Below are 144,179 nucleotides of genomic sequence, written 5' to 3'. Positions count from 1 at the left end.
CAGGAGTAGATTCCTTAATGCCTTTTACCCATTTAGCCCCCTCCAGTAACCCTCTATTTGTTCTCGATATTTAAGAGTCTCTTATGTTTTGTCCCCCTCCCTGTTTTTTATATTATTTTTGCTTCCCTTCCCTTGTGTTCATCTGCTTTGTGTATTAAAGTCCTCATATGAGTGAAGTCATATGATTTTTGTCTTTCTCTGACTGACTAATTTCACTAAGCATGATACCTTCTAGTTCTATCCACATAGTTGCAAATGGCAAGATTTCATTCTTTTTGATTGCCGAGTAATACTCCATTGTATATATATATATATATATATATATATATATATATATATATATATACCACATCTTCTTTATCCATTCATCCATCCATGGACATTTGGGCTCTTTCCATACTTTGGCTATTGTTGATGGTGCTGTTATAAACATTGGGGTGCATGTGCCCCTTCGAAACAGCACACCTGTATCCCTTCGATGAATACCTAGTAGTGTCATTGCTGGGTCATAGGGTAGCTCTCTTTTTAATTTTTTGCAGAACCTCCATACTGTTTTCCAGAGTGGCTGCACCAGTTTGCATTCCTACCAGCAGTGCAAAAGAGATCCTCTTTCTCTGCATCCTCACCAACATCTGTTTTTGCCTGAGTTGTTAATAGCCATTCTGACGGGTGTGAGACAGTATCTCATGTATTTCCCTGATGATGAGTGATGTTGAGCATTTTTTCATGTGTCAGTTGGCCATCTGGATGTCTTCCTTGGAGAAGTATCTATTCATGTCTTTCACCCATTTCTTCACTGGATTATTTGGTTTTTGGGTGTTGAGTTTGATAAGTTCTTTATAGATTTTGGATACTAACCCTTTATCTGATATGTCATTTGCAAATATTTTCTCCCATACTCTCAGTTGCCTTTTAGTTTTACTGATTGTTTCCTTCACTGTGCAAAAGCTTTTTATGTTGATGAGGTCCCAAGAGTTCATTTTTGCTTTTGTTTCCCTTGCCTCTGGAGACATGTTGAGTAAGAAGTTGCTGTAAGCTACGTTATTTAAAGAAATCTCAGAATGCCAGGATCTTACAGGCTTTTGACCCAGACAGTTGCCTGCAGAGATACCTGGTGCCAATATTACTCACAATGCAGCTCCTAGAACACCTTAATCAGAAATTAGCCAGAGTGCCTGTTATAAAACTCAGATGTCTGCCACCTGTTACATGAGACATGCTAGCTGGGATCTAGAAGTCTATATTTTAACAAGCTCTGCAAGGCATTCTTATGAACAGCAGCATGTAAGAACCACTGACAGATACACTCTGACCACCACCACATCATCTCTACCTAAAAACTCTACTACAGGTTGAGACTTGGACGGCCATAGAGAACCTTCTTTAAATCCTCACACTGAAACCATGGTCTAGGCACCAGCAGCATGGCAGCACGTGGGAGCTTGTTAGACCTGCAGAATCCCAGGCCCCAGCCAGTCCTATTGCCTCTGCATTTTTTTATTAGAGCTTAAAAACGGTACTGTGCTCCAGGAAACCCAGGCTGACCCTAAGACCTAGTAAATGCCTTCAGGATTTGCCTTTTAAGTTCCTGCTGTCAAGATTTCAAAATCAAATTCAGCTACTCAGAAAAACCCAGAGAAGAATGAAGGGGAGTGTTGAGGGATTCCCATTTGAGAGTAGCCTACCATTGGTGGGAATCTAAGTGTGGACAATTAGAGGAAAAGATAATGTTTTGATGGCTGAGGTGACAAGCTTTGCATTAAACGTCCCTGATGCCCATTTTACCCCTATAGCAGAGACTACAAGTTGTCCCCTATTAACCATTCTCCTCTGGTTTCATTGAATAGAACCCCAGATATTTAGTTGGTATTTTAATGCCCAAGAACGAAACCACACTGGGGCGCCTGGGTGGCTCAGTGGGTTAAGCAATGGACTTCGGTTCTGGTCATGATCTCACAGTTCATAGGTTTGAGCCTCGCGTTGGGCTCTGTGCTGACAGCTCAGAGCCTGGAGCCTGCTCAGTTTCTGTGTCTCTCTATCTACCACCCCCCCCCCACTTGCAGCCTGCCTCTCTCTCTCTCTCTCAAAAATAAATAAACATTAAAAATTTAAAAAAAAAAAGAAAGAAAGAAAGAAACCACATTACTCAGCCATTCTAAAGTTAGGGTATGTGCATGAAAGTTCCGACCAGTGAGATGTAAGCAAAAGTGTCTTTTGCAACTTCTGGGAAGTGTCCTTGTAGGAAAGGATCATGCCCTTATTCATCCTTCCTTTCCTCCTGGGTAGAATGTAGACATGATGGCAGAATAGTGGTTCCTGATGATGTCATGAACTGAAATTCTTAAATGTCTATTCTGTTTCTGCCATTTTATTCAGAGTTCTCTTTTACTCTCAGATGAACCAATTCTTAAGTGATATGAACCCCTTTGATACTATAACATGGTTCCAGCAATATGAGCTGAGTCACTCTTGTGTCCTCAAAAAGACAGAGTATCTTGACTATAAGAAAAAAAATCCCATCACTCAGGGGGATTTAGTACTTTTCTGGGCATGGCTGGGTCTCCTAGCAGAGAATAAATTGAGGGAGGAAGGGAAGTAAGGAACAGAGCATCAAGGTCCTACCCTTTCTTCTGTAGGGGACTATGCTTGGCCTTTATGTTGCCATAAATACTTCCAGAAAGAACTTCATTAACCCCGCTAAGCTCTTACCAGTACTCTTTCTGCTTGCAGCTGGGAATTCTAAACTGTATTTCTCTTACTGCAATTCAGACAAGTCTCTCCTCTTCATTTGTAGTGAAAAAATACATACAGATACCGCCTGCTACAAACAACCCTTCAGTATAAAATCTTATATGCATCCATTAGACAAAAATCTTATTTGAGGGCATACTATGTGCAAGTAGCTGTGGTAGGCTTGGGACACAATAAAATCTTCCTGAAAGCTGTTTTTAATTTGTGTACTTGTCTTCAAAAGCCAAACCACTGACTCCAGGCAAAAGGCCAATTATTTCAAAGAACAGCTTGGGCCTTGACCTTGAAAACATTATTCAAGGAATTCACCCTACCGAAAATCAGAAACATGGTTTGGTTTGGTTACTACATGATTACCTCCCTTATGCTTCCCCTAAGACTCTTTTTTTCTTTTTAATTTTTTTTAATGTTTATTCATTTTGGAGAGACAGAGAGAGGGAGAGCAAGAGCATGTGAGCATGAGTGGGGGAAGGCCAGAAAGAGGGAGACAGAATCTGAAGGAGGCTCCAGGCTCTGAGCTGTCAGCACAGAGCCTGACGCGGGGCTCAAACTCACAGACCTCGAGATCATGACTTAAACCTAAGTCAGACACTTAATGGACTGAGCCACTCAGGCACCCCTCCCCTCAGACTCTTAAATGACTTTTCATGACACTCATATAAATAACCCTTTCGATGATATGGGAGAAGTTCTCTAACTGCACCTAAGTTTTCTTTCTCCTTGCCTCTCTCTCTTTCCCTCCCTTCCTGCACCTCAGTCTGTTTTCTCTGTAAGGAGACGTGATAAAGAACCACATGCATTTCCTAGCACAAACAAGTCTTCCCTAAATCTGACTTCTTCAGTTTTATGCTTTATATTCATTCTATAGTCTACCTCTCACACCATACCATTTAGCAAATATTTGTATGAGCAGAAATCATGACTATTTTGTTACTTCTACATTTCTAATATTACTACCAATTACCAATTATACACATTGGTCTTCAGGAGGTTTGTCTAGAAGGCACCATAGTCAAAATACGAAGCAATCAGATAATGTATATTTATCATTACAATGTGTTCCTGTGGCTACATTTGAATGTGGAAGTGCCTCTTCTGAAACTGTTGTAAGAAACCGCTTGACTAAGTTGGGCCAAGAAGCCATGAGGATCTGCACCAGAAGCTACTGGAAGGCTGGCTGGCTTTCCCAAGGCTGTGGTTTGGGTTGAAAGGAAGAAATCAGACTGACACCCTGTTAATGGGGTGTGAAAATGGGATGCTTGGACTAACCAGAAGGCAACCTCCTTCCCAGACACAAGCAAATGCAACTGCCTTTTTCACACCTCGCCTCCCTACTTCCCTGGCAGCTAATGAAATCGTGTAATTTAAAAGGGCTTTTCCAGAACCACTAGGTAAAGCTGCTATGGAGCATTCACATGATGATAAGAAATAACACTCACTAAGTGGGGCATCATGCATTCAGGGAACAAGGAGTCCAAATCGTCCCAGGGCCAAGCCTTTTTTGGAGTGCCAGGGCTGGAGCAGAGCAACTTCTGTACCTTAAACTTGACCCACTCACCATACTATACAACCTGGGGCAGACACAAGCCAGTAGTATAAGAAGTCTCTGTGTGAAGCCCTGAAGGGCTGAACTTGAGGACACATCCCAGTATCTAAAAGGAAACAACCGGGGTTAATTTCTAAAGGCTGGCCTTTGTATAAATGCTTTAGACACACTTAATGGCATGTTCACTGAGAACAAATTTTCTTACTCGTTTTTCACAATTCTGCAGTTACAGGCATAGAAAGAAACAGGGCTTTTTCCATTCATCTGGTTTGATGTACTATTTTTTCTTATCCATTTCTCTCAACATCCTGCTGGGCCTACGCTGCTAAGAAAGCCTCTTACATACTTGGGGTTTGTGGGGAAAGCAGGACACCGGGAAAGGAGGATGTAGGGAAGCTCTTGATGAATTTGAACAGGAAATGTCTTTAACAAATGAAGCCTCTCTTCCCTTGCCTAATTCTGAAATGCCTCTGGCTTGAAAGCTCCCCATATGCTCGTTATTTATGTATACCACGCAAATTCTAAACAAAGAGCTCCATTCTTGGTCCCCCCCCTACACCCTCAAGCAGCAAGGAAATTTTCCACCAGAGAGATATAGGGGTATCCGGAACATAACGAAACCAAGAGTCACTGCACAAAATGTTATTGGCAAAAGCCACATCTAGGGTTGTGTGGACAATGCGGAGTCAATTATCCCTGCAGTGATGAATTTGTGTGTTTGCTTCTGGGAAGTCCAAACCTTCAGGTGGTCCCTGTATTAATTTTCCAGAGCTGCTGCGACAAAGTATCACAGACTGGGTGGCTTTAACAACCGGAATGTACTGTATTACGGTTGTGGAGGCTGGAAATCTGAGATCAAGGTGCCAGCAGGTCTGGTTCCTTCTAAGGACCATGAGGGATTTCTATGGCCCTCATCTAGTTCCTGGTGATTTGCTGGCAAACTTCTGTACTTCCTGCTTATAGAAACATCACACTGATCTCTGCCTTCTTTGTTCACAAAGCATTCTCCCTGTTGTCTTTGTTTGTCTCCAAATATCCCCTTTTTATAAGGACATGAGTCATACTGATGGGGCACCTGGGTGGCTCCGTCATTTAAGCTCAGGTCATCATCTCACAGTTCATGAGTTCGAACCCCACATCGGGCTTTGTGCTGACAGCTCAGAGCCTGGAGCCTGCTTTGGATTCTGTGTCTTCCTCTCTCTCTGTCCCTCCCCCTGCTTGCACTCTCTCTCTCTCTCTCTCTCTCTTTCTCAAAAATAAATAAATATTTTTAAAACATTTTTTTAAATAATAAATAAGGACATGAGTCATACTGAATTAGGACTCACCCTAATGACCTTCTCCTAACTAATTATATTTACAAAGACCATTGTCCAAATAGGGTCATAGTCACAGGTACTGGGGACTTCAACACACAAATTTGGGGGGACACAATTCAATCCATAACAAGGCCCGATATGAAGCATGCTGACAACGAAGGTGAAAAATCAGCCCTGGGAACAGTTAGTGGGATGATTATGTTGTTAGCCTTTCGGAAAAACCATGGCCTTCCTGGGGCTTGGAGAGCACATTTATGGGCTCTAAAAGTCCTTCAGGGAGAGCTAACCTCTGAAAGGTTCTCTTTAAGAATAATGAAGTGGACAATTCAAGAGGAGCAGTTAGGTCTGAGCCCTCTGCTCTCAGAGGGCCGGTCCTTTCTCTCCTCAAGGAGATGGATAAAAATCAAGCTAAATCTGAGGGAGCAGTGGGTGTGCCAGGCACTAGGCTTCCCCTACTCAAAACCAGCCTTTCTTCCCCCAAATTCAAGGCAGATGGGGAATAGTCACCCTTTGGTTACCAGTCTTAATTCCATTCTGCTCTCCTCTAAATAATTAATTCCTTCCTGCCTCCTTCCCTACTCTCTTCAACCTCAAATACCAAGAATATTGTCCATAGGAAATTCAAAGGAAAAACATAAAGTGGGAAGTAACAATTTTACAGGCAGCAACGTGTATGATATTTACCAATCTCTCTCTATAGAGCCGTGTCCATGCTAGCCTGCACACAGGCACTTGAGACTTGCAAATTTTTTCATGCTGTTTTGGCTGAACTTTCTCAGGATTCAAGAGAGTAGGCAAGCTATTTGTATACAATTGTTCTCCAAGTCATTTTGTTTGTTTGTTTCCTTCAAAGCCATCTGTGCCCTCCCTGTTACACAGGGGAATAAGAGGGCTCTAGAGAAAGAAGGTGTCAGAGAACCAGGCTGGGATGGAAGTGCCAGCCTGCTCCTTGCTATGCTCAGCTGGCCTTGGTTCAAGCACTCCCTGACCCGCCTTCACATCTAATGAGAGAGGGCTCTAAAACAGAAGCTCCAGTGCACCCGCACAGCTTACAGTTGATGGGCTTCACTGTAGGGTAATCAAGCAGAACTTTACTGTTTCATTGAGAGACCCCCAAATGTCCATAATTGTAGACCACTGGTCTTCACCCCTCCTCCTAGGGGAAGTGAGCCTGAGATGAAGAACTCCAGGGGCCCAGAGGAGGAAGAAGCTAAAGCCCTCACTGTTTAGCAGGTTGTGATAGGAGAAGTGGGCTTTAACATTCTTCCATGGGGGTGCCTGAGTGGCTCAGTTGGTTAAGCGTCTGACTCTTGACTTCGCCTCAGGTCATGATCTTGCTGTTCTTGGAGTTTGAGCCCCACACCAGTGCGGACCCTGCTTGGGATTCTCTCTCTCTCCCTCTCTTTTTGCCCCTCCTCCACTCGCTCATATGCTTGCTCACTCTCTTCTCTCAAAGTAAATAAAGAAACTTTGGGGGGGGGGAACTCTTCCATACAGGCTGCAAATACCCCTTCCCAATTCCCTTTTCTCCGCTGAATAATTCGCCTGTTGTAGTCTCTCTCATCACAGTTGACTGTGAGGACAGCCACATCCCACAGCTGGTGTGAGTTGCTAGTTCTGCCCCCTTGACCCAGGTCTTGTCACCTCCTGCCTGAATTGCCAGAAACAGCTCCATGCCAGAGGTCCTACAGAGTTTGTCCTCTGATATTCAGCTCCCAGCTTCACCCAATTTGCAGGTAGTTCAACATCACACCTACCCAGTAGATGGAAAGGCAGATAACTGTCCCTTGCTGGTCTGATAAAAACCACCTCACACTTTTTCCAGGATATCTGGCACCCTTAGCAGGGCAGGCCTAAGAGGGTGGAGACTTCTACAATCAGTTAAAATCAGACCTGCAGAAGTGGGCTATTTGGTAAATTCAGGTTAACTTTTAGGATACCTGCACCCCATAACGATTTATCTCCAGACTCCAAGTCTGCTTACAGTCTAATGCCTGAATTTAGAGCTTCCAGTTTAAGATGTCAAAAGTCATTTTATTTACTTAGTAAGTACAGTATTCACCATTCGTCTGGAGCTGTTCTGGGTGCTTTACAAATACTGTCATTTAAACCAGCATAACCACATGAAGTAGGTACAGGTATTTTCATCCTTATTTTGCAAGGGAGGAAAATGATATGCAAAAGCACACTCAGCTAGTAGTAGCAGAGCCAAGATTCAAACCTGCAGATTCTAATCTACAGCCTGGACTCCTAACCACTGCACTGAGGACCAACTATAACTCTAATATGTCAAATGGAGCAAAAGACAGGAGGAAATAATAGAAAAGGCGTAAGTAAAATGAGCCCCCGGAAGTGAACTCACTTGTGTTTCCCTGTGAGGCATTTACCTACCACACTTGAACTTGAGCTTTCTCTAGCTCAATCAGATTGGCCAGATTTAGACCAAAGCCTGTCCATTTTGGCATGGAAATATACTTACAACAAAAAGGGATGCCTCTGCTCTTAAGTAGGGTGGCACTGGACCTCTAAGGGATGCTGAGCTACATGCCGTTTTTCAGTATTGAGAGTTTTTTCCGTGCTCTCCTCTAGGTGGGAATTCTAATGTGGCAAACATGAAAAAGTCTTGTACGATTTTTATTACATGGTATTTTCTCCACCTATGGGGAGAAAAATAATATACAAAACTTTCCTATTTCATTTTCAACTCAATCACTGACTCACAGATTCCCAGCTGTAATGGGAAACACCAGGGGTCATTTCCATTCCCACCCCCCAATCAGAGCAAAGCCATGAGACTTGATTCTTCCACTTTTAAATTGGCTCTTTGCTGTCAGGGAAGGAGGCTATTATCGATAAGTTCATCATTTGCTTGGGAAAAAAGCCCTCCAAAGTGCTCCTCAGAATTTGGCAAATCCAGATTACAGCATCTGTCAGATGTGCCCACACATTTGTTGCTTCTCAACAAATGGAAGAACCCTGGTGTTTACTGCTGCTGACTAAATTAAACTTAACAACCTAGTTTATTCTAGCAGGTTCCTGGTAAACAGCACTGCAGCTGAAAAGACTTATCCTGTTTACGTTAGCATGAAATATTCTGGGTTGGGGCTCCCAGAGCAGGGCAGAGGCTGTGTTCCCTGAATGTCAGCTGTTTGAAGGGCTTTGTGTTTAGATAAATGGTGTTTAGGTAAGAAAGCCTCTGTTGATGTGATCTTTTGTATCAACTTTGAGCATTTGACGTAGATGGACGTTGTTCTATTTCAGTATATGCCAGATCTGAGAGAGGAGAATCATCAGTATGTGTAATGATTGGAAGTTCTCTGTTGACTAAACTTACATACACAGTGTGACCTTCTTGAATTTCTGCCTCTGTGGTAGGGTTTCTCAACCTCAGCCCTATTAACCTGTGGACTAGATATTCTTTTTGGGAGGCGGTGGGGGGCTGTCCCGTGAATTGTAGGATGTTTAACAGCATCCCTGGCCTCTACCCGCTCGATGCTAACAGCACACCACCACACCACAAGTTGTGACAATCAAAAATGCCTACAGGGGCACCTGGGTGGCTAAGTCACTTGAGCGTCCGACTTCGGCTCAGATCATGATCTTGCAGTCCGTGAGTTCGAGCCCCGGGTGGCACTCTGTGCTGGCAGCTCGGAGCCTGGAGCCTGCTTCACATGCTGTGTCTCCCTCTCTCTGCCCCTTCCCAGCTCATGCTCTGCCTCTCTCTCTCAAAAACAAACATTTTAAAAAGTTTTTTTAATAAAAAAAATTTTTAATTAAAAAAAAATGCCTACAGACGACGCCAAATATCCCATGGAGGAGGGCAGAATCATGACCCACCTAACTTGAGACCACCACTCAAAGTGAAAAAGGAAGGTCTTTTTTTTTTTTTGTTTTGGTTTTTTTTGTTTTTTGTTTTTTGTTTTTTTGTTTTTTTTTTTACAAAAGCCAGCAAGGGCAGAGACCATTTGTAGAACATTCAGCGACTCTCAGAGCATCCTCAGATAGGTCTCCTCCATCCATCATCCACACCCACAGGGCATTCTTACTGGTTCTGCTTATTGAAACTTGGAAACACAAATACTTAAATCACTTTAAGAAACATGACCTGAAAAATAAAAATTATCCTATGGCTATTAAGTGCTCTCTATGTGCCTGGCCAATGTGGTCAACTCTCTAGATTCTTTAAAATTGTCTCTCCATTCAGCCTGAAAAAGGAAGGACATTCTGACACCTATGATAACATGGATGACCCTTGAGGACATTATGCTAAATGAAATAAGCCAGAAACAAAAGGACAAACACTGTATGAGTCCACTCATATAAAATATCTAAAATAGTCAAATTCACAGAGACAGAAAATAGAATGGTGGCTGCCAGGGGCTGAGGGAAGGGAGATGTGGGAGATTGTTGTTTAATTGGTAGAGTGTTTCAATTTTGCAAGATGAACGTTTCTGGAGCTTGGCTGTATGACAGTGTGAATGTACTTAGTTCTACTAAAATATACATTTAGAAATGGTTAAGATGATAAATTTTGTATTATATGGATTTTACCACAATAAAAATTAAAATAATAATAATGAAAAGCAACAATAAACAAGGGGTGAAAAAATTTCTGTTGCTAACTATCAATTGTCTTCTAACAGGGCCAGAACAGCTGCACTAGAATTCTGTAGACACTCAGGCATGGCATCCTTCACAATCCTAAGTCTGAACCTGATAACTGGCTCAGGTCAGCCAACATCCTAACACAGGATCTGAAAACATCTCTTTATCAATTTTAACCTACTTCTCCATTGAATCTTTTTGGGATACTTTAAAATATGTACCTTTGAAACCATGTCCTTTCTGTATTTTGGCCAAATTCTGGAGGAAGTGCTAATGAACGGAACAACTAAAAGCCTGGAGGTTGAGGGAGCCGGAATTGATAGTTGCAAATTCCTAATCTGGCCCCAAAGAATCAGCAGTTGAAGAAACGTGAAGCTATATTGAAACACACACACACACACACACACACACACACACACACACACACCCTCCAGGCATATTCCATCCTGCACAGTAACAAGGCAGGATTGATACCTTGGGTTGGGAGGAATGGGGCCACAGAAAGAGAGAGAAAGGGCAATGACTGAATTCAAGGCCATGGGAGTCTGGCCCCTCCCAAAACTATCCTTAATGGCCAAGAAATCACTCTCATCCTCAAAATTCATGACTGATGGCCATCTGCAGCTTTCTGTTCTCAGCTAAGCAAGAACAAACGTGGAAAACAACACAACATTCAGATGCTCTTTTGTGGTTTGCAAAATAATTGCCCAAATTTTACACTAATTTCTTTTTGTGGGGACATTCCCTGGGAGCAGAGAGCAGCTTGCTGGCAATCTGCTTATGGGGTCCTGATTGCTGTCAGTGAATATTATTTATTTTATTGAGTCCTGAAATATTTCAGTGAATATCTGCTGCCTTTAGCTTGCCTTCCTTACCACTTCAGCTTCCTTTGGCTAGTACCACTTTTATGACAGTTTTTTTTTTCTGTTCAATGACATTCTGTATCCCCTCTCAATTTACAGTAATATTTCCAAACCATGCTCCAAATAAATTATATATATGATAGAGATATGTAGGAGGCAATATTTTTCTTATCAATATACAAAAATTAGAAAAATGCTAGGCACATGTGTATAGCTTTGTTATTTCTCTGATTCTAAAATGAAAATTTTTTTCACATTTTCAAGTTTCTAGAATCAACACAATCAGTAATTGATGTGGCACATTTTTTTCCTAAAAAGCAATTATTTTTATTTAATGTTTATTTATTTATTTTGAGAGAAACAGAATGCAAGCATGTAAGTGTGTGCAAGCGGGGAAGGGGCAGAGAGAGAGGGGGGAGGGAGAGAGAGAATCCCAAGAAGTCTATGTAAGCCTAGAGCCAGACTCGGGACTTGATGAGGGCTCTAACTCACCAACAGTGAGATCATGACCTGAGGCAAAATCAAGAGTCAGACACTAAACTGACTGAGCCACCCAGGTGCCCCCTAAAAAGCTATTATTAAACCAATGGTGCAACCACTGGTATCTCAAAGCAATGAAATACTATATGAGAGATCACCTCACCTAACCCACAGACAGCTGGGACACTAGGTACCAGGCATTTTTCTAAACGGTGAGCTCACAGAGCACTTCTTGGTGATGTGAGCAGGGCAAACCATATCTCCAAGGCAGGTTGTCTACCAACAGTCATCTCATAAATGATGGCTGGTCTAGGATATGGATTGATATTTTTTATTTTATTGGGTACTGAACATCTATACCTCACACACATTCTCCCTACAATGCTATTTCTAAAAGAAAGATACTTTGCATAAAAAGTAGACAGGTTTGTGGCTCTCAAAGTATGTCCAAATAAAACATGCAAAAGTTTGGAATTCTCCAAAGTAAAAATGAAATATTTCTGTCTTGAGTTTCTAAGAAACTGAGGAAGAGGTTGTCCAAGACAAAGCAATTAATGAATTTTAAAGCAATCTAATTCATATTGACTTGAATATTATAAAATGTATAGGTGATATTCATCTTCATTCTACTACAACATTCCTAATGCAAAATAAAATTTCCAAATTAGACTGTAATTTTAAAATGTATAAGAATGGCGGGGGGGGCGGTGCCTAGGTGGCTCAGTCAGTTGAATGTCCAACTCTTGGTTTCAGCACAGGTCATAATGGGATCGAGCCCTGCATCAGGCTCTGCACTCAATGCACAGCCTGCTTGGGATTCTCTCTCTCCCTCTCTCTCTGCCCCTCCCCTGCTCACACTGTCGCTCTCTGTCTCTCAAAACAAATAAATAAATACACATTACAAATATAAATATATATATACCGATATAAAATATATATCCATATATCATATATATAATATATACATAATATATATACATAATATATATGATATATATTATATTATATATATATGGATATATGGATATATATATGTATGTATATATATATATATATATATATATATATATATATATATGGATGGGTTCTAAACTGCTTTTGATGTGAGAGTCTGACTCAGAACAGAAATAGAAAAATTATTTAAAACACTGCTTTCAGAGCACCTGGGTAGCTCAGTCAGTTAGTCGTCCGACTTTGGCTCAGGTCACGATCTCACAGCTCGTGAGTTCAAGCCCCACATCAGGCTCTGAGCTGTCAGCCTGCTTTGGATTCTGTGTCTCCCTCTTTCTCTGCCTCTCCCCCACTTGCATTCTGTCTCACTCTATCTCTCTCTCTTTCTCAAATATAATTAAACATTTTGATAGTACCAGCAACCTCAAAATTTACATTTATTTCCTAATACCAAGCATAAGAAAGGGTCATCCTGGTAGCAAGATGTTGGGAGCACCCAAATATACTTGAGGACTTCACTGTTGTAAACAAGTAGAAGCTATATGATACCAGATACCAAAATCCTGAAAAGGTAAAGTAAGTTAAAACCTTAACAAGAACATTTTTTAATAGAAGAGGAATATCGTATTAATATGCTGCCTTTCAATCTCTCATGGCAGGTAAGTGGTTTATGATAGAACATGAGGTGTTCTGATGATGTTGAGTAGTAGATTGAGGAGCATAATTGGAAAGGGGTTTGAGAAAGGTGTTATAATTCAGAAAGTAGATTCTCCCACATAAATTATGGTCAAGCTTTAATCCTTTGGGCTGGTCCTATTACCAGAATGCCAATAGCCACTGTGAATTCCACAGATTATGAGACTTTGAGTTATGTACATCATCTTCTTCAATATTTTCACCAGGACCTGAGAGAGGGATGTGTATGTGTACCTGAGTGCATGCACATATATGAAGGAAGTATTTGTGGTATAATAGCATCACCTTATGACATGTCTAAATCTCTTTATAAGGAAAGGAAGCCAGATGGAGAAACCCAAGCTCAATGACTCTAAGAAAACATGTTTAAGCACCTGACTCTTGATCTTGGATCAGGTCATGATCTCATCATTTGTGAGTTTGATCCCTGGGCCAAGCTCTACACTGACAGCTTGGAGTTTGGAGCCTGCTTCAGATTCTGTGTCTCTCTGTGCCCCTCCCCTGCTTGTGCTCTGTCTCTCCCTCTCTCAAAAATAAAAATTAAAATAAACATTAAAAAAAAAAAGAAAGAAAACATGGTTACCAAACAGTGATCCACAAAACCCTAAAAGTTCCACAGAGGTCACCTTGTGGGGCAGGAGGGTCAGAGAAAAGGATGGGCAGGCAGTATCCTGGGTGAACCACAGGATACTTTCAACCTAAGATTTCACTTGAAGAAAGGATTCAACTTCTAGAATTTGAAAACCATTACAGTAGGAAAAACTCTAGGTTCCTTTACTGTTTTAACATCTTGTGATCCCATTAGAGCTAGTTCATTACTCATTTGATCATGTAGCCAGTCAAGCTCCCTAAAAATTGGGGGGTCACAGATATAATCCAGGCACAGCACTAAGAAATAAAAATGAATAAGATGAAGCCTCTGTTCTCAAGAAACTCATGGTCTGTTGGGATCCAGCAACATACAAACCAAAAAAAAAAAAAATTATTGTCTGATACTCTAAGAGGATTTATAAAGTGCAATGGAAGTAAAAGAAAATAATTCTTTATGTGGAAAGAGGGAGAGGAAGAGGATTCAGGAAAGATTTGCAGGTGGGGCTGGATTGTTATAAATGACAAGAAGGAATTCTAACTAGTGCAAGTAGAAATGGAATGTGGTGAATCTTGTAATTAGGAAGAATCTGACAGTAGGTCACAAAATGGAGGTCAGAAAGGCAAGATTGGCAGCCTGGAGATGAGACCCGGGGACTCAAAAACTCAGGACTTCTCAGTGGTTCATTCACTGCAGACAGGCCTTCTCTACCTCAGGAAAAAAAAAATGCATATGGCTTCCTATAGTCCCAGTTAGCATTCCAATGGGAAGGAAGCACTTACTTTCAGTGCTTCTCTATCCACTACAGGGAAGGACATTATACCTTTTCTGGCTCTGAATTATGTGCCACTGTTGCCAAGGAAAACAGCATAATGACTGGTTTTTTCAGGACCATGAGCATCCTACCCATCATCCTACCCATTATCAAAGGGGCTGAAACCAAGAAGGAAGGAAATGGAAAAGCCACTGAGCAGAATAGGAGGCTTAAAACAATCCACACAAAGGAACCCCACAGTGTGAAGGATGGCTGTCCCACTTTCTGGACTTCAAGCCCCACGTCGGGCACTGCACTGACAGAGCAGAACCTGCTTGGGATTCTCTGTCTCCCTCTCTCTCTGCCCCACTCACATTCTCTCTTTCAAAAATAAATAAATAAACTTAAAAAATATTATGTGAATGTGGCCTCTGTCTCTCAAAATATCCTATTGTACTACATTCCCTTTCTTGCGATGATGTGAGATGATAAAAGACCTCTGTGATGAGAAGAAGCGAGATGAATGATGCAGGCATTGTGACAAAACGTTAGGCTACTAGCAACCTGACAATTTGTCAGAAGAATGACCACCTGCTTCCAACCACAGTTAGCCACAGGTAAATGAAACCTCGTAAAGCAAAACTGTAGATAAGGGGGTATTAACTACTTACCACAAACTGGGCAGCTTTAAACAATGGAAATGAGTTGTCTCTGCATTGGAGGCCAAAAGTCCAAGATCAAGGTGTCCACAGGGCCATTTTCTGTTTCAATGTGGCATTCTCCATGAATGTCTGTGTCTTCAAATAGCTATCTTCTTATAAGGACACTTGTCATTTTGGATGTGGAGCCCACCCTATTCTAGCATGACTTCATCTGAAGTAATTACATCTGTGATAACCCTATTTTCAAATAAGGTCACATTCTGGAGACTACAAGCCAAGACTTCAATGCATCTTTTTCAGGGAACACAATTCAACCCTTAACAACCATCTACCTAACCAGATGCTGGGCTCTTAGTTTTTTTCTGAAAGAAAAACCTTAAGCTTTTCATACTGTTAGCATACCCAGAAAAATCTCAAGGAAAGACAGTGGATTGAAGCATAATCCAACAAGGGAAACAAACAGAACTCAATCCTCATCGGAATAAAAAATGTTAAAAATACATAATGCAAAAAGCCTCTATAAACATGAAACTCCAAGTTAGAATTCATGGTCTATGCCTATGAAATGCACAGATTTGACTGCTCCATAAACATCAGCATTCTGCAATTTTCCTTGTTATATAAAACCATACAGTACTATATGCAAACATAAAATTGGTACTCAGTCCTTAAACCATATGTTTTAATAAGTAGGAGCTAATCAGGCAGAGCATTTGCAGGTCTGCCATTTTGGGACTTTTTCAACATCTCCCAGGGATTGTAAATGTCCTTACTTGCAGCAAACTGTACCCAAAGTAGTAGCAAAATATAAGCCACAGCTATGCAATTATACTACTGTGAGAATGTGCTCTCAGCAGGTGAGAAAGCAAGCCCAGTCCAGATGATTAGAAAAGAAACCTGGCAATGAAGGGAAGACATGGGGCAGAGGCCAGGTGAGGGAGTGACAAGCCCAGTAGATGCCATTTAGCTGTAATGCAAAGAACTTAGCTTTGTCTAAACGTTTAGAGCTATATGATGAGATATCTCCTAGCCTGGGACTGACCTTGTTACTTACCTTGGCTTACCTTGTTACTGACCTTGGCTTTACTTACTTTCTACTGAGTGGGAGAGAGACAGAGGTAAGTATGGGAAAGGTGGGGTAAGGGCTTCTCCCTGTTTTCAAGAGCTCTGAGTTAATCAGTTGGTCTCTTATTTTTCTGAAATGAGGAACAAGGAACTATCAAGTGACTTTTGCTGCCCCTACAAATGATAAATACTTGTTAAGTAAAGAAGGTCCTATCAGTGGTCACCTAGAGTAGTTTCATTTGAAAGCTTTCCTCCTGTGCACCCCCAGGGGCCAGGGCACCCTAAATTCCACCAGAAGAGTTATTTGAAGGAAAGAGCTGCTCCTCTTCCTCAGGGTCCTGCTTTAAAATGCAAAAGCTCAGATGCCTGGCGGGGGGCGGGGGCTCAGTCAGATAAGTGGGCAACTTCTGCTCAGGTCATGATCTCACTGTTCAGAGATTCTAACCCCACATCAGGCTCTGAGCTGACAGCTCAGAACCTGGAGCCTGCTTCAGATCCTGTGTCTCCCACTCTCTCTTCCCTTCCCCTGCTCGTGCTGTCTTCCTCTGTCTCTCGAAAATGAATAAATGTTTCAAAAACTTTTTTTTTTCAATTTAGTATCTCCTTTCAGTTTCTAAAGTGCTCCAGTCAACTGAGCCCATTCTTGCCTACTGCCCACCCCTGCCACAAGGCCTTGGGTCTCCCACTAGAATGAAAGAAGAGGCTGGGCAACATTTCCTTCTTTACTTCCAGTAGCTAGAGATACCTGACATCTGGAACGTTATCAATAATTTGTGGAACTTAACTAAACAACATGAAAATGCCCTTCAGTCGTTAATACTCTAATGTCTGGCCACCTACCAGTTCACCAGACAGGAGGGACCCCTAACATCAGGAAAACACTGGGCCACAGAGGGTAGAAAGAGCCCTCAGAGAAGACCAGCAAGTGCCTGAGAAAAGGTGAGCTTCTCTCACTACCTACCTACTGGGCTGGACTTCCCTACCCACCAGCTGGGGACAGTAAACACCAAGGCCAAACTGCCAAGGGCCAAACTGCCAGGATCCTTCTCCAGACACACTCAGTGGTCAAACGCTGTATGTGAGCCACCTGTTTCAGACTGAAGGTTCTTTCTTCCTCTCTTTCTTGACTGTTTATCTTCATATTTATTTTGCTTCTCTTTCTGGGTGCATGTTCTTTTGTCCTTGTGATTAGATTAAATTTAACCAGCCCTGATTTCTAGAAATTAGGGCCTGTCACTAGCAGCATTTGTTCATGAAAGATACTATGCTCATTTCTCAAAGCAACAAGTGAAGAAATGCCCTTAAGAGGGAAAGTGCTTTAACAGCAGTTATTGGCCCAGAACACTTTTGTCTCTACAACGCAAGCAGGGGAAACATATAGATCAAGTGTCCGAGTGACTGTTACCACAGACAGCAGAGCTACCATGAAACCCAACACACACAACAACCCTTGAAGGTATTTGGTCAGTGAGTATTACATAAGCAAGTTCTGTGTGGGTCCTACTACTGAGCTAGGTGGAGAGAGACCAAGGAGGAGTTAAAGTCCCCATCGTTAAGAGATGTATAATCTAGTTAAAGGATAGAGTAAACTGGGGATTCTCAAAATGGGGTGCCAAAACCAGCAGCACCAGATGGAAACTTGTGAGAAATGCAAATTCTCAGGCTCTAGCCCTACTGAACCAGAAACTCTAGGACGGCGGGTGATGGCAACAACTTGTGTGTTATAACAAGCTCTCCAATAATTCTCATGAATGCTGAAGTTCGAAAGCCAGTGAAGTAGACACATACAAGAAGTTACAGATGATCATATAAGCGCACTGTCCACGGTAGAAGGTGGTGTGGGAGTAGGTTCTTGCTTGGCCGCCCACTCCAGCTTGCGTCTGGAGACGCGGTTTTGTTGCCTTCTCTCAGACACCACGCCCTTTCCTCACATTTCACAGACTCAGGATTTTACCACTACACTGAGACCCTAAGAGTATACTCTGTACTACTACTTGTGTTCTGAATTTGCCACCTGCTACATCCTCAAGCCAGCCCTGGTTATATGATACAGAATGACAAGACCGGAGGTCCCCAGGTGAGGTGCTTCCTTTGTTGCTGTAGGGGGCGCTGGTGAGCATACACCTGACTTCTGATGGCATAGAACAGAGAACAAGCAGCTGGGAGTTTCTCTCCTTGAAGACACACACCAGCCAGCCTTTACAGAACTGTTCTCAAATTCTATTTCCATTAAAGACAAACCAGATCATTCAAATGAACTCTTCTGCTGAAGACAACTTTTAAAAGCTAGATGAATTATACAAAAATATTTTCATAAAGGCTAACAAGAGAGGGAAGAATTACATGGCCATAGTCTAGTTAAAAAATGGAAATTCAGAGAGATAGGCCCCACTTCTGGGGCTGCCTTTGCCCTAAAGAGGTAGTTAAAAAGCAAAGAAGTACTTTCAGTAGCTCATGAGAATAGAAGAGCAAAAAACAGAAACTGCCATAAAGGGGCTCCAGGGAGCTGCTCACTGGTTGGTACCCTGAGAGCAGTACTCTAGAAAAAAGTGCGAACCACAATTGAACCTGCTCTCAGTTGCAGCCAGATTGAAAGTTGTTTGAGTAGGGGTGCCTGGGTGGCTCAGTCAGTTGAGTGTCTGACTCTTGATTTCAGCTCAGGTTGTAATGTTGTGGTCATGAGATCGAGCCCTGCGACAGACTCCATGCTGAGTGTGGAACCTGCTTGAGATTCTCTCTCTGCCTCTCTCTCCCTCTCTCTCTCTCAAAATAAATTAATAAACATTTTTTAAAAAGTTTTTTGAGTGTCCCACAAAGTCTGAAACCCTGCAATTATATTACCTTAACCCTGGACTGCACCTCTAGTTACCTCCAGGCACCTAGCAGAAGCAAAAGAAAATTCTCTCCGGTGAGAGATACCATTGTAGGCCTCAAATTATTTCTACAAGTAATGTTTTCAAATGTGGAGCCCAACACACAATCAAACATAACCAGGCCTCAAGGGGAGGACAATATGAACAATAATAGCACAATAACAATAGGAATGAACACACAGGTAATCCAAATAATAAAATCCCAGATAAAGACAATAAAACTACTATAATCAATGTGATCAAAAAGAAAAAAAAGAAACCTGAGCAATTTTGGCATGAAATTGGAAAAGAGAGAAAGTAATGTTGTAGATTTGGAAAAGAAATCAGTTGAAATTCAAAACTTAAGAATAACCAAACTTTAAAATAATGTACCAATTTACCAGCAGGTTAGAGAATGCTGAATAAAAAATTAGTAAACTGGAAGTTATGTCACAAGAAACAATGAAACACAGAATAAAGGGAATGGAATATAGAAGGGAGTGGGGGAAAGGTATAAAGGCCACAGTGAGAAAATCAAATATGTTCAATTAGAGACACAGAGAAGAGGAGAGAGGATGGGCCAGAGCAGATAGGCTTCAGGTGACTATCCTATTCTATCAGGCAGAGAGGTCCCTCTCATGGGGCCCCTAGAAGTGATCTTACACTCTACCACTTAGTGACACTATGCCTTGGGGGTGGGGAGTGGGAATGGAGGGGCAGAGTGTTAACAGAGGGGCCATGATATTTATCCATTTCAAACAAATACTTTCTGTTTTTAATATTTGAGAGAGAGAGTACAAGCGTGAGTGTAAGCAGGGGAGGCCCACAAAGGCCGACAGAGAGAGAGAGAGAGAGAGAGAGAGAGAGAGAATCCCAAGAAGGCTCCACGCTGTCAGCACAGAGCCCGACGTAGGGCTCAGTCTCAGGAACCATGAGATCATGACCTAAGCTGAAATCAAGAGTCAGACGCTTAACCAACTGAGTCACCCAGGTGCCCCACAAATAAATACTTTTTCAATGAATACAGTGGAAACACCTCAAATATTTCTATCACTCCCTTGAGCAGGCTTACTTCAAAGAACAAATTCACCAGGGGACTGTTACATTCTCCAAAAAGAAATACTCTGATTTTAGAGAAAGGTTCTAAAGGTGTTGATGAAAATGGAGGGTGGCAGCTGAATAGGTACCGTCTAAGGCATTTAGGTAGTTGTGCCTCTACGGCAAGAGGCCAACAACGCAGTCTGTCTACCAGTCCTGGAGGGAGAGGCCCAGGACTCAGGGATAGACCCAGTCAGAGAGAGTCCTTCAGCAGGAGGTGCTCTGGTACACACAGGATGGCAGAGAGATCAGAACTCCCAGTGTGACAGTCTCGAGCTCATCAAGGAACATAACTTGGCATTTGCTCAGTCAGGACTGCAGGAAATAGAGCAGCCAGTAGCTCAGGAACAGCAAAGAGCCCTTCTAGCGGCAGCAGGGTGGTGGCCATTGTAAATCAGGTGTCCTCCTGCATCTGTCGCAACCCTGAGAACTGTGAATTGGTGCCATTTGCTTGGCTCCTTTATCACTTGTGAGCAGGTGAGGCTAGCAACACACAGGTGAAGTCCTCCAGAATCACCATCAAAAAAAAAAAAAAAAAAAAAAGGAGCACCCTGTCAATTATCTTGGTGTAGTTTATTCACTGTGGTTTATTCCTCTGTAGGTGTACAGAGAGCCACACATCGATTGCTCATCTGACCAATTCTCCCCCTCAGATTGAATGGGACCTTTCAACACAGAAATACCACACAGCCTTTATTTTGTGTGTTGCTCAAGTCACAAGACCTGCTGTTAAAAGGCAACTTTTAAACAAAACAGAAGCCAGTGGAGAAATAAGATTCACACTGTAAACAGAAATTTCTCACCCAGTTTTCTGTTGTATTTTAGGAAAACTACAGTGTAAACATGAGGTCAAGTTCTGATGGAATATAGTGAAATGGTCATTTTTAAAGTCGTTATGCTATAGGCATCAGCTTTAAGCTGATGACTTGGTAAGAATGATTCAGTTGGTTTAAAACATCTTACTGATATTTTCTGCTTTTAGAACATGTCAAAATGTAAAATGCCAACCAGAAATAAGATGATCTATACTAATTAAAAGGAATGGTGCTGTTCACCTAAGAGAAAAGTTGAAGATCTCTAAAGGAAAAGGTGAATGTATTAAATGAGTCCTTCCTCCTTGTTTCTTAGTCTTGACCAAAAAGTTTATTTTGGATCTAAACATCCCCCTGACGTACTGTGAGCTTAGAATTTTCTGTATATTTTAATTAGAAAGAGAAACTAACCAGAAATAAAGAAGATAAACACAATGACTCAATAGATTCTTATTTCCCAAGCAAAACTACAGACAAACTGTAAAAAAAAGCAGAAAAAGCAAAAGGCATGAAATGTTTGCAGTTCCACCTCACCTGAATGAGTATGGGTGAGAAAGGAGGTCTTGCCATCTACTGTGATGAGCAGGGGCGGCTGGCTCAAAGTTCTGCCCTTATTACCAGCTTGGCTACCATCCCAGGGACACAAACATCTTCAACATCAAGAGCTGATTGTCGATTGGGACTGACTGGCCTTTGGCTCACACTTTAATAATAGCAAAGGTGTGTTCAAAGAGGTCGGTGTGGATTAACGCACTTCATTTTCACAACAATTCCAGGAGGCAGGCCCTGTCATTGCCCTATTCTATCTGCAGGTGAAGGGCCTGAGGCACGGAAGTTGCACCCTGCCCAGTCCGGCAGTGGTGAGCCCTGGACTAGAGAGTGTGGGCTTTCACAGTCTTCCAGAGCAGTGCTTCCCAAAACACCGCCCATACAGCTGTCCCAGGACGAGAACTGTTACAGAATGGCTTCAGGTAGCAATTGAAAGCAAGTCTTCTGAAACATTTATAGAAATTTGACAGTTGTGTTATATCTGTCAAAATTGTGATGGACTAGGACCGTTTTTAAGCTGGTCCTCCCCTACAGAGGGTATGAGAAGCACTGATCTGAAACTCAGAAACCATCCCAAGTTCAGCGCTGATAAAAAGGACCCTGACTCCCCATCTGTCTTCATCTGGGGATCCCTGTTAAGTGGCAGAGCATGTGCCCTGGGAAGGAGCCAGCTGCCCACTGAGAGTGACTGAGAAGACATAGGGCCAGGGGAGTTGGGAGAGCAGAGGTACAGGGCTGGCCATCTCCTCAGTTCTCTTCGTGAGGCCAGAACTTTCCACCAGTGATTTGTAAAACTAGAAAGAAAGTGCACAGCTTCTGCGCCTTGCAGAGACTTCATTACAAATTTAGCATTGCGAGTGATCTTGAATCAGGTCATCCAATGCCTCCTTTCCCTTCCTTCCTTTAGGAAGAAACTGTAAGGGGCCAGGGTACCATGTTCCCTAGGAACAACAGCAGTTGCTATGGCATCTCCACACCTGTTTCTTTGGTCCATCTGATCCCAGAATGCCTCTCCTGCTAAACAATATGTTCCTTCCCTCTTGTAAAACAAATGCACCAACCCCTCTCCTCACTCTAGAAATGAAGAAGCATAAAAAAAGACCCTCAATATCTGAAGCAAGATAGGCTTACCTTGAAGCCCAAGACAAAGATATGAAAGTCCCCTGCCCCTCAAGGGAGTGATGAGGAGGACAATGCAGGACACATTGGTCAGCTTTTCTCAGGCTCACTCAGCTTTGTTTTCTCAGGAATCTTATCCCAAATAAACCAAAATGGAGCTATTGTAGCTCCAAGGCCCCAGTTCACCACAAGCCTAACATTTACAGGGAAACTAAACAATAAAATGGAAAAGGCTTCGGCTGAGGAACTTTGGACCACAGGGCACAATTTTTGGTGGAGGAGATGGATGCTGTATGAAGGGAACTTCAGAGAGGAGTTGGCTGAGGCCGAGCACATGAAAATGTGCACTGCTGTGGTTCATGGAAAGTAAAAGAGAGAAAACACAGAGTGGCCACTCACCGTGTGCAAACTAAAAACCCACTCAGGGTTGATGGGGGGGTGGGAGGGAGGGGAGGGTGGGTGATGGATATTGAAGAGGGCATCTTTTGGGATGAGCACTGGCTGTTGTATGGAAACCACTTTGACAAATAAATTTCATATATTTAAAAAAAAAAAAAAAACCACTCAGTCTACTGCTGTCTTTAAGAGATGCAGGAAGAGGGGAAAATTCTCACCACTCCTGCTTGATAGAAGACCAGATGGCAGGGAAGGCAATATTATTATTAAGGCCTGTGGCTTTTATAGTTTACAAAGTGTGTTTGCACACATGATCTCATTTAATCCTAGTCTTCATCCCAGGCAATAAACAGAAGTTTTTATAATCCCCATTGGAAAGGAATAATTAAGAAAGATGAAGAAATCCAAGACAATTTGCCTAGATCACACCATCGCTGTGCGGCATAGGGGTATCTGGCACAGAACTTCAGATTCTCTTTCCAGAACCTTCCATGCAGCGGCTACTTCATTCAGTGTCACTCACTTCTTGGTTCATATGTCCCAGGGGGTTTCATTTCATCAGCTACTATCAGGTCACTGAGACTTAAAAAATAAATAATGATATTAATGTTACCTGACCAAGTACCCATTACTATATTTATTGGAACAGTTCATGTGTGTATTTGGCATGCTCTGTATAATCTTTGTGGCAACTTTTTAGTGGATCTGAATTCCAAATGGAATTATAAATACCTTTACATCAGCATATTTTTGCTGAATTTTTGGTCAATTAATGAATGAGTGAATGAATGTCTGTTAGAAGGAATATTTGCAATATCCTAACCTGAGTGTTCATCCCCTGGGGAGCTAACCAGAATCACTTGGAGTAGGCTAAGTTCCCAGTCTCCCTGCCCCCACCAGCCACTTACACATGCCAGGGGCCCACCTGTGGACACTGTGACTTTGTGGGAGAGTATGTAGCTTGGGGACCTACATGCTTCGAACCAGACCCACTGGTCTTCACTTCTGATTAAGAGCCACTTTCTAGGCTAACTCCCTCCTTCTACAAATGAGGAAATAGAGGTTCTGTGACATGTTCAAGGTCACACAGCTCATGGAAGAGAATACCATAACCCAACAAACACCCCACACTCTGGTGGAGTCTCCACTAGGAGTACTTACCAGAAAACATCATATGGTACCAAGGCCCTATGAATACCAACTGAAAAACTCCTTCCTCTCAGCAAAAACAACCATATCAGGCCACTTCAACAGTAAAAATGCAGGACATCATTTTTGTTTTTGTTTTTGTTTTCCATGTTTGGATGGACTATGGAAAGTTCTAGTTAAGAAGATAACCTGGGTAATAACTTCCAGAGTTAGCAGAGGAAACAGACATAGGTGATGTAGAATAAAATACCTAGCCATACACCCCTTAGCCTTTGGCTATCCAGAATGTCCCTCAGTATATCGCAGGGCCTCGGGGTCATCCCTCAGCACACATACACACCTGATCGGGTCTGCCCGAGTGCTATCACCTATGTGAGGGCTTTGGTCAACTCCATACTCAAAGACCTCCACTTCCTCATCCCTCAAGATGCAGTCACTGAACTACCCAAGCTGCTTCTTTCCAGAAGAGATGGAGTGTCCTTGGAGGATCAGTGTGAGGAGTCTCTGGGAAAGGAACGAGGAGGGTTCCCTATGAGGGCCCCAGTGTGTGGAAACACTCAAGTGTCAAGTATCACATTCAAATGTTCTTCATGAGAAGATATGGGATATCAGGATAATGTGGAAGGGAACATTGAAAAGACTGAAACTATCATTCAGGGAAGAGTGGCTCTGATATCAGGGCCACCTTTTTTAGAAGATATTTAACAAACACATGAAATTTTTAAGAAAACAATCTTTGCCCTACTGAATTTTGGGCAGACCCTCCTCTGAGTAGTGGTTTGCTGCCCCCTCGTGTTCATTTTATTTTATCAAAAAACTTTAACAAATCCTTATAATAATCCTTATTAACTTTTCATTTTCTTTTCCCTCCCAGTCTTTCTAAGGATAACTATCCCTCGAGTGTCACTGAAATAGCCAAATTAAAAGATAACTCGGTTAAATTAAAGACAAGCGTCTTCTGGGGAGCCTGGGTGGTTCAGTCAGTTAAGCATCCGACTTTGGCTCAGGTCATGATCTTGTGATTCATGGCTTCAAGCCCCACATCGGGCTCTGTGCTGACAGCTCAAAGCCTGGAGCCTGCTTCAGATTCTGTTTCCCTCTCTCTCTGCCCCTCCCCTGCTCATTCTCTCTCTCTCTCTCTCTCTCAAAAATAAACATTAAAATTTTTTTTAAAAAAGACAAGGGTCTTTTTACCACATACATGACAGTTGCTTACAGTAGAAACACAATTTCTGCTTCTCCTCCTAGTTGTCAGTCACCAATCAGTGCCATCAACATGGGAGCAGGAAGGACTCCAAAGGACCACATGACAAAGCCATAACCACAAAAGTCACCATCATGTCACTTCAACATGGTCTCTTTAAGGAGAGGGTAATTGTCTACCTAAGAAAAGCCATAAGCTACTCCAGCACTTCCCTATCAGGCCAAGCATCTGTGGAGCAGTGTCTAGACTCCTGGGCCTCCCCGCCAGACCTTGTGAATAAGTAGAGATAGGACAGTTGTATTTTTTAAAACTCCCCAACTAATTCCACTAAACATTCAGATTTGAGAACCACTGAACTACTACATGAGCAAGGATTGATGTGTATACAACATCTAAAAGACAGAATTTTTAAAATATTTTTAATGTTTATTTATTTTTGAGTGACAGAGAGACAGAGCACAAGCAGGGGAGGGGCAGAGAGAGAGGGAGACACAGAATCCAAAGCAGGCTCCAGGCTCTGAGCTGTCAGCACAGAGCCCTACGCGGGGCTCAAACTCAAGGACCGCAAGATCATGACCTGAGCCGAAGTTGGACACTTAACCGACTGAGCCATCCAGGTACCCCAAGACATAATTTTAAAAAAAGAAATAAAAAGTCAATTTTTGATAGCAGAGAAGAGCAAGGAAGCACAATGGAGTCGAGGATTTTGTCTGGGGCCAAGAAGGGACCCACCAGGGTGATACAGGGATCTGGGATCTGGCACCCAAGGTGAAGAGCCCCATTATGGGAGGGCTGGAGGCAGTGGAGAAAGAAAGAAGCTTCTGTTGCTCATCTGCCCTAAGCAGGGCCAGGTGCAAAGCTCACACCATCACTGGTAGTCTCTTGGATCCTCTTCTGCGTAGCCAGGCAGCCACCACATCCTGTTTATGCTTCCCTGTCAATTTCTCTAAAATGCAGCCTTTCCATGTCTACAGTGCCCACTTTAATTCTGGCATTGAGGACGGGACAAGGTCAAAAGAGAAGGGGGCCTTTTCTATAACGTTCCCCTTACAAAATCATTTACTTAAAGATATTCTGCTGGTTCTGCATTTCGTGTTTTGAAGATGTTTTCCAAAGATTCCCAGGGGGCCCCTCTTTCAGGAATCCTCCAACAAGTAAAGGGACACAAACGCTTGGTTTGCTGTGGCCAACTGAGCACCCGTGTTATGTCCTCAATCTTTCCAGGACTTCACTAAAGTAATACGAAATGCATGGGAGACCTATAACCCACAGGGACAATTTTACAGGAAAGGATACAACAGCAGGTGACTTGCTGGATGGAAGAAAGTAAAGAAATATAGGGAAAGTTCCATGAACTGAAAAGATCTCCTCAATGCCTAGAAGAATAAATGAAGGAAGGCCTACACAAAGTAATATCTGCAAAAAATTCCATGAGCCTGGGAATAAAGAAAGAGAAAAAGCAGGTCACATACAAAGGATCAGGAATTGTCATGCCATCAAACTTCTCAACCAGAGACACTGAAAGGCAATGGAGAAATTTCACAGGGAAAAGATTACCAACCTAGACATATACACATCAGGCCAAAGTATGTATCAAGAAATAAGACATGTTCAGACTTGAAAGGAATTCAAAATATCAAATAGGCACTCTCTCTTAGGAAGGTCCTTGGGAAGTTCCCTCCAGCAAATAAGGGAATAAACGCAGAAAATGAAATGTGTAAAAGATAAACTGAACATTAAACATTAAAACTGTTAAGAGTTAAAGCCAAAATTGATTCAGGCAGTGTCAAACCAGAGGTGGGCAGGAGGGCTTCCCCAACAGGAGCAGGGGAAAAACTTATATAGAGAAGGTGTGGAGGCAAAGAAAGGAAATCATATAACTGGTTATAACTTAAAGGCGAGTTGGAGGTCTGTGACTGGTTGTCTTTAGCATTTCAATTTTGTAACTTTGAGGCATTTATGGGCTTAGATTTTGGTTTGTTTGCATAGGCCATAATGCATCAGAACCTCTTCAGTCTAGTGGCCTCCTTGTTTAATTAATTTAACACATGGGATCCAGGCAAAAGGAGCTCCAACAGGGTTAAGGGATGAAGGCATGTTGGAGGACAGGAGCTCTTTCCAGGCTCAGAGCACAAGCAGTTCAGCCTAAAGCAAGAAGACAGAGAAGGGGAAAAAATACGTTTGCTAATTTGGAAAATATCATTGGCATTTGACAAATCGGATGATATGCATGCAAAATCAAGGCCAAGTGCATAAAAAAGTGAAGCCAATGAAAAAGTGAAGCAATTAACACCGGGTTAACTAAATATTATATAAGAAAAGAAAAATTATGGGGGAGCCTGGGTGGTTCAGTTGGTTAAGCGTCCGACTTCAGCTCAAGTCATGATCTCACAGTTCATGGGTTCAAGCGCTGCGTCAGGCTCTGTGCTGACAGCTCAGAGCCTGGAGCCTGCTTTGGATTCTGTGTCTCCCTCTCTTTCTGCCCCTCCCTGGCTCGCACTCTGTCTCTCTTTCTCTCTCAAAAATAAATAAACATTAAAAAAATTTTTAAAAACGAAAGGAAAAATTACTCCCAATATTAAGCTCAGCAGTGAAAAAGTATGGTCTACAAAATGATGCCATTGTTATGTTTACATCAGGACATTGGAGAAGGGAATGAGGATGGGAACACCAGAGGCCAACCACCTACCCTAATATAAAGCCAGTAGCTAAAGTCTCAGATTGATAAATTAAGAAATATGAGTTAATATGTTACCTCTGAGAGGGAGAGGTGAGAGTGAGACTGTTCTCTGAATTCCTAATGGAAGCTTTTGAATTTTGAACCATATGCATGTATTGCATTTCTGCAATTATTTTGTCAAAGATGCATCAAATGGATTCCCTCTGGCAGGATAGTCAATGAACTGCTCACAATGGCTGCCATTAGCGAAGGGAAAAAGGAGGCTGGGGAAACAAGTGGGAGAGAAAAAATATTTTTCACCGAGCTTCCTTCTGCATTTTTTAAATCTGTGCTTTGATGTTGTATTATGAAAAAGATACATGATTTTTTTTTCCAAGGCTAAAGAAACAGGAGTTGAAAATGGTTGCCCCTGGACAGTAGAATTGAAGAGAATGAAGGAGTGGAGAGTGTAGGTATATCTTGTATCATTTTCTATTTTTATATACAAAAAGATTTTTTGCATTAGTTTTTTAGCATTATATTTTAGTATTATATTTTTAAAAATAAGCATATGTTATTCTATGTATAAATTTTTAATAATGTTAATGAAAGCTATGACATTGTTTCTTGGACACCAAAGTTTTAAACACTGTATAGGCTGCACCATTTGGCTGGCAAAGGTGATCCTGACCCGAATTCTGTAGTCAGGGATTTTCCCAAGCATGGAAAGCTCTTTGGCCCCCTCTGCTGGTAAGTGATGCACTTGTCAACAAGTATGAAAGTACTGCTTGGATGTCTTCCCTAAGAACATCCTGTAAGCTAACAAATTCATTAGCTGAGTAGTTTTATTTCTATTAAAACCGCCACTAAATTATCTGAGTATGTTCTACAACAACTGGTGGTGTCATAGAAGGAAACATTTCCATTTGCCACTTTTCTATGAATTCTAAAGAACTTTTTTCCCTCAGCCATTATTTTCACATACTCAAAATCTTGGGGCAGCTGGCTGGCTCAGTTGGCAGAGCATGTGACTCTTGATCACTCTTGATTGTGAGTTCCAGCCCCATGTTAGGGGTAGAATTAACTTTAAAAGAAAAATAAACAAAGTAAATAAATCAATAAAATCATCTGGTGCTCAAAGATGCTTTTCTCTCATGCCAAAACTGTGAGAGAATACCAAATGGTAAATTTAAAGATTTTTTTCATCCTTGCAGTTAAGTTCCAGATGCCATATGGTCAGAAATAAGTTCTCTGAAGATTCATTAGTCTTTGCTGTCTGACGGGACTTTCTCTACCTCCTGCCTCAGATGGGAAGAATCCCTAGAGAAAGCCTAGACAGGCAAAAATCCACCTAATCTCATTCACACGTCTAGAGAGAGTTAGCAAAGACTTTTATGGATTTTCTTTTTCTTTTTTTTTTTTTTTCATTACCTGGAAGACATGCTGGCTTTAAAACTTAGACTCATTTTTAAATTGTCATAGCATCCTTTCCACAAAATCCTTTTTGAAACTTTTTTTTTTTTAGTATATTTATTTCGAGAGAGAGAGAATGAGAGAGAGAACAAATGGGGTAGAGGCAGAGAGAGAGGGAGACAGAGAATCCCAAGCAGGCTCCACACTGCACTGTCCCTGTGGAGCCCAATTCAGGGCTCAAACCCACCAACAGTGAGATCATGACCTGAACCACAATCAAGAGTTGGGCATTCACCCGACTGAGCCACCCAGGTGCCCTAAAACTGTGTTGTTGTTTTTTTTAATTGCATACCCTATGACCCAGCAATTTCACCACTTAGTGACTCTCCCAGAAAAACAGGAACACGTATACAAGGCTACAAGGGTGGGGACTGCAACATTGTTTGTAATATCTAAAAAATGAGAACAATCTAACTACCCATCAGCGAGGGAAGAGCCAAATAGATGGTTGATTATCTATGCTATGATTGATTACTTAAGCTATTCAGCATTTCATAAGAATAAGGTAGTTTACATGTGCTAACATGGATATATATCCAAAAAACACAGTAAAGGGAAAAAAGTATATTGTAGAAAGATCCATATGGCATGGTGTCATGTACTTTTTTTAATACTACAAATTCTCTCCATGTGCATAAATAACCATGTAAATATGCAGAAAATATCAGGAAGGCCACATACTAAACAGATAACAAGGGAGAGAGAAGGGAAGAGGGCCAGGAGTGGTATGCAAAGGCTCCAGGTTACAAATATATGGATTCATTAATTACATCAGTAATTAAAAATTAATGTAAAGATAATCTTGTCTCCATCCCCATCCAATCCCTACTCCACAGAAGTAATCAACCTTAGGAATCCTTCCCTAACTTCTGCAACTGCAATGTCCATCTCTCGGTGCAGTAGGATAGGGGAAGTAGGACTGGAGTCAGCCAAAGAGTTCTGCCCTTCTAATCCCAAACTAGTTTAGGAAATGGTAGAGAATGGCCTCTGGTTAATATATATATATATATATATACATATATATATGTATGTGTATATATATATTATATGTATAATATATATATAATATATATGTATATATGTGTATATACTATATATAATGTATATATATGTGTGTTATATATAATACACACACATACAAAATGCATAGTTTTAAAAAAATTTTTTAAAGAATCCTTCCATAACCTTCTCTATGTTCAAAGATACACAAATATAGATGCACATAGACTTCTTTCTCCTCTTTATTTTTCTAAAATAGGATTAAACTACACATAATATTCTACAATTTTCTTTTTTCACTTAATAATATTTCAAAGATACTTCCTCTGGTAATATATAGATATACTTCATTCTTTCTAATAGGTTCACAATAATCCATAGAATGGATGTATCATAATTTATTCAAAATTCCCTTATTTATGAACATTTCGGTTGTTTCTACTGACTTTTTGCTACTATATTATATAGGTATATGATACATACACATATCATTTATATGTAATATGGTGGCAAAAATACAGGTATATGTGAGGAAATATGCACTCATATGAAATAGCAAAAAGAAAGAACCAGAACTTATCTTTACATCCTGCCATTTTTTTCTGAGGAGTGCTGGATCAAAGGGCATACAGATTTATGGTTTTGTTATATAATGAAGGCTATTTGTTTGTTTCACATGAGGGATGGAATATACCCAAATAATTTGTTTGAATTATGCAAGATAATTTGGGGTGGAAGAAAAGATTTATTAACACATAGAAGTAGCAACCTAAACTCAAACTGGGTTTAAGGATTAAAAAATAATACGTGCAGTATTTTTCTGAATTGCCTTGCAATATTATGCCACCTGAGGGCACCAAAGACTTAAAAATATTTTCACCACGTTTTCTGAAACAAAAAGTTCCTCAAATTTCTTCAATGAACATTTATTAAGCATTGTTCATTTTTTATGAACAAGGAGGTGTAACAAGGATATAAGTAAAAATAAAGTATGATCAGTGCCCTCAGTGAGTTCAAGGTCTGGTGGGAGTGGTCTTAGTGCTGCAGAGGAAAATGTCATGTTTTGAATTACTTACTGGCATTTGGTGTAAGTATATTCCATCTATCCTCAACACTGGTTCTCTAACTAGAGCCCAGGTTCCTGAGAATCTCTGAGACTCTTTGAGGGTTGGTCCAGTTCACACTATTTTTGTTATAATACCAACATGTTTTCACTTTTGTCACTTTCCTTTTCTCATGCATGTACAGTGTTTTCCAGAGACTTCAAGGCATACTAATGTTATTGCTCTGCTAATGAAATGCGTTTATATACTGTGTTTTTTAAGAAATTTATAAGGTACAAGGGAGCTTGGGTGGCTCAGTCAATTAAGCATCTGACTTCAGCTCAGGTCACGACCTTATGATTCATGGGTTTGAGCCCCACATCGAGCTCTGTGTTGACAGCTCAGAGCCTGGAGCCTGCTTCAGATTCTGTGTCTCCCTCTCTCTCTGCCCCTCCTCCGCCTCATGCTCTCTTTCTCTTTCAAAAATAAATAAACATTAAAACATTTAAAAAACAAGAAAAGAAATTTCTAAGGTAGCAAGGTGATTCAGTCCCTCCTTTGCCACAGGAGCCCCCTTTCTGGCCAGACAGCAAGCAAGATGACAGGGTGTGCAAGCATCTCTGACTACACAAGCAAGCAAGATCTGTGCCCCAAGGGACTCCGGCCCACCCTGTGCCAGATTCCAAGCCCCTGTCAGCCTCCAGCTGGTGGGCATCCTGTACCAACTTTTCATGAACGTGAAAGGGAATTCTCCTCTTTGCTGAGATTATATGGTACCTGGTGATTCTGATCTGCTTCAGTGCCTCCACACCAGGACACTCCTCCCTGGCAGTAGTGGAGATGATCCTTGCTGCTATCTTCTTTGTCATCTACATGTGTGACCTGCACACCAAGATACAAATCATCACTGGCCTAGAAGTGACTTCTTCTGAACCCTCATAGCAGCCATCCTCTACCTGATTACCTCTATTTTTGTCCTTGTTGAAGAACCACTCCAAAATCATTGCAGAGGTACGGGCCTAATCAGTACGTGCCTCTGTGGCTATCATGCCCTTACATCACCTTCCAGTTGACGTAGCACAAACATAGAGCAGCCCCTACTGAACCTGCAGATGTTGCCATGTAGGTGAACTCCCTTCATTTCTCTCTGCAACCTGCAAATAACACTTCTATTTAAATAACCCCTCCCGAGCCCCACAACACTCCCAGCCAACTCCCAGCCTTTTAATTGAAGTAAAAGTGCCATCCTGGGTATGGCCGTCGTTATGCATGTGCCTATGCCTCCCTTCCTTCTACAGTATCCAAAAGGAGGCCTTAACGTTCAGGTAAGGGTGCATAGTCCAGGCAGAAAATAAACGGGTAAACTGCTGGTACTTCACTATGAATCAAGGTGGTAACACCAAGCAGTATTAGTAATAATTCTATTTTTTAATTCTCAGACACTAATAGGAAGGTGAGGGGGGAAAATAGTCATTTAAGAATGTTCTGCTTGGGGCGCCTGGGTGGCTCAGTCAGTTAAGTGTCCAACTTTGGCTCAGGTCATGATCTCAAAGTTGATGAGTTGGAGCCCTGAGCCTGGAGCCTGATTTGGATTTTCTGTCTCCTCTCCCTCTCCCCCTTCCCTGCTCTCTCTCTCTCTCTCTCTCTCTCTCTCTCTCTCCCTTAAAAATAAACATTTAAAAATTTTTATTTTTAATTGTTTTTATGTTTTATTTATTTTTGAGAGCAAGAGAGACAGAGCACAAGCAGGGGAGGGGCAGAGAGAGAAGGAGACACAGAATCCAAAACAGGCTCCAGGCTCTGAGCTGTCAGCACAGAGCCTGACATGGGGCTCGAACTCACAGTCCTTGAGATCATGACCTGAGCCAAAGTCGGACGCTTAACCAATTGAGCCACCCAGGAGCCCCCAAAAATTTTTTTAAAGAATGTCTGCTAAAAGGGCACCTGGGTGGCTCAGTCGGTTAGGCGTCCAACTCTTGATTTTGTCTCAGGTCATGATCTCACAGTTTGTGGGTTTGAGCCCCACATTTGACTCCACGCTGGCAGCACAGAGCCTGCTTGGGATTCTCTGTCTCCCTCTCATCTCTCTTTCACAAAACAAATAAATAAAGATTTAAAAAAGAGGAATGTTCTGCTAAAACAGTAAAAGTTATTAATTTTGCTAGATTTCAACACTTGAGTGCATGCCTTTTTAATATTCTGTGTGATGCACTGGGACAGACACATAAGGCTAAATATTCCAGGTCATGTTACTCACATTTTGCTATCAGAAAACTTAAGGCAATAAATTACACGAAACATCTAAGTGAAAGCAGTTTACATTTCTTACAACTTTGAGATGAATCACAATGAAAAATAATGTAAACTTTAAAAGTATGAGCTAACACATTTAATTTCCTTAAGACCAAACAATCTAAGTCAAAAGGACCATGACAGTGATCAGCACCAAGATTTTCCCAAATGCAAGAGGTCCTTCACAGTATCTATGAAAACCAGTCACCAAATTCTTGCTTGAATACCGCCACTGCTCACTCTCTCCTCACAAGCAAACCATTTTGCAAGAACTCTAGTAAAAGATTTTTCATTCAGTGACAGAACTCTGCAGCTATCCAACATCTTTGAATTGGCCCTAACTGCTTCATTAAGGTTGCCTGATATAGTAAAAAGCACAATGATTTAGGAAATTAGAAGCCCTCATTCAAGTTCCAGTGCACTCATATACTAGCAGGAAGACTTTGGGCAGTTTGCTAACCTCCTTGAGTTTCAGATTGTATGAATGGGGAGTACTAAGGCTATTCACTACACTCCAGCAATTGGTCTAAGGTTCAAAGAAGAACATGTTTAAGATGGCGGAACAGCATCGAAGGGTTTTTTTTTTCGCGTCTTACATCCATGAAATACAGCCAGGTCAACACTAAACCATCCTGCGCATCCAGAAAACTCATTTGAGGATTAACACAACAATCTGCACAGCCTGAACCACAGAATTCAGCAGATATGTGGCACAGAGAGGTGAACTCGGGGAGAGAGAAGCCGTGGAGCGCAGGGAACTGCACTGTGCAGGGAACTGTTTTTACTTGTGGAGAGAGGACAAAGATGGGGGGAGAGTATGAGAAAAGCACCCCCCCCCAAAAGCAGCTGGAGAGAAAGTGGAAAAGTGGAAACTGCTGCTGAGACTGAACAAAAAAGGGAGAAAGGAGAAAGGAGAGGGTTTAAATTCCATTAAGAGTCTATAAACGGGGAGGGCAGAGTCTGAAACTCCACAGCTGGATACCTGGTGGTGCTGTGATGGGAAGGGCGAATCCCCAGGATCAGAGAGGGAGGTCCACTGGGTCCTTGGACCACATGAGGAGAGTTGGGTCCCCTCCTGGGAGGACATTTGGTAGAGGCTGTGCGGCCTCCCCACAGGCAAACGTCCCAGCGGACCCCAGAGAACAGCCACATTTGCTGGTGCCGGCACAAGGACGTTAAGGGTGAAGTCCAGTACCAATGTGTGTTGTGATTTTCCATAATCCCTTAAGTACTGCTGCTACACAATCGTGTTAACTTTTTCTGGGCCTGGCTGGCACCCAGCTGCAGTCTCTGGGAATCGGCAGCAGCACAGTCCCGCCTGGCCGGCACCTGGCCATTGCTCGGTGAGACCCTCACCCAGAAGGTCTGAGCAGGTGAAAGCCGCAGTCCCTCAGAAGTGAGGGATTGGGAAATACAGCCGTATCTGTGATAAAACTCAGAAGAAAGATGCCGCCTGGCAATCTGATGGCTTGGTCACAGTGTAAAAGTGGAGTGTAGATGGAAGCCAGAAACAGACGACGGGTGCCCGATTGCTGATCGAGAACAGACCTCTGCTACTAGAGACTGGTAGCTGGGGGACGCCATTTTCACCCCTCCAGCACATGCGCACACACACCTACAAGCGCCACAATCTACCCGAGTAAGCTAAGCAACGCCATCTAGTGGAGAATGGAGCCATTACACTAAGCCATGCCCAACCGGGCCAACCTCACTCTTGATGAACAGAAGTCTCTCTGCCTGCTTAGTTTACGGACTATATAAAGTCTTCATAGTTCGATTTCTAGGGGAAAACGATGTAATTTCAATCGTATTTCAATCTGTTTGCTGGTCCATCTATTCAATTTTTTTTCTTTTTCATTGCTTTTTCTTGAATAAAGAAAAAATTTTTTATTTTCAATTTTTATTAAAAATATTTTTTTCTACTATACTTCCATCATTTCATTTTATTATATTTCATTACATTTTTTTCAAATTTTCAAACGTTTTTTTTTTCTTCTCTTATCTTTCCCTTTTTTCTCTAATATATCAAGCATCTTTCAACAACCAGGCCAAATGCACCTAGGATCTAGCATCATTTAATTTTTGTGTGTGTTGTTTTTAATTTTTTACCTGTAATCTTTTTTTTCTTATTACTTTTCTTCCTTCAAAATGATGAAATGAATTCACCCCAAAACAAAGAGCAAGGAAGAAATGACAGCCAGGACTTAATCAACACAGATACAAGCAAGATGTCTGAAGCAGAATTTACAATCATGATAATATGAATACTAGCTGGGGTTGAAAATAGATTAGAATTCCTCTCAGCGGAGATAAAGAAGTAAAAACTAGTCAGGATGAAATTAAAAAATGCTGTAACTAAGCTGCAAATGTGCGAGCACCTCAGTATATAAATCAATCACAAACATAAAGAAACTCATTGATAATAATACCATAATAGTAGGGGACTTCAACACCCCATTTATAGCAATAGACAGATCATCTAATTTTTTTTTTAAACTTTTTTTTTAACGTTTTTATTTATTTTTGGGACAGAGAGAGAGCATGAACGGGGGAGGGGCAGAGAGAGAGGGAGACACAGAATCGGAAACAGGCTCCAGGCTCTAAGCCATCAGCCCAGGGCCTGACGCGGGGCTCGAACTCACGGACCGTGAGATCGTGACCTGGCTGAAGTCGGACGCTTAACCGACTGCGCCACCCAGGCGCCCCTAGACAGATCATCTAAACAGAAGATCAATAAGGAAACAATGGCTTTGAATGACACACTGGACCAGATGGGCTTAACAGATATATTCAGAACATTACATCCTAAAGCAGAATATACATTCTTCTTGAGTGCACATGGAACATTCTCCAGAAAAGATCGCATACTAGGACATAAATCAGCCCTCAACAAGCACAAAAAGATTGATATCATACCATGCATATTTTCAGAGCACAACACTATGAAACTCAAAATCAACCACAAGAAAAAATTTGGAAAGATAAATACTTGGGAGACCAAAGAACATCCTACTAAAGAATGAATGGGCTAACCAAGAAATTAAAGAGGAAATTAAAAAGTACATGGAAGCCAATGAAAATGAAAACACCACAGCCCAAAACCTCTGGGACACAGCAAAGGCAGTCATAAGAGGGAAGTATATAGCAATCCAGGCCTTCCTGAAGAAGAAAGAAAGGTCTCAGATACACAACCTAACTTTACACCTTAAAGAGCTGGAAAAAGAACAGCACATAAAACCCCAAACCAGCAGAAACAGGAAATAATAAAGATTAGAGCACAAATCAATGCTATCGAAACCAACCAACCAAACAGTAGAACAGATCAATGAAACCAGAAGCAACTTGTTCCCTATTCTATGGACCTAGTGCCCATGTGTGGTACCTCTGGTGTGGCTTAACCCCATCACTAGCTGAGGAAGGTGTTCCCGACGTCCAGTTCCTGGGCTCAGATTCAATACACTGATAATACTTTTTTTTTTTTTTTTTACCCTACTTTTCCCCTATCAGACACGAGATCTTTCCGTCACCTCCACTCCAGGAAGAATTTCAGTACTGCCCTCTTCTACATGCCCAGTTGTTAGCCTGAAGCATGCACCACTGAGACTTAACTTCATCACCTCAATTACCGGAGTTATTATCTGGGTCTTGTCTAACCAGCATCCACCAGACTTCAATGCAGGCACCAAAATTCTAAGGGGAACCTGAGGCCTTGGAATAGCAACTTCCGATACCAAACTTTGTACCCTCACTTGAGAGCCCTTGTCCCATTTTATGTCCTGTTACTGATAAAGAGATGCTTCTGTTTCTCAACTCATGTTCAGAACAGAGCTGACATTCTCCTTACCAAATACTTCCCTCACTTTAGAGAAAAGCTCTTATTTCTACCAAAGGAAGGAAGACAGTCTCTTTCTTTAAAATAAATGGTCTATATTATTAGTGGCACAATACCAATGACAAAAAGACAAAAATTTTTATCTTTATAAAATGCTAAGTAGAGAATACTGGCAGAGTAACAGAAGTCAGGAAATAAATCAGATTTTTCTCCTTTAAAACTGTCCCTGTGTTTTACTAAGGTTTTCCCACTTTCTCATTAAAACACTCGTTTGTATTGCACTGATAAACCTGCATTTCTTTCCATGTGATTCAGTATGCAATATATTTTATCCTGTGTGACCACAATACTACAACCATGTTTACTAAAAAGGACAAAATTAATTTCTTAAAAGTTAAGCAATTTCTAGGGCACCTGGGTTGCTCAGTCAGCTGAGCATCCAACTTCAGCTCAGGTCATGATCTTACAGTTCATGAGTTTGAGAACTACATCCGGCTCCCTGCTATCAGGGCAATGCCTACTTTAGATCCTCTGTCCCCATTTGCTCCTCTCCGCTCACACTCTCAAAAATGAACATTTGGGGGCGCCTGGGTGGCGCAGTCGGTTAAGCGTCCGACTTCAGCCAGGTCACGATCTCGCGGTCCGTGAGTTCGAGCCCCGCATCGGGCTCTGGGCTGATGGCTCAGAGCCTGGAGCCTGTTTCCGATTCTGTGTCTCCCTCTCTCTCTGCCCCTCCCCCGTTCATGCTCTGTCTCTCTCTGTCCCAAAAATAAATAAACGTTGAAAAAAAAAAATTAAAAAAAAAAAAAAAAAATGAACATTTGGGGGACCTGGGTGGCTCAGCTGGTTAAGCATCCCAGTCTTGATTTCAGCTCAGGTCATGATCTCATGGTTCATGGGTTCAAGCCCTGCCATCAGGCTCCGCACTGACCACATGGAGCCTACTTAGTATTCTCCCTCCCTCGTCGCCCCTCCCCCATTGGTTCTGTCGCTCTCTCAAAACAAACTTTAAAATAAATAAACACGTTTAAGTTAAGCAATTTCTAAGACTGAGAAATCACCCTGGTAATGGTATAATGATCCAATACCACATCTCCTTCACTTTAAAGTTTATAGATACTTGATCCTTAATATTTAGAAGAGGTACCACCAAACTACTGCCCCGAGCTGGCCATTTTCATTGCAAAAGACACATTCATTTAGGTATTATGCTTGTGCCAAGATGCAGAGCAGTTGCAAGACATTATATGGGCAGAAATATTTGTCTACCCTTTATAGACTTTACAGAAAGTTTGCCAACACCCAACTGAGAAACTATCTTTCAAAATTAAACTGCATACATCTTAACAGGTGGCATGAAACCTCTATGCCTCTTTTTAGGCACAAGAGATGGTCTCTATTCTTACTTTGCAACACATAGGTTTTATCTATTTTGCAATATGACTACAATTCATGCCAGTTTGCCCTTTTCTCGGTCATTAAACATTAAAACGTAATTAAGGCTTTGATGACAAAAGTATATTCCCTATTGAAAAAGCATGCTTACATCTAAATAAAAATGCCATTACAGAATCATAAACCTCTTATGCTAAGGCTGGCACCTATAATCTATTTTCAAATCAACAACGTCACCTAGTCTCACTGAGCTTGTTCTATTAATATAATGTCCATTTAAGAACGGTAAGCCAAGGGGCGTCTGGGGGCCTCAATCAGTGAAGCATCCAACTTTGGCTCAGGTCACAATCTCATGGTTCGTGAGTTTGAGCCCTGCATTGGGTGCTCTGCTCTCAGAGCCTTCTTCAGACCCTCTGTCCCCCTCTCTTTGCTCCTCCCCTACGCAAAAGCACACTCTTAAAAACAAAAGAAGGTAAGCCAAAAGAAAAGTTCTCTTTCATCCCAACTCACCAGCCCATTATCTGTTCATTTTAGCATCCCAGAAAAAGGAAAAAGAGAGAAATGTAGTGGAGGTAGCTGGTCAAACTCCAGCTTACAACTGTTATTTCCACAAAAAGCATGATGTGTAGAACGCAATTCTTAAAGATTTGAAAGCACTGAACTCCATCTTTGTAATTAGCTCACAAGGACATGATTTACCATTAAAAGTACAACGATTACATTTCAGCAAACTGGTGAACCTGACTTCAAATATTAAATCAGATCAAGCTTAATTTATAGCTGAAGATAATGCCAAAAAATGAAGCAAAGACTCAAATAGCTAAACTTTAGTTCACAGAGAACTCAACCAGATGTTTCTTGTCATATACAACCAATTAGAACAGGATCTGCCTGTGTAATCTAACATGTACTTTTAAAACGATACACTATATGTTCCTTGGACTTCATGTTGAATAACATGGTGTTAAGGAGTGAAGAAAATTAATTAAGCAGTGAAGCTAAAATTTACACAACAGCTAATGTGTGCCCAGGATTTACATCAGGTGGTCTACATGATTTTTGTCCTCATAGTAACTCTTCAGGATATTAACGTCTAAAAGCATTAGGTATCTGGATTAAAATCACAGATCCTAAGGTGCAAAGTCAGTTTTCAAACCTAAGTGTGACTATTTCCACCATACTACTACCTGTCAATATGTTAGATTCACCATTTTTTTAAAGCTTCCTAGTGACACCAATGTATAGACAAGTTTGGGAATCATGACTCCTTGGGCTCTTATGCATACCAATAGGATACTATTGCATTGAACATGCCAAAGAAGTGTCCTTCCAAAAGATCTTAGCATTCGACATGCTATAAACTTCAATCATTGTGCCAGATTCTTTCTACAAATACCAAGGGTAAGTGGAGCCAACGTACAGGCTAAATTAAACATCATCAAATGACTAACTGCACAATTTATGGCTCTTAACAAGGAAAACCCAATTACAAAACCTTTTAAAGTAGGTACTGACTTACACTTTTCCAAGCTCTTAACTAAAAACTTTTCAGGTCCACGTGTCCCAAAGTGCCATATTTTATAACAATCGTATGTCTTTTGGATCATTTTTTTAAGTTCTAGCATGCAGTCCTAAAGCAAGGAAGTATCATCAAATAGCAAAATAGAATAAAGATTTGTTTGATATGCTCCACCCACCCCCTATGGCTAGGTGGCCACTATAACCTCCAGAAACAGAACTATTAAAGAGCCGTGAGGCGCCTGGGTGACTCAGTAGGTTAAGCGTCTGCCTTCAGCTCAGGTCATGATCTCACAGTTCATGAGTTCCAGCCCCACATAGGGCTCTCTGCTGTGTACACACAGCCTGGTTCAGATCCTCTGTCCCCCTCTCTCAAAAATAAACCTCAAAAAAAAAAGGAAAAAAAAAAAAAAACCTTAAAAAAAAAAAGTAATATCCAGCTCTCAAATAGTGATATCCTATTATTTAAATAGCCCAAGCAATATAGCCTTAAGTTTATCATGTAATAAGCCAAAATAAAATTAAAATCTCATTAAAAAAAAACTTCTAAGGGTGTGTCTTTCCTAATCCAGGTACCTAGATTCTAATAAGAGTACTTCTTAATCAAACATCTTTTATAAAACTTGTGAGTAGATTACAGAGCAATGAGAATGTGGTATCAGGTTAATTATAGGTTTTGGGGGGGGGGGTCAAAAACAAGTCATTTCTGACATGTTACTAAGTTTAAAATATGTTCATATAACCATATTTTAACAACAGTATATAATAAACACTAGTAAAAGGAACTTAAAAATATTTGTATATAGGAATCAGGCCCTTCAAGACAGTGAATTTTAATAGTTAATACAAATCTGATGTTATCAAATCAATATTATTTTTAGGTTAACACTTCTACATTTATTTCAACTTCAATAGAAATATTTATGGAAATATAAATTATTCTAATCCTTATCTTAATATAAAGCAAATAAGATACAATTTTTGAAATGCTATTTTAAACCCATTACCATAAGATTTTTGTTCATTAATTACATTTCATACCAAAAAACAGGGGGCGCTGAGAGCAGGGAGGTAGTAGTAAGAGGGAAGGATTACAAAGGAGGGAACACCAAAAACCTTCTGGGGGTGACATATATTGTTCACTACCTTGATTGCAGTGATGGTTTCACAAGTCAAAGGTTATCCAATTATATGCTTTAAATGTGTAGTTTATGTCAAGTTATACTTTAATAAAGTGGTCTGTAAAAAAATAACCTGCTACAGAGAAACTGAGTATGAAGCGGCCCAAAGTACTTTTTTTTCATACCTCCCTGGTCGATTTCAGAGTTCAACAATTCCACATCAGATGTACAGTTGAACTAGTTTCTGTGCTGGTGAGCTCCATTTCAATTATGGTCCAAACTGTTTACTAGCTACCCATTATTCAGACAGCAAGTTAAAATTATGCTAAGCTTTAATGGTTCTATTGAAATACATGTGTATGGATCCACCAGCTCAGTAACCAAACTTGTTGCAGCTATCATTTAGTAAGTAGAATAACCACACGACCGTATCTTACCATGCTTATAAAAGGTAAACTACTAAACACATTCTTTATCAATGTGTGAACGCACGATGAACATTACTTAACTACTGATAAATGAGAATTAAGGCCAAAAAAAAATTTATCTGAATATAAAGCAGAAAATGCCAGAACATTTTTAAGAAATCTTTTCTGAAAGCTATTCCGTGGACACAGGTAGATTTTAATGTAAACCAAATTTCTCAGGTCCCTTCTAGCTTATGTTGTTACCAAATACATTTTCCATCTGATAGATTTCATTAATCTGTTAACCAAATGGTGCAATCTAAGAGTCCCAAACATTCAATATGTGATACTGACAGAGCTTTGTCAAAACATACTTCTAGTTCTTCTGTGGCCATAACACTACATTTAACTTTTGATAACTAGATTGCATTGTGGCATATTATATAGTAATTTAAAAGAGAACTTTAAGCTAGATCTAACACTTTGTTACCACTCTAACTCATCCTCTGGGTTTTGTGGGGTAAAACTGTGTTGTTGTTTTTTTTTTTAATTTCCCCATCACTACCAGTCTCAGTGTGAACAAAAAATCTGGCTTCTGTTGAAAGCTGGGGGGGGGGGGGGGGGGGGGGGGTCTGGGCAGGATCCTGAGGTAGAAACAGCAAAAAACACTGCAGCCTTCTGAGAAAATACAATTTAAAACATGAAAAAACTCTGAGAATTAGCTTAACCTGACCTAAAACCTACATTTTTGCTCTGAGATTACACTCTTTACAATCAACATATATTTAAACATGGATGGAAATGGGATGAGGGAAGCTAAAAGCAAATGTAGGTAAACAAAACCAGAAAAATCAAAATACAAATATACAGAGCCAAATTACTCTTCCAGTCAGCAATGAAACAAATGATTCTAAAATTAATATGCAAGTGAAAAATAAAGTGACTGTTTAACATTCATTCATTTAATAAACTTGTTAAGCATTTGATAATAAAAAGTTTTTCCATTAACTTTCTTTTTCTAAACTAAGAAAGTAATCACTATCTTTAATAAAGAAAGTATAACTTTGTTTTAATAAGTAAATAAAGCACATTGTGTTTAGACACCAATACCTTGAACACTACAGAGAACGACAATCTTCTGAAAATCCAGTTTATTTTCCATGTGTGGACAGATCCAGTCAGTGTGATCAGTTTTTCTGCATGTGTAATAATTTATCAAAATAAGTTTTCCCACAAGACTCTTCCATCAAGTCTGAAAGTCCTGGTCTGACAACATACCCAAATAAAATTCTTGAAAATCGTCTCTTAAAATTTGGAAGAAAGTGTGTCAAGTCTTTCCTGTAAAGTTTACTGAACTACAAATGGCTAAAGAGCAATTTATGTTTTAAAAGGTGACTAGTACAACACTTGAGTTCAGGAAATTAATGTTTTAGTGCACTTTGCTCCAGTTTTAGCCAACATGCTACATTGTCCTTTGGGGGTGGGGAGGGGGGGCACAAAGTGGACTTGAGGATTTCCATTGTACGAAAAGATATGACTCTGCAAGCAAACAGTGTAAGCTGCCTTTTTTCTTAAGACCTGGACATTTTAAGACAGAAGCTTTGCAAAACATTACACAATTTTTTATTATTAAATGAGAAAATCTCATTTGTTACATCGTCACATTGCTAGTCAGAGAAATGCTGCAGTGATGAAGATAGTCAATGTTGGATCAACCAAAGTCCTCATTTCTACAACATTCATTTACAAAGAAATAATGTTCAACACAGCCCAACACAACATTCTTGGTTTTCTTCATAGTGAAGTCCCTCAAAAAAATCATCTTCTAATGGGGTACTTTACTACATAAATTATAGTTCTTCATTTTTACAATTCACCCCAAACTGCATGAGAGATGTATCACACTAAAATTTCTAAAGCTGTTAGGAAATCCTTCACACATCGTCATCATCTGATGTGTCACTGCTACTTGTCTCTGTGTCATCATTCTCAATAGTGGGTTTGAAAGTGCTGTTTTTCCAGGGTCCAAACTTGAAGTCACAGATCAGGCCATTTTTCAAAATACCATTTTTCCTCAGACCATTCTTCTGTAACTAAAAGATCAAAAATAAGTAAATTAAATAAACAATCTATCCTCCAGGGGTAACTTCTAAATTAAAAATACTGTAATAATTCAAAGTAACCATGAATATATTAATAAAATTGTATTCTACCCTGAAAATCCCAGATGGTATCATTTCTGAAAAACTAGTTAAATATAGGTAATTGATCCAACTGTACTAAAAAATATTTCCCAGGAATAAACCTTTACCTTTGAGAGAACCACAATTAACATCTATCAAACCAAAAAATAAGTAAAATTATTGTGTATTAGCATAGTAGAAAGAACATGGACTGTAGATACAGACAGGGTGAGTGCCACTATCACTTGTTAAGGTACTAATAAGCATTCCCAAATTTTCATTTCCTTAAGTGAAAGCTGTAATAAATACCTTCAGATGTTAACCAGAAAATAATCAGCAGCCATTAAAGCTTTAGCTGTTTTTATTATTCTGACCAAACTAGGCTATTAACACACCCTATAAACCGCTTTATTCACACTTTGCAGAATTAGAAGAATACTAACTATTCCAGTACTAAGTATTCAAGTTAAGGTGCACAAAATAACAAAATCAAATAGAGCCCTTTGCTTAACCGAAGACATTCTGATACTGGGGGGAAAAAACTAGTCTTTTCTTTCTGAAAATGAGAAATTAGAAATAAAAGGGTTAGTATGGTAATAAATAAGAACAGGGTCCAAAGATCACATATCGGGGGGGGGGGGGGGGGGAGGGTCCAAATTGGAAGCAATTAAAAGACACAAAATTAATAGTGCTAACATATACTCTATTAACTCTGGTCTTTTGAATTTCTTTAATGGAAAAAGAGACTCTGGAAATTTACACCAAAATCCCTAAGTACAACCTTCTATAAGACCAAATCTAGCTACATAATATTATTGGAAACTGTCTTTAAGTTTGACACTCTAGAGGGGTTCTTTTTTTTAATTGTATTAGGTTAGGGTCCAAATGACAAGGGCTGCTTACATCATAGCTACTTTTGTTACAGACCCGACAAACAAGAGATAACAAGTCTAGAGTCTTAGCCCTCAATTTTCCTTTTACCCTATTTAATTCTCTATTTTCCATAGCAGATTTTCTTTCCCACCTAAATTCTACAGTTTGAACTTATCTTAAAATTACCTTCCCCTTCACTTTGAACAAATAACCTCCTACCATCTTTACTGAGAAAAGCCAAGGCCTATGCATGTATCCTCTGGTATTCTCAGCCACTGTGATGATTACAAATTTACAAATACACTCTGTCCCTTTTTTAAAGGTACACCTTTCCCATCCCCCAAAGTTCTATCCTTGCTTTTCACATAGTTATCATCAACGCTGCCTAATCTTACCACACCTTGCAATCAGCTGCAGAATATTGATGATAAAAAAAACAAAAATACATGTATTTTCTCTAAATGTCTGCACTGGCCCCAAGAACATCTTAGTGTGTTCTTTTTAAAAATCTCCTTTATTTCTGTTGATAATCAAACAATAGTCGGCTCATAGGTTGAAATTTCAAATCCTGCTGATTCTATGTCAGATCTTAGTCTCATCAAGACCATTTCTTACTATCATTCCTCTACTTTAGGCCCTCATTTATCCCTCCTCTAATTACTACAATATATTCCCAACTGATCATCCTGATTCTAGTTTTCCAAGGTACACTTCACACTACACCTGTACTTCCTCATGTACAAATGACTGTTTCACATCCCTAAAAAACCTTCAGAACTTTCTAATCATAGAACACAATCTATACTTCTGGCATGGCATACAAGCACCTTTATAACAGGACCCCAATGTATTTTCCAACCTTGTATCTTGATTAAACTCCCAGAATACGGTATCAGCCAGATTTGGGCTCAACTTCCAACTCTACTACTAATAAACTGTTACCACTGAGAGAAAATTACACAACCTCTGTGCACCTTAGTTTCATCATCTATACAGGACTACTATCAGTGCCTACTTCATACAAATGCTATAAAAATACACTTAGCACAATAGCTAGAAGGCATTAAAAGTTCATATAATTTGGGGGCGCCTGCCTGAGCCAGTTAAGTATCCAACTTCAGCTCAGGTCATGATCTCACAGTTCGTGGTTGAAGCCTGGCATCAGGCTCTGTGCTGACAGCTCAGAACCTGGAGCCTGCTTCAGATTCTGTGTCTCCCTCTCTCTCTGCCCCTTCCCTGCTCATGCTCTCTGTCTCAAAAATTTAAAAAAAAAAAAAATTTTTTTTTTTAATTTTAAAAAGAGTTCATATAATTTTACTTAAATTAGAAGGCCATGTAACTTATCATTCAAATAAGAGCACTTTTGAGAATGAAAGTGAGCACTTGCTATTACTAACTACAGCAGAATAACAAACTGGGATTCCCTAGAATAAACCAGGACTTAACACTTACCCTATTACTGTTACCATAATGTTTCATTAATAACTTTTCTGCCCCATGCTCCAAGAACTGTGAATCCCAACATACATTCTTACTCTTTTTGCCTTTGTTCACGCCTTGCAGAAGGAATGTCATTCCCTCATCTTACCTGTCAAAGGCCAATTCAAATCCAACTCCTCAGATACACTCTCCCAAAATACAACTGGAATTAATGCCTAGATTAATCCTAGGAATAGAAGTTCTATGTGGGCAAAAATCTTGTGGTTTTCCATTCTAGGTCAGGGCCTGGCATGCAGTAAGCACTCAAGAAACATCTGATGGATTTACATGACACGTATGCACGCATGCTGGCTCTCCCTCTCTCTCTTGCCCTCACCTTAAATATTTTGAAAACTATCACATTCTGCTTTATGTGGGAACACTTCTTACCCTCATTTAATTGTCACTCTATGAAGAAGCTCATCTATGTAAAGTCCGTAACACCTTGGGCATAGTGATTATTTGGTGTTTGTGAAATTTAAAAACAGGAGCTTGAAATCAGATGCTCCTATGTTATCAAATAAAATATAAATCCTTTTATTAACAGTATCAAGCCCTAATGATTTTTCAGGCATCTACATGTCAAATGAGAGGTAATCATTAATATCGTATTAACAGACGTATCCACGTCCTTATCATCGGTTCAGAAAAATTTATACTTACATGCCACTGCTCTCCAACATACAGTATGCACAAAATTCTTATGTCATATCTTATTACCACATTTTTAGTAAGATTTTCTCTACCTGCCCCAGTTATGACAATGTTTAAAGCCAACTATCTCAGTCATACAGTATTTGTATTCTTTGAAACTACTACCTTGTACTTATCACGAGGTTACAGCACCTGGTAGATTTCCCTTGATGGCCTTTTCCTAGTTCAGAACAAATTGTTTAGAGAGATTCACAAACTGGTAAATCCATACAATGGACTAGTAACTCACCAAACATGGGTGAGTTTCAAAAGCATGAAAGTGGCCAAATCTAAGACTATATAATTAATGCTTGGTTCAATTACTAAAAACATTCTAGAAGCAAGCTATGGTGACATAAAACAAATCAACGTCCGCCAGGGACTGGAACTGGAAGTAAAAGAACTGAATGCAAAAAGAGATGATGGTTTACACAACTATATACACCTGTAAAAACTCAGCCAACCATACACTTAAAGTCAAACTTCTATATGTAAAATATACAGTACAATAAACTTGACCAAAAACCCTTCACAACTATCACCCATCATTAACTTCACAACGATGTTGTGAACAAACCATGGCTCAGTAAGAACTTCTGAATAAAAAATTTAAATTCTGAAGAAATATAAAAATGGAAAATAAGTAAAATTATCTGTTCACAGATGACATGACCTTTTATGTAGAACACCCTCAAGATTCCACACAAAAACTGTGAACAAAAATAGCAAAGCTGTATACTGATCCATACACAAAAGTCAGTTGTGTTTCTGTAACAATAAATAATCTGAAAAGGAAATTAACAATTCTATTTACCATAGTATTAAAAAGATAATACTTAGGAATAAGTGTAAGGAATAAACTTAACCCAAGAAAGCAAAAAATTTCCACAAGACAATTATAAATCATTGCTGAAAAATTTTTAAAAAGACCAATAAATGTAAGGGCATCCTATACTCCTGGGTTAGAAGACTATTACTAAGATGTGAATATTACATCCAAAGCAATCTACAGGTTCAATGCAATCCCTAGCAAAATCTCAAAGGTATTTTCTGCAGAAACAGTAAAACTCATCCAAAATTCATATGGAATCTCAAGGGATTCCAAATCACCAAAACAATCTTTAAAAACAACAAAGTTGGAGGTTTCATGCTTTCTGATTTCTAAACTTATTACAGACTTGCAATCATCAAAACAACGTGGTACTGGCATAAAAACAAAGACCAATGGGGGCACCTGGGTGGCTCAGTTGGTTAAGCGTCTGACTTCGGCTCAGATCATGATCTCACAGTTTGTGGGTTCAAGCCCCGCATCAGGCTCTGTGCTGACAGCTCGGAGCCTGGAGCCTGCTTCAGATTCTGTGTCTCCCTCTCCTCTGGCCCTTCCCCTCTTGAGCTCTGTCTCTCTCTCTCTCTCTCTCTCTCAAAAATAAACATTTAAAAAAAAAATTTTTTTTTTTTAAACAAAGACCAATGGAACAGAAAGCCCAGAAATAAATCCCTTCATATACAGTTGATCCTTGAACAATGCAGGAGGGGTTAGGAGCAACAACTCCCCTCCTAACACAGCTGAGAATCCATGTATGACTTTTGACTCCCCATACTTAATTACTAATAGCCTATTGTTGACTGGAAGCCTTACAGATAACAAAAAGTCAATTAACATATTTTGTATGGTATATATTAGACATAGTACTCTTATAATAAAGCTAAAGAAAACATTCACACAATCATAACAGAAAATACATGTATATTACTGTGAAGAATGTGCATATAAAATGGGACACAGGCAGTTGAAACCTGTGTTGTTCAAGAGACAATGCATACTCAAATGATTTTTGACAAAGTTTTGAGATATCCACATGCAAAAGAATTAAGGTAGTCCTTGCAACACAAACAAAAAACTAACTAAATGGATCCAAGATCTAAATGTAAGAACCGAAACTACAAAACAATAAGAAGAAAACACTCATGACATTAAGTTTGGCAATAATTTCTGGAATATGACAATAACAGTACAGGAAACTAATGGAAAACAAGAGACAAACTGGATTACATCAAATTTAAAGCTTCTTTGCATCAAAGAATACAATCCAAAGAGTAAAAAAGGCAAACTACAGAGTATGAGAAAATTATTTGTAAATCATAGAAGACTGAAAATCCTCAACACATACAGAAATGCCACAACTCAGCAACAACCTGATTTAAAAATGGGCAAAGTACTTGAATAAACATTTCTCCCAAGAGGATACACAAATGACCAGTAAGTACATGAAGAGTCAACATCAACTAACCAATACAGAAGTGCAAATCAAAACCACAAAGAGATACCCACTTAACAACCATTAGGATAGCTACTAACCAACCATAAACAAACAAATTCTTGAGCACCAATGGTGGGAATGTAAAATGGTATAGCTACAGTGGAAAAATAGTATGGTAGTTCCTCAAGTTAAACACAGATGACCATATGATCAAGCAATTCCAATCCTATCAAACATTTCCTAATACTCTTTCAAAAAGGAAACTATGGAGACAAAAAAAAAACCAGGATGTGTTAGAGCATTAAATATTCTTATGTAAGGAAAAGGTAAAAGGTGAAGCCATCTGGGAAGCTACTGATGTTTTCTATTTTTTATCCCTATACTATTTTTTAAAAAAAGTCTGGAACATGACAAATCATAGACATATTATTTACACTAATTCCCAAGCACTGCAGACCTGTTTAAAACAAAGGCAATTCCGGGGTGCCTGGGGAGCCTCTGTCTCTTGGTTTTGGCTCAGGTCATGATCTCGCAGTCCGTGACTGAGTCTCACAAGAGCTCCACCTGTCAGTGCAGTCTGACCTATGCTGTGATGGCTAATAAATTCCTAAGTAGGAAATTCTTTAAAAAATGCTTAATGTAATATGCTGTTCTCATTAAGAAAAGGCAATTTAAAATGAACCTGTATGATTCAGGTCCTCTTACCTGTTCACTAATAACTTGGAATTCTCTCATTTCATCCTCAGTTAAGGGAGCACACGTTTCATCATTTTCACTGTCTTCTTGCCAGCCCATCTCCTTTAATAATCTGAAAAGAGGATAGGAAATAAGTAAATGAGAGCTTCTCCCAAGTAAGATAATTCCACTTATATTATGTGCAAGAAAACACCATCCAGATCCATTACACACAGTCCTCAAAATACATAAAGAGCCTTTTTACTCTGTTTTTGAATCTTTCTGAAAATGAACCAGTAAGGTTAAACCCCAATAAGCTTCAGAATAAATTGCACAATTGCTTTACCTTGTCAGAGGTTCTCTAGGCTGGAAATTTGCAAAAGGGTCTCTAGACACTGAAAAATTTTGCTAAATTCTTACACTGAAAGTAAAAGCAATACTCCTCATTTTCCTTAACACCACAACAATCCATCATATTCTTAGCTACTCATTAAGTTTTTTACTTTGAAGACAAAAGATTGAGATATGTAACCCCCTACTTTGCATTTTATACTATATTTTTCTGTTGATACCACCTGTAATCAACCTTAACACATAATTCAATTTGAAACTGGCATTATGCTCTACAATAACAGAAAGACAACTTTTTTAAACACTCTTAACTAGGATCCAAATAAGTAAAATCATAAGGTTATTCTCTTTTCCTTCCATGTTTTAAAGAAAATACCTCCATCTTAGGCAAAGAGAATCCCAAAGGGGAGAGAGGGGGAACCAACCACTTTCTCCACTCAGGTAAACACCACCACCATAGTCATAGCTGATGCATCTGACTCAACAATTTCAAAGTTTCAGCCTCTTATATATATATATAGCATGTATTGGTCTGTTAATAATTTGTTTTCTAATAATTATGTCTCTTAAATATTTGTTACTCTATGACTACTCATCTTTCAACTTGAGCCTGCCACAAGAGTCCTGTACCTTTTCAAATAATCTCAGAATATCAATGTTCAGAGAATCTGAATAAAATTTAACACTACACTCATATTCTACATGTAAAAAGATCAAGATCACTGAAGTAAAATAATTTGCCTACCTGACAGCAAAGAAGGAAACAGAATTCTGGTTTCCAGCTTCCCAAGTTAGTATATATTGTACCAAACCCTCTAGACCAAAATGTCATAATCATCGTTAATTACTATCCTTTTAATCACTTAACACTTCTTTTCCAACACAGTCTTCACTCTTTAACCTAGATGGCTTCCCTGTGGAATGGTATTTTCATTCCCAATGCCATCCAGTCCAGAGTCTACATATTTAGATTGGTAAAGCAATCTAACTACTTTTGCTAGATACTCACTTGTTTCACTATTAAAAACTGCATGTTAACCAAACAATAATGCAAACAAAACAAGTTATTTCAAATTGTATAAAAGACAAGTATTCCTAAATGTCCATTCTCACATCTTTCCGCTTCCAGAGGGTGTAACTGTTAACTGTTCCTGAAATAGCTTTCAAAACAAATAATTTTCCCCACAGTTAGGAATATACTGTGACTGTTATTTGTACCTTTACTTCTCATTAGCGTTTCTCCTTGTGCTCTTTCAAACTACTACCAAATCACCCTTACACCACTTTCACAATAACTACATACTAAGTGTTTCTAATGGCTTTCCACTTCCTCAAGAACAAACTCCTTAACTTTAACACCATGACCACAAATTCAAATTCCTTACATTAGAAAAAGCATAGGTTTAGAAGCAGAAGACTTGGGCCACAAACAGGTAAAGAACAAAGGTAAATTCCTTCACTTCCCTGAGCTATTTCTTCATCTGAAGCAATGACAGTGCTTGACTAATCTGGAAGGCCCTGCCTCTTCAACATCATCTCTAATTCCATTAAGGACCATACTCTCCTGTCAAGATACTCCACTCCTTGCTCCTAAAACAAATGAGGTTTTGTATTCAACCCTAAACATCCCTTCACACCCTCTTCTTCCAAAATGACTATCCAGTTATCCACATTAATAAGATAATGTTTCACCTTTAAAGATTTAATTTAGCTCTGAATTACAACTTTCTGACTGGTACTCAAGCTATGAGATTTACCCCAAACTCCCCTGAATTTCTCTGGCACTCATTTGTGCTAATTCATTTGATGCTTTTAACAACAACTACCCCCTCTAACATTCAAGCTATCTTCACTATCTGGATGATATATTGAAACTTGACAACTGGGGCACCTGGGTGGCTCAGTTGGTTGAGCGTCCAACTCTTGGTTTTGTCTCAGGTCATGATCTCACAGTTTCTGAGTTCAAGCGCCACATGTGGCCCTGTTCTAACAGCACAGAGCCTGCTTGGGATTCTCTCTCTCCCTCTCCCCTTCCCCCATTCACACTGTCTCTCTCTCTCTCTCTCTAATAAATAAACTTTAAAAAGTAATTAAGAAACTTGACACCAAATTAAAAATACCGTATTTTTCCTATTTTACATTTTCTATAACTTTTCATTTTATATTTTAGTTTACACATGTGAGCAACACAATCTTCATCCTTGTGGTCTGTATCGCTGACACCTGGTTTGTTAAATTCAATTAATGTAAGTACTTAATATGCACACAACTTAAGAACCAAAGTTTACAGGAAATCTAAAGCCATGGAAAAGAAATACCACCTCCTTTTCAAAGAAATAAAACCCCACATCTAGAAGAAGCCATTAACTTTGTCACCTAAAAAATGTATTAATATATTATCTGTGGAACACATACACAACATATACTATATTAAGCAGAAAGAAAACTCAAGCTAAAAAATTCTGGCTTCCACTCAGGTCATGATCTCAAGGTTCAGGAGTTCAATCCCTGGATTGGGCTCACTGCACCAAGCCCACCTGGGATCCTCTGACCCTCCCCCACTCACCCTCTCAAAAATGAATAAACATTTTAAAAAGTTAAAATGTTTCCAAAGTAGGTTTACTTCTTTTTACTGACTTGGAATTCTTTTTAGAACACACAACATTTCCACAAAGTAATATTAGGTCTTAAAAAAAAAACATATATATATATATAATGAAATATTCATTTAAGTAGTCATCATTGATAATCTCCTTATGCAGCATGGGTTCCCACCCATCCCCGCTACAGCTTATTCCAATTTAGAATGTTCTCTTCTTGCTCTATTTAGCTTGGTTCCTAAACCCTATTCTCTCCATTTTCTCCTGTTAGTCACCACCAGAGGACCAAACTGTATTGAGGTGTGGAACTTCAAATCTCTCTTCCCGGAGTCTTTATGAATCAAAGAAACCACCAAAATACTTCCTACACTAAATAGGTCTGCAAATGAAGAAATAATAATGAAGTGTTAAAATTAAAACACTCATTATAGGTATCGGGGTTATCAAGAATATTTTCAAACAAGTATGGCTCAACTTTCTTTTGCTACAAAATACTGCAGGCATATATAAAAACCAAAAGGCATTAAGTTTCAACTTTTTTTTACCACAGTCTTAAGAGATTTTATAGGTAATTTACCTTTATTTTACCGCCTATACTGTATCTCCCCTAAAAGAAAACTCATCTTTTACTATCATTAGAACGTCCGGTTTGTATACTTTCCTTTCTATGGACAAGACTTCTTTTCTATCAACTGAGTAGAAATATTTAAAGGACTACTGGTAAAAATGGAAAGTGGAAAAAACATCTTTGGGTACTAACAAAGCAGAGTCTAATTAGGTGTGCCCATGTGACCAATCAACTTCATTCCTAGTAATGTTTTATACACACTTATACAAATGTTTACGGATATAAATACAAGGATGATCGCACCAGCACTACTTATAAAAGAGAAACAGAGAGAGGGAACCCTGATAGAGAAATTGTGTCACAAATTATACCTATACTACAGAACAGTAGCTTCAAAGGGGGTATATAAGATGATATACTAGAATAATGGGAAAAAATACTGGAATGTCTACTTATGCCTATCTTCTAAAAAAGGAATTAATGCTTACTATTATTTTCTGCATCACAGGACATTGCAGACATTACTCAGCCTAATCTCAGTCACAATCTATATAGTATGAGGTAAACGGGAATTCTACAAACTGGGGTGGGAATAAAAAGTGTAGTTACTGATCCATTCATACTAAATGTACAGTAATAAAATATAGTTTGCCCAAACAAGGAAATTTATAGATATTACCTAGTTAAGTCAGCTCGAAATTCATCTAGCTAAATTAACTCTCATCAAAAGGGCATTTGCATTTATCATCAGCCCAATAAATTATTTTAAGGAAAAATGAAGTCCAAGTTAGTATGGGATTATAAAAATCAAAACAAATGCCTGTATTCTAATATACAATAGTTACAGCTGCATCTAAAAAGAGCAGAACATACTTTGGTAAAAGGGAACCAAAATCATCAGGACAATAAATAATAATGAACTGGGCCAAAAAGACCAAAGACTTAAAGGAGTCTTTAATATAAATTTTTAAGTTATTCCACAGTAGGTATAGCCCACTTCCTCTTGTCTTAGAATTAAATGAAATTCTCTGAGAAATGGCATTAAACCAAACAGAAAGTCAAGTTGATCACTAAGGCAGTTAACAAGTATCACTTGACACTTAGCCTGGTCCCAGAAGGTGTTAAGAATTTTTAGTCAACAACAATTCAAGGGCACCTGGGTGGCTCAGCTGGTTAGATGTCCGGCTCCTGACTTCTGCTCAAGTCATGATACCACAAATCTATCAGTTGGACCCATTCAAACTATCTTGATGATATAATGAAACCTGACAACTGGGGCACCTGGGTGGCTCAGTCAGTTGAGCGTCAGACTCTTGGTTTTGTTTGGGTCAGGTCATGATCTGCAGGTTCCTGAGTTCGAGCCCCTCGTGGGACTTTCTGCTGACAGCACAGAGTCTGCTTGGGAATTTCTCACTCACTCTCTCTGCCCCTTCTGGCCCAACTGTCTCTCCCCCTCAAAATAAAATAAACAAAATTTTTTAAATTTAATCTTACACAAAGCAGTTGCAGACTAATACATGATGATATAACTGCATGTATTAGCATTTTCTTGCTTTAGAAGTTGTACTGGCAAACTGCATAAATATGTATGGAATCAAGCTTATAAAAATGAAAACTGTAGACGAAACAGTAATCTAAAATAATCCATCTATGGCAGAAGAGCTTAAGTTTTGGTGCCATAATTTCTCCCTTCATGGAGGAGTTAAATCAGTTGAAGTATATTTCTGTAACACAACTAAAGTCTTCTTTTAAAATTAAAACAAACAAAACAATCAAAAGCAATTAAGCGAAGTCCACAAATCCTTCATTTACTAATGCTAAACCATGTGGTTTATTTCAAGACCACATGAAGGGTAAGGCATTTCTACAAAAAATACCTGTTCTTAACTATAGAGTTATGGGAAGGCTGGGAGAGTAAGGGGGGAGGCAGGACAAACATTCACTCACTCACTCTCTCTCACACACACACACACACACACACACACAAATTGGTAAAAGGGCTTCATCAAAAGTTTTTTATTTCAAACAGTACCACTGAGACAGTAAAAAGACAACTCACAATGGGAAAAGATACCTGCAAATTATGCCTATGATTCAGGACTTACATTCAAAATATATAAAGAATGTTTACAAATAGACAAATACTTTAAACATGGACAAAGAATTTCAACAGAAGTTTCTTCAAAAAGACATACAAATGGCTAATAAGTACTTGAAAAGATGTTCATCACTGTCCGTTTTAAGGGAAATGCGTATTAAAGATACCTCTTATTATCCACATATTAAAGATACCACAAAAAGATAGCACTTCATTTCATTTCCATTAGAATGGCTAAATTAGAGATACCTAGATGGCTCGGTTGGTTAAGTATCTGACTCTAGGGGCCAGCTCAGGTCATGATCTCACGGCTACCCACTTGTGCTCTCTCAAATAAAACTTAAAAAAAAAATTAGAAAAAAAAAGAATGGCTAAATTACAGGCAGATGGTAACAAATGTTGGTGAGAATATGGAGAAACTGGAACCTTCATATAATGCTGATGAGAATGTAAAACAGTACAGTCATTTTGGAAAATAGTTTGGCAGTCTCAAAATGTTAAACATATCAATTCCACTCCCAATATCTACCACCAAAAGGACTAAAAACATGTCAGTACAAACACCTGTACATGAATGTTCAGAGCAGCATCATCAATAAGTACAAACAACTCAATTCTCATTAAAATTAATGAACAAAATGTGATAGAACCATATAGTGCACTGTGAATAAAGATAGTGACACATGCTACAATATGAATCTTGAAAGCATATGCTAACTTAAAGAAACCAGACATAAAACACCAAAGTATGGTTCTACTTCTATAAAATATCCAGCAAAGGCAAATCTATAGATACAGAAAGGAGACTGGTGGTTACCTCGGACACAGAAAAAAGAGAGGAATAAATGCAAATGAGCACAGATTTCTCTTAGTGGAGATAAGATTGTGTTGACAGTTGCACAGCTTTGAATATACCAAAAATCATACAAATGTACACTTAAAATGGGGGAAATTTGTGGTAAATAACTCAATGAAACAGTTAAATAGATCACAACGTTTCCATACTAATATCAAAATCCTGTAAAGAACGAAAAGAAAAGAATAAAAATGAATACTAACCTGTGTTCTGCCTCAAGCGAACTTGAAAGAACATCAGTTTGTGGGAAGGTTGAAGACCGAATGATCTGCTGGGAGATTACTGAGGCATTGCCATTCTCTTGTGGAATTTCATTTTCATCAAAGTTTCGGTTTATATCCCTTTCTTGGTGAGTACTATTGCTGTTATGCAAATTAAATGAGTCGTCATCCTGGTTTGGGGGGAGTTAAAAAAAAAAAGAATGAGATAGAGAATACAATTGCTAAAAATTTTAATAGATTCTTGTTACATTTCCAGACAACACATAAATGTTATAATCATTAAATTTAGGAGACATTCTCAGACCATGTAAACTTAAGCTGTGAAGGATACCCCAAAGCTTTCCAACTATTTCTTCATGACTATTCAACAAAGGCAAATCAAAAGGATGAAGATAGGCAATGTGGAAAACAGAAGAAAACATTATTTTTGCACAGGAACACCAGAATGAGCAAAAACTGCTTGAGAAAGGAAGTCATTCTTTATGCAAATAAACAAACTAGCGTTGCTTTCAGGAAGATGATTATTTTGATAAAGTTTATTCAAAGGTCTTAAATGATTATTTGTCTAAATAGTTCAATGACATGTTAATGACAAACGAAGAGTTACTACAAGTTCAATTACCTTCTCTGAGCCAGCATGACTTTCATCTTCGTGTTCCTCTTCTACTCTATCCCTTTTCAATGCTTTCAAAAATTCACTCTTCTTATCAGTGCGCATACGTGTCAGTTTGGTTAGACGAGGTTGCTGATTAAGTTTGTCAACAGGTGAAGAGGAATTTGAGCGATTACACTAGAAAAAATTCAGAAATATTAATAAACATGTAGACAAAGCGTGTCAATATAAAGTTCACAACTACCACAACTTCTATTTCATCTTTATTCACAATACAAAACTGATTTTAAGTCTATTTTCTTCTATACCTGCATGTTTTATCTACCCCAGTGAATGAGCAGATTTTCTTTCTTCTTTTATAAATTTTTTTTTTTTAACATTTATTCATTTTTGAGAGACAGGGAGACAGAGCGTGAGCAGGGGAGCGGCAAAGAGAGAGGGAGACACAGAATCTGAAGCAGGCTCCAGGCCCTGAGTTGTTGGCAGAGCCCGATGTGAGGCCTGAACTCACGAACCAAGAGATCATGACCTGAGCTGAAGTGGGACACTCAACCGACTCGGCCCCCCAGGTGCCCCAAAAGACTTTTCTTTAAAAAAAAACAAAACAAAAACAAAACGATTTTGTTATAGCATAAAACAATTAAGGTCTGGCAATACTAAAAACTACTGTTTTAAATTAAGAGGGTTTTTTTTTTTAATTACTTTTGAGAGACACAGAGAAGGCATGTGTGCAAGCAGGGTGTGGGAAGAGGGAGGGAAAGAATCTAAAGCAGGCTCCACACCCAACACAGAGCCCGACCGTGACATCATGATGTGAGCCAAAATCAAGAGCCAGATGCTTAACTGAAAGAGCTGCCCAGGTGCCCCCTAAATTAAGAGTTTAAATACAATTTTATAAAATATTCTAAAGCTATTTAAATATGCCTAAAATACATATAGAGTGGTTTTTAAAACTGTGTTCCTCAGTTTTAGGGTCCTAAAAATAGTTCCAATAAAACCTATTTTATAATTATTTACACACAGATACACAGAGGGTTTATCAGGTAGGATTTCACCAAGGAAAATATTTGTGGTTGGGCAGGAGGGAGGTAGGGAGAGACCTGTACTAGAGTCCTTTTGTTTTGGGGGTTCTGACAGTGGAATACATTAGAAAATAGAATGTTACAACTCCGTGTCACAAAAATTTGTAGCCATGGAAAGCTACCGTAATGCTTAACTATTGGCAACACTATCTACAAACTATAAGGAATCTAAGCCACAATTACCAGCTATGAATGCTGGTCCCTTCATTCCAGTTCTAAATTTCTATGATTATGAGGGGCTATGATGTTCCAACAAAGTACTGAGAGCAATTTCAAATGTGGCAACATAGTCACAAGCGTCTTTTGACCCTCAACTAATCAGAGAACTTGACGGTCTAGAAGTTTCAGAAACCTGGCCAAATGACAAAAAAATACTTAAGCTACCAGGCATATTAAGTCCATAAAGTAACAATATGCACCTTCCCCTCCCTCTTCTCCTCTCTTGCCCCTTAAGTGTTAACACTAATAAGACATGTTAATAAAATAATGAAATGTCCATCATACCCAATGGAAGATTATATAATACAAATCCTCATTTTCAGTCAAAGTTCAATCCTACAGCATAGCCTAACTCTTAACACAAGTGTCAAAACTCCAACTGTCATAATCCTTTTCTTAAAAATTATTTGTGGCGGGGCGCCTGGGTGGCGCAGTCAGTTGAGCGTCCGACTTCAGCCAGGTCACGGTCTCGCGGTCACGATCTCGCGGTCACTCCGCGTCGGGCTCTGGGCTGATGGCTCAGAGCCTGGAGCCTGTTTCCGATTCTGTGTCTCCCTCTCTCTCTCTGCCCCTCCCCCGTTCATGCTCTGTCTCTCTATGTCCCAAAAATAAATAAACGTTGAAAAAAAAAAATTAAAAAAAAAAAATTATTTGTGGCAATGGGAAGCCTAGGTGGCTCAATGGGTTGGGTGTCCAACTCTTGATTTCCACTCAGGTCATGACCTCATGGTTCATGGGTTCGAGCCTCGCATCGGGCTCTGTGCTAACAACTCAGAGCCTGGAGCCTGCTTTGGATTCTGGGTCTCCCCCTCTCTCTGACCCTTCCCTGCTTGTGCTCTGTCTCTCAAAAATACATTAAGAGGGGTGCCTGGGTGGCTGTCAGTTAAGCATCCCACTTCAGCTCAGGTCATCATCTTAGTTTGTGATTTCAAGCCCCACATCAGGCTCTGTTCTGACAGCTCAGAGCCTGGAGCCAGCTTCACATTCTGTCTCCCCATCTCTCGGCCCCTCCCATGCTCATGCTCTGTCTCTGAATAATAAATAAACATTAAAAAAATTTTTTAATAAACTTTTAAATATATATTTAAATTATCCATACTTAAAGTGCAAAACTGATTAGCAAAGAGCAAAGTACTTGAATCAAGTTTTAAGGAAGAACTAAAATATCTCATTTTAATGTATTCATTTAATGAATCTATGCCTTTTGTTCACTATTACATTGTATGATTAAGATATGTTGCATTCCTCAGGAATAATTTTAAATAACATACCTCTTTCACTGAAGTTGTTGATGGGCTAAAATTCTTGGCAGTTGATTTAAAAGCATTGAAGTTGCCAACACCATATGTAGACTCATGAGGGAAAGAAGTCCCAACTTTATTTTCTTTAGTTTGGCTTTTCCATTGAGTAGGCTAGAGGAAAACATCAAACATTAATGTCTATCAAAAACAGATTATTCAGAGGGGAAAAACAAAGTGAACACAATACAGATGACTGTGTGTGACTCATAAAAATAATTACTGTATTACATATCTTAATCATTCCTACATATTTCTCTTCTTTTCCTACAACTAAAATCAAAGCCTGGTATTTAGACAAAAAACATCTGACTACATTACTATTTTTACAAGGTCTTACAAACCTAAAGTCAGGTTTGTTTTGCCTAATATCAAAAAAACACAAGTACGAGTTCCAAAAACCTAAAACTGAACACCAAGGAAACAGCACTATGTACTATTTAGCAAAACAAAATTTTATAGATTTACTACCAATAATATAAGAAAACACATACATGAGCAAACACACACATCATTTAAAAGATAATTAAAAGTAATGATACACAATGGGTGAACTCTTTCCACTTTCAAGTCAGTATCCCACCAACAAACCCTCCCACTTTGGTATAAAATTTTTTAACATTCTATTCTCAAAGTAACCCAATTGGTACCAACTTAAAACTTGCATTTTAAACAATTTAGAACTTACTTTTGTAGGTGGAGCAGCAGGTTTAGGGACTAAGCCTTTATAAACACTTGGACCAGTCCCGTTCTTAACTGGTTGTGACTGAAGATTTCCTACCACTGGGAATCCAGATAGCTGTAAGTCTTTTGTATTACCTTTCTTAATGACCAGCATCCTTGGAGCTCTAGATTTAGGATTCGGAGGATATTCTGCATAAATAAAGCACGAGCAAGAGTTACATACAGTTTAAATTTTAGCATAAAATTAAACCACACACACACACACACACACACACACACACACACACACACACACAAACAGCATAATCCAATCCTCGATTATATTTAAAAATAATTGCTGCTTCCTGGGCAAAATAATTAAGCTAAATAAGTATAAGCTATATTCCTGCTTCATAAATAAAGCTAAAACATAAACAGAATATAGCAAGGATTGCACAATGTCAAGTAATACAAATGAATTCAGCTGAACACTGGCCTAAAACATTAATTAAATTTTTTAATTGCAAATTTCATTCTAGTCTCCTAAGGCTTAGAATATAAAGTACATTATATTTTCCTCTTCTCAATTTTCAAAAAATAGTTTTTCTAACTCCTTCTCATTCTTATCTCACTTACAAAGTTACTATCAATAAATAAAGAACTATAGTCCCTCAATTTCTAAATTGCTACTCAAGTTGTGACTAACAAAAAACAGAATTCTATTTTCACAATACCAAGTCATTCAAATATTTACTGGCCATCTAACTATAATGAAGGCATTATGTAAGTTATAGGGTAACAAACTCAATTCTTCTGAAGATAGTACTAGGAATAATTGCTAACAGAGCTGTTTTCTCAAGAGAAATTCAATTGCTAAAATATGAAAACCTGCCCATAGAGTTTAATTTTAATCCTAGAATTTAGTTAGTGTAGGTATTACACGTGAGCATGTTCACAATTATTGTGGTGAAGTATGTCTTTCTTCCTTTACAAAAATTCTCTAAGTGTCAGTTTCATAGTTGAAGAGTTTAGAATAAAAGAATTAAGGGGAGAAAGCTTAGGAAATCTAAATCAAGATTAGCATTGTGTATTAAATAAGTTCCTGTGACATGCTGAGTTGCCTAAATGTTTGTGATGATGCCCCACCTCAAACAAACCAAACCAAAATTCCTACTGGATCATCTCAAAAACTAAACAAGGACTTATAGGGGCATGAAGAGACTCTCAAACTTCATCTGAGGCTTCAAAATCTTCAAAATATAGAGCTGGTATGCTACTTCATTTTACTGCTGATGTATAAAAGAACAAGAACCTAGAGCAAACTGAGCAAATCCTCTTAAAAGTTAAACACATGGCTAATCTACTAAGGCAAATATTCCAACTTCTTGGATGCCTTACAAGGCCCAAGGAATAAAGGCTAAGAAAGAAATCTTTGGTCACACAAAAACAGAAATTAAATCAGCAATATACAGATTTTCTAAAGAACTTAATTAAGTCAACAAAACAAAATTTAAGTATAAAGATGTTTCAGGGTGCCCGGGTGTCCTCGTTGATTAAGTGTCTGACTCTTGATTTTGGCTCACGTTATGATCTCACAGTTCATGGGATCGAGCCCCCCATAGAGGCACTGTGCGAACAGCATGGAGCCTGCTTAGGATTCTCTCTCCCTGTCTTTCTGCCCCTCCCCTGCTCAGACGCACGCGTGCTCTCTCTGTCAAAATAAGTGAAGAAGAAAAAAGGAGAAGAGGAAGAAGAAGAGGAAGAAGAAGAAGAAGAAGAAGAAGAAGAGAAAAAGGAAGAAGAAGAAGAAGAGGAAGAAGAAGGGAAAGAAAGATCTCACAGATGAAAAAAAAACCCTAGAAATAGCACTAAACCATTTAAGCTTTGCAATTATTCTGGTAAACAGATGATGACGGTGAGAATAAAACTGGGGAAAAAAAAGATTGCTAAAAGGAATCTCAAGAATCAGTAATGACTGATACTGGGAAATGCAAAAGGCAGTAAGAGTTTGCAAGGTCTCAGAAAGTCAAGTGCTGAAAAAGAGGACATTTCTATCAGTACACCACAATTAAAGAAGTTCAAACATGGCTGATAAGCACACTTCCACTTCAAAATGGCCCATTAAACACACAAATGTACCTTCTTTACCTTAAAGTAGTTCCTATGTTAAAATTACTATAATGGAGGAAAACAAATACAACAGGAAAAGAGTCACCATCATCAGCAAGGGGTGATGTCAACCCACATTTATGAAGAAGTAAAGAAAAAAACTTTTATTGAGTGTGCACAAAGGAACCTAACAGCTGAGGATGGGACCGATCCACCCCTGAATCTTGGATTACAGACCTGTACTTGAAAAAGCCACACATGGCAGAGGGCAGAAGTGAAACTTTTCAAAGATCAATCGCTATGAAAAAAAAGTTACTAAAGGAAATCCTAAACAATGTACTATAGGCAGGCGAAAAATGATCCCACGTGGAAAGCTGAAGGTTCAAGAAAAAAATAAAGCAAACTTTTGTGTATAAGCAATCATTAATCAAAATTAGAAGGCAGGAGAGAAAGAGCAGACAAGCAAACAGATATGTTATCTTTAAACCTCAACATACTTCCTGACTACTAAGTTCACTTTCCTAAAACTGGATTCCTGGACATCTAGAGCAAAAAATAATGTGGCTTTTTCCTCAAAGAAGCCTTCAGGGCAAAGACAGAATATTCTATAAAGAAGGAAGGTGAAGGGACATGTGGCTGGCTCAGTCGGTAGAGGATGCAACTCTATCTCAAGGTCTTGAGTTAAAGCCCCACGTTAGGTGTGAAACCTATTTAAAAAAAAAAAAGAAGAAATGTGAAGCCTAAGAAATAAATCATAGAAGACTAAGTAGCAAAGTAAGTACAGTACAGAGGTTAAGAACATGGACATTTATACCAGATTTATAGAATCTTGCTCCAACTCTATTAATTCTCTCATCTATAAAATGAAAAATAGCTCCTGTCAGAGAATTACTGTAAAATATTTTAAAATACTAGAAAAAAAATCTAGAAAAGTCAGACTATCTCCATTATAGTATGCTTCCAATTATATTTCAATATTGTATTAAACTTTAAGTTGATTTACAAAATTACAGAAGATGAGAAAAATTCTAACAGAAATAAACACAGACTAACCTATATCCTATGTAACTGTGCTGAATACACTACATAAACCTGCCCATTTAATAACAAGAGCTCTTAATAGCAACCATTACAATAAAAGTAATGGAAAGGATGATGGCAGCACTAACTGTCCAAACTTTGAGTCATTTATATTACAGTTGACCCTTGAATAACAAGGTCTGAAATGCACCAGTCCACTTACATGCAAGTACTTTTCCAATAAATACATAAAAGTATTATAAGTATATTTTTCTTATGATTTTCTTAATAAGGTTTTCTTCTCGTAGCTTACTCTGTCACAGTATACATGTAATACACAATATATGTTTTAATCAATTATGTTATCGGTAAGGCTTTCAATCAACAGTACGCTATCAGTAGTACTTAAGTCTGGGGGGCGGGGGGATCAAAAGTTATACAGGGATTTTCGACCAAAGGGGTGGGGTAAGAGGCATTAAGGCCCTCAACTCCTGCACTGTTCAAGAGTCAAATGTACTTATAAACATGTTCATCTGTTCAGATTCTCCCTACAAATACTGACATTAATCTTTCAAGTGCTGAAGCAGTTAGATTCAAACAGTATCCAATGTCTCCTTCTATTCTTTCTCCATTTACTTTGTCAACTGGTTAACAATATGCAAACACTTGTATTAAAAAAAAAACTAGAAAGTAAGTGATCTCAGTGACTTCCCTCTGTAAATTACACGTCCATATTATTTCCAACTCAGATAAGCAGGCATTGTCATTGAAATTTAAAGCAAAGGAGTCTTAGATTTTCATATACCTGTTTTCTGCTACCCTCACAAACTATTATCTGACAATAACTGACTTTAAATATCCCTTTATTTCCTTGTTATTTATACTCTCCCAATATCTATGGATACAAGAGATTTTTTTTTTCTTAAATACAAAGTCAATGGTGGGAGGAGGACTGGCTCAATTCTTTCTAGAAAAAAAGAAAATACTGCCACCTATAATACAAACTAATTTGGCAACATGTGTAGTTAAGAGCAAACATTTCAATTCTTCATCCTCTTGTCTTTCACTACATTTCCTCCAAGTGTCTTCTATATGTTTTCTGATTCAATCACTTATTACTTTATTCTTTGATCTCTACCCTAAAAATTCCTCTTTTTTTTGCCTTTTAATGAATCTACAAGAATATCCATCACTTAACTAGATTTGAACATAACTTAGCTAACGTTCAGGTTCATTAAACAACTCTAACATGATCAAGTGTTTTACATAGATTGATTTACACAATAATTTTAATATTTTATGCAATTTAATATTTATACTGCTTTTCTCATTAAAATTGTGATCACCCTCATCTCTGAGATGAGAAAATTCACTCAGATTAAGTAATCTACCCAAAAGTCTAACCATCAGGTAAAACACCTAATGTTAGGGGCCCTGATCTATCTCATTCCATAACAAATGTCCTTAACTACTATATTATATACTAGTGGAGAAAATGGGAATTCAAGTATTTACTGCTATACCAAATACTTCAAATTGTTACCATCCCCAACTAAAAATAAGCATACTAGGCCTGTAACTAAATGGTCAGAAAAAAAAGTCTGTGTACTACCAAGTGGGATCAAAGTCCACCCTTTTCTGATGCCATGTTACTGACTTGGTTTCATGATCTTGACAAAAGAGTTAACTTTAATGGGTGAACAAAAGCATATGGCCAAATGAAGGGTGAATCACATGTGAATTAAGTTTTCACACTAATTTGAAGAAGAAACTTAGTCACATAAAATACAGTAATACACAAATATCAAACCCAAACCTCAGCAATAAAAACAAATTCCTATTGTGAACACTAATTTTAATGCAGAAAACCAAATGTTTCCGATTTAAAGAAACTGACGTGGTTTAAATCTTTTTGGTTTTCAATTTTTTAATGTACAAATCTGTTTTGTTTCACAATAGAAGTTTGAAACAAATGAGTTTCATTAACTTATAATGTAAGCCAACAATAGGGGTATGGTGTTTTTTCTTTAATAAGGCCCCCTACATCACTCATACTTCTAAAAGAACTTACACGATGAACAAATAATACTTCTAACTCCGACCAAGTAAAATTGACTTCTGTCAAGTTGTCTAATCAAACTCTATTAATTTTCCCTTATCAACCTTTAACATATGTTGCATTACCTTTTTCTTCTTGTTCTAAGTTTAAAAACTATTTTTGTAAGACATTCAAGGAAAGTGGAGTCATTTCCACGTATAAACTACCAACAGATACTTTTACAAAGAAATTCGGTAAGGATTATTCCTTTCTCCTAATTCTACTTACAGAGTTCCTTTAAAAAACAAAATTCACTGGCTTTCATCATAATCGAATTCACTTAATGCAAACATGCATGTCACTCAATGTGTATGCTTTCGGCTACTATAATTGGAATTCTCTAGAAAATAACCCATCTTTAAGAAATAGTCACCAATTTGCTTTTAGAAAGCCAAGCAAATAAAATTCTTAAAAATGAATATTGATGCTCTTAAGTAGTATATCAAATATAAGCAAAAAACAGGAAAGCTCATCAAGTTATCAAGGAATAGACACAAAAATAAATGCTAAGTTTAAACATTATGCTTAAATTAATTACTATGACTGAAATTTTTCATTATTTAGTATCTTTAGAACTAAATGTCAGACTCTGCCAATAATATATTGCTGACATAATTCATCAACACAAAAATAGCCAGTAGTACTTTTGAAAACACACAAATCAACAATTACTAATTATGTATCAAATTGTATACAAACATATACACATCATTTTTTCTCTTTCTCACCTCCCAAATATATCAGTCACACAACTGAGTATTTTAAAATGGTCACAGGCACACTCAAGTACCTTTTAGTTTTCAAGTATTAAAGATATAGATTAATTTAGTAAGCATTAATCTTGGACACCCAACAACAGTGCTCCTGATTAAGATCAAAACAATAAAAAAAGTCACAGATATAAGCTGCAGGAAGGTGTTTTTTAAAAAGCTAAATAAGTTCTAAGTAGAATTACACTTAAGTAATTATATTTTAAACAGTTTAGTTACTTTCCCTCAAGGTATTTTTTTTAATTGGGATATTTTGTTTAGATTCTTGCAATTTCTGATCTACAAAAGGACAGTTTCAGGGACAAACTGGTTTGTTTAATACGTATTACATTTCGGTTATTAAATTTTTACTTACCTGGAAGGAAGTAGCACTAGAAAAGTTCTATTGAAGTCTTTCCTAAAATTCTCTCATGTCTTCCTCAGGAACATTGCTATTTTAAATGTTGCAATGGGGAAAACGATATTTGGGAACCCAGGGGGAAAGTGAGAAAGGAATAGTGAAGTGTAATACAATGAAAACTTCATTGTATTCCTATGGGAAGTACTGGGAATTTAACAGTTAATCAAGCCACAATTAACCATTTTCTTTTTTCTAATGCAAACACACTTCTTAGTTTACCTAAGGCACAGAACATCTTCCTTTTAAACATCTTTTCAACTAGTGCTCAAAATCCTTAGACCAACCCTGAAACAGTAGAACCAAAATCTTTATATTAATACATTTTATTCTCAATATTTTCAAAGATGTACTTGCCTTTAAATCATTTCTAAAATTATTAAATTAACCAAGGATCAGTACCAATAGTATCTATAGGTAGTTTTATATGACAAAAGCTCACTGACATTAATTTTTTATTTACTTTCATTCTAATCAAATCCAAATTATTCCTAATTTCTTAAGAGACTCTATTTAACACCTTCCAGGTGGTTCTATATTCTTATGCAATCAGCTGTTCCCAGAAAAACTGAATAATAAGGAAACATACCTAAGAGAGGAGCTTGGGAGATTTTTTTGGTTGGGTATGTGTGTGTCTGGGCGTGTAGGCCTGGGGAGAGTGGTAGAAATACTAATTTGCAATACAGAAAAAACAATGCCATTCACATGGTTCTAACAAAAGTGTCTGACCACCCCCACCCCCACCCTCAAAAAGCCCTTAAATAAATCGGGAGATCAAAAGAAAACAAAGTAATGCCCCAGTTATCACCCATAAATACATTAAAGAACAGCATAGGAAGTGGCAAAGTTTAAAATAATGCCTTTATCATTAGCACTAGTATGCTGTCACAAGCCACAATCCTTTTATTTTGGTAAGTTGATAATTTTCAATAGGAAAATACAAATGAACATGTGTATAAGTTCCAAAGTGGATTCGTCACCTTTGAATTTGGCATCAAATAATTAAATTTATTTTTCAGATATCAAATCTTCGTATTTAAAATTTTTTCCATTATTTTAAACTTCACTTGAGTCTTTAAAAAGCTGTCTGATTTGTACTATATGAGTGCGCTTTAATCTTCTGTAAGATGTTATCAAATTAAACTCAGCAGTTTTAAAGAAAAGGGGTTATTACCAAAAAAAAAAAAAAAAAAAAAAAAAGTCATTAAGCTCTGACAATCAAAAAGACAAGTAATTCCAAACAGATTAGTTCCATAGGCAAATTTATACAAGTATTTAATACTCTCTATGTATAACCATTTTCATAAGTAAAAAGATTAATTTTATATCACACTATGATTAGAAGTACTTATCTTTTCAGTTTAAGTTTTCAACTGTGAAAAACTAAAAATTAATTTAAACTAAGTTTTTTGTTTCCTTAAGATTATCAGGCTGCGTTTGAAACAACATTGATTCATTACTTTAACTTACAACCATTAAAAAAACTCGTGAGTATACTTAATGGTACTAATCTGTGCAAGTCAAGTATTTCAAATCAAACTCCTTCTATCCCCAGTATCTTTTTAAAAGGTAAGTGATACCGTTTTCTGTAGCTGAGCACTCAAAAACATATTTATAAGAGTAAGTTTAATTCTAGACTACTCTTTATTTTTAAAAACACAAAAAAGTGAAACATACAAATAACATTTTATACCCCTCAAAGTTAAATTAAAAATTACTTACCCCATACACCTGCAGCTAATGATTTATTCTGATTTGGTTCTCTTTCATATTCAGGATTTAAAGATGGCTGAAAAAATTGGAATGAAAATAAATGTTCACGCTGCTCACATTTTTAAAAAATAAACCTTTTAAAAGTAATCTCAAAACCATACTGATAAAAACCCTGATATGATACGATAAGATGAACTCTTAACTATTAAAGACCATTCAGGAACCTCACTAACTTATTCTGCTAACCATCAAAATGGTTACTATCTATACTCACTTCTACTAAAGAGAAAACAAGGAAATGGTCTTTAAATATTCTTATCCCCAACTACTTGAGAAGGCGTGGATTTAAAAAAAAAAAAAAAAAAAAGAGCAAACAAGACAATGTGGTTTTTTCATCAACTGGAAAAAATCACCCTTTCTTAGCCTAAGGTCAAAAGCAAGGAAGAGAAAAATCAGACTACTCCCAACAGGTGTTAGGTTCTCGTTGCTGGATGCATTCGTTGTAACACACTCATTCTCAAAACAAAGTACAAATTTTTATTTCAACAAGTGATTCACAGGATATTAAAAAGAAAAGTGATTTCAGCATTGAATGTGTACTCAAAACCAATTTTAGAATCCTAAATTTCCAGGTATTTTCTGTGTTACCTAGCAACAATGCCTGCCTTAAAGAAGGTATTTAACACATGTTGAATAAAATGAATCTTGATATATTTTACTTACCAACAAAAGTAAACTATTTACACTCTAATGACATTACTGTAAATAAAGTCCCAAAAGAGTATATACATGCATACCAGTATGATTCCTTGATACAAACTTAACAGGACTGAGAAGACTTTCGTGGAAGCGATAGGTGCTTTCTAAAAAATACAGTATTAGAAATTACACTATAGGTCTATCTATCTTCAGGGCTAGGATCATGACCTCAGAAGTGATCAGCAACAGCGACAAGGCTGTTTTAACAAAGTAACAAAAATATTATCTTTGCTAGTCACAGCTACGCAGTTCAAGCCAAGCCATCATTTTCTTCTGAACTAATACCACTATTTCCTAACTAGTCTCCCTGCTCTCACTCACTGTTATTCATTCAAGATTGAACAACTAAAATACTCTTCTAAAAAATTAAAATCAGATCAAATGATCGTAAGTTTTCCTTTGATCCAAAGGAGCTTCATCCTACTGCACCTATAATTAAACTGAAAGTCTTTCCCTTTACCTGCCCAGGTCCTACTCAATCGAAACCTTCTGCTACCTCTCTAATCTGGTTGAATAGTCACTTTACCCATACTGACCTTTTCCCCCTCAAACATTACAAGCTTGCTCCCCACCTTAGGCCCTCTTCCCAGGATTAATAAAGCTGACTCCTTACCAACCAGGCCCTAGATTAAATGTCACTTCCCTAGAGAAACGTCTCCTGATCTCCAAAAAGTAGCCATCCTGTCACTTTTTACCTAAATTTTCTACAAAATACTACTTTCTTTTTATGTTGTGAATACATCTAATAGAACAGAAACTCAGTGAGAGTAGGACCTTGCTATCTTGTTTCACCTTTCAAAACAGCTAGACTCAGAGCCAGTCAAATATATAATGAATGAAGAACGAACATATACAAATAATACATTACCAGAGATGAACCACAAGAAAAAATGCCAAGATCAGTAAGATTTTACACGAGACCAATTTTTCATGCAACTAGAGAAGCAGTGTGTTTAGACAGTCACATAGTGAGATTTAAAAATAAAGAAGAATTAAGAAAATTCTGAATTTTTGTAGGGCACCTGAGTGGCTCAGTCGGTTAAGCATCTGACTTCAACTCAGGTCATGACCTCACAGTTAGTGAACTCGAGTCCTGCAGCAGGTGAGCACGAGCCCCAATTCAGATGAGCCCCACTTCTCTCTCCCTCTGGCCCTTGTGGGATTCTCTATCTCCCCCTGCCCCGCATCATTCACTTGCGCGTGTTCTCTCAAAAAAAGGAGGGGAAGGGAGGGGAGGAAAGGGAGACAGACATACAGAAAGAAAGAAAAAATTCTGTTTGTAACTAGTTCATAATCTGTTTTTAAGAGTGGAGTTAACTTTTCTAATTGTATCTGACCTAAGCCAGCAAGTGGTTTACCTTCCCTAACCACTGAGAAATTTTTGAATAAAGCAGCTGAAAGACAAGGAGAACTATCCTGGAAGTAACTTAAAGAGTAATATACGAATGGGGGCATGTGGGTGGCTCAGTCAGTTAAGCGTCTGACTTCACCTTGGGTCTGATCTCACCATTAGTTGAGTTCAAGCCCTGCATCAGGCTGTGTGATGACAGCTCAGAGCCTGGAGCCCACTTCAGCTTCTGTGTCTCCCTCTCTCTCTGCACCACCTCCCACTCACGTTCTGTGTGCGTGCGTGCGTGCGTGTGTGTGTGTGTCTCAAAAATAAACGTTAAAATAATTTTATAAAAAAAAAGGTAATAAATGAATAATAAAACATTACTTAAAAGAGACAGTCTAAATAAAATGTACTAGTAAAATATTCTTTCCAAAAGCTTAAAAGCTTTTCAGAGATGTTATGATGCACTTGCAAAAAAGCTAGCAAGCTCAGCCATTGTTTCTAAGGGAAACTGTTCAAATTTAAGGAATAAAATGACACAGATTTATCGAAAGTTTTTAAATGATTATATGGTTAAGACACAGGAGTAAGTAGGAGGAGGGAGAGGAATTGAGGAAAGAGAATTATATAAACAAAGAGCCTCACGAAATGTTGAAGATTAAACATAACTGAATCTACCAACTGTGATTTCTATAGATATGAACCATAGTGATAAAATCTCGTAAGAAAGCCTTGATGTTAAAATGGCGCTTGCCGAAACCTCATTTGTATTAAAGTTACAAGAAACTTACAAAATCCTCAGCCTCAAACTGTTTGCGTTCTCTCTTGTCTTCTTTCCTCCCTGCTTCATTGTCAGGTATGCTGTTTTCATGTAGTCCTTGGCTTTTCCCAGAATGGAAAATACTGCTACGAGAACGAGAACTTCCACCATGGTATCCCCCTCGATGATTTATGTTTTCAGTACCATTTCTTCCATGCATCCGCCATCCATTTTTTTCTTTCCTTCCAAAGTTACCTTATTTAAGAATGGTAAAGTAACATAAATTCAAAGATGGCTCTGGTTAACTACTGAATCACAAAACATTCTTAAAACAACATGAAGAAAATCATCCTACACTCTCACTTCTTAGCAAATTTTACCTCCATTAGGACGTCCAATACCAGAATCAAAGCCATCTGAAGAGTTGTGTCGTCGACGATTCACATCGTAACGATTTTCTGTCCATGAAAAATTTTCAGAATGCTTCTCAAAATTCAGTGACGACTGAAACAAATCATAAACACATACATGAACATACACATAAAACCTAAATATAACTTTAAAAACTAGTAATAATCCGGCCCACATTATTTCCAAGAATTCTAAATGGTTAAGAACATTCTGTATTTACTGTCCATGTATTTGGTTAACTGGTAACTTATTAAAAGATGGATTCCACTGTTGGTCTATTTTCCTTGTCTAATGGAAGCTATTTTGAAAGAGCTTAACAACCACATCTACTTACCCAAAAACTTTAAAAGTAAAATAACACTGTAAGGGAAACAAGGTAAAACGTAATACACTTCTCTTAAGTAACAGAATTTGACATTCTGTATCATACATTACTTAATTTAAATATAAATGGCTCAAGATTTTCTTGAACAACAGAAAGTTATGGCAAATGAAGCTTAAGTTCTATTTTAAGTTCTCGAGATTGATTTCCAAACTCCTCTTCCCCACAGCAAGTGTTTTTTGAAAATTATCTAAAGAACGTATAGAGGCACCTGGCTGGCTCAGTCAGTGGATCATGTGACTATGGACCTCGGGGTTGTGAGTTCAAGCCCCACATTGGGTGTAAAGATTACTTATAACTAAAATCTAAAAAAATAATAATTTATAAAAACTATTTTTAAAAATTAGGGATTTACAAAGAACATAAAAAGCCACAACTGTTTTTAAAGGTTGCTCTTCTTCCCCAGTATTAACCCATGAATCTGATAAAATCACAATCAAAACTTCCAACTTTTTAAATGCCCTGACCATTTCTCTGGGGGGTTGGACTTATGTTACAACCATCTCCAGGACAATGAGCAGAGTACATCAGTTGAAATGTAAACCACTGCACATAAGGTCATCCCTTGGGCCTTTCCACATTGCCACTGTGGGACCTTGTGGTATCATTCCCCTATTGCCCCAGCCTTATCTTGATGTTGTTTATTGTGCCATGAAAGATAGTCCTTGACCATCTCAGGTCTTCACCAGCATCCATGAAACAACAACAGGCTACCATGCTAGGCCTGCAAGTATGATAAAAACACAAACCCTTCACAGACCCTAACAGTTTTGGTGATGAGGATTCAACACTAACAGAGCTAAAATTCTCTAGAAAAAAATTAAAACAAGGGTCTGCAGGCCAGATTAGGGTAAGAGAAGACTCTCATGATCATGGCAGCAACTGCTATCATCCAAGTGATAGGTGGAAGTAAGCATCCCTCAATGTTTAACAGCCAAGTGGCAAGGAGTAGAATTGAAATAAGGCACCCAAACAGTGCCTTAGTTGTTCTAATTCTCCCATGAATGGTAGAACAAAGGGATTTTTTATTATGACTGGGGCCCCAAGTGAAAGGCAATACTGCTGTGGCTGCTGAGCCAAAGCAACTCCACACTGAAATAAATGGTGTCAGCAATGAGGATAAATGGAGTTTTAGGAAGATTAAAAACTCATGAGAAGGAATTATGTTAACACTACTGACTTCTTGGAAACAAAGTAAATGCAGAGCCTAGCATGCTGGAGTGGAAGTGTTCTGTGCCTTCTGTACTCCCTGACCACCCCCCCCCCACTTCCCACTACATCAACCTTAGCAACTTTAATGAGAATGTCAAGTACACTGATATTTAAGGAAAATGACAAACTTCTATAGCTCTGCTAGACATACATGCTCAAGTCACTATCTCACTCCCATGAGGAGCAACAGTACTAAGCGAAGGGTGGCTGAAAATACTGAGGAATGTGGGGCAAAGCCAAGTCAATGTGGTGTATGGGGGGAGGAAAGGCCCCATCCTGGGTGTTTGATGAAGCCAAAAGGTACACAAGAGAAGAGGCAACATCAACTCTGAGTTGAGGAATCAGAAAACAAAAAGCCTACAAGCCACCCATGCAATGCCCAAAGGAGTGGTTTTCTCCTCCACCCTGTACTTTCCCTCATTCACAGATGAAGAAATCATTTCCTGAAAGCTTAGAGTGTAACCTTAAAGCGCATGGACGAAACTTCTCCGTCAGTGTCACTATAGTGAGAAAAGATGCCACTAAAACCCAATTTGACTGATTTTGGAGTTTGGAGAAAATTCAGCAGTAGGAAAGGGAAATTAAAGTGATCTTGCAGGTGGGGCCTTTAGGCCAATTCAATTTACCATTGTTTGTTGTGTTTTAACTTGGTACTATGTTACATGCTTGTAATGAAAATGCTCAAGATTCTTCCATTCAGGGTTATGACAGGATGGCAGGTGATTTCTGTCCCCCTTCCAGGTCGTCTAGCAGAAACACCAAAGCCTCTCAAAAGAAAGAAAAAATATCAGAGACAGAATTGAAGATTTGATGGGTAATGGGATATTCAGAGAGTCTACTTCCCAGTACAGAAGTGCCATGTGCCTGACACATACATCCCCTTTCTAAAGGGAATATGGCTCTTGCCCTACTGCTGAGCTCTTAAAGTGAACAACTTAAACTAAGAACAAAAAAAGGGGCCCATTAGGGCTCTCAACCTAATGAAAAGTATTTGAGCATGCAGCTGACCTGACTACTGGGACATTTGTTTTGCACAAAGAAGTGGCAACTACCCTTTACAGTAAACCTTATTCCTCTGCCTGCCACCTTAACAAGCTCCTGGTTCAATAAGACTCTCAAATCATAGTTCCCTTAATTCCCCGGGGTCTGGTTCAACTAGGTTAAGAGAGGACAGTGTCCACTGGGTGGCAGCAGCCATCCAGCCTCAACAACTCTGGAAGACCAAATGGATTGTCAGTCAGCACAAAGGGCTAAAATGAAAAGCAGGACCCTGGCCTTAGATAAGCTTTAAGGACTAGACATTTTCTATTATTTTTCTGCCTCTTCGACTGTTGCCAACGTCCAGTCATCTGACCAGTCACCTGAGAAACTAGAGACTGGCAGATTAAAGGTAATTCTTTGGAGTCACAAACTGAAACTATAGCTGATGAGACAATCTGAGTCACTCAGATGCTCACAGTAAGATGCGCTAGCATAAAGAACTAAAATCAGAATACTGCTGAAGTCTGTAGCATGCTACCTAGATCCACCACACCAGACCTGTAACAATCCACTACCGTAGACTGGTCACAAAATAAACTACTTTTCCTTTCTGATGCAGAAGCCACCTCTGCATGCCAGCCTGAGACTCCTGCCAACAGCTCATCTACTTGTCGTGCTGCAAAGGAGGCCACGTTACACAAGAGGAACTGCATCAAATCATTGATCACTTCTTGGAGCTATCTATAGGGTTTCTTCACTGTTGAAATTTTTTCAGGTTACAGTGTTGTTGCTGCAATCTGACTGGCTAACTCTAACTCTGGTCACACTATCGTGACCCTTTAAATAAATCCATGTCATGTTTTTGGTATTCCAAGCACTAATATTCCAGTAATAGTACATCTTTTGTCATAAAGTTCAACCTGCAATGGGTCGATATTCAAATACTAAATGGACACTCTATACCCTCTACTATCCGCAGGCATCCAGTATTGTCAAGCAATACTAACAGTCTCAACATTCAACTCTGGACAATCTACAACTCTACATTCCTCATTTCACACACCTTAATGAGACACTTTGGTCAATGAATGCAACAAACCCATAAAGAAATCATCTTTTCTTAGCCATTTCCTAGGTAGTATTTAGGATTTTAAAAAATGAGTTAGGAGATAATACAGACCTATTTTTAAAATATCAGGATTCTGGGGGCACCTGGGTGGCTCAGTCAGTTGAGCATCTGACTCTTGCTTTTGGCTCTGGTCTTAATATCACAGGTTCATGGGATCAAGCCCTGTGTCAGGCTCTGCACTGACAGCGTGGAGCCTACTTGGAATTCTCTCAAAAATAAATAAAATAAACTTTAAAAAACAAAATACCAGGACTTGCCCTGATTATCCCTTGACATGTTGTTTCTTTCTCCTAAGAGAAACTGCAGGCCAATGTACCTCTCAGGGTGATGCACTGGCCAAAAAAGAAATCTAAGGAGTTCAAATAATCTGGTTTGGCCACCTGGATTCTCTTTTTGGAGGGAGATGGTCCTGTATCTGAAGACAGTGACCATTTGTGTGACTATGTCTCACCCAGTCCTCAGTAAGGTCCAATGTGGACTAGGGTGAGCAATATGATACATCACTGCCAATTGTGTAAAAATGTCCTTGGTTCCACTCACATCCAACTCTTCCAAACCAAAAAATCTGGATACAAGTAGGGAATTTTCTTTTAAGTGAAGTCAGCTATCCAAATGAGACACATAAGGGGTGCCTGGGTGGCTCAGTCAGTTAAGTGTCTGACTTCGGCTCAGGTCATGTTCTCACGGTTCATGGTTCGACCCCCACGTCAGGCTCTGTCCTGACAGCTCGGAGCCTGGAGCCTGCTTGAGATTCTGTGTCTCCCTCTCTCTCTGCCCCTCCCCTGCTCACACTCTGTCTCCTCTCTCTCTCAAGAGTAAATAAACATTAAAACAACAACAACAACAAATGAGACACACCAATTTCATGGGTGTAAAAGAAAAAACGCTAGGGGCACCTGGGTGACTCTGTTGGTTGAGGCGTCGGACTTCAGCTCGGGTCATGATCTCACAGCTTGTGGGTTCGGGCCCCGTGTCGTCGGGCTCTATGCTGACAGCTCAGAGCCTGGAGCTGCTTTGAATTCTATGTCTCCCCTGTCTGCCTGTCCCCCACTCACACTGTCTGTCTCTCTCTCTCTCAAAAATAATAAAATAATATTAAAAAAGAAAAAACCCTAGCATCTGTAGAGGGAATATCTTTGACCCCAGAAAGTACTGGAAGAAAGGAAAACAATTAATGCTCTATCCCCTAGAAACAGCACCAAGGCCTGAGTCAAACAGAAATGGAGAAAAAAACACTCATCTACTGCTAGAAGAAGGGTCATCCCTACTCATACTTCAAAATCAGAAAAACTCAAGTGGCCATAAACAATCCTTAAATATCCTCCTGTGCCTGATATCAACAGCAGCTCCTGAAAGTCAATGTGTGAAAAACGCTTAAAAAAAATGGTTTCAGGGGCGCCTGGGTGGCGCAGTCGGTTAAGCGTCCGACTTCAGCCAGGTCACGATCTCGCGGTCTGTGAGTTCGAGCCCCGCGTCGGGCTCTGGGCTGATGGCTCAGAGCCTGGAGCCTGTTTCCGATTCTGTGTCTCCCTCTCTCTCTGCCCCTCCCCCGTTCATGCTCTGTCTCTCTCTGTCCCAAAAATAAATAAACGTTGAAAAAAAAAATTAAAAAAAAAAAAATGGTTTCATTCTTATAAAAATTCATGATTCTCCCAACACCTGAGCAGTATTGTTATGCCACATGTGGCAAATGATGCTGCAAGTAATGGTGACACCGTCTATGCTTCTTAACCGAACTAATGTAAAAGTTATCCAAAACAAGCTTAATAACAAATCCCTAACTAAACTGATGTGTACCCCTTCAATGTTTCTATGTGAGGGAAAATAAGTCACAGATTGTCTTCTATTAAGGATGAGAGTTGATTTTTGGACCACCTATTATCCTTACAAATGTAGGTTAATGACACCAAAATTCAGATCAGTTTAAATTCTCGAGTGCGTTTTAATGGATAATACAGCAGGAGTAGACCATATACTGTCTGGCTGAAAAATTACCTATTGATCCACTCTAGGACTTGTTCACATCCAGCTGAATCCTGGCCTCACCTGGCTGTTAGGGATGTTAACAGTAGCCTTAATTAAATGCTGTTTAAGACAATTAAATGAATTTTGTTCTAGCCTCTATCAAAATAATCAGAGCGGCTGGCTGAATGGTGGTCATATGAAAATACAAGTTTGGCCAAGAACACACAGAGCTGACTGTAGAGCTGTTGGGACAGGCAATACACCATAGACGGTGAGCATTTCCTTCTGTTCTAATATGCCAAAAATGCAAGACCTTCACTGCTCTTTCTATGGCCCATTTCTCAAGGTGACGTTTGCAGTAAGCACCATTTGAGGGATGATAGGTAACATCCTTCTCTGGGACAAAGAGCAGGCTTATTATAAATTCCCCACTCAGCACCAAGGGTAGCATCCACGTGGGCCCTTCCACATCAACTACCCAAAGTTTTAGGGGGCATAAAGAATCAGTGCCAATATCATACTTGTCATGCTAATAAGTAATAAAGCTCTTGGTCACTGACTCAGCAGTCTTCTCCCTGCATCTATATTACCTTGCAAGTAGGATAAAACCCAGATCCTTCACAGATTGACATATAGTCAGCAAAGTAACGTAAGAATAAGACATATAACTAACGGGGGAAAAAAAAGAGAAATACAATAGCACTAAAAAGGTAGCTAGCAAACTTATTATTTGTGAATAAATGATTGCCCAGGCTTAAAAATCCAAAATATAACACAGGGTAAGAATTAAAGTTGCTAGATACAATACTAGCACAAGATACAATATATCTGCAACGAACAGTAATAATAAACTCTTTTTTTTTTTTTTTTAATGTTTGTTTATTTTTGAGAGAAGAGTGTGAATGAGCAAACCCATGGGAGGTAGGTAGAGAAAGGGACACAGAGGATCCAAAGCAGGTTCTCTGATGCACAGCTCAAACTCACCAACTGTGAGATCATGACCTTAGTCAAAGTCGGACTGGACACTTAACCTAATGAGCCACCCAGGCACCACTTACTATTTTTTAAGTAAGCTCTACGCCCATTGTGGGTCTTGAACTCACAACCCCAAGATCAAGAGTCACATGCTCTTCTGACTGAGGCAGCTATGCGCCCCAGTGATAAATCTTTTTAAAATACTGTTTAAAATAGCAACAAGTACTGTGAAATACTTGAATATACCTAATTCATGAAAAACTGGAAAAAAACTGTAATTTTAAAGACATTAAAGATGACCTATACACATATATACATATAATATATACACACATGTGTGTAATGATGTGTATAATTTTGTCCTAAACTAATAAGAGAAAAAAAAGCAACCCAAAAGAAGTTAACAAATGACGTGAAGAGGCATTTCACAGAAATGTTAACTCCTCGTCCAAGAAACAAGGATTTGCAGAGAAGTTAACTGTGATAAAATTTTGGCAAGAATTAAAGTAAAGAAAATAGTTCTACACAGCATACAAGAGTATACATCACTACACCACACAAAAATGAATTTGGCAATACCTAACCAAGTCCCAACAATTTTTCTTCTAACTTTAAGTTGGAGCCTTCTATTGAAACTGGTCCACAGAGAAGCAGAAATCAGCATCACTTTGAAGAATGTTGGAATTAGGGTCTCATCCAAGAACTACTGAAATCAGAATCTGCATTTTAATAAAATCCCCACGTTATTTTCTTATCCATTCAAAGTGTGAGGAGGGGCGCTTGGGTGGCTCAGTCGGTTAAGTGTCTGACTTCGGCTCAGGTCATGATCTCGCAATTGCTGAGTTCAAGCCCCACAGTGGGCTCTGTGCTGACAGCTCAGAGCCTGGAGCCTGTTTCAGAATCTGTGTCTCCCTCTCTCTCTGTCCCTCCCATGCTCATGTTCTGTCTCTGTCTCTCAATAATAAATAAATGTTTAAAAAAAAAAAAAGTGTGAGGAGCAGTGCAGTGACCTAAAAAATTCTTAATTCATGTGTACAAGGACATATTACGAGAACATTCCAATGGAGTGACATTTTAAACAATCTAAACTTAAATGGACAAATTAAATCTAATACAGAGACAAAAAATAGGATACCATATAGAGTTTTAAGATAATTACACTAATTCTGCAGATATCAACATGGGAGAAAATTTTTCAAAAATATAATGAATGTAAAAGATGCAGACTTTATATAAACAATAATTACTAATAAAAAACATATATAACAATACTATTTGACATTTGCATATGTAGTTGTAAGAACATGTACTGAGAACACCTGGGGAAAATAAAAACAAAGGACTGTGAAGAAATAACAACAGTGGACTTCACTGCATACATAATGCCTTACTTCCCAAAGAAATAAAAGCTGACATAGCAAAATGTTAAGAAAGGACTGTCTTGTGTTTTTAATAAGTATTCATTTAATTATTATCTGTACTCCTTTGTATGCTCGAGTATTTCATTAAAATATTCTACATGGTGGGGCACCTGGGTGGCTCAGTCAGTTAAGCATCCGACTTCAGCTCAGGTCATGACCTCACGGTTTGTGGGTTTGAGCCCCGCAACAGGCTCTATGCTGAACGCTTGCTCAGAGCCTGGAGCCTGCTTCAGGTTCTGGGTCTCCTCTCTCTGCCCCTCCACTGCTCGTGCTCTCACTGTGTCTCTCAAAAATAAATAAATGTTAAAAAAAAAAAAAAAAAAAAAAGAATTCGACATGGTTTTTTAAAGTCACTTTTTTTTAATTTTTAAAAAAATTTTTAATATTTATTTTTGAAAGAGACAGAGCGCGAGTCGGTTAAGAGACACAGACAGAAGGAGACAGAATCCGAAGCAGGCTCAAGGCTACGAGCTGTCAGCACAGAGCCTGACGTGGGGGGCTTGAACTCATGAAGCAGGGCTTGAACTTACGAACCCCAAGATCATGACCTGAGCCAAAGTTAGACGCTTAACTGACTCAGCCACCCAGGCACCCCTCTACATGATTTTTTAAAGAATTATCAAAACAAGGGGCGCCTGGGTGGCGCAGTCGGTTAAGCGTCCGACTTCAGCCAGGTCACGATCTCGCAGTCCGTGAGTTCAAGCCCCGCGTCCGGCCCTGGGCTGATGGCTCAGAGCCTGGAGCCTGTTTCCGATTCTGTGTCTCCCTCTCTCTCTGCCCCTCCCCCATTCATGCTCTGTCTCTCTCTGTCCCAAAAATAAATAAACGTTGAAAAAAAAAAATTTTTTTAAAAGAATTATCAAAACATGTACTGAATTGTTCAAACACTACATTGGTACACTTGAAACTAATATAACACTGCATGTTAACTATACAGGAATTAAAATAAATGTAGGAAGAATTATCAAAACAAATATTTACTACATACAGCAAATTCTCCAATATGAAAAAAGATGTTGCAAATCACTAAGAAATAGATTACATGAATAAGCAGTTCTTTTTTTATTTGAGAGAGAAAAAAAAAAAAGAGTACATGGATAAGAGTGGGGAAGGGGCAGAAAGAGAGACAGAGAATGAATCCCAAGCATGAGATGTGCTGTCAGCAGAGCCAAAGCCAAGACTCAATCCCACAACTGAGAGACTATGACCTGAGCCAAAATCAAGAGTTGGACGTTCAACAGACTGAGCCACCTAGGTGTCCCTGAACAAGCAGTTAAGAAACTCTTCGTAACACCAAAATACACTCAACCATAATTAAACAATGCAAATCAAAACAATGAAGTACTATTTTACATCTAATTTCACAGAATGTGAAAACATCTAGTTTTGCCAAAACTGAGAACACTAGCCCTCCTCATAAAATTTGAAAGCAATTACACATTATCAACCAAAATGTACAAACCCTCTGATCCACTGATTATACTGCTAAATTTCACCCTACAAATATATCTGAGAGATGACTAAACCTACAGCTTAGTCCATTAATATGTAAACTAATTAAATAACCCATGTAGAAATATTCAATAAAAGATTACACAGCCACTGAATAGTTCAATCTGTATGTACTGATGATCATAGAAAGATATTGGAGAGGCCATCTCTGAAGAAAATTTTATTTATCCAAACCAGAATAAAGATATTCTGGTGTAAGGGTGCCTGGCTGGCTCAGTCGGTTAAGCGTAGGACTGCTGGTTTCAGTTGAGGCCACAATACTACAGTTCAGTGCATGGGATTGAGCCCTGCATCGGGCTCTGCACTGACAGCATGGAACCTGCTTGAGATTCACTCCCCCCACTCCCATCCCGTCTCTCTCTCAGCCCCTCCCTCTCTTCCTCTCTCAAAATAAACTCTGAAAATATATATATTCTGATGTTTACACAAAAGCGTTCTAGTATTTAACAAAAGCATTTACATAAAAGCACTTTTGAAAATTAGGCTACTACCTGGACTCCTATCCTAGCTTTAGCACTTTGGGGCACATATTCCTCTCTCTCAACCTCAGTTCCCTCCTTTGTAAATGGGAGGGAAAAAAAGAGAATTTACTGCCTATGATTTTTATTAGCATTCACATCAAGTGTTATATACAGTCACTGGCATATAATGAGGACTCAAAAAAAAAGCTATTACAACATCTGTAATAAGGAAGAAACCATCTCTATCGCCCTCTTTACCTTTTACATACTTTAAATATTATCCTGGATTCCTTTTAAAAAATTAATTTAGCAATGTTTTCTCAGATGCTCACAATATGAGTCCCTAGTTAATAAAAACTTTACATAGTAAACAAGAAGTTTCAATGAACTCCACTACCAGTCTGACTGAACTTTCTGATCCTCTCTTTAGCCTGAACTTTAAATTCTTGATTTCTAACTCCTGATTTTAGCTCAGGTCATGATCTCACGGTTCCTGGCTTTGAACCCGAGTCAGGCTCTGCACTGACAGCACAGAGCCTGGATGGGATTCTGTCTCCTCTCTGCCCCTCCGCCCCCTCATGCTCACTCACTCTTTCACAAAAATAAACTTGGAAAATAAAAAAGTTTTGGTAAATATTAAACCACCATTTTTTAGATGCTGCCAAAAAAGAATCCATAATGCAGTAATGCTAGTGAGAGAAGTAACTACAGAATACTGAATATGAGTATGTATTAACTGCAGTGGAAGGTCACAAGTTTAATGTCACTTTTTATTTAAGAAGAATAAAAATTCCCATATTTACTTATTTCCTACCACCCATTTGCTCTTTTAGTATCACACCCCTGGAATCTTCCTTCTTTTTTAATTTGTTTTTTAAGTGTATTTATTTTGAGAAAGAGAGGGAGGGTCAGGGGAAGAGAGAATCCCAAGGAAGTTCTGCACCATCTGAACAATGAGATCATGACCTGGGCCGAAATCAAGAGTCAGACGCTTAACAGCTTAAGTGATGAGCCACCCAGGCACCTTCCCCCTACTTTTTTTTTTAAGTAGGTTTCACACCCATTGTGGGGCTGCAACTGAGGACCCCAAGATCAAGAGTTACGTACTCTTCTGAATGAGCCAGCCAGGTGCCCCTGGAGTCTTCCTCCTTCTAACAATACTATGAAAGGATACTTCAGAGCAGCCTATTACAGGGATCATTTTATCATCCTTCCTCGAGTAAGACAACTAGAAGGAGAAGATTCTAAACCAAAGAGTTATTTAAAATTTTCCAGTATCTACAACCATTTCAGTTCAGTAATGCTTCAATAATAAAATTGTTACTTTTTAAATGTTCTTTAAAATGCAACTCAGGACCTATTAAAGGATGATAGTATCAGTAATAATTTACATTTTTTCAATGGAATAAAAGAGAACAGGAAACCACAAGAGAATATATTAGTGCACCACAGGTATACTGACTTTTGTTTTAGTTACACCTGTGTGTATACAAAAACATTATGTAAAATTTACTTTTTACTGGGTCCCAATCAACAGCTCAAGTAAAGAAGGTTATGCCAGACATAAAATCAACCACATGCAGTTTATAATTTCACCACATGATGGGGCTAAAACTCTACACGCCTCAGAAAACTGCTAAAATGCTCTTCTAAAAACATTCTTTTTATTTCAAGTCCTCTTATCATCCCTTCAAACAACAAATAAATGAAAGAATTCTGTTATGTTGAAACAGAGAAACCCACAGTCAATTAATGTCTGTTCCACTTATTTCACAGAAGATTAAAAGGGCTCTGGCAGAAAACAAGAGGTTAATTATAAATGAGACTCGATGAATAGTGAGACTTTGAGACATGAAAGGATAAAAATGGAAAGTTTAAGAAGTCATTACTAAAAGTTTTGTGTTTGTCACAAAAAGTCTGGGTAAGGTCTAAACAAATAATTTCAACCACTGCTAGTTAAGAGTTCAAATACTATTTTCTGTAGGTAGTTCAGAACAAATTAGAATTGAGATTCAGAATAGGCAATCCCAATTTTGAAAATCATCATCATCATTCATGTAGACCTATATCCAGAAAGAGTCAGGTTCAGGAAAGCAGTAAGGATTTCACCACATATAAATCTCAGATTAACATCTGAACAAAGACAAAAATTAATTTCAATTTTTTGAGCACTGTAAGTGATAAATCAATGAATTCTACTCCTAAAACCAATACTTTAAATAACTATAATTCAAATAAAAACTAAATCAAAGTTTAAAACAAATAAATACATACATAAAAAAGAATTACAGATTAAAATGGCAGACCACAGGGGCACCTGGGTGGCTCAGTCAGTTAAGAATCTAACTCTTGACTTCAGCTCAGGTCAGTGAGTTGGAGCCTAACACTGGACTCTGCACTGACAGTGCAGAGCCTGCTTGGGATTCTCTCTCCCCCAGTGTCTCTACCCTGCCTGTCTTCCTCCCTCTCTCAAAATAAATGGATATACTTAAAAAAAAATTTTTAGGGGCACCTGGCTGGCACAGTTGAAATGTCCAACTTCGGCTCAGTTCATATCTCGCAGTTCATGAGTTCGAGCCTCACATCGGGCTCTGTGCTGACAGTGAGATGCCTACTTGGGATTCTCTCTCCCTCTCTTTCTGTCCCTTCCCCGGCTCACACTGTCTCTCTCAAAGTAAATAAAGCTAAAAAATTTTAATAAATAAAATGGCAGACCATAACATTTATATGTTAATCACTTTTGATTTAAAAAGATGTATTCCCATACTTTTTAATATGTTGTAACTAACTTTCCAGGTACTGATAATTTTTATCAATTGGCTTGCAAATGAAAACAAGTCTTATACCTATTTCAGAAAAGGAAACAAAAAAAGAAAAAAGGAAGGTGGGGAGCACGAAACTCTTATGTATCCAGGCTGTGAAGTGGGCACAAATTAAGAATGACCCCTAAATGGCTAGATTAGAGCAGCTGGGTTTAACAGGGTGAGGAGCAAACTGCAGAGACCCATACCTAAGAGGAAAGGAGGAAAATCTGTAAGTGATCTCAGGGGCGCCTGGTAGCTCAACTGGTTAAGCATCCCAACTGTGGCTCAGGTCATGATCTTGGGGTTTGTGAGTTCTAGCCCCCGGTAGGGCTCTGTGCTGACAGGTCAGAGCCTGGAGACTGATTCTGATTCTGTGTCTCCCTCTTTCTGCCCCTCCCCCCACTCATGCTCACTCGCACTCTCTCAAAAATAAATAAACATTAAAAATTGATCTCAGGGGTGCCTGGGTAGCTTAGTCAGTTAAGCATCCAACTTCGGTTCAGGTCATGATCTTGCTGTTAGAGGGTTTGAGCCCATGTCAGGCTCTGTGCTGACAGCTCAGAGCCTGGAGCCTGCTTCAGATTCTGTGTCCCCCTTCTCTCCCCTCCTCTTCTCATGCTCTCTCAAAAATAAATAAACGTTTAAAAAAAAATTTTTTTTAAGTGATCTCAGTAGCTTAATCAACAGAAGTCTCCAATCTCAAATCCCATTTTATAGGCTACGAAATGAGATGTTTAATCATTTGACAGCATTCCAAAATAAGTCCTATGTCAAGAAATGGAATAGGAAATGCACCCTGGATTCTAGTCTAGGCTCACAGTAATTGTATGTACAACAAGGAACTCAATTAACCTTCCAGAGAATCCATCTGTACAAAATTATGAGCCAAAACTATGGACCAATTATTATGATCTGACATGTCCTGACTGAGGAACAACTTTCCAAAGTACAAAAATTGTTCCCATAAGAGCTACTTTTAACTAACTGTTTTTGTAAGAACTGTCTGTACCTCAAAAGGTCCTAGGTGAACACCTCAGCACGGTAGAGTATGATTAATAGGCAAACAGATGATTAAGACTCTCTCAATTCCTTTGCATTATGGAAAAAATAAAGTCAAAGACAACTATTAAGCCAGACAGATGGATTCTAACAAATTCCAAGGTCCCTCTCTTACTTAGCAAACTTTTTAAGTGTTTATTTTTGAGACAGAGAAGGACAGAGAAAGAGGGAGACAGAGGATCAGAAGCGGTTTCAGGGCTGACAGCAGACACCTGATGTAGGGCTCAAACTCAGGAACCATGAGATCATGACCTGGGCCAAAGTCGGACAAAACGGACTGAGCCATCCAGGCACCACACTTAAAAGTCTTTAAGTGGAAGACAAGTGCAGTGCCTCACAAGTCTTATTCCAACTATTATGTCTGGGTTTTTAAGTAAAAGGAACATTTCTTAGATTACTGAGGCCTCATCTATAACACTGCAAAGTTTTCATTACTCCTGAAATTTTAGAGCTGTGCCAAAGTCTTATGTATCCGAAAAAGACTTCTAGTTTGCATGGAAAGACCTCAAAGTCCTCAAATTTTTCTTAAGAATAGTACAGATAGGGGGCCCTGGGTGGCTCAGCAGGTTATGCATTCAACTTTGCCTCAGGTCATAATCTCACAGCTGGGGAATTTGAGCCCTGTGCTGACAACTCAGAACCTGGAGCCTCTCCCTTTCTCTCTGCCCCTTCCCTGCTCACGTGCTGTCTCTCTCTCTCTCAAAATAAATATTAAAAAAAATTTTCTTTGAAAAATAGTATAGGCAAAGGTAAGATGCAAAAGTAAAGTTCAATGTATCCAACAGGTCTGAATAAAAATGTGTGGGGGATGCCTGGGGGGCTCAGTCAGTTAAGCTTCTGTCTCCTGATTTCAATTTACAATCATCTTGATAACAGGGTTTATGGGACAGAGCCCTGAGCGGGCTCTGTGCCGACAGCATGCAGTCTGCTTGGGATTCTCTCTCTCACTCCCTTGCACATGCACGGGCTCAAATAAATAAACTTTAAAAGAAAAAACAAAATGTGTACAAATTTGATTAGCACAAAAGACAACCGAAGTAAATGAAACAAGTATGGTGATGGTATACTAAAACTGACAAATTCAACATGAAATAATTTTGGGGCGCCTGGGTGGCTCAGTCGGTTGAGCGTCCGACTTTGGCTCAGGTCGTGATCTCACGGTTCGTGAATTCGAGCCCCGCGTCAGTCTCTGTGCTGACAGCTCGGAGGCTGGAGCCTGCTTCACATTCTGTGCCCCACCCCCCCCGCCACCGATCCTCCCCCACTTGCATTCTGTCTCTCTCAAAAATAAACGTTAAAAAAAAAAAGAAAGAATTTAGATGGTAACACAAATTTTCTCCTCAAAAATACTAAGGCTTCACATTTAAGCTACCTTTGTGTAGAACATGAACTGAGAGGCACACAAAAAGACAAAGAGAAATGCAAGAAAGAGTACCTTTGTTGATGATGGTGGAGTAGGAAAATTAAGCCAGGCTGGAGCAAAGTCATGCTGCGCCATTTAGGTCCAGTCTCTCCAACTCAGTGAAACAAGGCTTCAACACCTCATGGCAAGTCCCTGTCATAAAAATGGAAGGAAATTAGACCTGGAGCTCCTTGCCCAATTTATCTTCTTATGCTCTCTTCTGAGTGACAATGATCTTACTACTGTAAGATTCCAATTATAATGAAATTCTGAAATAGGCAAAAATACAGTAACAAAAACTAGATCAGAAGAGTGGGGGTGAGGGCCTGAGGAGTACGGGTATGACTGCAAAGGGAAGGAGGAAGTTTTTGAGCTAACAGGGTTTTTATCTTGATTGTAGTTATACAAATGTACCCATCTGTCAAAAATCAAATTGTACACTTAATACTGGCCAACTTCAGTGTAAGTAAACTATACCTCAGTAAACCTTATTTTTTAAAATTACAATGGTCTAATCACAAATAGACTAGACATCAAGTGTCTCTAGATGTGACACATGAAGATGCACAACAATGTTACCTATAATACATTCTTGCTCCCACCCCAGATGTAACCTGAAATCTGATCTAACTACCAACTTTCAGGAAGCTCAACAAAGAGGAACAAATTAAGGACATCTGAGGGAAATAACCCAGCAAATCCAGATCACAGGATATTGGACAGGTCAAATGATCTGCATTTTTTTTTTTTTTTCCCCAACAAATAAATGGCTGTCAATATGCAAATAATCAAACACAACAGGTGGGCCTTATACAGATCCTTACTCCAACCAACCAACCTTTAAAGAATGAATATTATGAATCAAAAATTTAAACATGAAGTGAACATTAAATGACATTAAGAAATTATTAGTCAATTTAGATATAATAATGGTGTGATGGTGGTATTTAAAAGAAATACTGAAGTCTATTAAATTGATCCACCTGGGATCTGCTTTAAAATTAGCTTTAGGGGTACCTGGGGTGGCTCAGTCAGTTAAGAGTCCCGATTCTTGATGTAGACTCAGGTCATGATTTCAGTTTCTCAGATTGAGCCCCAGTGGGGCTCTAAGTGGACAAAGAAGAGCCTGCTTGGGATTCTCTCTCTGCCCCTCCCCTGCTCAGACATGAGTACGGTCTCCCTCTCAAAATAAATAAACATTTTTTTTTTAATTTGCTTTAAAAATCATATAATGTTCAACAGGGGTACAGGCTGGGACACCTGGGTGGCTCAGTCGGTTGAGCGTCTGGCTTTAGCTCAGGTCATGATCTCACAGTTCATGAGTTTGAGCCCCGCGTCAGTCTCTGAGCTATCAGCTCAGAGCCTGGAGCCTGCTTCGGATTCTGTCTCGCTCTCGCTCTCTGCCCCTCCCCCACTCCTGCTGTCTCTCTGTCCCTCAAAAATGAGTAAATGTTAAAAAAAAATTGTTTTTCTAAAAAAAGGCTGCACATGTTTATAAATGGTAGTACAAGGAGGTGTATAAATACTTTTTCCCTAGTCACATGTGTATTTGAAATGCCCATAATTAAAATGGCTGTTTAAAATTACAATCATCACAACAGTCATCTTAAATATTTCAGGAGCTACAGCTTTTCTGCACTCTAAATTTAACTTTTTGGGTGCCTCTATCAACTCCATCAAAGTTTGAAGTTGCCAGACCAATCTAAACAGGAAATTCATAGTTTTTGTTTATTTATTTTTTTAACGTTTATTTTTATTTTTGAGAGAGAGACAGAGCATGAACAGGGGAGGGGCAGAGAAAGAGGGAGACACAGAATCTGAAACAGGCTCCAGGCTCTGTGCTGTCAGCACAGAGCCCGACGCGGGGCTCGAACTCACGGACTGTGAAATCATGACCTGAGCCGAAGTCGGACGCTTAACCGACCAAGCCACCCAGGCACCTCTGTTTGTTCGTTCTAAATAATGCAGAAGCCAACTGGACAACTGTACTCCTTTCATTATAAAGCTTAGACTACCAGTTGATGAAGGAATCAAATTTTCTATGCATTACCAAGGTCTGAGTTTACTAATGACTAATGTATTTACAATTGTATAATCTCAACAGTGAAATTTTAAAAAAAAATAATCGATACCATTGTTAATCTTCCTTTTTCCAAATTCTTTCAAATATAATTTCTATGGCAGAATCCTTTAGTCACACCAACTTGCTAAAATACTTTTTAAAAAACATTCTCAAATATTACGGAAGTAGTCTTTTTTTTACTATTCCAAACAGTAGGGACCTATTTAAAAATTTAAAGGTTAAGGTTAAGAGTGGCCAGATACAGAAATAGATACAAATGGTTAACTCACTATGGTAATGAAAATGTTCAAATACTAAATGCTCGTATGAGCCATGAGCCCAACGTGGAAAAACCTTGATAAAATCTGAAAAATATGAGACAAATTCCAGTAATACGTTTATGAAACAAATGGAAGAGTATACTTAACTACATAAAAATTCAAACAATCCAGTAAACTCTAATTCTGTCATCTTACACTACATTTTCAAGTTTTCTGAAATTAAAAGTAAAACTTAAGTGTCTTTGGATATATAAAGGATTTTCATTATCTATTCTGAAATGAAGCTACAAACTAAGCTGCTCTGTGATGTTTGTGACAAGATGTTACTTTTCCAACAACGTTTTGTTGGAAACTCTTTAAAATTACAGTTTCAGTAACTAAATGGGAATAAAAAGTTTTTATACTTTATATCAAAAATTCACAGGGAAATGCAGATAACCTAAAATAACCAATAATTTAAAGCTTATTTTAAACAATCTTCGCTAACTTATATGCTAAAAACAATCCCTAGGTGGCAAATCACTGTTATTACATATTCATTTCTGCAATATCTTTAAATGTGATTTGAACCTAGTTTTTAAAGAACGAAGTATGAATAGCTAATGGTAGAAATTTTCACGTTCTGGAAAAAAAGGTAAAAAACGCTTAATTATTAAGGCATTTACACAGTGTGTGAAGGAATTATGATATGCCACCCCAAAATATGCCATTTTAACCTAACAGTTTTGAGCTAAAGGCATTTTAGTTCCTGAAATCCCTTATCTATCTAAAAGCAGAGCCTCCCAAAGGATTTATGATTCCAATCCCCTGGAGCAACTCTTCTCTACAAAGAAAAAAAAAAAAAAAAAAAAAATTCAGTCCCAAACGGAGGTATTGCCACAAACTATCATTTCTCCCATCAATTTTCCTAAGGGTCCATTTACCTATCTTTCCCAAGCCATCTTGTTTTTCCATTACTGCCCTTTCTCCCCTCCCTCTCTCCCCCCAATGGAATTAGGTAAAGAGTTATTTAGCAAATTCTAACCATCCCTAAATTACTCCCCTAGGAGAGAATATTCTAATAAACTTTTATTTGTTTTCTCTTGTTAATCTGTCTTTTGTCAGTCTAATTTACAGTGCCCCAAACCAGGGAACCTAGGAGGCTACAAGAAATTTTACCCCCTTACCTGTATAAAGGCAAATTAAATTTTCAAAAGTGTCACCCTATCATTTTCTTTTTAGCCACACTTAGTGCCATCAGAATTCATTCTTACTTTCCCTGCATAATATTAGGAGACAAATTGTGCCCCCTTGACCCCACAAACTCCCATATCCAAGTTTTAACTGCCCAACCTCAGAATGTAACCATATTTGGAGATAAAGGCTTTAATCAGATGATTAACTTAAATGAGGGTGTTAGGGTGGGTCCCATTCCAATTCTCTGTGCCCTAATAAGAGGAGAAAATTTGGACACAATGAAAGACACCAGGGTTGCACAGAAAAGAGACCATGTGAAGAGGCAACAAGAGGGTGGTCATCTGCAAACCAAGGAGAGAAGTCTCAGAGGAAACCAACTCTGTTGGCATCTTGATCTTGGACTTTAAACTTCCAAAACTGTGAGAAAATAAATTTATTTAAGACACTGTTTGTTTTTGTTATGGCTTCCCTAGTAAACGTTAAAAAGAAACAAAAAGACCCAAACTGAGTCACTTATTCTAAGCCCCACATCAACAAACCAAGACTTATTACTATGTAACCTGACTGTGCTTTCAGACCTTCCCAAAAATCAAATCTTAGCTGGTCAGTCTGGATTTTCTTGGTCAGCACTAGGGAGGTAATCACCTGATAGACCCCTTCCATTCCCTAATGGAAGATATAGTAGTCCACTTTTTCCCTGTCCCTAGCCTCTTCTGCCTATAAAAGCCTGCCATTTTGTACAGCTCCTAGGAGCTCTTATCTATTTGATAGATAGGATGCTACCCCATTCATGAAACTGAATAAAACCAATCTGATCTTTAAATTTACTATGATGAATTGTTTCTTAACACAAATGAATACAAACAGTATCAGAAATACGCTCATCAAAAATGTTTGTATATAAAAACTAGTACTTACAGGAAACTGCTGGGGTGGGAGGATGTAAATAACCAGTAATTCCAGGTTATTAGGAAACTTCCACCAGATCCATTAGGTCTGATGGCCCATGTAGACATAAATAATTAAGAGTTTTGGGGCGCCTGGGTGGCGCAGTCGGTTAAGCGTCCGACTTCAGCCAGGTCACGATCTCGCGGTCCATGAGTTCGAGCCCCGCGTCGGGCTCTGGGCTGATGGCTCAGAGTCTGGAGCCTGTTTCCGATTCTGTGTCTCCCTCTCTCTCTCTGCCCCTCCCCTGTTCATGCTCTGTCTCTCTCTGTCCCAAAAATAAATAAACGTTGGAAAAAAAAAAAAAAATTATAAAAAAAAAAAAAAATAATTAAGAGTTTTAAAAGCTGATGGTATGGGGGCGCTTCAGTAGTTCAATCAGTTGAGCGTCCGACTTCGGGTCATAATCTCACAGCTTGTGGGTTCGATCCCCGCATCTGTCTCTGTGCTGACAGCTCAGAGGCTGGAGCCTGCTTCAGATTCTGTGTCTCAGTCTCTCTCTGCACCCCCGCCCCCACTCACACTCTGTCTCTCTCAAAAATAAATAAACATTAAAAAAATTTTTTTAATAAAATTACAAAAAAAGCTGATGGTATGAAAATACTAATTTCTTTTTTTTTTCAATTTTTTTTTTTTCCAACGTTTATTTATTTTTGGGACAGAGAGAGACAGAGCATGAACGGGGGAGGGGCAGAGAGAGAGGGAGACACAGAATCAGAAACAGGCTCCAGGCTCTGAGCCATCAGCCCAGAACCCGACGCGGGGCTCGAACTCACGGACCGCGAGATCGTGACCTGGCTGAAGTTGGACGCTTAACCGACTGCGCCACCCAGGCGCCCCGTGAAAATACTAATTTCTAATCTCAACCAACTTACAACCTGTTCATGAATAAATGCCTTCAGTCTAAAACATCAACTATTAAAAAAATTCTCCAGGGGAAAACTGGTTCTGAAAAAACCCTAATTGAAATACTGTACATTTATAAGTGTACGCACCAGACTTAAATATCCAAAATGGAGTTCTTCAGATTGAAAAATGCACTGTGGCAAAAAGTACACAAGTAATATGATTTTTCCTAATTCCTATAATGCTTTTACTTCGGAACCCACCAAAAGTTTGTGCCAAATATTTTCAATGAAAACCTCAAATTTAGATGAACAGTGAACTTACTATCTTTATAATGGTTTACATTTCAGACACCATAAATAAACTTTAAGTCACAAAGCACGTCAAAAACATGCAAAACCAACTAACAGCTAAGGTATTTTAATTTTTTAACTAAGAAAGATTTTTAAGAAAGAACACAGGCTTCAGACTCTGTCCTAGATTCAAATCAACTCAGTTACTAGGTTGGTTGACTTGGTAAGTTAACACCAAAATGTTTCTTCTCTTTATCAAAATTTAAGACAACTACCAATTACCTTTCAAGATTCAACTTGATAACTATTAAAGTTCTAAAAACACAACTACCCTTTATTATCAGACTAACTACATAGAACCCTTTAACAAGGTTAACTTTTTCATTTAGCCAAACTGTTCACAATCCTTCATAAATAAGGTAAGAACCAGAAAACAACTATTCAAATTCACCTGTGAAATACTTTTTTAGTATAAGCTCAGTTTAATATATTAGATTTTATTTAAAAAGTGGGTCTTCCTCTTCCCACTTAATATCCCAGTTATTATATGGGAGAAAAGCAGAGGAGCCAGGGGATCCAGATCTTAACAGGCAGAGTCAGTAAGAGGGTATCAACACCTGGAAGTGGCCCAGCACAGGATGTCGATATCAAAACAAAGTGAGGAAGGGTATCCACGGAGAGGGACAGTCAGGGATGGGACACTGAGGCCAAAAGAGTAGTAAGGAAGGCATCCATGTGCGGGGAAGAAAGGAGTGATCACAGTCAAGAGGCTAAGCTGGGAGAGGTGGGTATCCACATGGGGCAGGTGACAATGGCTACAACAGAAAACTGATTATATACAGGGGAAATAAGTAAGTATTCAGAATAATGAAAGATAAGTTTCATACTATTCAAAGAACACAGCAACTAGTAACAGAAAGGGTGAAAACTAAAGAGAATGCTGTGGTGTTGTAATGTAATGTATCACTATCACGAACAATTAATTCAGTCATATTAACAATATTAAGATACTAAAAAATAATATTAAGATACTAATGTTCACATATAACCATAAAGGTAAATATTCCTGTTTACGTATATATACCTCCCCCAACTCTGCAATGAGAGAGCCTGAGCATAGTGACTCCAATAGCAATGAGCATACTTAACACTGGGCCTCGGCTTCTAAAAATGGTTTTCCACTAAACAAAACCAGGGCTTTGAAAAATAGCTGATTCCAGGGCTGGGGAAAGAAGATGACAAAATAAGCCCAGAATATTTTATTTTAGCAAAAAGCAAAGAAATGTCTAAATAATGATTACAAAATATCAAAAGGACAAAGAAACCAGCATGAATGGGTTCCCAGGGGCCAAATCAGGAACAAGACGGACATTAAAATAAGAAAACACATGTGACGGACATCAACACAAAAATGACCAAAAAAGGAACTCCAAGAGCCTACCCCTTCACAGAAACACCAAAAAGTCAAGCAAAATCTGTCAAAATCAGCTTTGTCAGTACTCTGAAACAATCAAAAGGCTTACAGCAATCAAGCAAACAATGAATCCAGAAAACGCAAACTTAAAAACAGTAGAAAAGGTTTATAGCATTTTTACTTGTCATTGACTCCCATCTCTCCCTAGCATAGTGGAGGTCCTGAAGCCAGTGTGAAACCCAGGTTTGCTTCTGGAGTCAAGCAGACCTTATTCTCAAAGGATTATGTTTGTCTGTATAAACCTGTCTGGGAGCTAAGGAATGACCTGAGGTAGCTGCCTTTGTTTTACCTACCATGCAAGGAAAAACTGCTAAGCTAGAGGCATTCCTCCAAAACATTATACAGCAAATCAACAACCTCCTCCCTGGGACCAAGGTTTATAATTGAGTAAACAACAGCACACCCAAAGGCTGTAAATAAAGGCCAAGAGAGAATTTCTCTGGGAAATTATGACATTGCAGAGAACTCCCTTATACCAGGAGACTTAGAAAACCACACATATATGCCCAGATCAAGACACTTGCTCAGAAAAAAACCCTGAGAAAACCCTCAACTTTCACTTCAGATTGATCTTTAGTTTCAACAAGAGCAGGAAATGAAATCTAAGTTGTAAACTGTGTGGCTAACCATTCAAGAAATTCCCCAACACAGACCCAACAGGCAAAGACTGGGAGAGTTAAATTACTTTTTAATTTTCCTTTATTTTTATTCCTTTTTGTCTTCAGACATGCATCTCCAACAAAACACTAGCTGAACATGGTTAAAGGTGTCTCTACTTAGATAAAAGTGGCTCTTGTTTGAAAAGTTCTCAAAGTAGCAGTATGTGCAGACAGGAGAAATAAAACTCCTATTGTATTGCACTGAAATTAGTTTCTGTAACCGATAAATCTTTAGTCAAGTCTTATTAAAAGCTGCAACCTGTGAGCACTAAAAGTTGGTTCCTTGTTTGACCCATGTGTGAAAAGATCTGCTCTTTAGAGAACTTACTCATCTTGATATTCATTTACACTTTTACATTGTGTTCACCATGGATTTTTCCATTAATTCTTTTAATTTTATTAAAATTTTAATTATCTCACATTCTCCTTGGCATACATTCTCCTTATGCAAAACCCGGAAGTATTTTTGGTTATTTTACAAATCTTTGAGATGCTAGTCCACAGTCTTCCTGGTGTTGGCCTCAATGAAATAAATTCCTTTCTTGTTTCACCCCCAGTCACTTTTCTACCTTTGGATTTTGTCAGCCTTGAGGGGCTGAGCCTGGTGTATTGAGGACTCTCAGAGCCAGGTGCTTTTGCACCTATCTCTGCACCCCAGCTACAAAAAGACATGTAGGACACCATCAAACATACCAACGCCCACCACAGTGTAAGTATGTAACATATGCATACTATCTATTAAAATTCCAACATCCTTTTTCATAGAAACAGAAAAGGCATTCTCAAATTCGCTTGGAACTGCAAGGGATCCCAAACATCTAAAACATTAACTGCGAAGGAGAGTACATTTACAGAACTCACATTTCTGTATTTCAAACCTTATTACAAAGCTACAAAAATAAAATCACAGTAGCATAAGTATATATAAACCAATGGGATAGAACAAAGAGTCCAGAAATGAGGTCATACATGTATGGCCAGTTAATTTTTGAGCAAAACACTAAGAACATTTAATGGGGGAAAGAACAGTCTTTTCAACAAATGATGCTGAGACTGGTGGATATTCAATGGACTACACTATTCACACCACATACAAAAATAAACTCAAAATGGATCATCAAACAACTATAAAAGCTATCAGAAAAATACTAATAAAATAAAATAAAATAAAATAAAATAAAAGCTACCAGAAGAAGACAGGCGATAAAGCTCCATGACTTTGGATTTGTCAATGGATTTTTACATGACACCAAGAGCATAAATAACAATAGGGGGGAAAATGGCCTTCATAAAAATACAAAACTTCTATGGCAAAGGGTATTATCTAGAAAGTGGAAATACAACTCACAGGATGGGAAAAAATATTTGCAAATCCTATATGATAAGGATCTAATATCAAAAATATAAAGGGGCACTTGGGTGGCTCAGTCGGTTGAGCGTCTGACTTCGGCTCAGGTCATGATCTCACAGTTCGTGTGTTTGAGCCCCACATTGGGCTCTGTGCTACCAGCTCAGAGCCTGGAGCCTGCTTTCGATTCTGTGTCTCTCTCTCTGCCCCTTCCCTGCTCATACTCTCTCTCTCTCAAAAATAAATAAAGATTTAAAAAAAAATTTTTTAATAAATAAATAAATAAATATGAGAGAAATTGGTACCCTTTGACATTGTTAATAAAAAGGTAAATTGATGCAAGCACTGCGGAAAATTTCCATAACTCCTCAAAAAGTTACATATTTGTCTCTGTGTGTGTGTGTGAGTGTGTGTGTGTATATATATACACACACACACTCACACACACACACACACACACACACACATACACACACACACACCATATGACCCAGAAATACTACACATATTTATGTATATATCTCTAAAAGAACTGAAAATGGGTATTCAAATACTTGCACACCAGTGCTCAACACCAGCTCTACTCACAATAACAAGTGGGATGTCCAAATGTCCATCACACATCAGTGTACAAACATGTGGTATAATATATATACAGTGTAAGAAGGAATGAAGTACTGACACATGCTAAAAGAGTTAACTCAAAAACACGCTAAGTGGTGAAAAGAAGCCAAACAAAAGATCACATATTGCATAATTCTAGTTATATGAAATATCAATAATAAGTAAATCCATAGAGATGATAGGCCAACTGGTAGTTGCCAAAAATTGCTGGGACAGAGGAATAGGGAGTGACTGCTAAATGGATACATATTTTTCTTTTACGATGACAAAAATATTCTGGAACTTAATAAAAGTGGTTTTACACCATTGTGAATGTACTAAATGCCACTGAATTGTGTTTTAAAATGGTTAACTTCAGGGGTGCCTTGATAGCTCAGTCAGTTGAGCATCCCACTCTTGATTTTGGCCCAGGTCATGACCCCAGGGTCATGGATCAAGCCCAGTCTAGGGCTCTGGGCTGAACATGGAGCCTGCTTGAGATTCTCTCTTCCTCTCCCTGTGCCCCTCTCCCCAGCATGCATGCACACTCTCCCTCTAAAAAATAACATGATTTTTAAAATAAAATAAAATGGCTGGGACACCTGGGTGGCTCAGTCGGTTAAGCATCCGATTTCAGCTCAAGTCACGATTCTCACAGTTCATGAGTTCGAGCCCCGTGTCAAGCTCTGTGCTGACAGCTCAGAGCTTGGAGGCTGCTTTGGATTCTGTGTCTCGCTCTCTTTCTGCTCCTTCCCCTGCTCATGCTGTGTGTGTGTGTGTGTGTGTGTGTGTGTGTGTGTGTGTGTGTGAAGAATAAACATTAAAAATTTAAAAAAAAAAAAAGGTGAGGGCTGAAATAAAATTGATGCATTATTTATAAAAAAATAAAATAAAATGGTTAACATCATGTAATGTGAGTTTCACTTCAATAAAAATAAGAGTGCTGTACTACAACCCCTTGAATAAAACACCATGAATCTGGATATAAAGGCATACAATGAAAAATTAAAGGAAGAAGAGGTTATTTACACAATTTCTAAGTACCTCCCACCCTCCAAAACAAAAACAAACTACTTACTACAGCTCTGCAGTCAAACAGCCAAGCAAATAGCCTGGGAAGTCCTTAATCAACAGATCAAAGTGAACATCATCAGTCACAGAACAAACTGAAATAGTGTGCCAAATGATAGAATGCAATGAGCAGAAGAAAGCACTACTTTACTTTGTAATATTCTAGCCAAAGATGCATAACCCAAAGAAGCAGAGCCTGTCTGAATGAGAAATGCCACTCTCCAAAGGGTTATACTACAATAAATGGCCGATAACCTTCGTGTATCAGGTTATAAAAGGAAAATCAATCTTAAAAAATGATCAGTCTGTGACATTTATTCTATAGTTTTGTGAGTCACATTTCTAATTTTTGAGAATACTAGGACATCCTGTTCCACTGAAATTGTTTTCAATGTTGTAAAATTCTTATTAATATTTAAGTAGGCACATACTAAGTGCTAAGTGATTTCCAGACTTCCCTAATACAAAGTAAAAGAGACCCCCCCCCCCCCCAAGAGATTGATTCCATAGGTCTTAAGCAGAGCCTACAAATGTTTTTAAATCAACATTTAAAGTGATTATCATAGGGGCACCTGGACAGCTCAAGTCGGTAAGTGTCTGACTTCAGCTCAAGTCATGATCTCTCGGTTTGTGGGTTTGGGCCAGGCGTCGAGCTCTGTGCTGACATCCCAGAGCCTGGAGCCTGCTTCAGATTCTGTGTCTCCATCTCTCTGCCTCTCCCCCTACTCATGCTTTGTCCCTCTCTCAAAAATACACAAACATTAAAGTAAGTAAATAAATAAAATAAGTAACTAAGTAAATAAGTAAAGTGATGATCATCAAGAAAGGATGGTAAATGCTGCAATAAACATCAAGAAGGAAAAAAAAAAATACTTGCCTAAGGACCATGGCCACACTAAAGAAAAATATTCTATAGTTTGTTATTTTACAGTTTGGACCATGAAACAATGCCCAGTATTTTCAGTTATCGAACTCTACTTAAAATTATAGATTAGACGTTCAAATATAAGAAAACATTAAAAAACTTCACAAGAAATCTAGAGTATTACAGGGGCGCCTGGGTGGCTCAATCGGTTAAGCAACCAACTTCAGCTCAGGTCATGATCTCGTGGTACGAGTTTGAGCCCAACATAGAGCTCTGTGCTGACCACTCAGAGCCTGGGGCCTGCTTCAGATTCTGGGTCTCCTATCTCTGCCTCTTCCCTGCTCACACACCTTCTCTCTCTCTCAAATAAGTAAACATTAAAAAAAAAAAAAAAGAAATCTAGAGCATTACAAATTTCCATCCATTAAAAAGGTTCATTTTAATGCTTCCTTTTACCCTGGAATTTTGTTAGACCCTTATGCTCCTCAATTTCCTTCTTTAATTGTTCAGTACCTTCCCATGCTTTGCTTACACGACCCACCCACCCCCCAAAAAAACCAAATAGAGTATTAAAGAACTCTTATTATTAAATTGTCACATATAGAAATTGCTACATTCACTCTTCAAAAAGAATTTTAAAGGACAAAATATCATTACTGGAAACACGATGCTTCTATTTCTCAAGTTTCTAGACTACTAAAAGGTACAATACACAGAATTCAAGATCTTTGAAACATAAAATGAAATTATTTAACTTTCATGTAAAATTCACTACAAAAAAACAAGCCTTACGCTATAAACAAGTTTTTGCTCACTGAGCTTCCCTTTCTTCATAAAACTGAAGTAGGTTAAGTCATCCTTGATTTTTTTTTTTTTCTAATTCAGCCTTATTTTTTAATTCAACCCTTTTCCTTTAAGGATTGGTAATGGTATATTGTAATTTAGAGTAATACCGCAAACAAACTGGACTCAACTGGAACAAAACTTAATTTGAAGTTAAGTGACTTCAAAACAAAGTGAAGTCAAAACAGTGAAGATCCTTAAAGACTCAAAAAGGCCGTCCCTCTAGATCTAACATTATAACAGGGCTAACAAATAATTATTAAAAAAAAAAGAGAGAGAGAGAGGAAAGGAACAAAAAAAAAGAAAGGTAGGTTGTGACCTCAAATCCTTCTATCAGAAAGGTTGAGACGTAAAAGCAAATTAGTTTTTTACCTGAAGTATTTACCATGAGGAAAATACCCAAGTTATGAGGGTTCAAATGAAGTAAACTGATACACTTTAAAAAAAAGAAAACATACACTGCAATCAGCTTAAACATGTGCTCTGAAAAAGGGACTGATTTACCAAGAGACAAACAACCCCTAAGATACACAGCCAGTATTGACAGAACCTGGACAGACAAGAAGAACTCAAGCCCCTCCAGTCTCAAAAGGCCTTGTTTGATTTTTTTTTTAACATTTATTTCTGAGAGGGAGACACGCAGAGTGTGAGCGAGGGAGGAGCAGAGAGAGAGGGAGAAACACCACGTGAAGCAGGCTCCAGGCTCTGAGCTGTCAACACAGAGCCCGACGCGGGGCTCGAACCCACGAACTGCGAGACCATGACCCAAGCTGAAGTCAGACACTCAACACACCCAGGCACCCAGGCACCCAGGCGCCCCTTGCTTGCTCTTTTAATACCAGGATCTCTCAAGTTCTCCAACATAAAGTACTGAAAGTTAACTCATTCTCTTGCCCTGCCAAATATGTTTCCAGAAAGTAACCAAAATAACTTCAAATTTCTTTTCATTTTACAAACAGGAAAATTCTGCTTTCCCTAAAGAAACATTTGATATATCTGCTTGTTGAATAACAAAATTGATTCACAAACATTTATGGAGCAGCTACTCTACATAAACACTTTAAACAATATTCTCTGTCACAAGAATGCATACTACTATGGAATGAAGGAAGGGGGATGGAGGGGAAGAAAGTGAAGAAGGTAGGGGGATTACTGCATTCTTTCCGGTACCAGGAATAGCAATTACAGGTAAAAAAGAAAAAGGTGCAATTAATGGTAAGGATTATCTTCCAACTACCAAAATGGGAAATGCAGCAGACTAAATTACTATGATATCAAAGTAATTCCATAATTGGTTATACTGTGCTGAAAACTCCACATCAGATTTATTTGTGAAGAATAAAAATCCTGAATATGAGGACTGAAAGGGGTAGAGACAAAAAAATTACTGACACAATTGTGGAAAAAACATGAGAAAAATTTTTATAATCTCAGAAGGGGGATGGTAAGCCTTTTCTAAGTATGACATACAAAACACAAGTAATAAAAATATATTTATATATTCAAATATAAGCATAAACACAAAGAGCACTCTCCATGACAAAATTCACAACCAAGGTCAAAGCAAACAACATGGGGGGAATACTCCTTACAAAGAGTACATATAAAGGGTTGACTTCCCTTCATATATTAAATGCTCCTACAAATCAACAGAAAAAAGAACTTCAAAATGAAGAAAGCATATAAACAGAATTGACAGAAAAGGGTCGTATGTATGAAAAATTTTCATTTTAATTCAAAAGATAAAACACTTAAGAAAAAAATCTGATACCACATAGTGTTAAAACTTTAAGTTGTTATACCTCTATGAAGAGCAGTTTAGCATAGCACTCAAAATTGCACTCAGAAATTCCACTTGTAAGAATGTACCCCAAGGGACACCTAGGTGGCTCAGTCAGTTAAGTGTCAGACTCTTATTTCAGCTCAGGTCATGATCCAAGGATTGTGCTGGGGTCTAAACTAACAGTATGGAGCCTGCTTGGGATTCTTCTCTGTCTCCTCTTTCTGTCCCTCCCCTGCTCACTCTCGCTCCTGTAAGTAAATAAACTTAAAAAATAAAAAAGAATGTATCCCACATTTACAAGGGTACTATCATTATTTCTAGTAGAAAAAAAAAAAAAAACAACAATGCACATGAGAAGATCTGGTTAAACAGACATTAAGCCATCAATATAATAAGAATGGAATAGCTATAGCTTTACATACATTATTATGAAATAACTATCCAAAATATTTCCTTAAGAAAAAAAAATAGGCTGTAGAGCAAGGTGAACCTCATGCTACTACTACTTACGTTAAAAATAATATAAAGCGCTTACACACATCACAGCTCTCCAGAGAAGTACATAAAACAGTGGTTTCTTCAGATAAGAACAAGTGCTGGGAAATAGGCATGAGGGGGTGATCTCTAAAAATCTTTGTACTTTTTGTAATTTGTAATGGGTGCATGTGTTCAAAATAATTTTAAATTCTGTTTACTGACTTAACTTTATCATTTCTTGAATCCTCAAACTAACATTACCTTTTTCTCAAGCCAAGTAAGGCTGAAAAGCAGCAAACAAGTTTCAACCAATGAATTTATAAAATGAACCTAACACTATGAACTAGTCATTTCACAAACAGTTCAGATCTCGGATCCTTCACATGAAATCAAAGATTTGGAAACTCAAGTACCTTGATTTATTGATTATAAAGACAATAGCTAAAAATACATAATATACATATTATGTATTTATAATACATATATATAATATACATAATATATACACACATATACACACACACACTATTAACTAGGCAATTTGCATAGGACTTTACAAGTATCTCATTTAGTGCTCAGTACACCCTGAGGATACTGATAAAATCTTTTCTTCAAAAAAAGATAAATAGGTTTTTGTATAGATGTGAAACCCATTTTAAAGTTCCCAAGGTCAAAAATAAATAAGTAAATGAAGTTCCCAAGGTCTGGGGCACACGGGTGGCTCAGTCAGTTAAGTGTCCGACTCGATCTCTGCTCATGTCATGATCTCATGGTTCATGAATTCAAGCCCCACATCAGGCTCTATGCTGATGGCACAGAGCCTGGATGGGATTCTGTCTATACATCTCTCTGCCCCTCACCTGCTTGTCTTCTCTCTCAAAATAAATAAGCTTTACAATGGGAAAAAAAAAAGTTTCCAAGGTCCCACCAATCAGTGATAAGTGAAATTATTTTTTAAAGCTTTTTAAAAAAATGTTTATTAATTTATTTTGATAGAGCAAGCACAGGGAAGGAAGAGAGAGGGAGAGAGAGAATCCCAAGCAGGCTCTGCACTGTCAGCACAGAGCCTGACACAGGCCTTGATCTCATGAACACTGGGATCATCATGACCTGAGCCCAAGTCAGATGCTTAACATACCAAGCCACCCAGGTGCCCCTGAAATTCATATTTACATATTTACCTATTTACATACTGTAACTGAGAATACATTAAGTACAGATCTTACCTTATACAAAATATTAATCTTAGTAAGAGCTGTATTAGTAATTCCCTAAATTCTGTGTGTTAGTTTTAGTCTCACCTGTCAGGCAATGCCTTGAGGTACAACTACAACCATATAAAATACAATCGTAATCTCCCAAACACGTAGAAGAGCAATAGTTTAAGCTACCACTGCAGTCCTAACTTGCTTTCCACTAACCTAAGCCAGCTTTGTCTCCAACCGACGCTCCTTTCATCAAATTGCCTTCAAAGTCCTACTTTAAAGGACTAACTTGAAAACATTTTCACTCACTTGTCCCCATTTCTACAATGTTCTTATAACAAGGATTCATTTTAATGAAAAAGACCAAAGAGTAATTCATGTGAAAAATCTGAAAACTACCAGTTGTCTGTCTTAAATGGAAAAACTGAGGCAACTAAGTTACAACGAAAAGTCCTTAAAACATCATGATTACCAGGTGAATGCATTTTTCAAGCAGTTTTCAACCTAGCTACTGTTCCTTGAAACAATTATTTCATCACCCACTGTAACAGCCTCAAGTTTAGCATCCTTCTAGTGCTTTGGTAAGTATAGCCCCTTGTAAGCAACCTTTAACATGCTCTTAGAAAGAACCAAAGCAAGAACACACTGAGAAAATTTGTAATACCAAAAATAATTGAACTCTATGGGCACACAGCTCCTTTTGTATCATGGAGGAGGAAACATAAAAAGATTATGTCTCCTTCTCAAAACAAGACATTAGTTAATATAAATGAACTGTCGGGGCCTTTCTCATTCCTGAAAATGAGGAGCCAAAAATTCTGTTCGCTCACTTATTTCAAAGTTACTCCTTGAAATTTAAAGTGTGTTTTATCTTTTTAAACTGGAGAGAACAATTTTACTACCTTTTAATCCCTCCAACTCAACAGTTCTAACTAAGGAACATTTTTAAAGGCAAGGGTCATAACGTGTAAGTCCTTAAAAGGCAGTTCCTACAATAAGCTAATAGCAAATTCAAAGCCAGTCTTAAATCTAGCAAACAGACTAAAAGCTCATAAAACAAATTATTTAAGTCTAGGCAGAAAAAAAAGCTTCTAAATGATCTGACAACAAATCAACTGGGCTATAAATAATCCCTAACAAATTTCTCCTAGTCCCCCAACAGTTAAACAGCAGTGCTATAATAAAAATACCAAGTGCACATACTCAAAGGTGGGGAAAAAAATAAGTTAACCTAAATTATCTAAATTGTTAATTCTTTTACTCTGCAAGTAACTGCACTAAGAATATAACAAATAAATGAGACAAGGTCCCTGCCCTCAGAATAGTTAAGTGATAAATATGGGTGAAAGTAAACAAGACAGAGACTGGGCTTTGAATGAAATAAATAGGATAAACAGATAAGAGAAACCAAAGGATTAGGAAGGGGGGTTGCCAATTTCACACAGAATGGTTAGGGTCACTTAGAATATAACATATACACTAAAAATGAGCTAACAAGGGGAAAACAGAAGAACGAGTAAGCATAAAGGCCCTAAGACAGGAAGGAAAATGCCTCCTGTGTTCAAAGAGAAAGAGGGCCAAAGGCCAATGGTATCAGACCTTAAGGAAGCTTGCAAAGAAATGGAAGGGACAAACAATGCATAAATGCTTACAGCCTAGAGTCTACATATTATGTGTATGTACAGTGGGCTCTGTGAATAATAAACTACAAGTGTATAAGAATGGCAGAGGAACAAAGTTACAAGGCTATAGCAGTAGTTCTGGTTAGAGAAGATGGTGGCTTGGACAAGTCCAGTAGCAGTGGAATAAAAATGGACATATTTCAAATAGATTTGCTAGCTAATTAGATGGGAAAAAAGAAACCAAAGGTGATTGCCACATTTTTTTTTAGCTTGAGTAGATGGACTGTGTAGCCATCTATTGAGCTAGGAAAGAATGGAGAAAGAATAGAGCTAAGTTAAGACTCAAAAGAGTGCAGTTTTGGATATATTAAATTTGTAAACTAAATGGAGAGGTCAAGAAGACAGTTAAAAAACACAAGAGTATAATATGGGGAAGAGAGATGGACTGCAGATTTAACGTGAGATCATTTGTGTACCATAAACTATGGTACCATAACCCAGATTACACAAATATTGCTTCAAAAGAAGGCAATGCATTATATTTTCATCAATTTTACACATTCTAAAATACAATCTAAATATACCTGGTTTCTGCTTAGTTCTGTCCTTTCAATTTACATTTATCTATGCTCCCAATCTACAAGCTCTCTCTCTCCTAGTTGATCATAATGCTCCTCAATCACGACTATCTATGTGATGAAGCCAGAACAATACTGCTAATAACGTCTGCATCATTTTACAATTTCAAAGCATTCAGCACTCATTATTTCACTAGATTGTAAGGATAATCTTGTGAGGCAGGAAAGAAAAAACAGTTTTATCAGAGCAAAAGTAAGAGTCTTACAAAGGCTACCCTGGTCATCATTAAATAGCTATTATTTACCAGAAGCAAAGAAACCACAATTCCAATTTAAGGACTCTATTTACTCTGCATTCACAGAACTTCAGAGCAGACCGACTAGATGAGTTCAGAAATAGTACATTTTTGCCTTGCTACTAAATATTCAGTACAGAAGTGCCTGGGTGGCTCAGTTGGTTAAGTGTCCCAACTCTTGATTTCAGCTCAGGTCATGATATCATGGTTCCTGAGTTCAAGCCCCTCATCAGGATCTGTGCTGACAGTGCAGAGCCTGCTTGGGATTCTCTCTCTCCCAGCCCACTGTGCTCACTCTCTCTCTCTCTCTCAAAATAAACTTAAAAAAATAAACTGAGCCACTCCAGTGCCTCTACCATATCCTTTTAAAATAAATTAGTAAATTGTAAAAATAATAATAATAATAAAAGTAAAATAAATGTTCAGTACATGAAAGAGCAGGCACACAGTAGGCACTAAAACATCTGCTAAGGCAATGAACATCTCTAGCAGACTAGCACTCAAGAATCCCAGAACCACTGGTGAGTCAGTGTTTTACAGTAAGTTGATAGTTTGTTCCCTCCTTTCACTTCCAATGAAGAAATATTTTCACTTATGTTCAAGTATAAATTACATAATATCTAACATTTCAAGCCACTCGAAAGAAGATTGCTCTATCAATTCAAGATGGCATTATTTTGCAACAGGTCTTACTCACGTGCCCATAAAAACAATTTCTCCTTTTAAGTCCACATTTCCTATAAAAGATTTTAGAAAGCAAGAGATATCCGGATTTTAAAAATAAGGCAGAAAAGATCTATGCTAGCATCTGTATTTATCAACTACTGACTTAACATATACGGCAATGATAAATAAATCAGCAGTTTCGCAGAACTGCATTTTAAGAGGTATTTCAAACTGATTCAATGGGAAACAAAATCTTCTCAATAAATGGTACTGGAAAAAGACCAAACAAAACAAACAAAAAAAGGTTTTGTTTTTTTGGGGGGCAATTGGACATCTACAGTATTTAAAAAAAAAAAAGAACCTCAACCCACTGCTCACACCACATGCAAAAAAAAAAAAAAAGGGTTACAAGCTAACCTACAAAACTTTTAGAAGAAAGCAAGACAAAATCCTGCAATTATGGATTAAAGAAAGATTTCTAGGCGACTAGGAGAAATTATGTGCAAAACATGTATTGCACACACTTGTATCCAAAAATATATAAATGATTCTTACAATTCAACAAGACAATCTCACCTTTTCTAAACAGGCAAAATATCTGAACAGACACCACCAAAAACATAAAAAGATGTTCAGCATCATTATTAGGGAAATACAAATTAAAACCACAATGCAAGGGGCATCTACGTGGCTCAGTCAGTTGAGTATCCAACTTGATTTCCGCTGACATCGATTTCATGGTTCATGAGATGAAATCTTGAGTGCTGTCAGCACAGAACCTGCCTGGAATTCTCCCTCTCACTCTATGCCCCTCGCCAGCTCACACTTGTGCTCTCTCAAAATAAATAAACTTAAAAAAAAAAAAAAAAACCCACAATGCTAATTCAAACAATGCACCAACTCCATGGATAAAATTAAAAGACTGACATCAAATACTGGCAAGAATGCAGAACTATGCACCATACTGCTGGTGCAAATGCAAACGGTTTAGTGTCTGTAAAACACTTTGGTAGGTTTTCAGCAGAGTTAAATACACAAATTCATATGACCCTGCAATCACAGTGCTAGGTAATTTTCCCAAGAGAAATGAAAATAATTCTCCACAAAACAAAACAAAACTGGTATGCAAATGTTCACAGAAACTTTATTCACAAAAGCCAAATATGGGAAACAACCCAAATGCCTAGTAACCAGAGAATGAATAAACATTTGTGGTGTACACAATACCACTTAGCAATAAAAAATGATTTATAATATATGCAATAACATGCATGAAAAAAGCTAGAAACAAAAGTATACACAATGTCTGATTCCTTTATATGACATTCCAGAATACACAAAAGACAAGAAAAACAGATTGGTGGTTTCCAGAGAACAGAAGTGAGGGAAGAGGACTGTCCATAAAGGACAATAAAGTAACTGAGGTGATGTAAATGCTCTACATTCTCACGTGGTAAGATTACACAACTGATTTGAAAAAATATCTTCAAACTGTACGCTTAAAGAATGAATTTATTGTATGTAAACTACACTTCAAAACAACTAGTTTAAAATGCATTCACACTTCCATTAAAAAAAACTAACAGGCACACACACTTTTGTAAAGACAAACTATTAAAATGTTAATTTTTATTGTTAATAGTGCTTCCCCTATACTACTTTGACCCTATATTTATATTCTTTGCTCTGAGGAATTATAAATTAATCTCACAATTTCCCCTCTACATCAACAACCAAGGCCACCAATCCAAATTGGATACTGATTTTTACCTTCAATTTATGAGAGGAAAGCTGATAATTACTTTTCTTTTGATCATATCTACACATACCATGCCACTACACCATAAGACAGATTTAATGTTAGCTAACTGCCTACTCAACTGAAATAGCAGTAAATATTAGAAAAATAAATGAAACGTACCTTAATCACTGTATTATTAATCTACCCGACATACTTTTCTTCCTAAAAAGACAGAAGTACTTAAGAAAACACTAATCCTAGGGCACCTGGGTGGCTCAGACCATTAAGGGTCTGTGAGATCAAGCCCTGTTTAGAGATCTGCACCGGTAGTATAGAGACTGCTTGCTTGGGAGTCTCTTTCCCTATCTCTCTGCCCCTTCCCCACTCTCTCATGTGCACACACGCTCTCTCTCAAAATAAATAAGTAAATTAAAAAAAAATTATTAAAAAAAACACAAGTCACTTTGTTTCTTTTAAGAAGGGCAAATAGTGTTTGGAAATTTGTGAGAATGTTTTGGAAACATTTGTCTTCTAGAATTCTCACATCTGTACTACTACATATTAAAATTTATTATTATAAACGTCTTTCTTCAGGTGTGTATTAATATGATATTATGGGAATAAAATTTTATTTCAGGATAGTAAAGGGGACTTTGATAAGTACTTGTTATAAAACATACATGGATCTGGGGCACCTGGGTGGCTCAATCGGTTAACTGTCTGGCTCCTGATTTCTGCTCACATCAACATCTCACAGTTCATGAGTTTGAGCCCCACATCAGGCTCTCTGCTGTCAGCATGGAGCCCACTTCAGATCCTGTCTCCCTCTCTTTGCCCCTCCCCCACTCATGGGCACAAGCATTTGTGTTCTCTCTCTCTCAAAAATAAACATTAAAAAAAAAAAGATACACGGATCTTACTGGATCCTACACCGCTGGCTCTAGAACTGCGCTAACACGGCAGCTAACAGCCACATGTGATTGTTTAAATGTACATTAAAATTAAATAAAACTCAAAATTCAGTTCCTCATCTGCACTAGCCACACCTCAAATAATGACCTAGGTCTAGAGATTATCCTAACAAACAGCAAAGACATAGACTGCTTCCCTCATTTCACAAAGTTCTATTAGACAGCACTGCTCTAGAATAAGATCTACTTAGAACCCTAAGGAAATACAGATAAACGAAACTGAAATTCTGGCTGTTACTTAATGACAACCTTGGGTAAATTAACCTCAGAGTGGAAAGAGCAGTTATTTCACATTATAACTGGGAAAAGCACTTTCTAATCTAAAATACTGTGAATACTAGTTACGAAGTGATCCAAAAGTAAAATACTCCCGAATGAGAATAAAGAATATACCCATGTGAAAGGTAGATTATAAACAACTCACAACTGTATCTCATTAAGGAAAATAAAATTTAGTGACTGGCTTATGATAAAGTATCTTCCCAGTCCTGAAACAGTAGTATTTTTACTTTGCTCATTATTAACACCTTAAAAACTTAAACTATAAGCCCTCATAGTTGGAAGTCTCAGCTCTGGATATACAGAATGTGTAGGTTCAGAAATATCACTTACTGGCTATGTGACCTTGTGACTTCTATCTCTGTGCTTTCATTTTCTCATTTGTAAAATGAAAATAGGACCTTCCCACACACACCGTCCATGAGGATTACAGTTAATTCACTTCCAAGGCTTAGAACACTGCCTGGAACATGGTAAGCACTGATAAATAGTAGCTATCAAAATCTAGTCATCATGACCGGTGTGGATATCCAGAATATATGCCGAACTCCAACAATTCAAATTTGAAAACGGGTGAAGGACTTGAATACACATTTCTTCAAAGAAGATATAAAATGGCCAATAAGCAAGGGCGCCTGGGTGGCTCAATGGTTAAGCATCCGATCTTGGTTTCAGCACAGGTCATGATCTCACAGTTTGTTTGTTTTTTTTTTTTTTTTTTTAATTTTTTTTTTTTTTTTTTTTCCAACGTTCATTTATTTTTGGGACAGAGAGAGACAGAGCATGAACGGGGGAGGGGCAGAGAGAGAGGGAGACACAGAATCGGAAACAGGCTCCAGGCTCTGAGCCATCAGCCCAGAGCCCGACGCGGGGCTCGAACTCACGGACCGCGAGATCGTGACCTGGCTGAAGTCGGACGCTTAACCGACTGCGCCACCCAGGCGCCCCTGATCTCACAGTTTGTGAGAATGAGCCCTGCCTCTGGCTACACACTACCACCATGGAGCCTCTTTGGGACTGTCCAACTCTCTCTGTCCCTACCCACACACATGCTCTCTCTCAAAATAAATAAACTTTTTAAAACACGGCCAATAAGTGGGGCGCCTGGGTGGCTCAGTCGGTTAAGCGGCCAACTTCGGCTCAGGTCATTATCTCACGGTCCGTGAGTTCGAGCCCCGTGTCGGGCTCTGTGCTGACAGCTCAGAGCCTGGAGCCTGTTTCAGATTCTGTGTCTCCCTCTCTCTGACCCTCCCCCGTTCATGCTCTGTCTCTGTCTCAAAAATAAATAAACGTTAAAAAAAAAAAAAAAAAAGAAAAAAAACGGCCAATAAGCAAATGAGAAGACATCAGTAATTATTAGGGAAATGCACATCAAAACCACAGATACATCACAACCACTAAGATGGCTATTATCAAAAACACAGAAAACAAATGTTGCAAAGAATATGGATAAACTGGAAACCCATGTGCACGGCTGGTAGGAACAAAAAATGGTGCAATCACTATGGAAAACACTATGGGGGCTCCTCAAAGAATTAAAAATATAATTACCATACGAACCAGCAATTCCACTTCTGGGTATATATCCAAAAGGATTAAAATCAAAGATTTAAAAAAAAAAAAAAATAGGGATTCACACAATAATTTGTACACTCTCTTTCACAGCAGCATTATTCATGATTTCAGAAAGGCAGAAACAACTAAAGTGTCGATTTACAGATGATGGGTAAACAAAACTTGATACATACATACAATGGATTATTCTTTCGTCTTAAAAAGGAAGGAAATTGATTCTACCACATGCTACAACATGGATGAACCTCGAAGACATTACACAAAGTACAATAAAGCAATGACAAAACAACAAATATGCACAAATCCACTTATACTAAGTACCTAGTGTAGCCTAATTCATAGAGATACAAAGTAGAATGGTGATTGCCAGGGGCTACAGACAGGGAAAAATGCAAAGTTAATGTTTAATGGGTACAACGAATATCAGTTTGGGAAGATGAAAAAAGTTCTGGAGATGAAGAATCCACAACAATGTGAAGGTACTCAATGCCACTTATACACTCAAAAATGGCTAAATTGGTAAACCTTATGGTTTTTTTGCCAGGATTTAAAAAAAAAAAAAGTTATCCCTCATTACAATGACTGGAAGATTAGTATGAAGGCGGGGGAAAAAAACCCTTACTTCCAAATCTCATATCATGGCTAAAAAGTAGAAAGATTTAAGTCTCCTAAATTTAGAATATATTTTCTCTAAACTTATAATAGCCCAACCTACCTATACTTAGCTAAGACTTTCGCTCCGACTTTGCCTAATTCCAATTAAGCCGACAACTAGTGGTTGTGAAATATTACCTCCTATTGTGGTTTTTAAGTATGCCCAGAAATTCTTTTGAAAAAAGATGAAGCCTAACTACCCTCCCTTGATTGAGGGCTAGACTTAATAACTTGCTTTTAACGAAAAGAATGTGGCAGAAATGACTTCTGGAATGGGTCCTAAAAGGTACTGTGCTTTCTACCTATCTCTCTTCTCAGATGACTTGCTCTACAAACTGCAGCTGCCACATTTAAAGAAACTTAAGGAGGAAGGGCACTTGGCTGGCTCAGCTGGTGGAACACTGGACTTCTGATCTTGGGGTTGTGAGTTCGAGCCCCAAGTTGAGTGTAGAGATTACTTTATTATTTTTTAAAATTTTTTTTTTTTAACATTTATTCATTTTTGAGACAGAGCATGAGTGGGGGAAGGTCATAGAGAGAGCGAGACAAAGAATCTGAAACAGGCTGCAGGCTCTGAGCTGTCAGCACAGAGCCCGACATGGGGCTCGAACTCACGGACCGCGAGATCATGACCTGAGCCGAAGTTGGATGTCCAACCGACTGAGCCACCCAGGCACCCCTAGAGATTACTTTAAAAAAAAAAGAGAGAAAAAAGAAAAAAAGAAACCGTAGAAGACACTCAAAAGAGCTCCATGGAGATCCATGTACGGTAAGGAACTGAATCCTCCAGGTAAGAGCCAGCATCAACCTGCCAGGCCAATGAGTACACCATCTTGGAAGAAGATCATCCAGCCCCAGTCAAGCCTTCAAATAACTGCAGCCCTGGTTACCATATTGATGTAGATTTTAGATTCAGACCTAGAGGGAGTCAGAATCACTCAGCTCAACTGTTGCCAAATTTCTCACCCACAGAAATCATGTGAGATAGTAACAATTTTTATTTTTTAAAGCTCCTTCATTAAAATATTTACATTCACTGAAAAACCAACTAATTTCTTTTACTAATATGTATATGTATAACTTTCTGACAATTTTCAGTTTAAGAATTTCTTAAAGGGTATTTGCAAGTTCTGAGTTTCAAAGGAAACACAACGTATTTAACTACAATTTTAAAACTTTCTTGCTAAAAAATAAGCCTGAAAAAAACTTTTATTTTTTTTTAATTTTTTTTTTAACGTTTATTTATTTTTGAGACAGAGAGAGACAGAGCGTGAACAAGGGAGGGGCAGAAAGAGAGGGAGACACAGAATCTGAAACAGGCTCCAGGCTCTGAGCGGTCAGCACAGAGCCCGACGCGAGGCTCGAACTCACGGACCCTGAGCCGAAGTCGGACGCTTAACCGTCCGAGCCACCCAGGCGCCCCTGAAAAAAACTTTTAAATACGGTTTCAAAAAATATAATCTGTAAACTGAATTAAAGGGCAGAAAATAAAACACCAAAACACTACACTCACCAAAGCTGTGAACACAAAGATGACTCAAGAACAAGAAAAAGAATGGGATACCTTGTATAAAAAGATGCAGAAACTAGTAATTACTTGAAAAGACATAGAGCAAAAGCCTCTAACTATTCTGCTGGGTGTAGCAGCTAACAAAAAGGAGAAAAGCAAGCAGGTAAAACTGAAAATCAAACCACCAAAGGTTTATCAGTAATTCTAACATTCCATTTCTAATGAGAGTCCTGCTCAAAGCAATGGACCCGCTCCTGAGAAAAAATATTTAAGCACCCCCAAAATAATCAATTTTAGGCAGTTCTCAAACCACAGTCTCCCACACCCACATATGTAGCTGCCCCCCCCACCCAAAAAAATTTTTAGGAAATCCTGCTATATAAAACATTTATAAAAGGGAGAAGGGGACAGTGAACAAATCTCTTTCCAACCTGCTCTTCCTAAATATGTCAAATCCATCGCCTTAAAGGCTAGTGAGATAACAAAACAAAGAGCCCTACTTTAGGTAGAATTATCTGGCCATGGAGAGACTACGGGAAAAAAGAGAATGGAACTAAAAGGCAAAGAAATGAGATAGTACGATTACCTTCTTATTCAAAGGCCAAGCTAGGATAATAAATGAAACTGCAGGGGCACCTGAGTGGCTCAGTGGGTTAAGCACCCAACTCTTGATGTCAGCTCAGCTCCTGGGTTGTAGGATAGAGAGAGACCCTCTAAGTATGGAAATGGCTTGGGATTCTCTCCCACTCTCTCTTGGCCCTCCCCTGCTGGCACTCTCTCCCTCTCTCAAAATAAACAAATAAACTTGAAAGAAGAAATAACTTCAGACTATGACAAATACTGATTTGACATGTTAACACTCAGAATCTTAAAATATTGGAATTAGAATAAAACTTTATAGATTATGCTTCTCCATTAACAAAAAGCCTTCATATATTATTGTCATCAGTTTTATGAAAACACTAACACCAAAGAGATTAGGTAAATATACAAGGTCACATAGGCTCTTTTCTAAATTTTCCAATCCCTAAACCAAAAATCTCTTTTAACTCCCAGCCATTTCTCTTTTTCTACATCACTACCCTTACCTGGATCTAAATGGTTACCTTAACGTTTTTGTAAAAAATTAAACAGAAAAGGTGGTTAGGTCAAAGACAATTAGATGATCCTGCTTGGGTTTATGTTACTGGTTTTGTTTTTTCTTTTAAAGAGAGCGTGAGGGAGAGCGGCAGAAGGAGACAGAGAGAGAATCTCAAGCCCACTCCAACACTCAGCACTGAGCCCAACACAGGGCTCAATCCCATGACCCACCCTGGGATCATAACCTGAGGAGAAATCAAGAGTGGGACCCTCAACCAACTAAGCCACCCAGGGGCCCCTGGCCTGGAGTTTAGGTTCTATCCTCAATTGCTAATTTCACTTTCAGACTAGAGGTTCCCATCTTTATTCCTCTGTAACTCTCTAAATTTCATTTTTTTCTTTCTTCTGCTCACTCTTGTTCTTTCCCTATTATTTTCCATTCCTTTTATTTCCCTACTATTCTTCCCTTCATCAATTCTCAAGCGTCAGGAACTTTAAGCACAAAAATTCATGGACTAATCTCAGTTCAAAACCAGAGAAAAAGTACAACAAAGCTAAAATGAATTTAGCTTCATACCCGTACAAAGAAGCTATGGGTGTGTAAGACATGAACAAAACCTGAAACCACATTTTAATTTTTGGCTAACCAAAATTTTACCAGTTACTAACAAACAGCAATACGAACAATATTTTCTCTTCTACCTTTTAGCTTAATTCCAAATGCCACTAGTAGTCAATATTAACCAAAGAGAAGCAGTATAAGAGAAGAAACAAAAATATCATGGATAATGCTCAAATTAGCATTTATAGTGTAGCACGGTAACTGAGTGTGGAGCCCTCCAGTCAGACCTGAGAGATTTGGCCCAGACTCCTACGTAACTGTGGTCCTAACCAAGTAACTTTCTCCAAGTTTCAGTCTTTCTAAATCTTAATTTTCTTACCTATACCACTGTAACAGCACTTTCTTCACAGAATTATTCTAAGGTTAAGGTATACTAGGTAAATATGTTTATTATACAGAATATGTGACACTATCATCATCTGTAAGTATTACTAGATTATTTCTTATGTCTATAGTCTAGGCAAAGATTTTAAAAAAAAAACAATAGAGTAGGGGAGAAAAAGAGGCTCAAAAGAGGTACTAAGAGGGTAGGGGGAGCAGCCCAGCAATTGTTCCAATTAGTATTGCTATCTACTCAATGCCAAGAATATAATAAAATATTTATCAAGACGTTCAAGTAAGTAAATATGTCCTTGAACAACTGCTGTAAGCAAAGTTCACCAACGTCAGACCATTCAAAGATTAAAGTTAATTGTTAAAAACCCTGACTCTGGAGTTAGTTTTATCCTGACACCAAGGCTTTCAGGTAACATCCATAGGAATAATTTAAAGGAAGATAATCACAAATAATGTTGTTCTTTTCCACGAAAAAAAAATAATTACCAGTTCAACTTTTTTTTTTAAAGGTTTATTTTATTTTGAAAGAGAGAAAGCCCGCGTGCAAGCCAGAGAGGGGCAGAGAGGCAGAAGAGAATCCCAAGCAGGCTCTGTGCTGTCAGCACAGAACCACACTGGGGCTCAATCCCACAAACCCGAAGATCATGACCTGAGCCAAAATCAAGAGTGAGGTGCTAACCGACTGAGCATCCCAAGTGCCCTTCCAGTTCAACATTTTTTTTTTTTAATGTTTATGTAATTTTGAGAGGGAGACAGAGAGAGAGGTACAGAATCCGAAGCAGGCTCCAGGCTCTGAGCTGTCAGCACAGAGCCCGATGGGGGGCCTGAACCCCAGAACTATGAGATCTCAACCTGGGCCGAAGTCAGCCACTTACCCAACTGAGCCATCCAGGCGCCCCGCAGTTCAACTTTTTAATCTCATTTAAGATATATATTCTTAGACAAATTACTTGAAAAGTCATTAAATTGAGAAATGAATAAAATAGCAGGCAATCTGAAGTGAAAAGGTGTGGAGAATGGTCTTGCCACTTTTTTTACATAAATCAAGGTGGAAGCTCAATTAAAAGTACTACATAGCACTGACGGAGAAAACACAACTAACCCAGTCTATTTTAATAAAATTAATGAACTCTAATCTCAATTTTAGATCAGAAAATAAATGCTATATTTGGATACTTCCATTCTTTTGGACTCTACTACCTCTTCTGCTCTAAGTAAGATAAAAGGATTCAAGAGCAAAGCAAAAAAGTTTTGAAATAACTGAAGTACTGACAACTTGTAAGGCCATCTTGGCAAAATGTTCAAAATTACAATCTTTTATCTCAGAAAATTAATTAAAAGAAATAAACTCTAGTTTTATTATATTCACTAGTAGTAACTATCTAAAAAATGTATTTTAATAAATTTTTAAAGACACTCCTATGCCTAGAATAGACTGAGAAATTATACGGTAACAAAGTACTATTATTCAATTCTGAAAAATATAACAATTATTAAATCAGAATTCTCATTTGTCAGAAGATCTCTATTACAGCAATATTTCCAATTTTTTAAAAAAGCTGTGTTTATAAACATAAGCCAGCATAAACTTCCGAAAAGGAAATCAGTTATTTAAAAGAATTATGAATGATTATGAAATATCAGGTTTAAAAACCAAGCCCTATGTTATAATTTAAACTACCTAACTAAACTGTAACACAAAATTGCCTTTAGAAAGCAGTCTAAACTCACACTAAGAAAGTAAACTAGGGGTGCCTGGGTGGCTCAGTTGGTTAAGCATCGGACTTCAGCTCAGGTCATGATCTCATGGTCCACTGGTTTGAGCCCCAAGTCGGGCTCTGTGGTGACAGCTCAGAGCCTGGAACCTGCTTCAGGTTCTGTCTCTCTCTCTCTCTCTCTCTCTCAAAAATAAAGATTAAAAAAAATAAAAAAAATAAACTGGCTGGAAAGACTCATGAAACATTTTTCCCGCCTTTTTAACAATCTATGAATCCATAAAAATTAAGATGAATACTAATCATAAGGATTTTTGGGTTTTTTTTTTTTACTTTCGGAGCACAAAAATGTAAAATGTGGACTGTTTGATCCGAAATATTCTTAAATCTTAACTCTTTCTTCATTTCAATTTACTTAACAGTACTTTACAGACTGTCCAGGAAACTAAGCCAAGCAGTATAATTCCAAGAAACAAAGTCTTCCAACATAGGATAAACTTGACTCATTAATTTACAAATGAACTCTTGATTTGCTCACCATTTAATACTTACAAATTCCAACAGGACTGCACAGGAAGGTGTTGGGTTTTTCTCTGTAATCTTTATGTTTTCCAGTTTGTTTTTTTATTTTGTATCCTCTGAAATAATATCCAAGTTCTTTGAAGATACTTAACCTATGACTATTTGACATAGAGTTACTTCAAGTCAGCTACCCATACTTCTGTCTTAAAGTTTTCATACGGCTATCTCCAGAATTAGCCAAGTTCCTTGGATTTAAGATTTTAAAGTCTTCGTTATTATTCCATGTACGTGTCACTGTTGTACTTATCCGCTCCAGATGAAATATCCAATTTATGAGCCAAAAAGCAAAAACAAAAAGAAAATTTCACATCTGAAGAACATTCCTAAACATCAACACAAAGAGAGACACATAGCTATCTCAATACTACCATGCTGCTGGAAAACTGCAACATCTTAAATTTCCACGTAAATAAAAGATAAAAGGAAAAAAACTCTGTATTCTTTCAACGTCTTCATTTAGAAAAGCTGTCCCATTGTGACATGAAAATAGCTGAGGTCAAAAATTCCTAAAACTTTTAATAAAGGTAAAAATAAAATGCCATGAAACTTCAGCAGTACTCAAACAGTAATTTGAAACTGCCGAAACTACTTAGTACACAAATCAAACATATCTTATAGTTTTGGCTGAAGAACACCAACTACAGGAGAAGGGTGGGGGTGGGGGGGAAGGGGCAAAAAAAAATACCACCAGCTGAAATAATTTAACCAGTTATATAATCCGTTTGAACCAAAATACTGAAGAAATGACTGGGTCTCTTTAAGTAGCTTGCAGAACTGTTCACTACTATAAAATCACTTCAGAGATGATTCTTGCCACTTTTAATAAACTTCTGGGGCAAAATTATCCAAAGATATTGTAATCCCAAAATGGCCACTTCAAATATCCGGGGCCTTTTAACACAAAACCTAGAAGATGATCTTCACAAATGGGTAATTCAATCACCTGTAAAAGTTACAAAAAAAAAAAAAAAAAATTACACACTGAATTTTAATTTTGAGCAAAAAATTAACCCCCATCTTGAAGAAGCCTACTTCTAGAGAGAAATTCACCTCTATCCAATTCTACTGGGATCTAAAAAAAGGCTTTGCCCAAGCAAGCGCCCAAAAACACTTTAATGTATTAAAAAGACTTTAGAATAAGAGAGGAAAAGGTGGGAGATGATGTTACAGAACACAAGGAGTGATTTCAACTGGGAAGGGGGTGCGGATATAATACAGGGGGATTATATAAACAAACCTTCCCCACACTTTGGGAGTAAAAATTAAAACTATGAAACTGCCACACAATCTTATAAAAGATCTTCCATATTTTCAATTCACGCTACCGAAGAAAAACGAACAGGCAGGTGTGGTGCCATGGGGCATTAGTAAATGCAACTTAAGAGAATAAGGAATGTAAAAGGAAAGACGCGCCCTCCAAATTAGAAGGTCTAAAAGAAGACACATTTCCCCATTAAGGGTAGAAAGTAGGTGGGTGAGAAACGGGATATGAACATTCCTTAAACTCGCCTGAGGGTGAGACTTCCCTGGCTTCTGAGGGCAACTGTGGGAGAAACGTGTCGGTCCCCATTTCCTTGAATTAAGAAAACAGGTTTCTCCCAACACTGAGGGGGTGGTAGGTACCCAACCCTTCTCGTAAATCACGTTAAGAGTGGTTCTCTCCAAAAACAGAATAGGTCCCTTCAGGCCCCACAGGACTCGGGGGGACATGGTAGCACTGGACTCAGTACATACCTAGTGCCAAAGACCCGGGAGAAGCGGAAAGCGGGCGCGCTACTGAAGAAAACAACCGAAGGCCACAACTCGGCCTCGACTCCCTCAGCTAAGAGGAGCAGTAGTGCCAAAGGAGGCGGGCGTGTGCGAGAGGCCGGAGGAAGGAAGACCGAGCACGGAGGGCGTCGGACCCGTTCTGAGCCTCCGCCAAACATCCCCCCGGCCACCAAGCCTCAACCACCCACCCCCTCGCCACAACCGCCACCCCCGCCTCACAGGGGCCCAGTAAATATATAGAGGCCTCTCGGCGCCGTCTTTCCGTCTCCCTCCTTGCTCTCCTCCACCCCCCACACCGCGTCCGAGGGCAGCCTCACACCTCGCGCCGCCAACGCCGCTCCCGACCCCTCAAACCCCAACGCCGACACGGGCACCCCCTTCCTCCCCCAGACTCCAGCACGGAGCACGGAAGACGGTGTTACCTTCTGCCACACCAGAGGTGCCCCTGGCCTGGGGGTGCCGCTGCGTTCGATCCCGGGAGAAGGTTTTCGGTACTTTGAATAATCCCCTTTTGCCGCTTTTCCCTCCCCCACAACCAGTCTCAGTCCCAAAATGGCGCCGACCCGATCCGCAATGTTCTGGGTCAAGTCTCGCGAGATCGTGGAAGGTGGCGAGGCGGGGAAGGAACTAGACGGGTTGAAGAGAAGGGAGGGAAAAGGCGGGGCGAGGAGAAGGAGGAGGGAGAAAGGGTGTGGAAGAAGCGCTGCGAACGAACCTACTGGGCGGGGCAGCAGGAGGAGCGCCTCCACCAGAGAACCTTCTGGCCCAAGCAACCGCTCACGCCCCGGCCGAAGACGCTCCGCCCTCTACGTGGGGCGGCTGGGGGGAGGGGAATGGGGCGTGGCTACGTCTGGGGGCGGGGCGTCGAGGAAGCCCCGGAGGTAGGGGCGCGTGGGGGGCGGTGGCTCCGCGCAGTGACGTCAAGAGCAGCTGGAGTCGGGGATTACCCCCTGCTGCTGACGTGAGGACGGTGAACAATCGGGAACGTTCGGTGGAAGGGGGAATTCCCCGCCGCTCCCTGAGGAGCCCCTCCTCCCACCCCTCCCCCACCCGGGGCCGCCCCGGAGGCTGTGATGGTGGGGCCACCGAGCGGGTGAGGGGAGAAGGCTGAGCCGGGAAGCGGCCGCACGAGCTGTAGTGGCGCGCGCAACGGCGTCTTACCGGGCTGGACGCTCAGAGGAGCCGCGGCGCGCGCCCCTCGCCTGGTACCGCGCTCGGGCCTGGGCGGAAGGGAGATCACATGCTTGCCTGTACACAGCCCTGCGCGGGCGGAACGCTGGTGGTGCAGGCACAGGGCTAATTGGGCGCCCTGAAGCAATGGATCCATCATCGAATGCAAATATGAGTGTGTCAGACATAAACAATTTGTACCGGAGTCCAGTGGCTGAAGAAACGGTACTAACTCGGTGGGTACTAAGCTCAGATTCTTAAAGGGTAAAAATGGCTACTAGATGTAATCGTGCTAATCATTTTTCCTTCTGCTAAGTCTACATGAGGTGAGAATTATTTCAACACTGTCTCTGGCCGGCACACCCCACACAATTTTTTTTTTAATGAATTTAATGGTATTCACAGTTATCTAATTGCGATACTTTCCCCCTTTGTAACAGGAGGCTTACTTTGAAACCTGTTAAGTTAGCTTTCTAAGAGGAATGAAAGTAATCACATGTGTTGAAGGGAAAATGTTAAGGGAGGTGTCTCAACCAGAGAAATTCCAGTCATTAAGTCCTTGGCTCTCCGCACTCCCCCAAGCCACAAAGCCTTCGTACACAGTAACTTTATAGTCCTTTTATATGCATTATGGGATTTGTAGTTTAATGGACGGCTTCTAAAAGCTCCCTGAAAAAATGTTTGAATGTAAATTCAACAAAAATTTCACCTCCCAACCTTCTTGTTTAGTTTGCATCGGGGAAATAGACACTTTGGGCAATTAATACCTTACCGAGAGCAAAGAAAAGACAATTAACACATGCTGTATATCTTATCTGTGCCAGGCACTTTGTCTTTATACCAGCTTATGAAATGGGTGTTATTTGCCACGTTTTGCAGTTGAGGAAAACTGGTTCAGGTTAAGTAACGTTTAAGCTTGCGGTACATGGAAGCTGAGCGCCACCAGCTTGGCTGTACCTCTAAAATTTGCTAAAGTCTTAATCCATATTCTTTACACTACACCGCTTCAGTATAAGTAAAAACAACAGAAAAAATTGATGATAGAACACCCACAAATTGCCTGTCCTATGACAGAAGACATAAAGTTGAAAAATAAAATGGAGAAACAATTGTAATCTATGACAAACTGCTTAATATTTAATTGTACATACATAGTCACTACCTTAATATCTGATAATATTATATTTACATATCAAGAGCTTTTACAAATCATGAAAGATAACTATACTAACTCTTAGCAAGTCAAAGGACAAAAACAAGTTGGTAATGTGTGTGTCAGAAATTATAAGAAAATATGTTCTGGGACGCCTGGGGGGTTCAGTTGGTTAAGCGTCTGACTTTGGCTCAGGTCATGGTGTCACGGTTCATGGAATTGAGTGCCGTGTCTGGGTCTGTACTGACAGCTCAGAGCCTGGAGCCTACTTAGGATTCTGTGTCTCCCCCTCTCTTTGCATCTCCCCCACCTGCACTCTGTGTCTCTCCTTCTGTCTCTCTCTCTCAAAAATAAATAAATGTTAAGAAAAAAATTTTTTAAAGGAAAGATACTCTACCTCACTAGAAATCATTAAAATGAAAATAAAGCTAACAATGAGATACTACTTTTCACCTATTAGATTGGCAATGACATTAAAAGAATAAAACCTAGATGAGGATATAAGGAATAGATAACCATAATTGCATTAAACATATCAAGAATCAAAATCTATACAGCATTTCTGGAAGATAGTTTGGCTTTCATTTAAAAAAAAAAATCTTTAAGATACACTTTGCGCTAGGCTGCCTGGGTGGCTCAGTCAGTTAAGCTTCTGACTTTGGCTCTGGTCATGATCTCAAGGTTCATGGGTTCCAGCCTCACATCCAGGCTTTGGATTCTATGTCTGCCTCTCTCTCTGCCGCTCCCCAGCTCTCTTTCTCTCAAAAATGAATAAACATTTAAAAAAAATTTTTTTAAAGATACACTTTGCCCAGCTATTCTACATCTTAGAATCAATTTTAATAAAATAATGGGAAAGGTTTCCAACAATTTATAAAGATACTGTGATAAATTGCTTATAACTACAAAAAAAATTGGAAACAACTGAAGTTCCTATAAATAAAGAGACTAAGTAAATAAATTATGGACAACCATGTATAGAATACAAAGCCATTAAAAAGGATAGTGTAGGGCCATCTGAATGGCTCAGTCAGTAGAGCATGCAACTCTTGATCTTTGGATGAGTTCAAACCCCACACTGGGTATAGAGATTACTTAAAAATAAACAAACAAACATGATGATGTGCTTTTTTGTGGAAGGAAAAGGGGGTGGGGGATAGGGGCCGCTTGGGTGGCTCAGTAACTTAGGCATCTGACTCTTGATATCAGCTCAGGTGATGATCTCATGGTCATGAGATCAAGCCCCGAGTTGGACTGGGGCTCAGAGTTGAGGGTGGACCCTGCTTGGGATTCTCTCTCTCTCACTCTGCCCTCCCCCCCACCAAAATAAATAAACAAACATTTTTTAATGGTCATATGAAATAAATTTCACAGCCTACCATCCAAAAAACGTTTTTATTCACAGCATACCAATAAGAAAAATAAAAGGTAGTAATACAGAAAGAAAGAAAGAGAAAAGGTAGATTATAAAACTAATGTCCCATTTTTGGCAAAATAAAGTATGTACCAAATGAGAAAATCTGACTGAATATTACAAAAATGTTGACTGTGCTTAGTTCTAGGTGGCAGAATAATAGAGGATCTTTATTTTTATTATTTAGACTTGATAAGAGGTTATGTTACTTTTCTAATCAGTTTTTAAAAAGCAAATTGAACAATTAAATACAAGAACCTGTCTCCAACCAGCATGTTTTCCATTATTTTATTTTATTCATTTACTGAAAGCTAAAAGGATTTAACACATAGTTAGTTTATTAATAAATATAACATAGTAGTTCAGGAGAACATTTCTTTGGCTCTGTGCAAGAGAGTTTAATTAAATTAATTTGATAATTCTCTCAATGATGTTATAGATATCAGCCACAAAGAGATTAAATAACTTGCTCCAAATTAATGTTAGCCCAAATATACAGTGATATATAAACATTTCCAACTTATTTGTAACAGAAAACTAAGAAACCTAATATCTGCCAACAGAATACTGGTGAAAAAAACTAAGGTAAAAGGGTTTCTGGGTAGCTCAGTTGGTTAAGTATCCAATTCGTGATTTCAGCTCAGGTCATGATCTGGTCACTTGTGAGATCAAGCCCCACATCAGGCATGGAGCCTGGTTAAGATTCTCTCTCTCATTGGGGTACCTGGGTGGCTTAGTTGGTTAAGCATCTGATTTCAGATCAGGTCATGATCTTACAGTTCATGGGTTGGAGCCCCACGTTGGGCTCTGTGCTGAAAGCTCAGAGCCTGGAGCCTGCTTGGGATTCTGTGTCTCCCTCTTCCTGCCCCTCCCCCACTCATTCTCTGTCTCTCAAAAATGAATAAATATTAAAAAAAAAAAAAGATTCTCTTGCTGTCTCTTAAAACCAAAAGTAAAGCACTTTGATGTAACAGAATACAGCTCTTAAAAAAAAATAAGGTAGACATATAATACACTGTCAGAGATGTTCAATAAGTTTTGTTAAGAGATAAAAGTATAGCTTCATCATCATCATGATGCCTAAAAAATAATTCTTTAATGTTCATTAAATCAGGATTCTTTATTTTATTCATTGCTGTGCTATTTGAATATACTATTTTATAGTAATTTAATGTTTAAAACTTAATTACCTGGGGCACCAGGGTGGCTTATTTAGTTGAGGGTCTGTCTCTTGATTTTGGCTCGGGTCAAGATCCCAGGGTAGTGGGATGGAGCCCTGATTGGGCTGAGCGTGGAACCTGCTTAAAATTCTCTCTCTCCCTCTGCCCCTCTTCCCAGCTCACTCTCTCTCTCTCTCTCTAAAATAAAGTTTATTTTTAAAAAATTTGGGGCACCTGGGTGGCTCAGTAGTTTGGGCGGCCAACTACAGCTCAGGTCATGATTTCGTGGTCTGTGTGTTCGAGCCCTGCATTGGGCCCTGTCCTGAGTGCTCAGAACCTGGAGCCTGCTTCTGATTCTGTGTCTCCCTCTCTCTCTGCCCCTTCCCTGCTTCCTCTCTGTCTGTCTCTTTCTCTCTCAAAAATAATAAATAAAAAAAATTTTTAAATAAATAAAAAAATACATAAAATTTAATTATGCAGTGATCTGCAACAATTGAAGAATATAATGAAATATTTGTGTAGGAAACCTTGAATCATTCAAAATTATATCCAAAGTCCCTTTTCTGTGTTCCCATTGTACAATCCTGTGCGTACCCCTTTGATTAATTATCTATCCATTCCTACTTCTACCTTGAGCCTTAAAGGGTGTGCAGGAACTTCCTTAGCATTTTTCCTACACTTATTACCCTAGATTCTTATTGCCAATTTTCTTACTTATTTCTACCACTGAATTCAAAATATCCTTGAAAGCAGAAATTATATCTTTTCCTTCTTTATTCATAGCAATTAGCAAAGTTTCAGCCGCGATGTAAAGTCTCCAATATTTGTTCAATGTACCACCTCCCTAGCTTTAGTCTTTGTTTTAGCCTCATACTAACTGCAGTTCTCAGAATTTCCCTTGTTCTTAAACATTCTATGCAAATATTATTCCTTTTAACTAGATTGCCTTTCTCCTCCCCACTCTCTGCCTTGCAAATTCTTATTTCTAATACCTGGAAACCTTGTTCAAATAACACTCAAGTAAACCACAATCAGGTAAAGCTCAGAACTTCCTTCTCTGGACTCTCACATGGATTTACACTCACTTCTATCACTATTTATTCTCCTGTGTGTCCCTCTTTCTAGATGGTGAGACCCTTATTCCATTCATTACCTGTCCCTAAAACAATGCTCAATCCATAGAAGGTCCTCAATAAATATAACTGGCAGACAGATGACTGAAGCATCCATACCCCACTCAGCTCCTGTTCCCATGCACCCACACAGCCTGACCTGTTTGAGGTCACTGCCTAGGTGCAGAGGTCCTCTCTTGTTCTCTGTTGACTACAGATTGTGGTCCTGCTATTACACTCTGGTGATTGACAGACAGTCTGAGTTGAGGCTCAACCACCTAACTTGGAAAAAATGGGAAACTCACAAAGGTTTTCTCTTTGGTATCATAAAAAAAAATACATTTGCATGCTACTCTTTCTGCCTAGCATGTTTCACAATTTTGTACTGATCCATTTAATGGGTCCCTCTCCTCACTGGATTTCGTAAGGCAAGAGCCCATACCTGTTTTGTTCCCTGTTGTGTCCCCAAAACCTGGCACAAAACTGGGCACAGGGTAAGTACTCCATAAATACTACCTGGTTGGAGGAAAGACTGGTTAATGAAAATAAAAACATTTTAAAAATAATTTTCTTAATTTTATTTATTTGTTTGTTTATTTATTTATTTATTTATTTATTTATTTATTTATGTAATCTCTATATCCAGCATGGGGCTTGAGCTCATGACCCTAAGATCAAGAGTTGCGTGGTCTTTGTTTGTTTATTTGTTTGAGAGAAAGCATGAGCAGGGGAGGGGCAAAGCAGAGAGAGAACGAGAGACAGAGAGAGAGAATATCCCAAGCAGGCTCCATGCTCTGCACAGAGCCTAAAGCATGGGGTTCCGTCTCACCACCATGAGATCACGACCTGAGTCAGTATCAAGAGCCATAAACTTAACCAACTGAGGCACCCCAGCACCCCATATATATGGTTTTGTGTCCATTTTTAATTTTGTATGTTCTAAAATTCCCCATAGTTTAAAAAGTCTTCATTTTGTCTACATTCCATTTTAAAGCCTAACGTAAGATTTGATTTCCTAATTTAAAACAGTTTATACTAGTTGTATGATCTCTTTATTTTTAACACAATAAGGATGATTATATTTTTGATCAACTTTTCTGACCTTCTTACCATCAGAAAATAGTCCTGATTCTATTAAGGTTTTCTCTGTGATTATAAATTTAAATTATCAAGATTTTCTCCCTTTTGATGAGAAAATTGACACTTCTTTGATTTTTCTTAATGTTTTACTTATTTAAAAAAAAATGTTTATGTTTATTTGTTTTTGACACAGAGAGAGAGAGAGACAGCATGAGCGGGGGAGGGGCAGAGAGAGAAGGAGACACAGAATCCGAAATAGGCTCCAGGCTCTGAGCTGTCAGGACAGAGCCCAATGCAGGGCTTGAAATCACAGACCGCGAGATCATGATCTGAGCCGAAGTCGGACGCTCAACTGACTGAGCCACCCAGGTGCCCCTGTTTTACTTATTTTTGAGAGAGAGAGACAGAGACAGAGACAGAGCGTGATCAGGGGAGGGGCAGAGAGAGAGACACAGAATCGGTAGCAGGCTCCAGGCTCTGAGCTGTTAGCACAGAGCCTGATGCAGGGCTTGAGCTCAAGTACCAGAGAGAGGTCATGACCTAGACTGAAGTCAGAAGCTTAACCAACTGAGCCACCCAGGTGCCCCAACACTTACTTCTTTTTTTTTTTTTAATTTTTTTTTTTAATTTACATCCAAATTAGTTAGCATATAGTGCAACAATGATTTCAGGAGTAGATTCCTTAATGCCCCTTACCCATTTAGCCCATACCCCCTCCCACAACCCCTCCAGTAACCCTCTGTTTGTTCTCCATATTTAAGAGTCTCTTATGTTTTGTCCTTGTCCCTGTTTTTATATCATATGAAGACTCTAAGAGTCAAAACAGATGAACATAAGGGAAAGGAAACAAAAATAATATAAAAACAGGGAGACAAAAATACAAACAAAATAATATAAAATAAAATAAGTCATATAAAATAATAAATAATATATATAATTATATATAATATATTATTTATAAAAATACATAATATATATTACATAAATAACATGTTATTTATAAAATATAATAATAAATATAAAATTAAATAAATAAAACAAAAATAATATAAAAACAGGGAGCCCAACAGTTACTTCTTAAACAAAGCAGTTACGTACGTTGACAAATATTCCTCCAGGCTTCAGTTATGGGTGGCCCAGTTTCCCTTATTGGCATGTCCACTTCTGTGCTCCCCACTCTGTACCAGGAGGTGTGGAGGAACACCATTAGCATGAGCACAAATTACCAGCAAAAGTTTTAAAATGTTCTCTCCCATTATGTGACTTCCAAAACACAGCCTTCTCTTACACAGCTTTAACAGTTTTACACCTACAGCAGGAATATAAGCATGTAAATGGTTGTAGATGAGGTAAAAAAACACATTTTACAGTTTTTAAAAAAGATTTGTGGTCGATTTCAATATGTTGTATCCTTTATCATTTCCGGAATGGAATACAAGAAACCCTGGAGGTGTAATTGCCCCTGTTGCCTCACCTTGTCATGAATTGTGTAATCTGAGGAGAAGCTGAATCCAGACTGGTTTACTTTGCTACCTTTTTATTCTAGGTACAATAAACATGTGGGACACTGCTTTGGAATATTCTCCATGGCCAGATTTCCTTCATATTTATTCTCTAAGGTTTCCAAGTTCATTTTTAGATGGCATCCTCCACTTTTGACTCTGAACACCCATTTTATGAAAGGAAATGCATCACATACATCAGAAATTTTATTGAATCAGTCAGTAGCTTCCCAAGTGCAACTGAGTGGCAGCCCTTCCAAACCATTCTACTTAAATGCATTAATGCCTCCCATAACACTAAGTCTAATTACCTAATTGGCATATAGAGATATAGACAGAAGCTAAATGACACAAAAGCCAATCAAACGATATCAGAGATGGAAGTAAAACCTGAAAATTTCTAGTTTTGATACTTTAGGAAGCCTTTAAGTTTTAGGAGTAGAGATTATAGATCACTCCAACTTTACTGAGACTAGAAACTGTGTTCACACTAACTGGCTTTTATTAAAATTCATAGGAATTAAAGTGGTGGGGCTCCTAGGTGGCTCAGTCAGTTGTGCATTGAGCATCTGACTTCAGCGCAGGTTGTAATCTCACGGTTCATGGATTCGAGCTCCACATCAGGCTCACTGCTGTCAGCGCGGAGCCCACTTTGGATCCTCTGTCCCCTCTCCTGCCCCTCCCCGGTTCATGTTCTGTCTCTCAAAAATAAATAAATATTAAAAATAATAGGGCAGCAGAGGTGGCTCAGTAGGTTAAGCATGCTACTTCAATTCAGGTTATGATCTCGTGGTCTGTGAGTTTGAGCCCCGAGTTGGGCTCTGTGTTGACAGCTCAGAGCCTGGAACCTACTTAGAATTCTGTCTCCCTCTCTTTCTCTGCCCCTCCCCTGCTCACACTCTGTCTGTCTCTCTCTCCCCCCATCTCTTGCAAAAAGCTAAATGTTAAAAAAATTTTTTTAATAATATTAATAAATAAAATAATGGTTTATATCATAAGAGCATATTTGATTATACTTTAACCTTTTTCTTCCTTTTAATTATGAAAATAATATACACTTAAAAATATTCGAATACTACAGGGGCGCCTGGGTGGCGCAGTCGGTTAAACGTCCGACTTCAGCCAGGTCACGATCTCACGGTCTGTGAGTTCGAGCCCCGCGTCAGGCTCTGGGCTGATGGCTCAGAGCCTGGAGCCTGTTTCCGATTCTGTGTCTCCCTCTCTCTCTGCCCCTCCCCCGTTCATGCTCTGTCTCTCTCTGTCCCAAAAATAAATAAACGTTGAAAAAAAAAAATATTAAAAAAAAAAAAATATTCGAATACTACAAAAGTATATAAATTAGAAGTAAAGTCCAACTATACTTCTAGAGTGAAACTTTTGTGAAGTTTGTTGTGATCCTTCTAAATTTTTTCTTTTTTTAAAAAATTTTTGAATGTTTATTCATTTTTGAGAGAGAGTGTGAGTGGGGGAGGGACAGAGAGAAAGGGACACACAGAACTCAAAGCAGGCTCCAGGCTTGGCGCTGTCAGCACAGAGCTCCACGCAGGGTTTGAACTCACAAACCGCGAAGAGTATGACCTGAGCTGAAGTCAGATGCTTAACTGACTGAACTACCCAGGCTCCCCATCCTTGCAGATTTTTTCTATACATAGAAACATATATTTAATAAAATTGATTTATATATACTATTCTGTAATTTGTTTTTCAACTTAATAATATATGGACATCTTTCCATGTCAGTATACTTGATACTTATTATTTTTAAGAATTATGTAATAATCCATTGAAAGAATTCACCTTATCTTATTTAACCAGTGTCTTCTGGAGAGACATTTAAATTGCATCTACTTTTTCCTCCTATAAACCATATAGTAATGTTTCTGAATTTAGAGTGTGTTTGGAAAGGAAAAAGAAGTAAGTGGTAGAAAAATTATGATAAATGCCAGTGGGTAAGTCATTAAGCCAACGATGGTAGTTTTAAGGAAGATTTGGCAAAATAACATCATTTACTAGTATTTATGATGAACCAGGTCCCAGTTAGTTGTGATCCATGCTGCCATTTTCTTAATACTGCTACTATTTTTACTTTAATAGACTCAGATTAATCTTGATTCCACATAGTACTGGAAACATCCTGAGCTTTAGAGTTAGGCCTGGGCTTGAATCCTAGCATAGGTCAGATCAGATTTATTATACTAGGTGCTGTTGCTATGCTATTTATTGAGGGTATAGGAATGATTAGGACACAATCTGTCCGGGGTGCCTGGGAGGCTCAGTCTGTTAATCATCCAACTCTATTTTGGGTCAGGTCATGATCTCACAGTTTGTGAGTTCATGCCCTAAGTCGGGTGCCCTGCCCACTAGGGAGTCCCTCTCTCCCTGTCTCTCTGCCCCTCTCACCCACCAAAAATAAATAAATAAACTTAAAATACACACACACACACACACACACACCATCTGTCCTCCAGATTCTTACAGCCTGAGAGATGAAGCTGACATAATATCTATTTTGTTTGCTGCCTGTTCCTCCAGTGTCTAGAGCAGGGCCTAGTAATAGTAACCACTCAATGTTATTTGTTGAGTGAATGAACTTTAAGACTGTGCCAAGTGCTGTTAGAGGCATGCATAGAGTGCTATGACATGTCTTTCCAAGAAGAAGCCTTAAAAACTGAGTCTGATGGGGGTGCCTAGTTGGCTTAGTCAGTAGTGCATATGATCTTTGGTATCAAGTTCTTAGGATCATGACTTTGAGCCCCACATTGGGTGTGGAGAGTACTTTAAAAGAAAAAGAAAAAGAAAAAACTAAGTCTGATGAGTCAAACAGAATTCCAGGAGAAAAGGATGAAAATAAGCCAGAACACGGCATTTACAAAGATGCAAAGAGAAGTGACTGCCACCATACAGGGTGCTGGGAGCCATGAGAGAGGGCTAGAAAACAACACAGAGACCATAATAAAAGGGCTTTGACCCTCTGCTAGGAAGATCACATGTTTATTCTGAAGGGTTTGGAGAGTCTTTTACATTTTGTCCCCCTTTATCTGCAGTTCTGCCTTCCAAGGTTTCAGTTACAGTAAACCAGGATCCGGAAGTAGAGGATCCTCTGATGTATCATCAGGAGGTCAGTAGTAGCCTAACTCCACGTCACAATGCCTGTGTCCTTCACCTCATTTCGTCTCCTCACAGAGGCATTTTATCATCTCACATCACCACAAGAAGGGTAAGTACAGTACAATAAGATATTTTGAGAGAGATCACTTTCAAATAACTTTTTTTATATATACAGTTGACCCTTGAAAAACATTGGTTTGAACTGTGTAGGTCCACTTATATGTGAGGGTTTTTTTTTTATATAAGTACGGTACAGTAAATGTATTTTCTTTTCCTTATGATTCTCTTAACACTTTCTTTTCTCTAGCTTGCTTTATTGTAAGAATACAGTATGTAATACATACACAAAATATACATTAATTGACTTTTCTCGGTAAGGTTCTGGTCAACGCTAAGCTATTAGCTAAATATTGGGGGAGTCAAAAGTTATAGGCGAATTTTTGACTACGTGGTCAGCACCCCTAATCCTGTTGTTCAAGGACTAAGTATATTGTTATAAGTGCTCTATTTTATTATGATTTATTGTTGTTAATCTACTGTCACTAATTTATAAATTAAACTTAAAAAAAATTAAACTTTATCATAGGTATGTATGTATAGGAAAAAAACATAAAGTGTGGTACTATCTGTGGTTTCAGGCATCCACGGAGTTGTTAGAACTTACTCCCTCTAGATAAGGGGAGACTAATGTATTTTAAGTAAGAGAGAGTTATGATAAGATTCATACTTTACAAGGAGGCTGCTTGTGATCCTCTGAAAACATTAAGGAAATGAAACTCCAGGAAGAGAAAGAAGGTAAGAGGCTATTGCAGTAATCCAAATGAAAGGTTATGGTGGCTGAGACCAGCCTAACCATCTTTCAGTTTCTCCTACACATCATAATTATCCTCCATTTTGTTTCTAACACATACAATTGTGAGAAGGGTTATCATACAGACTGTTCCTTCTGGCTGGAACACATATGCTCCCCCATTTTCAACCACCAGTTCTTACAAGCTTTAAAGTCTTAGCCTAAATGTCACTTCCTTAGGTAGCCTTCTTTGATACCCTGATCCCTCCTTAGCACTGAACATAATTATAAATGATAAATTATTTAATTACAAATTAAGCGGTTATTTATATGGTTATTGTTTGGATATATGCCTCACCCACTGGACTCTAGATTTCATGAGAAATGTGTGAGTGAGTGGGGAGGGAGAGATGTGAAGAGATTCAAGAGTGGATACATAGAATGTTATGTTTAAATGTTTGTGAAGATAGGGCAAGAAAAAAAATCCAAGATTAAATGGAGTTTCCAATTTAAACCCTTGAGTTGATGCTGGTGGCATTCCTTGAGCTAGGAGACAGAGGCAGAGAAATAGGTTAAGTGGAAGACGTAATCATGAGTTCAGTTTGGGATATGTAGTGGGTACAAATCTTAAACCACAAGATCCAATGGGAAGGAAATACAACTTGGCAAAGTTTCCATAATAAGCTCTATATCCCATTGTGGGTTTTTTTTTTTTAAGTTTATTTATTTATTTTTGAGAGAGACAGACAGTGTAAGCAGGGTGGGGTGTGGGCCAGAGAGAAGAAGAGAGAGAATCCCAAGCAAGCTCCATGCTGTCAGCACAAACTTTGAAGCAATGCTCGAACTCATGAAACCGTGAGATCATGACCTGAGCCGAGATTAAGAGTAAGCCACTTAATCAACTGAGCCATCCAGGCACCCCTATTAACTCCAGGCACCATTGTTAACTTCAGTCATCTCCAGCACTCACTCATGACAACTAAGGCTACTGTTATCTTAGAACTATTTTCTTTACTCTTGGAGTTACTTTGCATGTATTTTATTTGTGTCTTTTCCTCCTTGATTTTCTTTCCTTTTTCTTTCTAATTTTCTCTTTTTCCAAGCCGTAATGTTATTAAAGCAATGTTTGTCACTGCTGTTTGACATCACTATCAAGATTACAACAAAATAAATGTGTTTATAAATTAAAACATGAATGATTTTCACTAGAAATAAGGAGATGATTTTGAAGGGGAAAAATTTATTAAATATTGGAATGGATAACCAAGGAGTGTAAGGGATTGTCATCTGGTAAATCCTCAAACTTGGAAGGAGTTTAAAGAGGACTGTTTTTGTAAACAAAACAAAACATATATGTGTGTGTGTGTGTATGTATTCGTATATATATTCATATATAAGCAAATGTAAGCAAATAAATCCCTTTATTGTTTATTAGTTTGTGTTGGGTTTCTGTCCCTTTCCGTCCAAGGAGTACCTACAAATTCAGGGTCTTTGTCCTGTAAGGTGATTGATACTATGCAATGTTTTCTTTCATCCATGATATTCAAAGTCATTTGTGACAAATTTTCAGTTTCTGGTAAAGAAACTGGCTATCTGAAACAACCAATGGGGTAAGCGTAACACTTCTGGGTTTTTTTTGTCCTTTGTATCGACACTATGGCTAGCCCAAAGAAAAATCAAATCCACTTATTCTATCTATAAATAAGTTTCCGTTTAAAGCAGGATCCCTTTTGTGGAAAATAAATTGAAAAGGAAACAATTTATCCTATCCAATTTTCCTCTATCATCCAGGGCAGAAGCTCTTTTCACTTCAACAGAATGAAAAGGGAATCTGAGAAAGATTCTGGGAAGTCTCCTCACAGTTAGTATTCTTTCCTACTGCGAAGGATGAATTCACCCAAACTTTTAGAAGTGCAGAATGAATAGGTAGTGAAGGAAGGTAATTTCCCACTTTGAGGGAAAGATGCTGGTGACTCAAAGAGTGAGAGAAAGTAGAATTGCAATGAGAAAATAAAATTGGATAAGAAAGAAAACTAAAACAGGAAAATAACCTTACTCAGCATTTTCTTTCTGGTTCTTTTCTTTAACTTACATAAAGTGTACTTTCCAATGGCGTGGTCATTCAGCCATTAAACAAATAGATATAAAGCTCACTATGACCTAGGCACCAGGTAAATGCTGAGGATGCAACAAAGAGTAAGATACTGATGAGTCCATCTATATTTGTATGGGTCAGAATTATATTCTAGGAAGGAAAGAAAATGAATATCAGACACCCACTGTATTATTGTACTGAGGTTCTCCAAGCTCCCCAAACACCCTAGGCAATGGGCAAAAGGAGGAGGATGCTTAGTCTATTCCTAAGGTAATGAAGAGGGAAGTTTGGAAGACAGGACACCTGACTCTGGTCTGAAAGTCTCAAGACTGTGATGGCCTGCTTTTCTGACAAAAGAGCTAAGCAAGCAGGGTGTGTTGGGAAAGGCCCGCATCCAAAGTTTGGTGCTATAGAGGATGCATGAGCCATATATGGACTCAGATAAACAGGCTGGACTTACCCAAGAGGAACACTTGAAGGTTGTGGTTATGTCAGCAGAGAAGTAGATTATTGGAAACCCCTGGAAACTATCAAAGACAGACAAAGCTAGACACGATAAAAATGGTAAGGACAAATTTTAATCAGTTATATAGTATCGCAACAGGGGAAAGAGTCCTGTGTGAACTGAACTCAACTTCAATTTGTACAGAAGTGACTGGCATTTTAAAGGGAGGATAAAGGAAAAGGGAGAGGGGAGAGCAGGGGCTCCATACAATCAGGGAAATGAAAATTCCCAAAAAGTTTGGGAAGGGGGTGGGTTTCCTGTGTGTAACACATTTGAGCTTGTTAATTTGCCCTTATCAAAGTTAAGAGTTCTGCCTTTCCACAGAGAGTGGGAGACAGGGGTTCCATCTTTAAGTGTTGGCTAGAACACACAGTAAGTTCTTTTAGCAACATTGAGTTTTCTCTGGTAGGCACTTTAAGTGCTATTGTCATCCTAGGGATGTAGCTTTGGAATGTTAGCAACTGTCAGTGTTTAAGTTTTTATAGATCAAGATTGAAGCCTACTTTCTCCAGCTCAGAGGCTCAGAGGATCCTGGCTGGAGTTTGGTCAAGGAGAAACTCTTTGTGAAAACCAGGAGCTAAGGAAGGCTGGTCAACTAGAGGAACCAGGGGGGGGAGCCCACAAATACAGTTCTTAAGGTCAGAAATTCTCAAAGTGTTGGGCATCCTGGTGGCTCGGCCAGTTGAGCGTCTGATTTTATTTCAGCTCAGGTCATGATCTCACAGTTGCAAGATGGAGCCCCACATCCAGCTCTGCCCTGACAGCACGTGCACACACTCTCTCAAAATAAATAAACTTAAAAAAAGAAAAAGAAATTCTCAAAGTGGTAAGGGTTTACTAAATCCCTGGAAAAGAGCTGTGTGGGAGAGAATCAACATTTGGAATGCATGCAATCTAGAGGGCATCAGTACCAGATTAAACAATGAATGAAACAATGAAACAAGAGAAGGCAATGAAATTCAGGGCAGGAAAGTAGTAGGGAAGACACTGACCACACCTCTTTCCCCACCAAAGGTTTAAAACCTATAAAGATTAAAGTTTGAGGGAAGGGAGAATTTGAATTGGTGACAGTTTGGAATATAGATGATCTGAAAGTGATGGTGAAAATACTATGGAATATGCCTGAGATTTTGTCCTGAGAAAGACAAGAACCATCCTAGAGAGAGGGTTTAAATGCCCAAGACTGAGCAGGAATAGAGTTGTTTTCTGTTTGCACCCTACCAAGTCTAGCTTATTTATTACACTATTTGCACATCCTCCTCCGTTACTTCACCTTCAAAATATCCCCCGAAGAGTGACTCTATTTGCATATACGAAAGCACAGGGTGGTTATGCATGGATGGGAAGTTTTCTGGTGTCCATCATATTCTGAAAGGAGTCTATTGATCCCCAACTGAAAAGCTTATACTAGGCCACTGGGTCTCAACTCCACTTATCTATGTCCTTCTCCTTTTGTTAATCACAAATAGTTTGTGTTGCCCCCTAAACGGTAATTTCTAGTAAAACACAATTCAATGTGTAAATGCTTAGTTCCAGTTTCAGTGAAATGCATAATGGGATAGTCATATGTTTGTACTGTTAAAAAACAACAAAAAAAAAACCCTCGGGGCGCCTAGGTGGCGCAGTCGGTTAGGCGTCCGACTTCAGCCAGGTCAGGATCTCGCGGTCTGTGAGTTCGAGCCCCGCATCAGGCTCTGGGCTGATGGCTCAGAGCCTGGAGCCTGTTTCTGATTCTGTGTCTCCCTCTCTCTCTGCCCCTCCCCCGTTCATGCTCTGTCTCTCTCTGTCCCAAAAATGAATAAATATTGAGAAAAAAAAATTAAAAAAAAAAAAACCCTCAAAAACAAACAAAACAAAACAAAAAAACAGGAAAAAACAACAATAAGAACACAGGCCCAAAATGGTATCACTTATCCTAAGTCCCACGTCACTAAGCAAACTTAACTTGATTAAATTTGACCCTCCCAGAAATGAAATCTTAAAGGAATGGGGAGTCACCTGATCAGCACTAGTTAGGTAATCTGCCAGATAGATCCCTGCCATCCTGTAAGAGTAAGTAACCTTGCAATAACCAACCCCCTTTATTGTTTAACTTCCTGGTTCCTGCTCCCTTCTGCCCATAAAAGTCTTCCATTTTCTACAGCTCCTTGGAGTGCCTACAGTTCGGAATGTTTCCTGATAAAAAGTTTCTCATGAAAGTATGATTTTCTTCCAGTTTACTCAGTAGTTTTATTTCTACAAAATTGACTGTACATTAGAGTGGCATAGGAAATGGTTAATGTCAATCTTTTAGAAGTTAGATTGACAGAATTTGGATTTACTAAATGCTATCTTTGTAACAATCAAAAGCACCCTCCCAGATTTCGGGGCACCCTCAGGGGATAGGCCTGCCATATTCAGTGTTGTTGAACTGGGCAGGTCTGTGAAGGTCATCAACCCCACTTCTCCCTCAGGCCTCAGTTCCCACCCACCGCTCCCTCCTGTCTTTCCTGGGGGGGGGGGGGGGCCGAATTCGTGGACAAAACAAATCTCTTTACAGTATTTTTCTTTTAGAAATGCTAAGGACTTAAGGAAATCACTAGATCTGATTACTTAATAAAGGGAAATCTTTTTTTTTTTTTTTTTTTACCTCCCTGTGTTGCAGGATTTTTTTACCTCAATACCCAAGGTTTGTTGTCTCACTGCTTCAAAGAATGAAGAGGTGGACACAAAATGAGCAGCAGGCAAAAGTTTATTCAAGTATAAAATAAAATCAGAAAGTAAGAATAGTATGAAAGTTCTCTTTACAGAGAGGGGGCATTCGAAAGTGAATGCCAGTGACAGTAGGCAAGGATTTTGTTTTATAAGGTTTTGATTTCACCCCCACCTCCTTCTCCCTTGTTTCTTCTCAGGTCCTACCCTTATTGGCCAGGTAACTCTAAATGCCTAGTCATTCCTTTTTGATTGGTTCCTTTCTATTACATGAGGGGTGGTGTATGGATGGGCCATATGTCTTATGGTCTAGTATTTAATCATTTATTTATTTATTTATTTATTTATTTATTTATTTATACCACACAAAAAAACTTTTATTAACAATTTGAACAACTATTGAGAAAACCAGAAATTCATCAATTACTGAAACTGATAATTTCTAAACTTAAATTGGGACAAATGGCTAGAGTGGAGTACTACTTATTTTTAGTCAGGTCTTTTGTCAAATTCCTGAGAGGAGCCTGAGGGGTAGTAGGTGGTATCTGTTACAATCTTAAGAGGAACCTTATGCCTAAGGGGCTTTGCTGTGGTCAGAAGCTCCCAGCATTGTTCCAAAATACTGTTTTTCCCCACCCAGGGACCTCAGGTCCTAATCTTTCCCCTCTGCCTATTGAATCGTATCTTTTCCTATCATACCTGGGTGGACACAACTAAAAAGAAATCTTAATTGGATTTTGGATGCTCTACCACTCCCTTTTCACTTATATACTCACCCTTATAAATGAACATTCTCTACCATTCCTTTATATGAATTTTGTTTTCAGAAGATTATCTCTCTACACTTGAGGACTCTCTTGTAGAATGTTACTAAATCCCTTTTGAAAGTTCCCAAGTGTCCATTTTCAGTTCTCATGGATCTGTGTATTTTCCTGCGACCAGTTTCTCCTAATTCCCTAAGCAATGGTCCCTTAAGTCTTTCTTCAGGTCTTCTAACCAATCCATCACTCCCCTGAAAAACTCAGTTTCTACCTTACTGAGGTAATTGAAAGTTATATAAAGTCCTTGCCTCTCTCACTTGCCAAAACAACTTTCTGTATGAGCCTACATCTTTAAGGAGAAAAAATAAGAGACCCAAGATAGAGTGCTAAATCAAAGAGTTTTTACCAATGAGCAGAGGAACCCCAATCCAGCTGAGTCTAGTCTCTAGAGGATGCAGTTTGGGGAAAGGGAAAATGGTGTCATATTTTAAAGCAAAAAACCACAAACTGTGTCCTTCCTGTATTAGGACAGTCTCTATGAGCAAACACTGGGCGGGGCTGGAAGGGAGCCTCTGCATTTGTGGGGTTCCTGCCTCAGGAACATAACTTTCAGCAGCCTCAAACCATGGTCTGAGCCCCCCTTCCTTCAGGTGAAATCTCCATGCCATTGGATCTATGTAGAAAGAGCCAGGAGCAAAATTTTAATCACCTAAGAAGTCTACCTGTGTCAGTAGAAATAAACAAACTGGCAGAAATTCTACTGTATCTACAACTGATACAGTAGAGATAACTTTATTACTTAAAAGTTGGGTGAAGAAATAAATTTACAAAAAGAATTCTGCTGCCTGTAGACCCAAAGGAAAAGTAAAATTGTTTTATGAGAATCCACTCTCAGTATATAATGTGAATGGTCCTGCTAATTAGAATAGCAAAGTTATGAAACATGTTCATATGGAATTAAAAATTTTATTTACATAAATTACTACCATTGTGTTGTAATATTCTGATTGTCTCAAGATGTTACCCTTCTGTCTGCCTCTGTGTCAAGTACCTCTTTATGCCCCCCAGCTTATTTTGAAGGGCCTGATAACACGTGTTCTCAAGAGCAATACTTCCTCTGCTTTCAGATGCCACCTCCTTAACCTTTATGAAATCTCTAGAAGATTGGTTAATTTTCCCTTTGCTAAGACATAGTAGTGACATTTTCAGAGAAATTACTTCCAGGCTGTTAAATTATGGGTGATTGTCTTACCATTTTGTATTTTCCATACTTTGAATAATAAACATCTGGGTTTTTTCTTTTTTAACTTCAAGAGATGTTAAAAGTACAGACAAGTGCTGAGAAAAACATAATACCTGTGTTCCTATAACCTAGACCTCATCTATAATGTTTATAACTAACAAAGTAATACAAAATTATTATATGTTGTAAGATGGATGCATGAGATTAAATACCTACATGACAGCTTCAAATCCAATTTGTGGGTTTTCAGCATGAGCTTCATCTCTTTGCACTGCAAATTTTTTTTTTTCATTTATTCTGATTATGAATAAAGTAAAACATTCTCTTATAGAATGTAAAGAGGCAGACTGGTGGTGGAATCCCAAAAGAGAGGTCATTACTAACTGTGTAAAACGTGAGATAGTTTTTTCTCAAGCTCTAGAGAGAGTAAAAATCACAGGTGAGGAATAATTTAAAAGAATGAAGATGCACTTGCTCTGGAAATAATGATGGAGCTTCTCTGTGTCAAATATTCAAGTACTCATTTAACCTTGACAACAATGCCACAGGATATCATTTCATTATTGTTCTGTTATGGAAAAGGAAACTGATACAGCAAGTATAAGTGGCTTGCTTACAGTTACACAACTGTTAGGTGGTGGCACTGGGAATATTAACCAAGACAGCCTAACTCCAGGGTCTATGTGTTTAACCTCTATCTTCTCTGGACCTCCCACAGGTAAAAATGCTAGAACCTCAAGTTCTAAATCAGGTCCACCTTTCTCCCAGTAGAACCTAAGAAGTATATCAGTTATATATTGCGTCTTTAAAAAAATGCCAAAACTCGGTTTTCAACAACAATAATCTATTTAGCTCCCAGGTCTGTAATGTTGAATCGGGTTCAGCAAGGGAGCTCATCTCTGATCCATCAGTGTCAAGTGAAGCAGCAAGATCCACTTCCCATTTAGCTCACCTTCATTGCTGGTTAGTTGGTGGTGACTGATACTGAGAACTCAGCCAGGTATGAAAACAGGGGAGAGGGACATGATTCCTTTGTGTGTAGGTATTTTCACAATCTGCTTCAAGTTTCTCGGGGCATAATGGATGGGTTTCAAGGGCCAGCAACCAAAAGGGACAGGAAGTGGAGTCTGCCTGTGTTTTAAGGCCTGGGGCTAGAACCTGTCATGGCATCACTTCTGCTATATTCTATTGGTCAAACACAGAGCCCAGATTCGGGGGAGGGGACATATACTCTGCCTGTCAATGGGAGAAGCACCAAAGCATTTGGGACCATGTTTTAAAAACTTCTGTGCCTATTAGATTTCATCTCCAAGTCTGGATAGCTGGGTCCCCTCAGCTTTTGATGACCCTGAGGCTCTCAGTGAAATGAGCTGATTTCAGGCCCTGTTGTAGACTGCATACTGAAGTTACCCTTCTCACCAACACCCTGGAAGACCTAGCAAGTAACACCCCACTCTAGGACAGAAAAAGATCCACCCAACCCCATGCTCCACCTGTGGTGTCAGTGGTATCAGACCTCAAACCTTAGATCAGGCCTCCCACCATTTACAACAGTCCTTGTGTTGTGAGACTTTTCTGAACTGCTGTTTTAATTTCTGTGAGTGTCCCACTTGGAGATATCTTGGTAAGCCTGGGTCAGATGGTACTGAAAGAAACAGCACACAGGACAACCCTCAAAATCAAACTGCTCTGCTGACCCTTCCTACCTCAAATCTGACTATGCTCTCTGACTCTCCTACTTAGAATGAGCTTTTTTGGCAGTAGGGACCCTCAGTCTAGGAGGTTAAGAGGGACTCTTAGGTGCCCACCCCATCTCCTTATTTTTCTCATTTCTCTGTTCTTCCCACAGTACATCTATTTTTGAAAGCTTCAGTTCTAGGCGACAAAGGCTACATGATTTTTTAGACCTGGTATAAAATGAAAAGTCAGTTCCCTTGTTCAAATACCAGGGAAAAAGCTCCCTTAAAGGCTCTAAAATATAGTGTTTATTTATATTTATTTATTTATTTATTTATTTATTTATTTATTTATTTATTTATTTTGAGAGAGAGAGAGAGAGAGAGAGAGCAAGCATGATCAGGGGAGAGGCAGAAAGAGAGGGAGACACAGAATCCAAAACAGGCTCCAGGCCCTGAGCTGTCAGCACAGAGCCCGACATGGGGCTTGAACTCACAAGCCATGAGATCATGACCTGAGCTGAAGTCGGACGCTTAACTGACTGAGCCACCCAGGCACCCCTAAAAGGCACCAAAATATAAAGTTTTCATTATCTCCTACAGTCTCTCCCCTGCCTTGTCATGGTATTTTGTTGTTCTAAGTAAGAAAAAGTAAGCATGAATTTTACCATTATTTATATAGTATGCAATGTCAGTTTTAAATGCAAATGTTAGAGCATTTAACTTGCATGCGTAGTTACCAAAATTGCACAATTTATATTTCATAGTTTGTATTTGCGTGTATATACTTCTTACCAGAACCGTGAAACACTGTATAAAACTAACTCATCTTCACCTCACACCAGTCAGAGTGGCCTAAATGAACAAATCAGGAGACTATAGATGCTGGAGAGGATGTGGAGAAACGGGAACCCTCTTACACTGTTGGTGGGAATGCAAATTGGTGCAGCTGCTCTGGAAAGCAGTGTGGAGGTTCCTCAGAAAATTAAAAATAGACCTACCCTATGACCCAGCAATAGCACTGCTAGGAATTTATCCAAGGGATGCAGGAGTACTGATGCATGGGGGCACTTGTACCCCAATGTTTATAGCAGCACTCTCAACAATAGCCAAATTATGGATAGAGCCTAAATGTCCATCAACTGATGAGTGGATAAAGAAATTGTGGTTTATATACACAATGGAATACTACGTGGCAATGAGAAAAAATGAAATATGGCCTTTTGTAGCAACGTGGATGGAACTGGAGAGTGTGATGCTAAGTGAAATAAGCCATACAGAGAAAGACAGATACCATATGGTTTCACTCTTATGTGGATCCTGAGAAACTTAACAGAAACCCATGGGGGAGGGGAAGGAAAAAAAAAAAAAAAAAAAGAGGTTAGAGTGGGAGAGAGCCAAAGCATAAGAGACTGTTAAAAACTGAGAACAAACTGAGGGTTGATGGGGGGTGGGAGGGAAGGGAGGGTGGGTGATGGGTATTGAGGAGGTCACCTTTTGGGATGAGCACTGGGTGTTGTATGGAAACCAATTTGACAATAAATTTCATATATTAAAAAAAAAAATAAAGAATATAAAAAAAAACTAACTCATCTGTTTTTATTTCACTTTCTTTTTATAATGCTATAATTTTATTTATTTATTTATTTATTTATTTATTTAATAATGCTATAATTTAAACCCAGATTCATTTATTCTTTTCCAAAGAGAAATTAGAGCATAAATGTAAATAAGAGATACAAATGACTACTTCCCCAGGCATAGGGTCTCTTCTGGGACGATAGAAATGTCTTGAAACTAGAAAGAGATGGTGGCTGCATGACTATTTCACTTCTTGACATGCATCCGTTGTACCACTACATCTTACTTTCAGCTTTCTGATGAGTAAGGAATGACTTAAAGGGGGAAAAAATGAGTTGCCCTTTACTTTTATGGCATTATGTTCACATGGCTCATATAAGAGATTAGCAAAGGTAAGAAAGGACATGGCAAGGTATCTAGATGGTTTGTGCTTCTTAGAACACCAGTGCTTTTTTTACTGTTTTGGAAACAAGTTCTGGTGGAAGAAGATTAACATGGCCCTGGTGACTGTCAGAACCTCCCACTTTACTCAGTCATAGATGTACTATACTATCTAGTACTTGGTTTGAGTCACAGGGAACTCCCAGACATTGCAGACGGGAGAAATTCTGTGCCCATGGGCGTCACAAATGATAAGCGCAAATGGACAGACAGGAACAGCAGACACACATGTTGTGTGTATCTCGTCTGTTTCTGCACTGGCTTCTTTGTTCCATTGAAGCTCACTTGCAAAACAGAAGTTCAAACATAGAATTTTTAACAGTTTTAAGAGAGTGACAGCAGAACATTAACTACATACAGGACATTTCTGAACAGGGAGCCCTGCGTTACTTTCTTAAGTTGTGTATCCCTGAAGTCCACCTTGGTCCCAGGGCCAAAATTCAACCCTCTCAGTATGTTTACCAGGTCCTGAGCAAAGACAGAGCCTGGAAAATTATTGTAATATTGGGACCTAATTTGCAATTAAAATAAAAAATTTTGTTAAAGTTTATTTTGTGAAAGAGAGTGTGCATGTGTGCGTGCATGCAAGCAGAGGAGAGGTGAGAGACAGAGAGAGAGAGAGAGAGAGAGAGAGAGAGAGAACCCACAACAGGCTCCATGCTCAGATCAGCACAAAGCCCAACAAGGGGCTTGATCCCATAACTGTGAGATCATGCCCAAGCTGAAATCAAGACTTAGATGTTCAACCAATTGAGCCACCCAGGTGCCCCTAAAATAAATTTTTTTAAGTTATTCTATTTTTTTTTTTTTAGTTTATTTATTTTGAGACACAGAGAGAGTGCAAGCAGGGGAGGGGCAGAGAAAGAGGGGGACAAAGGATCTAAAGTGGGATCTGTGCTGACAGCAGAGAGCCCGATGTGGGGCTTCAACTCAACAGCCATGAGATCATGACCTGAGCCCAAGTCAGGCGCTTAACCAACTGAGCCACCCAGGTATCCCCAAAATTATTTTACTATTAAATTAGATGGGATATTTAATGACATTATGGGTTGCAGTTAGACATTCTCTAACTGGAAGCTCTCTTCCCTAGCCCTGTTACTGTTTGATTTTCTGATTTCCTTTTCTTTATCCATTCTCTTTCATTTAAAGATATATAATTGACAT

General features: G+C 38.7%; 1 protein-coding gene and 1 pseudogene across 3 annotated transcripts; one reads left to right on the top strand and one right to left on the bottom strand.

Moving 5' to 3' along the window:
• The first annotated feature begins 24,541 nt into the window (after nt 1–24,541).
• On the top strand, nt 24,542–33,203 carry LOC123579956 (annotated as a pseudogene).
• A 10,132-nt stretch (nt 33,204–43,335) lies between these two features.
• On the bottom strand, nt 43,336–120,303 carry GPBP1 (GC-rich promoter binding protein 1). 3 transcript variants are annotated; one of them, XM_045493755.1, is made up of 13 exons: nt 119,956–120,286; nt 117,720–118,706; nt 87,639–87,758; nt 72,272–72,395; nt 71,923–72,146; nt 69,049–69,115; nt 67,916–67,975; nt 60,958–61,142; nt 60,243–60,383; nt 57,680–57,847; nt 57,040–57,227; nt 50,394–50,496; nt 43,336–44,292 (listed from the first exon to the last, which is right to left on the bottom strand). In XM_045493755.1, exons 3-13 carry the CDS (start codon nt 87,699–87,701, stop codon nt 44,134–44,136), a joined length of 1,482 nt encoding a protein of 493 aa, XP_045349711.1. In that variant the 5' UTR covers nt 87,702–87,758; nt 117,720–118,706; nt 119,956–120,286; the 3' UTR covers nt 43,336–44,133. The 3 variants fall into 3 exon arrangements, with proteins under 3 accessions (XP_045349711.1, XP_045349703.1, XP_045349721.1); XM_045493747.1 differs by having other exon boundaries at nt 117,734–118,706; nt 119,956–120,285; XM_045493765.1 differs by lacking the exon at nt 67,916–67,975 and having other exon boundaries at nt 117,734–118,706; nt 119,956–120,303.
• Nucleotides 120,304–144,179: the final 23,876 nt, after the last annotated feature.

The sequence above is a fragment of the Leopardus geoffroyi genome, chromosome A1 (genome assembly GCF_018350155.1).
Source record: "Leopardus geoffroyi isolate Oge1 chromosome A1, O.geoffroyi_Oge1_pat1.0, whole genome shotgun sequence".
Lineage (NCBI taxonomy): Eukaryota > Metazoa > Chordata > Mammalia > Carnivora > Felidae > Leopardus > Leopardus geoffroyi.
The sequence above is the reverse complement of the archived record's forward strand: the minus strand, read 5'-3'. Positions and strand labels throughout refer to the sequence as shown.

What these genes read in the sequence shown, in the direction of transcription:
- GPBP1 (XM_045493755.1), bottom strand. Translation starts at nt 87,701, where the DNA reads ATGGCGCAGCATGACTTTGCTCCAGCCTGGCTTAATTTTCCTACTCCA. An exon ending in CTCCCAAGCTCCTCTCTTAG is followed by an intron (nt 61,143 to 67,915) that starts GTATGTTTCCTT and finishes TTATTTATGCAG; the next exon opens with AATATCCTCCGAATCCTAAA. An exon ending in TCGCTTGAGGCAGAACACAG is followed by an intron (nt 50,497 to 57,039) that starts GTTAGTATTCAT and finishes TCCTCTTTTCAG; the next exon opens with ATTATTAAAGGAGATGGGCT.